Here is a 144,179-nt window from a genome sequence, read left to right as displayed (position 1 = left end):
ATAGGAAAAAATATTTGAAAACTATGCAACAGATAAAGGGTTAATAACCAGAATCTACAACGAGATCAAGAAACTCCACAAAAACAAAACAAACAACCCACTTAAGAGATGGGCCAAGGACCTCAATAGACATTTTTCAAAAGAGGAAATCCAAATGGCCAACAGGCACATGAAAAAATGTTCAAGGTCACTAGCAATCAGAGAAATGCAAATCAAAACCACAATGAGGTTTCACCTCACCCCGGTTAGAATGGCTCACATACAGAAATCTACCAACAACAGATGCTGGCGAGGATGTGGGGAAAAAGGGACACTAACCCACTGTTGGTGGGAATGCAAACTGGTCAAGCCACTATGGAAATCAGTCTGGAGATTCCTCAGAAACCTGAATATAACCCTACCGTTCGACCCAGCCATCCCACTCCTTGGAATTTACCCAAAGGAGTTTAAATTGATAAACAAAAAAGCGGTCTGCACCCTAATGTTTATTGCAGCACAATTCACAATAGCCAAGACCTGGAACCAACCTAAATGCCCATCAATGGTAGACTGGATAAAGAAATTATGGGATATGTACTCTTTAGAATACTATACCGCAGTAAGAAACAACGAAATCCAGTCATTTGCAACAAAATGGAGGAATCTGGAACACATCATGCTGAGTGAAGTAAGCCAGTCCCAAAGGGACAAGTACCATATGTTCTCCCTGATCGGTGACAACTGACTGAACACCAAAAAGGAAACCTCCTGAAGTGAAATGGACACTATGAGAAATGGTGACTTGAACAGCATAGCCCTGACTGCTAATGGACAACTTAATACATTATCCCTCATAGTATTTTTTTTTGTCTGTTCTACTTAATATGACTGGTTTAATTCTGTAATTATCACACAGTTATTCTTAAGTGTTGAAATTTAACTGAAATGTGATCCCTGTTAAACATAAGAGTGGGAATAAGAGAGGGAAGAGATGTATAATTTGGGGCATGCTCAGGCTGACTTGCCCCAATTGGTAGAGTTGGAAACATACCAGGGGATTCCAATTCAATCCCATCAAGGTGGCATGTGCCAATGCCATCTCACTATTCCAAGTGATCAATTTCAGTTCACAATTGATCATAATGAAAGGACTAAGAGTCAAAGGGAGCACATAAACAAGTCTAGTATCTGCTAACACCAACCGATAGAATAAATAAAGGGGAGAGTGATCCAACATGGGAAGTGAGACACTCAGCAGACTCATAGAATGGCGGATGTCCTAAATAGCACTCTGGCCTCAGAATCAGCCCTAAAGGCACTTGGATCTGGCTGAAAAGCCCATGAGAGTATTTCAGGCACGGAAAGCCAAGACACTCTGGCAAAAAGATCTCTGTGAGTGAGATCCCAGTGGAAAGAACAGGTCTTCAAAGAGGGAGGTGCCTTTCTCTGAAGGGAGGAGAGAACCTCCACTTTGACTATGACCTTGTCTAAACAAGATAAGAGTCGGAGTACTCAAGGGGCTTCCATAGCCTTGGAAACTCATAACTGGTGCATGGGGAAATTACTGATGCCATAAACAGGAGTGTCAATTTGTAAAGTCAACAGCAGGAGTCACTGTGCACTTACTCCTCATGTAGGATCTCTGTCCTTAACGTGCTGTACACTGAGGCTTAATGCTATAACGAGTACTCAAACAGTATATTTCACTTTGTGTTTCTATGGGGGTGCAAACGACTGAAATCTTTACTTAATGTACACTAAACTGATCTTCTGTAAAAAAAAAAAAAAGAAATTATCAATTCCCAACTTGACTCTCACTGGGATTAAACATGACAATAGGTCTGATCTGATTTCATCATCATTTAAAAAAAATCATCTATTATTTTTCACTTTATGTTTCTGTGTGGGAGCAAACTGTTGAAATACTTACTTAAGGTATACTAAGCTGATCTTCTGTATATTAAGATAATCGAAAATGAATCCTGATGTGAATGAAAGGGGAGAGGGAGTGGGAAAGGGGAGGGTTGTGGGTGGGAGGGAGGGTATGGGGGGGAAGCCATTGTAACACATGAGTCGTACTTTGGAAATTTATATTCATTAAATAAAAAATAAAAAAAAAGAAGGATGTCACGATGATTAGGTGTCTGTCTTCTCACATAATATCTTGAGCCTATAAATTTATCTGTGCACTGATTTATATGACATCTCCTCTATTTCTTTCTGTGTTTGCCAATCCTCCATCACTCTGCCAACTATTTGCCTCGTGATGTCTCAAGCCCTATGTGCCTTCCAGCTATGCCAGACTTTATGTATCTCTGATCTTGCTCCTGAAACCATATCTTATCAGCAATTTTACCATTTTCTGTGGCTGGGTCTGATGTTCATCCTTGTAATCTTGCATTTAAAAATCATTGACATCCAAGCCTGCTCTTAGTAGCCTATCCTTGTGCCTGCAGCAAGGGCTGGCTTTCAGGGTCTCCATCGCTTTTGTTTACACATCTTTCCTCAAGTGGCTCCTACTGTGCTTGTATCTTATGCCAATCCTCATGAGTCTCCAGCTCCTCTACATGTAGCCATTATCTTCCCCTCACATGCTGACCTCTCTGATTCATACAGCCCATGTCAGGACACCTGGGTCTCCATTCCTTTATACACATTGACTTCACTCCTAATTCCTGGTTATTGCTGCATTCCTCTAAAGAAGGCTAAAATTCCCAATTGGTTTGCAATATTTGTCTCACTGTTGCAAATATATTGAGAATTACTGCCTGGCCTGAAAGTCGGTTGGTGGACAATCAGTTGAGAAATCACACAGATATTCGCTATCAGTACAGCTGCAGTGTCCTTTCCGATTTTTCAAAACAAAATGCTAATGTTACACAAAAGTGGCATAACCATGAACAATGCCTGCCCTGCAACAAGGAAACAGAAACCACTTATTATTGAATGAGACAACTGTGCAGAATAGATATTCAAAATATAACCTATTTAAATACTGGATTTTGAATATGAGTATATATTTGACCCTCAGGTCAAACCAAATCTCCTGGCTCTGATGTCTAATAGCCCCTGAAATTAGGCTCTCACTATCAAACTGCCCTGGAAAATCCCCAAGCACAAGCATCCAAGAAGCGTTCACAGCAGCTGCTTCCTGCCACACTACTGAGTGTACCACCATGTGATGTTCTCCCTGACTTCCCTTTATCCATTATCCACCGGCTGGTACCCAATCTGGCCATCCACAACAAAAGCAGAGTACTCTCTACTTGATGCTGTGCTGAAGGGGCTCTTAAATTGATGGATTTCAGGGAAATCTCATGGGTTCCTCTGAACCTTCCTTGACACTGATGAGGCTCATCCACCCATATAGTCACCAGTGATAGGCCACTGGCATACTGGGTCTGAAACCCCACAGGCACTCCTCTGGATGACAGTCACCTTTTACTGGCTCATGACATAGATAACTGTGGCCCGATTGGAGACTGAATTATAGGGCATGCTCTCTTCAATTCATTATTGCAGTGCATCAGCCCTGCTGGGTCACTGACAGACTTAGGATAATTTCATGGTCAACATTATTAATGCAGGACCCATGTTTCCTCATGAAATCTGGCATTGTTCCTCCACACCTCTCATTTACCATTTCTGATCCTTGGCATGCATTGAATTTGTGATAGTCTAATATCAATCTCCAGTATCTGTCTGATTTTAACTGTCTAAACTGTTGAATTAAATCTGGATATGTTGGAGTTCACAATCTATGATTCTTGCCTCATTTATTTTTAAGGAAAGAACTTAAACAGATAATACTCTTTAAAACATAAATCCAGTATCAGTATACCAACTTTCAAAATTGATAATTTAATATTATCTAATACCCATTGTTTCTGAAATGTAACATAGATTCTGACTTAGGTATAGTTGGAAGGATGGTTAGAGGGTTTCATTTGTATCTGCTCTTACATTGTAGGTCATGGAACCAATGTTGTGTCCTTCCCATTACCAAGTATTTTCCCTCCATTTTACAATTTGAGAGCAGAGAGGTTAACCATGTTGGGCTAGGGGAACCAATAGACTCTTTGAAAACTTACCTTGGACTAGAGCACTGTTTTCTACCATAGTCGCTATTATTTTGGAATCTTAACATTCAAGTTGTTATCTGAGTTCCCAGTGTATATAACATTCCCTACCATGAGGAATGATCCACAGAAAAGATCCACCTCTGTTATTCTCAGCAATAACAGTGCCCTTCGCACCAACACCAATTTTATTGCTTTTGTAAATGGAATGTCTTTGGGCCTCTTGTAGAACATAGTCATTTTATAACTTTTTCAGCTGTATCAGTTTAGTAACTGTAGCATAATTCCTGTGAGATTTTGATTGTTTCTTTCTCTATCACAGAAATTCAGCTATTTCTACCTCCCTTAGCATGGACTGTTTTTGGTTTAAGTTTTCAAATGTCATCCTAGTATTACCATCATCCTTTGGGATCTTTGACAATGGGTTAAAACCTTTGTTGTTGATGAGTGTTCTCACATTGAGCAACCCTCCCTTTTCTAAATTTTTCCTCCACCCTCAGGACTCAGTCTCATGCACACTCTGCCACTCCTGATAAAACATATTGGCTAGGCCTTGCAACTGTTTCTTTTTAGACACAGCAATTTTTCTCACTTAAACGATTATACTTCTGTAGCTAGGGCCATTGGCATGCAAAGGTTATTTAGCCTTGAAAGCTACTGTTAGGAAGAGTAGATGCAGTGAAATCCCAAAGTGAAGTCTATTTCTGGGTGGCAAACTCCTTTCTTTCTCTAAGGCATATGTGATATCACATTATATTGACATAAATTGATGAAGTCAGAGTGGCCACAATTTGAGTGATTTTAGAAAGTCCATTGTCTGGGGACTAGTTTGGCAAGAGAGTATAGTTAAATCTACTAGCCAAAGATCATTTTCCTCAAGAGAAAGGGACATAGAAGGTTATGCTATCATCAAGATTATGTAAGTATATTATAAGGCTTCATAGGAGTACTATCATAATTTAGACTTTTTTTATAGCCTTTCTTGTTTTACCCCCATAACCACCTGTTCGGATAATATTATCAGCATTAAAATGATAGTTATATTAAAATGCTTTATAGCCACAGTTATTAATTTTAGATTAATCAGAGATGGAAACTAATTTTCATGGGTGTAAATTATGATAATTGTAGCTAGTTGAATCATTTGGAAGCTTTCTGCACTTTTAGAACATATTTTTAAAACCAAAAATTAAAGTTTAATATACAGTTTTGTCTTTATTGCATATAGCAATGCGTATCAAGTGTTTTGTGTCCTAGAATCAAGATGATCATAAAAATGTGCTATATATATATATAACACATTTATATATATAGCACATTTTTTGATCTCTCTATATAATATATATATTATATATATATATATATAAAATGAAAGTGCTTAACATATACCTTAAACTATAAGTCAGTATTCATTGGTGTAGATGTCTATCTGAATTTCAAGATTCTGGGTTATTCTATATAATTCTATTAATTCATCTCATTCAGAAGAGAACAAGTCCTAGGCTGATTTCATACTCTGCTGGACTTGTGCTAACTGTGTTAAACTTCCTAAGAAACCTCCACTGTAAACTTATTACTTTTTCCCCCAAATACTCTATTTTTAATTGATAGCTGGTGGCAAAATGCTTCTGCTTAAAACAGAAATAATCTTTCTAACTCTACCATTTGGGGTAAGTCAGCTTGAGCATGTAGAGTTAGAAACATACCAGGGGATTCCAATTCAATCCCATCAAGGCGGCATGTACCAATGCCATCTCACTATTCCAAGTGATCAATTTCAGTTCACAATTGATCATAATGAAAGGACTAAGAGTCAAAGGGAGCACATAAACAAGTCTAGTACCTGCTAACACTAACCGATGGAATAAATAAAGGGGAGAGTGATCCAACATGGGAAGTGAGATACTCAGCAGACTCATAGAATGGCAGATGTCCTAAATAGCACCCTGGCCTCAGAATCAGCCCTAAAGGCATTCGGATCTGGCTGAAGAGCCCATGACAGTATTTTAGGCAGGGAAAGCCAAGACACTCTGGCAAAAGATCTCTGTGAGTGAGATCCCAGTGGAAAGAACAGGACGTCAAAGAAGGAGGTACCTTTCTCTGAAGGGAGGAGAGAACCTCCACTTTGACTATGACCTTGTCTAAACAAGATAAGAGTCGGAGAACTCAGAGGGCTTCCATAGCCTTGGAAACTCATGACTGGAGCATAGGGAGATTACTGATGCCATAGACAGGAGTGTCAATTGGTAAAGTCAACAACAGGAGTCACTGTGCACTTACTCCTCATGTAGGATCTCTGTCCTTAATGTGCTGTGCATTGAGATTTAATGCTATAACGAGTACTCAAACAATACATTTCACTTTGTGTTTCTATGGAGGTGCAAACTGTTGAAATCTTTACTTAATGTATACTAAACTGATCCTCTGTAAAAAAAAAAAAAAAAGAAATTATCAACTCCCAACTTGACTCTCACTGGGATTAAACATGACAATAGGTCTGATCTGATTTCATCATCATTTAAAAAAATCATCTATTATTTTTCACTTTATGTATCTGTGTGGGAACAAACTGTTGAAATCCTTACTTAATGTATACTAAGCTGATCTTCTGTATATTAAGATAATCGAAAATGAATCTTGATGTGAATGGAAGGGGAGAGGGAGTGGGAAAGGGGAGGGTTGTGGGTGGGAGGGACCGTATGTGGGGGAAGCCATTGTAATCCATAAATCGTACTTTGGAAATTTATATTCATTAAATAAAAGTTTAAAAAAAGGAAAAAAAACCAGAAATAATCTTAAGATGATAAAACAAGCTGTAATTAACATGTTCCAATCATAAACATCACTAGAATGGAGAACTCAATGCTCTGTTAAAGAGTAATGAAGCATCAAGCTATGGATGTATCTCAGTGGATCCCTGGTGGTGGAACATGTTGTGGATAATAAGAGCATTGACAGATTTGCAAGTCTTCAATTAATGACATAAAGTGTATAATAATTCAACTCAATAGACAATATAGCCAGTTCAAAAACTTCTAATCAAAGTGGAAAAAATTCCTCTTACATTAGTAAGCACCAAATCACAAGGGTACTTATATCATGAAGGATGCATTTATGAGTAATAAGCCACTTTTATCATTTAAAACTTACTTTACTAGAAATTATGGACTTTGCATTTGGTTAAACTTAGTTTTTTTAAAAAAAAGATTTATTCATTTATATGGAAGTCAGAGTTACACAGAGAGAGAAGCAGAGGCAGAGGCGGGGGGTCTTCCATCTGCTGGTTCACTTCCCAATTGGATGCAACAGCTGGAGCTGTGCTTATCCAAGGCCAGGAGCCAGGAGCTTCTTCCAGGTCTCTCACATAGATACAGGGCCCCAAGAATTTGGGCTATCCCCTACTGATTTTCCAGGCTATAGCCGTGAACTGGATTGTAGTGGAGCAGCTAGGACTCGAACTGGTGCCCATATGGGATGCCAGCACTGCAGGCAGCAACTTTACCTGCTACACCACAGTGCCACCCCATGCTTAAACTTATAATGAACAATTTAGAGATGAAATATAAAACATATAAAGAGTGGGGGCTGACATTTTGGTGTAGCGGGTAAAGACATCTCCTGTATTGCTGGCATTTCATATGGGTGCCCCATTTGAGTCCCAGTTATTCCATTTCTGATCTGTCCCCCCTGCTAATGTGCCTGGGAAAGTTGCAGAGCATTGCCCACTTGCTTGGGTCACTGCACCCACATGGGATACCTGGAAGCATCTCTTGGCTTTTGACCAGAAACAGCATCATTTTACCTAGCAGTAGTGCTCAAATAGAATGAAGTACAAGCTATGTATGGATTTCAAAATCTTTGCACCAAAAGAAGTCCATCTATTTTTTTCTATGAACTTTTTGAAGCCTCAGTGTATTATAGGACCATATGGACCAAAAATGGCTTTTCCTTTGCTTACATTCATTATGTTAAAGAAAGTTCTAGGGATAGTGCTGTGGTGTAGTGGTTAATGCCAATGCCTGCAGTGCTGGTATACATTATGAGTTCCCATTTGAGACCCAGGCACTCTACTTCTGACTCAGCTCTTTCTATGGCCTGGGAAAGCAGTAGAAGATGGCCCAAGTGCTTGTAAACATGTACCCAAGTGGGAGATCAGCCCAGCTTGAGCTGTTGTGGCAATTTGGGGAGTGAACCAATGGATGGAAGTTCTCTTCCTCTGCCTCTGCCTCTTTGTAACTCTGCCTTTCAAATAAATAAACGTTTAAAAAAAAGAAAGTTTTGTGGCTGAATAGTGTAGAAAATTCTAGCGCCCCCTCCCTGTCATTCCAATTGGCTCAGGGATAGAAATTCCTTGCATGATACAAAGATCCTGGTGCAGGTTGCCAAATGTGACATTTGGAGTTCTAATCATCTCTAGTGCTGGGTGGCAATTCTGTCCTTATTCCCTTAGTTGAACTTCAGGAGGGCCAATGTATTCTGTGACTAAGATGGTTTTAAATTCTGTCTCTTGTCATAACGTACCAGGCTTCCAGCAGAAGTTGTCCCTTCACAGTAAAGAGATTGTGGCTATGTTCTTCCTGGTGGCAGCAGATGATAAGTTTGGGAAGCAATAAAACAATGTGGGCTCATGTTTTATCAAAAAAGAAAAGATTTCATTACTTAAGCTCCTATTTGGAAGTGGAAATTATCCTAATTTAGTGTTGCTTATCTCATATAGGATTCCTGGAACATGAAAGAGAGACAGACTATCAAACAATAGTATATATGAGCTGGGAGAAAGCATGGCAATTAACTAACCTCTTCATGTTTTACATGGGAACGTGGGACAAGCACTAGAAAATTTTCTTCTGTTCCAAGCTGAGGACTCTGCTTGAGAGTTTCTCACTCCCAGGGCATATTGTTTTTCCTATTCCACCAGAATGGAACCCTTTTGCTGAGGGGACAGATATTAATTCCCTCCAAATCGAGTGTGAGTGTGGTTTTCAGGTTAATTCAATCAGAATTCCACAGCCAGTCAGCTGGGAGGGGTGGATGAATCCGGGAACAGCCGGTTTCCTTGTGACTAAATCAAGCCCAATTTCACTAAGGACTCTTGGATTTCTTTGGATTTTTTTCACATTTTTCTTATTTTTCATGGTTTGTAATGAATTTTCTGCTGGGAGCTTTGGATTTGAGGCTGGAATATGGAGTTCACGGCACGGGAGGAATGGTCATTTTCAATCAGGGCACAACTGTTGGCTTGCTCCAATTCTGGCTTTCTGTCATGGTTTTGGGTGCCTCAGCCGATTTTTGCGTTCTCGAGCCGCAATTTCCTAAATTGTGTCTGGGTCTGAGTTCTTTTTCCTTCTTCCTTCCCAAATTTTTATTCTGACAGAATACACAGAAGAGTTTATACAGTGTAGCCACTAGGAAATAAAACATACAACAAATTGGCGTTTCATGCTTAGAAATCTACAGGCAACACGACCAAGTGGAGCTTTTGTGTTTTGCAAAATGAAATGGAACCCTTTTGCTGAGGGACAAGCTATTAATTGCCTCCAAATCGAGTGTGAGTGCTATTTTCAGGTTAACTCAATCAGAAATCCACAGCCCAAATAACTAAAAAAAGAAAAGACCCAAATCATTAAAATCAGAGATGAAAAAGGAAACTACAACAGACCCCACAACAATTAAAAAGAATCATCAGAAATTACTACAAGGACTTTTATGCCAGCAAACAGCGAAACCTATCAAAAATGGACAGATTCCTGGACACATGCAACCTACCGAAATTGAACCAGGAAGACATAGAAAACCTAAACAGACCCATAATTGAGACAGAAATTGAAGCAGTAATCAAGGCCCTCCCAACAAAGAAAAGCCCAGGACCAAATGGATTCAGTGCTGAATTCTACCAGACATTTAAAGAAGAACTGACTTCAAAACTTCTCAAACTATTCAGAACAATCAAAAAAGAGGGAATCCTCCTGAATTCTTTCTATGAAACCAGCATCACCTTAATTCCTAAGCCGGAGCATTGAAAGAGAATTTCAGACCAATATCCCTGATGAACATAGATGCAAAAATCCTGAATAAAATGCTGGCCAATAGAATGCAACAGCACATCAGAAAGATCATCCACCCAGACCAAGTGGGATTTATCCCTGGTATGCACAGATGGTTCAATGTGTGCAAAACAATCAACGTGATACACCACATTAAAAGACTGCAGAAGAAAAACAATATGATTATTTCAATAGACGCCGAGAAGGCATTTGAAAAAATACAACACCCTTTCCTGATGAAAATTCTAAGCAAACTGGGTATGTAAGGAACATTCCTCAATACAATCAAAGCAATCTATGAAAAAAACATGGCCAACATCCTATTGAATGGGGAAAAGTTGGAAGCATTTCCACTGAGATCTGGTACCAGACAGGGATGCCCACTCTCACCATTGCTGTTCAATATAGTTCTGGAAGTTTTAGCCAGAGCTATTAGGCAAGAAAATGAAATTAAAGGGATACAAATAGGGAAGGAAGAACTCAAACTATCCCTCTTTTCAAATGGTATGATTCTTTATATAGGGGACCCAAAGAACTCTACTAAGAGACTATTGGAACTCATAGAAGAGTTTGGCAAAGAGGCAGGGTATAAAATCAATGCACAAAAATCAACAGCCTTTGTATACACAGGCAATGCCATGGCTGAGGAAGAACTTCTAAGATCAATACCATTCACAATAGCTACAAAAACAATCAAATACCTTGGAATAAATTTAACCAAGCACATTAAAATCTCTACGATGAAAATTACAAAACCTAAAGAAAGAAATAGAAGAGGATACCAAAAAATGGAAAAATCTTCCATGCTCATGCATTGGAAGAATCAATATTATCAAAATGTCCATTCTCTCAAAAGCAATAAATACATTCAATGCAATACCAATCAAGATACCGAAGCCATTCTACTCAGATCTAGAAAAAATGATGCTGAAATTCATATGGAGACACAGGAGACCTCGAATAGCTAAAGCAATCTTGTACAACAAAAACAAAGCCAGAGGCATCACAATACCAGATTTCAGGACATACTACAGGGCAGTTGTAATCAAAACAGCATGGTACTGGTACAGAAACAGATGGATAGACCAATGGAACAGAATAGAGCCAGCACAAATCAATCCAAACTTCTACAGCCAACTTATATTTGATGAAGGATCCAAAACCAATCCCTGGAGTAAGGACAGTCTATTCAATAAATGGTGCTGGGAAAACTGGATTTCCACGTGCAGAATCATGAAGCAAGACCCCTGCCTTTCACCTTACACAAAAATTCACTCAACATGGATTAAAGACTTAAATATACGACCCGACACCATCAAAGTTTTAGAGAGCATTGGAGAAACCCTGCAAGATATAGGTACTGGCAAAGACTTCTTGGAAAATACCCCAGAGGCACAGGCAGTCAAAGCCAAAATTAACATTTGGGATTGCATTAAATTGATAAGTTTTTGTACTTCAAAAGAAATAGAAGAGTGAAGAGGCAACCGACAGAATGGGAAAAATATTTGAAAACTATGCAACAGATAAAGGGTTGATAACAAGAATCTACAAAGAAATCAAGAAACTCCACAACGTCAAAACAAACAACCCACTTAAGAGAGGGGCCAAGGACCTCAATAGACATTTTTCCAAAGAGGAAATCCAAATGGCCAACAGACAAATGAAAAAAATGTTTAAGATCACTAGCAATCAGGGAAATGCAAATCAAAACCACAATGAGGTTTCACCTCACCCCAGTTTGAATGGTTCACATTCAGAAATCTACCAACAATAGATGCTGGAGAGGATGTGGGTAAAAAGGGACACTAACACACTGTTGGTGGGAATGCAAACTAGTGAAGCCACTATGGAATTCAGTCTGGATTTTCCTCAGAAACCTGAATATAACCCTACCATTCAACCCAGCCATCCCACTTCTTGCAATTTACCCAAAGGAAATGAAATTGCCAAACAAACAAGCTGTCTGCACATTAATGTTTATTGCAGCTCAATTCACAATAGCTAAGACCTGGAACCAACCCAAATGCCCATCAACAGTAGACTGGATAAAGAAATTATGGCACATGTACTCTATAGAATACTATCCAGCAGTCAAAAACAACGAAATCTGGACATTTGCAACAAGATGGAGGAGTCTAGAAAACATTATGCTGAGTGAACTAAACCAGGCCAAAGTGACAAATATTATATGGTCTCCCTGATTGGCGACAACTAACTGAGCACCAAAGGGGAAACCTGTTGAAGAAAAATGGACACTATGAGAAACAGTGACTTGATCAGCTCTTGTCCTGACTTTATATTTTTTGTTTGTTCTACATAATACTTTTGGTTGAATAATGTAATCAATACACAGTTATTCTTAAGTGTTGAAACTTAACTGAAAAGTGATCACTGTTAAATATAAGAGTGGGAATAAGAGAGGGAAGAGATGTGCAATTCGTGATGTGCTCAAGCTGAATTGCGCCAAACGGTAGAGTTATAACCATACCATGGAATTCCAATTCAATCCCATCAAGGTGACATGTACCAATGCCATCTACTAGTCCCAGTGATCAATTTCTGATCACGATTGATCATAATGATAGGATTAAGAGCCAAAGGAATACATAAACAAGACTAGTGTCTGCAAATACTAACTGATAGAATAAAAAAGGGAGAGAACGATCCAACATGGGAAGCGAGATACACAGCAGACCTATAAAATGGCAGATGTCCTAAACAGCACTCTGGCCTCAGAATCAGCCCTTAAAGCACACAGATCTGGCTGAAAAGCCCATGAGAGTATTTCAGGCATGGAAAGCCAAGACATTCTGGCAAAAAAAAAGACCTAAATGAAAGATCTCTGTGAGTGAGATCCCAGTGGAAAGAACAGGTCATCAAAGAAGGAGGTACCTTTCTCTGAAGGGAGGAGAGAACTTCCACTTTGAATATGACCTTGTCTAAATATGATCAGAGCCGGTGAACTCAAAGGAATTCCATAGCATTGGCAGCTCATGACAAGTGCCTAGGGTGATTACTAACGCCATAACCAAGAGTGTCAATTTGTTAAGTCAACAACAGGAGTCACTGTGCACTTACTTGTCATGTAGGATCTCTGTCCTTAATGTGCTGAATGTTGTAATTTAATGCTATAACTAGTACTCAAACAGTATTTTCCACTTTGTGTTTCTGTGTGGGTGTAAATTTTTGAAAACTTTACTTAATATATGCTAAACCGATCTTCGGTATATAAAGAGAATTGAAAATGAATCTTGATGTGAATGGAAGGGGAGAGGGAGCGGGAAAGGGGAGGATTGCAGGTGGGAGTGACATAGTGGGGGGATGCCATTGTAATCCAAAAACTCTACTTTGGAGATTTATATTCATTAAATAAAAGTTAAAAAAAAAGAAAGAGCACCAACAATTATACTGATTGGCAGTGATAAGGCACAAGTAATCCTTATGTTAAAAGAAACATGTACTTGCTACTTAATTTGTTTATAATGTTACTGCCAAGAAGCAATTTGTTATTTTGAGAATGCTTGTGAGTCAAGTTGCAAAATACCACAGAAAGATAAAAATGCTTTCACTAAAATCTACCATATAGAAAAACACTTGGGTGATTTTAACTATTTTTCTGTCCTGGTTACCCCTCTTCCAGACCAGCTCTCCACTCTGGCCAGGGAGTGCATTGGAGGATGGCCCAAGTGCTTGGGTCCTACACCCCATGGGAGACCAGGATAACCACCTGGCTCCTTCCTTTGGATCAGCACGGTGCACCAGATGCAGCGTGCTGGCTGTGGCAGATATTGGAGGGCAAATCAATGGCAACGGAAGACCTCTCTCTCTGTCTCTCTTTCTCACTGTCCACTCTGCCTGTGAAAAAAAAAGAGCTGTTTTTTTTTAATAACATCGACACATAATTGCGCAACTAACCAAAAAAAGATGCAAATTAATAAAACTAGAGATGAAAAAGGAAATGTAGCAACAGACACCATAAAGTGAATAACAAGAAATTAATACAAAGAGCTGCATGTCAACAAGCTGGAAACATAAATGAAATGGACAGGTTCCTGGAAACAAACAACCTAGCTACATTGAGCAATGAATACATAGAAAACTTAAACAGCCAAATTTCCAAGATGAAAATTGAATCAGTAATAAAGACCCTCTCAATAAAGAAAAGCCGAGGTCCTGATGGCTTCACTGCTGAATTTTAACAGACATTTTAATTAGAACTAATATCAATTCTTCTCAAGTTATTCAAAACAATTGAAAGAGAGGGAATTTTCACAAAATCTTTCTATGAACCGAAGATCACCTTCAATTCTAAACACGGAAAAAAGACACAATAGAGAAAGGGACTACACACCAATTTCCCTAAATCAAATAGATGCAAAACTCCTTGATAAAATTCTAGTCCATGAAATCCTACAACAACACATCTAAAGATCATTCACCCAGACCAAATGGAATTTATCCTTGGTATGCATGGATGGTTCAATATTTGCAAATCAATCAATGTGATACATCACATTAACAAATTTAAGAACAAAAACCAAATCTCTATATGCAGAGATAGCATTTGATAAAATACAACACCCTTTCATGATGAAAACTGAGCAAATTGAGTACAGAGGAAAATCTCTTGACACAATCAAGGAAATTTATGACAAAAATATAGTCAGCATCCCTTTGAATGAGGAAAAGTTAGAAGCATTCTCACTGAGATCTGGAACTGGACAAGGATGCCCACACTCAACATTGCTATTCAGTATAATCCTGGAAGATTTAACCAGAGCCATTAGCCAGAAAAAGAAATCAAGGGACACAAATTGGTAAAGAGAAAGTCAAACTATCTCTATTTGCAGATGACATCTCTATTTACAGATAGATCCAAAAGACTCCTCCAAGAGATTATGTGAACTCATGGAAGAGTTTGGTAAAGTAGGAGGATATACAACCAATACACAGGCATTAAAACAGCCATTGTATACACGGATTGTATACACAATGGCATGTTTTAGAAAGAACTTTTCAGATCATTCCCATTCACAATAGCATGGAGTAAATTTAACCAACAATGCCAAAGATCTTTATGATGTGAATTAACATTAAAAAAGAAATAGAAGACACAAAATGGAAAAAAATCCATGTTCATGAATTATAAGAAGCAATATCATCAAACTGTCCATTATTCTAAAAGCAATTTACAAATTCAATGTGATACTGTCAAAATAGCAAAGACATTCTTCTAAGATCTAGAATAATGATCAAGAAACACAGGAGGCCTTGCATAGCTAAAGCAATATTATAGAACAAAAACAAAGCCAGAGGCATCACAATACAAGGTCTCAAGACATGCTTCAAGGCAGTTATAATAAAAGCAGCCTAGTAATGGTGAAAAAAGATGGATGGCAGTTCTAGTCCTAGCTGCTCTTCTTCCTATACAGCTCTCTGCTATGGCCTGGGAAAAAATAGAATATGGCCTAAGTCCTTGGGAACCTGCACCCATGTGGGAGACCCTGAAGAAGTTCCTGGCTTCGGATCAGCACAGCTCTAGGCATTGCAGCCATCTGGGGAGTGAACCATCAGGTGGAAGACCTCTATCTCTGTCTTTACCTCTCTCTGTAACTCTGTCTTTCAAATAAATTCAATAAATCTTTAAAAAGAACACAGTGAGGTTTCACCTCATTCCAGTTAGAATTGCTTTCATACAGAAATCAACAAGCAGCAAATGCTGATGAGAATGTGAGGCGAAAGGTACCCCAACCCATTGCTGGTGGGAATGTAAACTTGTAAAGCCACTATGAAAGACCGTTTGGAGATACCTCAGAAATCTGAATATAGACCTACCACAGGCCCCAGCCATTTCACTCCTGGGAATTTACCCAATGGAAATGGAATCAGCAAATGAAAAATGTTGTCTGTACCTTGATGTTTATTAAAGCTGCATTCACAATAGCTAAGACATGGAATTGACCTAAATGCCCTTCAACTAAAGACTGGATAAGGAAATTATGGGATATATACTCTATTGTATACTACACAATGGATAAAATCAATGAAATCCATTCATTTGCAACAAAATGAATGAACCTGAAAAACATACTGAGTGAAATAAGACACTCCCAATATACTAATACCACATGTTTTCCTTGATCTGTGACAACTAACAGAGCATCTAAAAGAAAATCTGTAAAATTGAGATTGACACTTTGAGAAGCAATGATTGAACAGCTTTGGTCTTGACTGTTGAGAATGAGTTTTTTTTTTCTATCTGTCATACTATTTGTTGACTCTTTCTGAATATTGAATTAATCATGTGTTTATTTTTTTATTTAATAAATGTGAATTTACAAAGTGCAACTTTGTATTGTTGTGGCTTCCCCCCAACCTCCCTCCCTCCTGTGACCCTTCCCTCTCCCACTCCGTCTCCCATCCTGATCTTCATTGAGTTTCATTTCAATTACCTTCATATACAGAAATCAACTTAGTATATACTAAGCAAGGATTTCAACAGGCTGCCTTCACACAACTGCACAAGGTATAGGGTATTGTTCAACTAGTAATGTTGTCTTTTCATTTCATAGTAAAGCACATTAAGGACAGAGATCCTACATGGGGAGCATGTACCCAGTGACTCTCATTGTTGATTTAAGAATTGACACTTTTATTTATGATGTCAGCAATCATCTGAGGGTCTTGCCATGAGCTGTCTAGGCTATGGGTGCCCACTGAGTTCACCAACTCTGAACTTGTTTAGTCAAGACCATATCACAGTCAAGGTTTATAAAGTCAATGGAGAATGAGTATCATTAAGCATAATGTTTGGAATAACACAGGGAGGAGGAATTTTGTAACTGTGAAGCTCTATTGTCCTGTATACTTTCCTACAGATTACTTCTAAAGGTACAGTTTAAAATCGTGGTATGGGACCTCAAATCCCATCAAACTGGATAGTAAAAAATGTCATCTTAATTTTTAAAGTGAACATATTAAGTGTTAAATTGATAATATAGATAGGATTACATGTTAAAACTTTATCACTTTAAGTACTTCTTTGATCTGCTTAAAATTATTGGTTGAACTCTTTAATTAACACACAATTATTCTTAGGTATTTAAATTCAACTGAAAAGTGATCTCTGTTAAATGTAATAGTGGGAATAAGAGAGGTAGGAGATGTACAATTTTGGACATGCTCAATCAGACATGCCCCAAATGGTGGAGTTAGAAACATGCCACGGGATTCCAATTCAATCCCATCACAGTGACATGTACCAATGCCATCTCACTAGTCCAAGTGATCAACTTCAGTTCACAATTCATCATACTGATAGTTCTACGAGTCAAAGAGATCACATAAACAAGAGTAGTGTCTGCTAATACTAACAGATAGAATTAAAAATGGAGAGAACGATCCAACATGGGAAGCGGGATACACAGCAGACTCAGAAAGGCAGATGTCCTAAACAGCACCCTGGCCTCAGAATCAGCCCTTAAGGCATTCGGACCTGGCTGAAGAGCCCATGAGAGTATTTTAGGCATGGAAATCCTACACTCTGGCAAAAAAAAAGACATAAATGAAAGATCTCTGTGAGTGAGATCCCAGTGAAAAGAACGGGCCATCAAAGCAGGAGGTACCTTTCTCTGAAGGGAGGAGAGAACTTCCACTTTCACTATGGCCTTGTCTAAATAAGATCAGAGCTGGTGAACTCAAGAGGCTTCCATAGCCTTGACAGCTCATGACAAGAGCCTTGGGTGATTACTGACGTCATAAATTAGATTGTCAATTGTTAAGTCAACAACAGGAGTCACTGTGCACTTACTCCACATGTAGGATCTCTGTCCTTAATGTGTTGTACTATGTGAATTAATGGTAAAACTACTACCAAAACACTGTGCACTTACTCCACATATAGGATCTCTGTCCTTAATGTGCTGTACTATGTGAATTAATGGTAAAACTACTACTAAAACAGGAATGTGGAGGAAGAAGATGGCGGAATAGGAAGGGAGCACACTGATAGTCCGGGGAGAGACAGTTTAATGACAGTGGAGATACTGCAGGTTCAAGGAAGAGTAGGGGAGGAAACAGCAGAAGAAACTCTTCCGGAACGCGTGATTCACAGTGGAACTGCATGGAGAGCGTGGGAGCCCACAGTTCGGGACACCAGCAGCAGACTCAACACACCAGTGCTGGAATGCGAGGTGAGCCGAACCTCAATAGCCCGAGACACCAGCAGGCAAGCAGAGAGGAGACTAGAGGGAACGACCCCCGGAGGGGGGGGGAAGATCACCAGGCTAACTGGAAGAGAGAGAGAGAGAGAGAGAGAGAGAAAGGTGACTGGTATGGACACGGGTTTCTCTCCTCTCACCTCTCAAGGGCGAGCAAGACAAAGAGCAGGCGCCATCTTGGACATACGTCATAAGCAGAGCGACCTCAGGTCTGCACCGGCCCTGAGCATAGCAGAAAAACCTGACTCTGGGCGGGGCGAATTAACAGGTGATTAGGACCTAGTGAATTTGTGGTGCTACTGAACTGAGACTGTGAAAAAAGAGACGGTGGGGGAGAGAACTCACAGAATTCACGTGAGTACTCTACAGAGACGCTACAATTCCATAACTTTGGCAACACAGTGGGAGACTGAAGGAGAATTTGAGCCCACTCTGAGGGCAGAACAGATTCCCTGTGTGATCCTTGGGAAAGAGCTTCTGATCTCTGGCTCCTGTGGGTATATCATTTGGCTGCTAACTACCTCCAACTTCGTTCAGCTGTGCGGAATTACTTCCCTTTTGAATCAAAAAAAGAAAGAAAGAGAGAGAGAGAGATCTATCACATCTAACCTGGGAGTGTCACCTTTGGCACACCAAACAGAGATCTCAGGCCACACCCATCTCAAGCCTCTAAGGCTCCATCAAAAACAGACAGTCCACTTAATCTAGAGTCATAGTATAACAAGAAAAAGCACCACAGTGAAGAAACCAAATATCTCCAATATGCCAAATAACAAAAGCAAAAACCGAGGTAATAGAAAGAAGGAAGTCACCATGACGTCCCCAGATGAAAATGACACCCCAATTCAAGATTATGAAGATGATGAGATAGAAGAAATGCAAGAAGCAGATCTCAAAAAATTGATAAGAACATTAAGAAGTTCTCAAAAACAAATTCTTGAACTACAGAAATCCTTAATGGACAAGATAGAAAATCTCTCTCGTGAAAATGAAATATAAAGGAGGAATCAAAATGAAACGAAACAACTAGTACAACAGGAAACTGCGATAGTGATGAGAAATCATAATGAAGGGAAGAATATATTATCCCTCATAGTATTTTTTTTGTCTGTTCTACTTAATATGACTGGTTTAATTCTGTAATTATCACACAGTTATTCTTAAGTGTTGAAAATTAACTGAAATGTGATCCCTGTTAAACATAAAAGTGGGAATAAGAGAGGGAAGAGATGTATAATTTGGGGCATGCTCGGGCTGACTTGCCCCAATTGGTAGAGTTGGAAACATACCAGGGGATTCCAATTCAATCCCATTAAGGTGGCATGTGCCAATGCCATTTCACTACTCCAAGTGATCAATTTCAGTTCACAATTGATCATAATGAAAGGACTAAGAGTCAAAGGGAGCACATAAACAAGTCTAGTATCTGCTAACACCAACCGATAGAATAAATAAAGGGGAGAGTGATCCAACATGGGAAGTGAGATACTCAGCAGACTCATAGAATGGCGGATGTCCTAAACAGCACTCTGGCCTCAGAATCAGCCCTAAAGGCACTCGGATCTGGCTGAAAAGCCCATGAGAGTATTTCAGGCATGGAAAGCCAAGACACTCTGGCAAAAAGATCTCTGTGAGTGAGATCCCAGTGGAAAGAACAGGTCTTCAAAGAGGGAGGTGCCTTTCTCTGAAGGGAGGAGAGAACCTCCACTTTGACTATGACCGTGTCTAAACAAGATAAGAGTCGGAGTACTCAAGGGGCTTCCATAGCCTTGGAAACTCATAACTGGTGCATAGGGAGATTACTGATGCCATAAACAGGAGTGTCAATTGGTAAAGTCAACAACAGGAGTCACTGTGCACTTACTCCTCATGTAGGATCTCTGTCCTTAACGTGCTGTACACTGAGGCTTAATGCTATAACGAGTACTCAAACAGTATATTTCACTTTGTGTTTCTATGGGGGTGCAAACGACTGAAATCTTTACTTAATGTACACTAAACTGATCTTCTGTAAAAAAAAAAGAAAGAAATTATCAATTCCCAACTTGACTCTCACTGGGATTAAACATGACAATAGGTCTGATCTGATTTCATCATCATTTAAAAAAATCATCTATTATTTTTCACTTTATGTTTCTGTGTGGGAGCAAACTGTTGAAATACTTACTTAAGGTATACTAAGCTGATCTTCTGTATATTAAGATAATCGAAAATGAATCTTGATGTGAATGGAAGGGGAGAGGGAGTGGGAAAGGGGAGGGTTGTGGGTGGGAGGGAGGGTATGGGGGGGGAAGCCATTGTAACATATGAGTCGTACTTTGGAAATTTATATTCATTAAATAAAAGATTAAAAAAAAAAGAAACAAAACAACTAGTACAACAGGAAACTGGGATAGTGACGAGAAATCATAATGAAGTGAAGAATTTAATAGAGCAAATGAAAAACACAATAGAGAGCCTTACAAACAGAATGGGTGAAGCAGAAGAGAGAATATCGGACTTAGAAGACAGAGAACAGGAAAGGATACAGTCAGACCAAAGAAAAGAAGAGGAAATTAGAAATCTAAAACATATTGTCAGGAATCTTCAGGATACTATTAAAAAAACCAACATTCGGGTTCTAGGAGTTCCTGAAGGCATGGAGAGGGAGAAAGGATTAGAAGGCCGTTTTAGTGAGATATTAGCAGAAAATTTCCCAGGTTTGGAGAAGGACAGAGAAATCCTAGTACAGGAGGCTCACAGAACCCCTAATAAACATGACCAAAAGAGATCCTCACCACGACACCTTGTAATTAAACTCTCCACAGAAAAACATAAAGAAAAGATCCTAAAATGTGCAAGAGAGAAACGTCAAATTACTCTCAGAGGATCTCCAATCAGACTCACAGCTGACTTCTCATCAGAAACCCTACAAGCTAGGAGGGAATGGCAAGATATAGCCCAGGTACTAAGAGAGAACAACAGCCAGCCCAGAATATTATATCCTGCCAAGCTCTCATTTGTGAATGAAGGTGAAATAAAGACTTTTCATAGCAAACAGAAATTGAAAGAATTTGTTGCCACTCGTCCAGCCCTGCAACAGATGCTTAAAGATGTGTTACACACAGAAACACAGAAACACGGTCATCAATATAAAAGAAGGTAAAGGAAGGAAACCTCACAGCAAAAGATCACAGGGAATTCAAAGCATATATTAGAAAATATCTTCGGCAAATGGCAGGGCAAAGTTACCACTTATCATTAGTCACACTGAACGTGAATGGCCTGAACTGTCCAGTTAAAAGACACCGATTGGCTGATTGGGTTAAGGGACAAAACCCATCTATTTGCTGCTTACAAGAAACGCATATTTCCAACAAAGATGCATACAGACTGAAAGTGAAAGGCTGGAAAAAGATACACAATGCCAACATAAATGAAAAAAAGAGTGGGCGTAGCCATCTCAATATCAGACAACATAAACTTTACCACAAAAACTGTTAAGAGTGACAAAGAGGGATACTATATAATGATTAAGGGATCAATACAACAAGAAGATATAACAATTATCAATGTATATGCACCTAACTACAGGGCACCGGTTTATCTAAAAGATTTGTTAACGGACTTAAAGGGAAACTTAGACCCCAATACAATAGTACTGGGGGACTTCAATACTCCACTCTCAGAAATAGATCAACAGGAGAGAAGAACAAGGATACAGTAGATTTAAATGACACTACACACCAAATGGATCTAACAGATATATACAGAACTTTCAATCCTACAGCTAAAGATTTTACATTCTTCTCAGCAGTACATGGAACCTTCTCTAGGATTGACCACATACTAGGCCATAAAGCAAGTCCCAGCAAATTCAAAAGAATTTGAATCATACCATGCAGCTTCTCAGACCATAAAGGAATGAAGTTGGAAATTAGCAACTCAGGAATCCCTAGAGCATACGCAAACACATGGAGATTGAGCAACATGCTCCTGAATGAACAATGGGTCATAGAAGAAATCAAAAGAGAAATCAAAAACTTTCTGGAAGTAAATAAGGATAACAGCACAACATACCAAAACTTATGGGACGCAGCAAAAGCAGTGTTAAGAAGAAAGTTTATATCAATAGGTGCCTACATCAAGAAATTGGAAAGGCACCAAATAGATGAGCTTTCAATTCCCCTCATGGATCTAGAAAAACTACAGCAAACCAGACCCAAATCTAGTAGGAGAAGAGAAATACTTAAAATCAGAGAAGAAATCAACAGGATTGAATAAAAAAAAAAAAAACATTACAAAAAATCAGCCAAACGAGGAGCTGTTTTTTGAAAAAATAAACAAAATTGACACCCCATTGGCCCAACTAACTAAAAAAAGAAAAGACCCAAATCAATAAAATCAGAGATGAAAAAGGAAACGTAACAACAGACACCACAGAAATAAAAAGAATCATCAGAAATTACTACAAGGACTTGTATGCCAACAAACAGGGAAACCTATCAGAAATGGATAGATTCCTGGACACATGCAACCTACCTAAATTGAACCAGGAAGACATCGAAAACCTAAACAGACCCATAACTGAGACAGAAATTGAAACAGTAATAAAGGCCCTCCCAACAAAGAAAAGCCCAGGACCAGATGGATTCACTGCTGAATTCTACCAGAGATTTAAAGAAGAACTGACTCCAATTCTTCTCAAACTATTCAGAACAATTGAAAAAGAGGGAGCCCTCCCAAATTCTTTCTATGAAGCCAGCATCACCTTAATTCCTAAGCCGGAAAAAGATGCAGCATTGAAAGAGAATTTCAGACCAATATCCCTGATGAACATAGATGCAAAAATCCTCAATAAAATTCTCGCCAATAGAATGCAACAACACATCAGAAAGATCATCCACCCAGACCAAGTGGGATTTATCCCTGGTATGCAGGGATTGGTTTAATGTGCACAAAACAATCAATGTGATACACCACATCAACAGACTGCAGAAGAAAAACCATATGATTATCTCAATAGATGCCGAGAAAGCATTTGATAAAATACAACACCCGTTCATGATGAAAACTCTAAGCAAACTGGGTTTGGAAGGAACATTCCTCAATACAATCAAAGCAATCTATGAAAAAAACACGGCCAACATCCTATTGAATGGGGAAAAGTTGGAAGCATTTCCACTGAGATCTGGTACCAGACAGGGATGCCCACTCTCACCACTGCTATTCAATGTACTTCTGGAAGTTCTAGCCAGAGCTATTAGGCAAGAAAAAGAAATGAAAGGGATACAAATTGGGAAGGAAGAACTCAAACTATCCCTCTTTGCAGATGACATGATTCTTTATTTAGGGGACCCAAAGAACTCTACTAAGAGACAATTGGAACTCATAGAAGAGTTTGGCAAATTAGCAGGGTATAAAATCAATGCACAAAAATCAACAGCCTTTGTATACACAGACAATGCCATGGCTGAGGAAGAACTTCTAAGATCAATCCCATTCACAATAGCTACAAAAACAATCAAATACCTTGGAATAAACTTAACCAAGGACGTTAAAGATCTCTACCATGAAAATTACAAAACCTTAAAGAAAGAAATAGAAGAGGATACCAAGAAATGGAAAAATCTTCCATGCTCATGGATTGGAAGAATCAATATCATCAAAATGTCCATTCTCCCAAAAGCAATTTATAGATTCAATGCAATACCAATCAAGATACCGAAGACCTTCTTCTCAGATCGGGAAAAATTGGTGCTGAAATTTATAAAGGGGCACAAGAGACCTCGAATAGCTAAAGCAATTTTGTACAACAAATACAAAGCCAGAGGCATCACAATACCAGATTTCAGGACATACTACAAGGCAGTTGTAATCAAAACAGCATGGTACTGGTACAGAAACAGATGGATAGACCAATGGAACAGAATTGAAACACCAGAAATCAATCCAAACTTCTACAGCCAACTTATATTTGATCAAGGATCTAAAACCAATTCCTGGAGCAAGGACATTCTATTCAATGAATGGTGCTGCGAAAACTGGATTTCCACATGCAGAAGCATGAAGCAAGACCCCTACCTAACACCTTACACAAAAATCCACTCAACATGGATTAAAGACCTAAATCTATGACCTGACACCATCAAGTTACTAGAGAACATTGGAGAAAGCCTTCAAGATATTGGCACAGGTAAAGAGTTTCTGGAAAAGACCCGGGAGGCACAGGCAGTCAAAGCCAAAATCAACTATTGGGATTGCATCAAATTGAGAAGTTTCTGTACTGCAAAAGAAACAGTCAGGAGAGTGAAGAGACAACCGACAGAATGGGAAAAAATATATGCAAACTATGCAACAGATAAAGGGTTGATAACCAGAATCTACAAAGAGCTCAAGAAACTCCACAAAAACAAAACCAACAACCCACTTAAGAGATGGGCCAAGGACCTCAATAGACATTTTTCAAAGGAGGAAATCCAAATGGCCAACAGGCACATGAAAAAATGTTCAAGGTCACTAGCAATCCGGGAAATACTAATCAAAACCACAATGAGGTTTCACCTCACCCCGGTTAGAATGGCTCACATACAGAAATCTACCAACAACAGATGCTGGCGAGGATGTGGGGAAAAAGAGACACTAACCAACTGTTGGTGGGAACGCAAACTGGTCAAGCCACTATGGAAGTCAGTCTGGAGATTCCTCAGAAACCTGAAGATAACCCTACCATTCGACCCAGCCATCCCACTCCTTGGAATTTACCCAAAGGAATTTAAATTGGCAAACAAAAAAGTGGTCTGCACCCTAATGTTTATTGCAGCACAATTCACAATAGCCAAGACCTGGAACCTACCTAAATGCCCATCAACGGTAGACTGGATAAAGAAATTATGGGATATGTACTCTTTAGTATACTATACCGTAGTAAGAAACAACGAAATCCAGTCATTTGCAACAAAATGGAGGAATCTGGAACACATCATGCTGAGTGAAATAAGCCAGTCCCATAGGGACAAATACCATATGTTCGCCCTGATTGGTGACAACTGACTGAACACCAAAAAGGAAAGCTGTTGATGTGAAATCGACACTATGAGAAACGGTGACTTGATCAGCATAGCCCTGACTGTTAATGAACAACTTAATACATTATCCCTCTTAGTAGTTTTTTTTTGTCTGTTCTACTTAATATGACTGGTTTAATTCTGTAATTAATACACAGTTATTCTTAAGTGTTGAAATTTAACTGAAATGTAATCCCTGTTAAACATATGAGTGGGGATAAGAGAGGGAAGAGATGTACAATTTGGGACATGCTCAAGCTGACTTGCCCCAAATGGTAGAGTTAGAAACATACCAGGGGACTCCAATTTAATCCCATTAAGGTGGCATGTACCAATGCCATCTCACTATTCCAAGTGATCAATTTCAGTTCACAATAGATCATAATGAAAGGACTAAGAGTCAAAGGGAGCACATAAACAAGTCTAGTACTTGCTAATACTAACCGATAGAATAAATAAAGGGGAGAGTGATCCAACATGGGAAGCGAGATACTCAGCAGACTCATAGAATGGTGGATGTCCTAAACAGCACTCTGGCCTCAGAATCAGCCCTAAAGACATTCCGATCTGGCTGAAAAGCCCATGAGAGTATTTCAGGCATGGAAAGCCAAGGGACTCTGGCAAAAAAAAAAAAATAAAATAAAATAAAAAATAACCTAAATGAAAGATCTCTGTGAATGAGATCCCAGTGGAAAGAACAGGTCTTCAAAGAAGGAGGTACCTTACTCTGAAGGGAGGAGAGAACCTCCACTTTGACTATGACCTTGTCTAAACAAGATAAGAATCGGAGAACTCAGAGGGCTTCCATAGCCTTGGAAACTCATGACTGGAGCATAGGGAGATTACTGATGCCATAAACAGGAGTGTCAATTTGTAAAGTCAACAACAGGAGTCACTGTGCACTTACTCCTCAAGTAGGATCTTTGTCTTTAATGTGCTGTACATTGAGGCTTAATGCTATAACAAGTACTCAAACAGTATATTTCACTTTGTGTTTCTATGGGGGTGCAAACTGGTTAAATCTTTACTTAATGTATACTAAACTGATCTTCTGTAAAAAAAAATAAAGAAGAAGAAATTAGCAATTCCCAACTTGACCCTCGCTGGGATTAAACATGACAGTTGGTCTGATCTGATTTCATCATCATTTAAAAAATCATCTATTATTTTTCACTTTATGTTTCTGTGTGGGAGCAAACTGTTGAAATCTTTACTTAATGTATGCTAAACTGATCTTCTGTATATAAAGAGAATTGAAAATGAATCCTCATGTTAATGGAAAGGGAGAGGGGATGGGAAAGGGGAGGGTTGCGGGTGGGAGGGACGGTATGGGGGGGAAGCCATCGTAATCCATATTCTGTACTTTGGAAATTTATATTCATTAAATAAAAGTTTAAAAAAAAAAACTACTACTAGCCGGCGCCGTGGCTCAATAGGCTAATCCTCCACCTTGCGGCGCCGGCACACCGGGTTCTAGTCCCGGTCGGGGCGCCGGATTCTGTCCCGGTTGCCCCTCTTCCAGGCCAGCTCTCTGCTATGGCCAGGGAGTGCAGTGGAGGATGGCCCAGGTGCTTGGGCCCTGCACCCCATGGGAGACCAGGAAAAGCACCTGGATCCTGGCTCCTGCCATCGGATCAGCGCAGTGCGCCGGCTGCAGTGGTGGCCATTGGAGGGTGAACCAACGGCAAAGGAAGACCTTTCTCTCTCTGTCTCTTTCTCTCACTGTCCACTCTGCCTGTCCAAAAAAAAAGTTTAAAAAAAAAAAACTACTACTAAAACAGTACTCTATTCTTTGTGTTTCTGTGTATGTGTAAACTGTTGAAATCTTTCCTCAGCATATACTAAATTGATCTTCTGTATATAAAATCATTGAAAATGACTCTTTTTTGTTATTTTTTAACTTTTATTTAATGAATATAAATCTCCAAAGTACAGCTTATGGATTACAATGGCTTCCCCCCATAACGTCCCTCCCACCCACAACCCTCCACTTTCCCACTATGAATCTTGATGTGAATGGGATGGGAGAGGGAGTGGGAGATTGGATGGTTGCGGATGGGAGGGAGGTTATGGGGGGGAAAGCCGCTATAATCCAAAATTTTACTTTGGACATTTATATTTATGAAATAAAAGTTAAAAAATAAATAAATAAAATTAAGTGTAATTAAAGGAATTATAAAAAGTTTTCTATAATAATAATAACATCTCTGAATAGAGCAATCCTGAGAAAGAACATTAAATGAGGAATAATGTGTTCAACCAAAAGACCAGCAACAAACGCCTTCATTGCTAAAATCTACAAAATTGAAAAAAAAAAAAAACACCAACACAAATTTTTTGAAAAGTATTATACAAATTGTTAGGGAGGTAACTTTTCCAAACTCATTATATGAGTCCAATTTTTCCTAAAGTGACCCGATAGATGCAAGATCTCAGTTTATCTCTGATTCTCTTTTTTTGAAATAAAAACTTACAGAGTCCCTGCTGAATATAATGCAACACTGTCATCCTAATAGAGTTTATATTAGAATATAGGTGCAAAATTTGATAGTAATTGAATCCAGGGAAAATGTGAATGTAATTCATAATTACAATAATTCACATCAATCAAAAACAAACATCAGTATAATAAACTAGATGCAGAAAACATTTTGTATAAAATTATACATTCACTTATGAGAAGTAAATTGAGCAGAACACTTATAGATTGCATATACTTCAATTACAAAACCCTTGCATTTGAGGAACCTGAGCCAGATTCCATTGAATGCCAACAAAATGAAAGCATTTACCCTATAATTGGAACCATAAAATGATGCACATTTTTTTACTATTATATTCAATACTGCAATGTAAGGTCTAGGCAAAACAAAAAGAAAAGGGAAGGAAATAAAAGACACAGATATAGAAAAGAAGAAATTGAAATTATTTATTTTTCCAGATGATTTTATTCTATTTATATGGAAATGCAACGAGTTCAACAACAGGCCACCTGAACTGGTAAATGACTGGTAGATTTGTAGGATACAAAGTAAGCACAAAAAATCAGAATAAGTTTTATATACCTATACTATTGTGAACCCACTGAGAAAATAAATTAAAGAAGAAATTAAATTCACAATAAGAAATAAAATACCCTGGATAAATTTGACTTGTGATGTAAAATGCCTCTACAGCAACAATCCTAAAGCCATGATAAAGAATCTGAGATCAAAAAGACCGCTCATATTCACAGATTGAAATACTTTCTAGTACTTCCATATTATCCAAGTTAATTTACAGATACAATATGCTTTCCATCAAAATCAATGGAATTCATCATGTATCTAGAAAAATAAACCTAAACCTCATATCTTCACATATATTAAAAAGTGTTCCACATAGAAAAGTAACTCTTGAGAAACAGAACACGTCTGGGGTCACAACAAATGAGTTCAATACATACCATAGATGTATGGTAAACCCTGGCATAAAAACTGATGAATAGACCAGTGTAAGAGGATAGAGGCTCCCCAAAAGAAATACAGATACATACAGACAATGGATCTTTTACAAAGCTAACCAAAATACACTGGGAAAGGTATAGTCTATTCAGTAAATTGTCCAGACGCAACAGGATATCCATATGGACATGACGAAACCCAGATGACCACCCCTCTTTTCCTATACAAAGTCAACTGAAAGTGAGTCGTGGATGCAAATGTAAGAACTGAAACTTACAAAATATAGAGAAACTATAGACGTTGACATAAGCAATGGCTTCTTGATAAGATACCCTAAGAACAGGCAATAAAAAACTAATAGAGAAACCTTATATCAAACTAAGAAGATAATTCACAACAAAGAAGACAACCATCAGAGTGAAGATAAAACCCCTCTGAACTCCTATAAATCCAGCACCACTTTAATTCTAAAACCAGGTATATGTACAAAGCAAACTAAGACCAATGTATTTGATAAATACAGATGCAAAAAATCCTCAAAATACTCGCTAATCAAACATAACAACACATTAGAAATATAATTCACCCAGACCAAGTGGGAATGCACTAGATAAAATATGTCCTTGATATAAACCTTAAACTGGGAATAGAAGGAATATTCATGAACACATTCAAGGTAGTTTAGGACAAACACAGAGCCACCATCAAATTGTGTGGGTAAATTGGAAGCATTTCCACTAAGATCTACAAGGATGCTCACCCCCATAACTGCTATTCAATATAGTTCTAGAAGGCTTACTGAGAGCCACCAGCAAGCAAAATCCAAGCAAAGGGATACAAACTGGAAAGCTTGAAGTCAAATTATTACTGTTGATAGAAGATATGATTTTATATATCAGGAAGCCAAAAGACTCCACCAGGAGACTATTGGAACTCAAGAGAGTTTGGTAAATTTGCAAGATAAAATCAATACACAAAATTCAATAGCATTTGTATAAAAAGACAATGCTATGGCTGAGAAAGGACATGCAAGATCAGTTCAATTCACAATAGCCAAACAAATTGGACTAAATTTAAATAAAGAGGTCAAATATCTCTACAATGATAATTACAAAACATTTTTAAAATAAATAGAACATATAAAATGAAATATCTGTCATGTTCATGGATTAGAAGAATTAATAGAATCAAAATGTCCATACTAGTGAAAGCAATTGACATGTTCAATATGATCCCAAGCAAAATCGTAATGGCATTCTTCTGAAAAAATGATAGAAAAAATGATGCTAAAATTCATATGGAAGCCCAAGAGATCCTGAATAGCTAGAGCAAACTTAAAGAATAAAACAAAGCCAGAGGCATCGCAATATCAGATTTCATGACAACTACAGGCCAGTTATTATGAAAAAAAGCCTAATACTGGCACAAAAACAGACATGTAGACCAATGGACTGGAGTAGAAATTCCAGAAGTTAATACACTCATGTACAACCAACCGATCTTTGACAAAGGAGCCAAAATCAATGCCTGAAAAAAGGTAGTCTTCAACAAATGTTACTGGAAAACTTGGATTCTGCATGTAGAAATATTAAACAAGACCACCACCTTACAATTTATACAGAAATGAACTATAGATGGATCAATGATATAAAACAATAACCTGATAACTTCAAATTACTAGGTGAAAATATTGGGAAACTCAGCAAGACATTGGCATACACATGGAATTCTAGTTAAATACCCCAGAATGATAGGCAATCAAAGCAAAAAATAAACAAATAGGATTGCATTAAGCTAAGATGCTATGCACTGCAAAGGAATTGCTCAACCTATTGTAGAGGCATTCAAGAGAACAGGAGAAAACATTTGCAAATCTTGCAATGGTTAAAGGTCTAATATCCAGAATCTACAAAGAGTTCCAGTAATCCAGAACAACAAAAACAACAAAAATCCTGTCAAGCAATGGGCAAAGGACAAAACAGACATTTTTGAAGGATGACATTCAAATGGTCAATGGAAACATTTAAAAAATTCTCAGGATCATTAGCCATCAGGAAATGCAAATCAAAAGGATGATGAGGGTGAAACCTCACCCCAAGTAGAGTGGCTATCTTTCAAAAATTATAAAACAATAAATGTTAGCAAATATATGGGTGATAAAAAACTATAATCCACTGCTGGTTAAATTGTAAAAGAGTACAACCATCATGGAACACAGTCTGGTAATTTTTCAGTAATCTGAAAATCATTCTAACATATACACAGCCATCCCACTCCTAAAAATTTACCCAAATGGAATGAAATCAGCATAAGGAAGACTTGTCTGCACCTGATGTTAATTGCAGATCAATAGCTAAGATCTGACATCAACCTAGAGATTCATCAACTGAATAATGGTTAAAGAAAATGTGGTATATATACACTATGCAAAACTACTCAGCTATATAAATTAATATGATCCTGTCTTTTACAACAAAATATATGCATATGGAAGCCATTATTCTCAGTCAAATAAACCAGCACAAAATCAACAAATAAACAAAGCACAAATAAGCAAAGCACAAAAATGCAATGTTGAGTTTTGGTTATTGCTTACAATCCTTGTCTATACTCTTGATAAACAGTGATTTTTCTACTTGTTCCATTCAATTCTTTCTTTGGTGCAGAGTTAAGCTTGAGATTATAAAATAAATTGAAATTATGCAATTATAGATATAAAAAGAAAAAATAAGTGTGGAAGGAGGACAGAGGGTCCGAGCATGGGCAAGAGGGAGGTTAGGGTGAGAAATATTATGCTCTTAAGTCTGTGTATATGAAATACATGAAATTTGTTTATCTTATGAATTTATTATGAATAAAATTATTTTAATACCCCAGTAGACTGGGATAAAGTATTTGCCAATTCTGCATTTCATGAAGAACTGAAATTTAGAATACATATGAAACTGCTGAAATTATGCACAAATATATCTAAGAATTGGGAAAGGATCTGAAGGGAAGAGAGAACTTCCACTTTGACCATGGCCTTGTCTAAAAATGATCAGAGTCAGTGAACTCAGGGGGCTTCCATAGCCTTGGCAGCTCATGACAAGTGCCTAGGGTGATTACTGAAGCCATAAACAAGAGTGTCAATTTGTTAAGTCAACAACAGGAGTCACTGTGCACTTAATCCTCATGTAGGATCTTTGTCCTTAGTGTGCTGTACATTGAGATTTAATGCTATAACTAGTACTCAAACAGTATTTTTCACTTTATGTTTCTGTGTGGGAGCAAACTGGGGAAATCTTTACTTAATGTATGCTAAACTGAACTTCTGTATATAAAGAGAATCAAAAATGAATCTTGATGTGAGTGGAAGGGGAGAGGGAGTGGGAAAGGGGAGGGTTGCGAATGGGAGGGACGTTATGGGGGGGAAGCCATTGTAATCCATATTCTGTACTTTGGAAATTTATATTCATTAAATAAACGTTAAACAAAGTAACAAACAAAAGAACAATCTTTATAAAAAGAGGTACAAATATTTTAAGCAGAATGTTAATATGGAGCAAAATATGAAATAACAAGAAATCAATAAAAAAGCAAGAGAGAGTCAAAGATCCCAAGGTGTTTAACATTTCTAAATAAATCATGTAAATAATTCATGTGGAAGAGAAACACAAAAAAATCACATGGCAACTGCAATTAAAAGATGAAAAGTTTTGAATAAAATTAAGCATCTAATCACAAAAATAAACTGTGAGAAAAGCAGTAAAAATAGTTATTACTTATTATAACTAAGATGGGCTGCAATGCACCTATAATATAAACCATAATTGTCATAGAACACTGAAAGCTATTTCCCTCGGAACACAGCTGTGCAACCCGCTCTGCTTGTATTTTCTGTCTTCAACAATGTCCTAGATGTGCAGTTAGGAAATTTAAAAAACAGAAATGTTTATGTAGAAGGTTATGCTTTTTTTTTTTTTTAATTTTTGACAGGCAGAGTGGACAGTGAGAGAGAGACAGAGAGAGAAAGGTCTTCCTTTGCCGTTGGTTCACCCTCCAATGGCCGCCGCTGCAGCCGGCGCACTGCGCTGATCCGATGGCAGGAGCCAGGATCCAGGTGCTTTTCCTGGTCTCCCATGGGGTGCAGGGCCCAAGCACCTGGGCCATCCTCCACTGCACTCCCTGGCCATAGCAGAGAGCTGGCCTGGAAGAGGGGCAACCGGGACAGAATCCGGCGCCCCAACCGGGACTAGAACCCGGTGTGCCGGCGCCGCAAGGTGGAGGATTAGCCTATTGAGCCACGGCGCCGGCTCAGAAGGTTATGCTTTTAAGCAGCAAAACCATCAATACATGTTAATTAAACTATTATATACGGAGATAATCCCATAAAATTCAAAACAAATAAAAACTGACCAGAGAATTATGCAGGATTACTGTGTATAGGATCAATATATAAACCCAATGTGTTATGACATGCCAGTAAGAACGAAACAGACAACAATATTAAATTACAGAATACAGAACTACAAGTGAATATCTGTAATAGAAACAAGAGAAAGAGAGGTCAATCTATGTAATGTATTTTTTAGTATTTTTTTAAATTTTATTTAATGAATATAAATTTCCAAAGTACGATTTATGGATTACAATGGCTTCCCCCCCATACCGTCCCTCCCACCCACGACCCTGCCCTTTCCCACTCCCTCTCCCCTTCCATTCACATCAAGATTCATTTTCGATTATCTTAATATACAGAAGATCAGCTTAGTATACATTAAGTAAGGATTTCAACAGTTTGCTCCCACACAGAAACATAAAGTGAAAAATAATAGATGATTTTTTTTAAAATGATAATGAAATCAGATCAGACCTATTGTCATGTTTAATCCCAGTGAGAGTCAAGTTGGGAATTGATAATTTCTCTCTCTCTTTTTTTTTTACAGAAGATCAGTTTAGTATGCATTAAGTAAAGATTTCAACAGTTTGCACCCCCATAAAAACACAAACTGAAATATATTGTTTGAGTACTCGTTATAGCATTAAATCTCAATGCACAGCACATTAAGGACAGAGATCCCACTTGAGGAGTAAGTGCACAGTGACTCCTGTTGTTGACTTTACCAATTGACACTCCTGTCTATGGCATCAGTATTCTCCCTATGCTCCAGTCATGAGTTTCCAAGGCTATGGAAGCCCTCTGAGTTCTCCGATTCTTATCTTGTTTAGACAAGGTCATAGTCAAAGTGGAGGTTCTCTCCTCCCTTCAGAGAAAGGTACCTCCTTCTTTGATGACCTGTTCTTTCCACTGGGATCTCACTCACAGAGATCTTTTGCCAGAGTGTCTTGGCTTACCATGCCCAAAATACTCTCATGGGCTTTAAAATAGTCCTGGAGTCATTTTTTTTAAAAGTCAAATGACCTTAAAAAAGAGCCAAGAATATAAATCATAGAAAGACCCAGAATACCGGAAAGATTCAGCATTCTGTTACATGTGAGACCATTATTGAAAGTCCAAGGGTCACAAGATTTTAATAGGGTCCTGGAAAAAGGAGGGAGGGACAGTGCTCTGATGTCATGATCATCAGGGAGGTGAGAGCAGCCCCTGCTGTTGGGAGGATCAAGCTGCAAAGATGAGGCAGTTTCAGACCTGAGACCAAGCAGAGTTCCTCTCTGCCCCCACCTGCCACAACCCCAAACTATGGCCCTCATGCTAGGAGCATTTGGATTGGCTGTGTGTTCTCTGATGTTATGCATGCTATGCATGCTCATTGTGAGGGCAGACTTTAAAATCAGGTGTTCAAAGGCAACACTGCTGAACCACACAGCATCTTCTTTTCTGGCATCCCAATGTTAGGCTTTCTGGGTTTGTTCCTGAGAGAGGTCTCAGGTGTTTCACCCATTGCTGCTCTGTGAACTTCCCTCACCACACTCAGGAGCCCTCAGGAGGAAGCTGGGACTCGTTGGAAGCTGGAAAGTGGTGAGTGTCAGAGACCAGTATTCTATGGTCGCAGGAGGTGAGCTGGGCCAGTAGCCAGGACCCTGGTGTCCTGTCCTGTGTCTAAAGGAAAAGGGTTTGTGTGAACCCTGGGGCCTCACAGCTTTCCAAATTGATGGTGGTTACTGAATCCACATGGAGAAATGAACTTCCACATGTGATCTGATATCCTTTGGTTGAGAAACGAGGTCACTAGTTTACAATTCAGTCCTGTCAGCACAGCTCTTCCTAGGTTCTGAGTCAGGTTTTGTTTGATGCTAACAACAGAATAGTACAGACTCAGTAATGTAGAAAGAAATGGTATTTGTCCCATGGTTTGGGTCCAAGGTCGGAGGGCAGTATCTGTTGATGGTCATCTTGTTGGCAGAGGTTTGGGTGGCACAGAGACCATATGACTGAATAATGAAATTGCAGGAGGTTCAAATATGAAGTAGTTTCTGTAGCACACACCTGGGAATAAGCAGTCACTCAATAATCACATGAATTGATTTAGCCTAATCACTTCATTAGGGTCCCGCCTGTTCCCAATGATTAATCTCTCCTAATTGGGATTAAATGCCTTCACACCCTTCTGTGGAGAGTAATATCTTTGTAAAGGCCAATCATTCTTCACTCCCTAACCCCAAGCTAACTGGTGTGAGAACTGAGAATCAAATACACTGTTGAACACACAGTAGTTTCATTATGCATCCAAATTTCGTTTAGTCAAATGATAGCTTGCAGCATTTGAGAATATCTCAGAATATCAGATTCTGCTGGATGTTAAATGGTTTATAAATTTGAGAGTTCATTTGTGACTGGTAAAAGAAAAAAAAATTCTTTTCTCCTCAATGCCTGTACCTTTGATTTTAAGACTCAGATATTTCATGGGTAATATGAGTGGCTATGATCCTGTCTAATACACAAATTTCAGGCCATAGCTAAGCTCATGCAAGTAAGTTAGCTTTAGAGGGGATCTCTGGATAACTTCATAATTTTGACTGGAGCCAGAAAATCAAATACATGCTTTTCATTGGTATATGCCCGGGATGTGTTTATGCTAAAATCTTAATCCGTTATGTCTACTAACTCTATATAATGTCAGCAATGAACCGTTGGTAAGTCATAGGTGTTATAGATGTGTTGTTTGATTTTAAGCAAACAACACACATTTGGTGTTAGTGACCACGAAAATGACTGCACAGGTCACAGACTTAAACTGATTTTAAGTGTTTGATTTCTGGTGAGAATTAAGACCTTGGAGGAGGGAGCCAATGCAAACTGTTGGGAGGGAAAAGCAAAAAGTGTGGAACTCTCAGAATTAAATGTTCTGGCTGCTGAGGTTTGTCTTAGTTCCTGAGAGTGAATCCCCTTAGTCTGCATCTCCTGAGAGTGATCCCCAAAGTCTGGGAACCTGAGTTTGGTGTCCCTTGATGCTGTGGGATAAAGAGGTTGTTTCCTTTTAATTGCACTTAGTACACCAGTTTAGAAATTATGTGCCATGATTTCATGTTAGACATACATACTCTTGCATAGATCCCTAATATACAGTAATAAAACCTGAAAGGAAGACAATTGTTGACATCTTTGTTTTCTGCTAAATTTGAATAAGAATTTTAACATCCATAGAACTAATATTCAGGAAAATATAGGGGCCTTGGTCAGTTCAGGTATTTTCCCAATCTCTTCTACTTCTGCCCCCGAGAGGAAAATCCTGGTTCTTTGATGTTTTTGTTTGCTTACTTTCTGTTTCTCTAAACCATGAGTTTTGCTAGCTTTGTTTGGTATTTGTGACAATATCTTTCTTGATTTTTGTTCCTCATCTGCTAATTCTTGGCCTTTTATGTTACATTATGGCAAAATGCTGTCATGTTATAGATTGTGTATAGACTGTGCTTCTGTAGGAAATATTGATAGTTAAAATGGATTGTCTATCTTTTCTTCCATATATACTGATTTTTGGGCCTTTTCAACACTTGAAGTGACCTTAATTATTTATTTTCTCCATCTAGTGTTAGCTGATGTATCTGCCCAATGACATATGGATAACTATTAATTACCCCTGGTTGGGTATTTATACCATTGTGTTTATTTGTTCTGATAAACACTGGGCAATCCTTGCAGTTTTGTAAGCATTTTTCTTAAATATTCTGATGCTCTATCTATGAACACTGATATGAAACACTGTACTATCCTCATAGAAAATGATCTGCTCATCTCACTGTGTAACCCTTTTAAATGTTCTGACACAAATCCTGATTAACCTGAAGTGCATATTGCTTTTCCAGGCTTCAATGTAATGGTGTTATAATGGACCGTGTTTCTGCATATTTTCTATTTAATCATTTTATATCTTCATTCTATTTTACTTTTGAAATCTGTAAATATGTATCTTAAGTTGACAAAAATGTAATGTATTTAGCACATAAAATTGGTTTGGAACACTATTTCTTTGGAAGCTCCGATATCTTATAAAAGAATGTTCTCAACTCTTTACTCCTATTGTTTATATAATTTCTGTCATTATTTTTAATGATCAGAAACTGTAACAACACTGTTCATTGTTAAGTTTTTATTAAAATGATAATATTATCTGTTAGGTTACGTTGGAATAAAGAATATAAATATTTTGCTATACCTCCATTTGCTTTCAGTCTTTTCTTTACGTGGATGACTTCCAAGACTATGTTGCTCTTTATGTCTGATGAATTACTTTCTAATTTACTTGATAGAAAACAAGAGGCAATGAATGAGAGAAAGAGCTCCTATTCACAAGTTCACTTTGCAAATGCTCACATCTTCCAGGGAGGGATCAAATCTAAACCTGAGAGCAGGTAACTCACTTCAGGTTTTCCATGTGGGTAGCAAAAACCACATGTCCTGAGACATCATCATGACTTCCCAGGGTCTGCTTTAATTGGAAGCTGGAGTTAGGATCAGAATCAGGAAATGCACCCGGGTCCTCAATTGTGGAATACAGTTTTATTAATCTTAACAGTTACCCTAAGCCTTTTTTTTTTAAACTGAAATGCATGGATCCAAGTTTGAACATCATGCCTGTAATTTGACAACAGTATTAAGAATGAATGAAATAGTATAAAGGGATGGGGTCATGAGCAGTAAGGTAAGCCACGACTTGGGATGCCCTCATCTCATATTTATCTTCCTCATTCAGGTCCTGGGCATTCCCCACTTCCAATCCAGATTCTTGCTAAAATGTATCTGAGGGGCATTTGATGATGTCTTAAGTACTCATGTGTCGCTCCCCCTCTTCGTGGAGGAACGACACAGGACCCTGCGCTGTTCTTTTATCTCCTCGGCCCTCCCCGGGTTTGCTGCTGGTTCTTCCCGGGTTGGCTACCGACCCTTCCACCTCCGTGGAAGGGCGGTTCCCCCTAGCCACTTCCCCACTTCCGCGGGGGAGCGGCACACCGCCAGCCAGCTCTCCCGGGGGCTGCACAGGTGTTCTTTCAGATAGATGTTCCTGGTGCATGTTGTCTCTCTCCTCCTTTATAGTCCTCTTCCACCAATCCCAACTCTGCTAACCACACGCCGAGTACGCTGCTCTCCTCCAATCAGGAGCAGGTCCTACAGTTTATTGGTTGAACTGGAGGCAGCTGTGTAGAAGCTGTTTCTCCCTTATCAGCGCCATATTGTGGGAGAGCAGATGCATAGAATAAGTCTTAATTCCAGTAACTTAGTCTAGTCCGAGTTGCTCCCCACACTCATGTACCTTCTGCCTACATTGGAGATACAAAAGGTGTTCCTGGCTCCTAGATTAAACTGGAACCAGTCCCAGGTTTTGCAAACATTGACAAGTGAACTAGTGGATGGAAGATCTACCCACTACTGCCCCTCCTCCTTTCAAGTAAATAAATACATATTAAAACCTTACAACTATTCTTCCATTTAGGTTCAAGTTTAGCTTTGCAACAATGGCATTCATAGAATATCAGAAAGTCATGCAAGGGATCAGAAGAAAGTTCAATGGGAAAGGCAACCTTATTTTTAAATTTTAAGATTATTGAAATAATCCTTAGCAGGACTGGAGATTATTGCCTTATTACTTTCTTATGCTTTGTAAATGATGTAGTTTGGTTAATCACATAGTGCAGATAGTTCATTGATGGAATATAGAGACATTTCTGATTTTTAAAATTTTGCTCAGCCTTTGATTAACACTACTTGTATATTATTACAGGATACAGTGCAACACTCGAGTACTCACCCAACATAATTTAATCAATCTAGAAAATGAGGATTTCCCTTGCTTATTTTGTGTTTAAGGCCTACAAGTCCCTCCATTCCAATTTCTTATACAGTGTATCTTATCATGAACTAAAGTCACAACACCATATTATGGAACACTGCAACTGGTTCGTTCTTTCTAACTCTGTTTCTATATCTGTTATCCTACCACCCAGTATCTTCAGTAATGAATCTTCCCACCCTAATTAAAACCATTTATATTTATATCCACCATGTTTTAGAAACCCATATATCAGAGAACATGTGAGATTTATTTCTTCCTATGCCAGTCTTACTTCACTTAAGGATCTCCAGATCCACCCATTTTGAAGCAAATAATATCTCAATCCTTTTTAATCACTGAATTAGGATTGGAAAACCTGTAACACATTGATAGATTCCTAGGTTGGTTCCAAATATTTACTACTATGAATAGTGCTGTAGTCAAAACAGAAAGCAGAAATCTCTTTTGCATGCAGATTGAATTTCCTTCTGATACATACACAATGGTTGGAGAGGTTTATCCCTTCTCATTTTTTGAGGGATGGCCATACTAAGTCTTCATAATGCTCAGGCTAACTTGCATTCTCATCACTGTCTTATATTTTAAAATACTTATTTATTTGAAAGTCATAGTTACAGATAGAAAGAGAGAGAGAGAGAGAGAGAGAGAGAGAGAGATCTTCCATCCACTGGTTCACTCCCCAAATGGCTGCAATGGCTAGAGATGGGCCAAAACAAAGCCAGGAACCAGAAACTTCCTCTTGGGTCTACCGTGTGGGAGCAGAGGCCTAAAGACTTGGGCCACCTTCCACTGATTTCCCAGGCCACAGAAGAGAGCTAGATCAGAAGTGGAGCAACTGGGACTCAAGTCCCCATATGGGATTTTTGGTACTGCAGGTGGCGGCTTTAATTGCTACACAACAGTGCAGGCTCCAATACCTTATTAAAGTTTTCTTTTCTTCATACCCTACTAGCATTTCTAAGTGAGGTGACACCTAGTGTATTTTGATTTGCATTTTCCTATATAATAATTATATTGCATGTTTTCCCATTTTTGTTGACCATGGGTATTTCTTCTCTACAGAAATGCCTGTTTAGATCCTTTCCCAATTCTTAGATATATTTGTGCATAATTTCAGCAGTTTCATACGTATTCTGAATTTCAGTTCTTCATGAAATGCAGAATTGGCAAATACTTTATCCCAGTCTACTGGGGTATTAAAATAATTTTATTCATATAAGATAAACAAATTTCATGTATTTCATATACACAGACTTAAGAGCATAATATTTCCCACCCTAACCTCCCTCTTGCCCATGCTCGGACCCTCTGTCCTCCTTCCACACTTATTTTTTCTTTTTATATCTATAATTGCATAATTTCAATTTATTTTATAATGTCAAGCTTAACTCTGCACCAAAGAAAGAATTGAATGGAACAAGTAGAAAAATCACTGTTTATCAAGAGTATAGACAAGGATTGTAAGCAATAACCAAAACTCAACATTGCATTTTTGTGCTTTGCTTATTTGTGCTTTGTTTATTTGTTGATTTTGTGCTGGTTTATTTGACTGAGAATAATGGCTTCCATATGCATATATTTTGTTGTAAAAGACAGGATCATATTAATTTATATAGCTGAGTAGTTTTGCATAGTGTATATATACCACATTTTCTTTAACCATTATTCAGTTGATGAATCTCTAGGTTGATGTCAGATCTTAGCTATTGATCTGCAATTAACATCAGGTGCAGACAAGTCTTCCTTATGCTGATTTCATTCCATTTGGGTAAATTTTTAGGAGTGGGATGGCTGTGTATACGTTAGAATGATTTTCAGATTACTGAAAAATTACCAGACTGTGTTCCATGATGGTTGTACTCTTTTACAATTTAACCAGCAGTGGATTATAGTTTTTTATCACCCATATATTTGCTAACATTTACTGTTTTATAATTTTTGAAAGATAGCCACTCTACTTGGGGTGAGGTTTCACCCTCATCATCCTTTTGATTTGCATTTCCTGATGGCTAATGATCCTGAGCATTTTTAAACGTTTCCATTGACCATTTGAATGTCATCCTTCAAAAATGTCTGTTTTGTCCTTTGCCCATTGCTTGACAGGATTTTTGTTGTTTTTGTTGTTCTGGATTACTGGAACTCTTTGTAGATTCTGGATATTAGACCTTTAACCATTGCAAGATTTGCAAATGTTTTCTCCTGTTCTCTTGAATGCCTCTACAATAGGTTGAGCAATTCCTTCGCAGTGCATAAGCATCTTAGCTTAATGCAATCCTATTTGTTTATTTTTGCTTTGATTGCCTATCATTCTGGGGTATTTAACTAGAATTCCATGTGTATGCCAATGTCTTGCTGAGTTTCCCAATATTTTCACCTAGTAATTTGAAGTTATCAGGTTATTGTTTTATATCATTGATCCATCTATAGTTCATTTCTGTATAAATTGTAAGGTGGTGGTCTTGCTTCATATTTCTACAAGCAGAATCCAAGTTTTCCAGTAACATTTGTTGAAGACTACCTTTTTTCAGGCATTGATTTTGGCTCCTTTGTCAAAGATCGGTTGGTTGTACATGAGTGTATTAACTTCTGGAATTTCTACTCCAGTCCATTGGTCTACATGTCTGTTTTTGTGCCAGTATTAGGCTTTTTTTCATAATAACTGGCCTGTAGTTGTCATGAAATCTGATATTGCGATGCCTCTGGCTTTGTTTTATTCTTTAAGTTTGCTCTAGCTATTCAGGATCTCTTGGGCTTCCATATGAATTTTAGCATCATTTTTTCTATCATTTTTTCAGAAGAATGCCATTACGATTTTGCTTGGGATCATATTGAACATGTCAATTGCTTTCACTAGTATGGACATTTTGATTCTATTAATTCTTCTAATCCATGAACATGACAGATATTTCATTTTATATGTTCTATTTATTTTAAAAATGTTTTGTAATTATCATTGTAGAGATATTTGACCTCTTTATTTAAATTTAGTCCAATTTGTTTGGCTATTGTGAATTGAACTGATCTTGCATGTCCTTTCTCAGCCATAGCATTGTCTTTTTATACAAATGCTATTGAATTTTGTGTATTGATTTTATCTTGCAAATTTACCAAACTCTCTTGAGTTCCAATAGTCTCCTGGTGGAGTCTTTTGGCTTCCTGATATATAAAATCATATCTTCTATCAACAGTAATAATTTGACTTCAAGCTTTCCAGTTTGTATCCCTTTGCTTGGATTTTGCTTGCTGGTGGCTCTCAGTAAGCCTTCTAGAACTATATTGAATAGCAGTTATGGGGGTGAGCATCCTTGTAGATCTTAGTGGAAATGCTTCCAATTTACCCACACAATTTGATGGTGGCTCTGTGTTTGTCCTAAACTACCTTGAATGTGTTCATGAATATTCCTTCTATTCCCAGTTTAAGGTTTATATCAAGGACATATTTTATCTAGTGCATTCCCACTTGGTCTGGGTGAATTATATTTCTAATGTGTTGTTATGTTTGATTAGCGAGTATTTTGAGGATTTTTTGCATCTGTATTTATCAAATACATTGGTCTTAGTTTGCTTTGTACATATACCTGGTTTTAGAATTAAAGTGGTGCTGGATTTATAGGAGTTCAGAGGGGTTTTATCTTCACTCTGATGGTTGTCTTCTTTGTTGTGAATTATCTTCTTAGTTTGATATAAGGTTTCTCTATTAGTTTTTTATTGCCTGTTCTTAGGGTATCTTATCAAGAAGCCATTGCTTATGTCAACGTCTATAGTTTCTCTATATTTTGTAAGTTTCAGTTCTTACATTTGCATCCACGACTCACTTTCAGTTGACTTTGTATAGGAAAAGAGGGGTGGTCATCTGGGTTTCGTCATGTCCATATGGATATCCTGTTGCGTCTGGACAATTTACTGAATAGACTATACCTTTCCCAGTGTATTTTGGTTAGCTTTGTAAAAGATCCATTGTCTGTATGTATCTGTATTTCTTTTGGGGAGCCTCTATCCTCTTACACTGGTCTATTCATCAGTTTTTATGCCAGGGTTTACCATACATCTATGGTATGTATTGAACTCATTTGTTGTGACCCCAGACGTGTTCTGTTTCTCAAGAGTTACTTTTCTATGTGGAACACTTTTTAATATATGTGAAGATATGAGGTTTAGGTTTATTTTTCTAGATACATGATGAATTCCATTGATTTTGATGGAAAGCATATTGTATCTGTAAATTAACTTGGATAATATGGAAGTACTAGAAAGTATTTCAATCTGTGAATATGAGCGGTCTTTTTGATCTCAGATTCTTTATCATGGCTTTAGGATTGTTGCTGTAGAGGCATTTTACATCACAAGTCAAATTTATCCAGGGTATTTTATTTCTTATTGTGAATTTAATTTCTTCTTTAATTTATTTTCTCAGTGGGTTCACAATAGTATAGGTATATAAAACTTATTCTGATTTTTTGTGCTTACTTTGTATCCTACAAATCTACCAGTCATTTACCAGTTCAGGTGGCCTGTTGTTGAACTCGTTGCATTTCCATATAAATAGAATAAAATCATCTGGAAAAATAAATAATTTCAATTTCTTCTTTTCTATATCTGTGTCTTTTATTTCCTTCCCTTTTCTTTTTGTTTTGCCTAGACCTTACATTGCAGTATTGAATATAATAGTAAAAAAATGTGCATCATTTTATGGTTCCAATTATAGGGTAAATGCTTTCATTTTGTTGGCATTCAATGGAATCTGGCTCAGGTTCCTCAAATGCAAGGGTTTTGTAATTGAAGTATATGCAATCTATAAGTGTTCTGCTCAATTTACTTCTCATAAGTGAATGTATAATTTTATACAAAATGTTTTCTGCATCTAGTTTATTATACTGATGTTTGTTTTTGATTGATGTGAATTATTGTAATTATGAATTACATTCACATTTTCCCTGTTCCTATATTACATCTGACTTGATTATGATATCTGACCTTTTTTTTTTTTTTGGATTCCACACTGGATTGAAGTACTATCAAATTTTGCACCTATATTCTAATGTAAATTCTGTTAGGATGACAGTGTTGCATTATTTTCAGCAGGGACTCTGTTTTGTAAGATTTTATTTGAAAAAAGAGAATCAGAGATAAACTGAGATCTTGCATCTATCAGGTCACTTTAGGAAAAAACTGGCCTCATATAATGAGTTTGGAAAAGTTACCTCCCTAATAATTTGTACAATACTTTTCAAAAAAATTTGTGTTATTTTTTAATTTTGTAGATTTTAGCAATGAAGACGTTTGTTGCTGATCTTTTGGTTGAACACATTATTCCTCATTTAATGTTCTTTCTCAGGATTGCTCTATTCAGAGATGTTATTACTATTATTGAAAACTTTTTTAATTCCTTTAATTACACTTAATTTTATTTATTTATTTTTTAACTTTTATTTCATAAATATAAAGGTCCAAAGTACAATTTTGGATTATAGCGGCTTTCCCCCCCATAACCTCCCTCCCATCCGCAACCATCCAATCTCCCACTCCCTCTCCCATCCCATTCACATCAAGACTCATAGTGGGAAAGTGGAGGGTTGTGGGTGGGAGGGACGTTATGGGGGGAAGCCATTGTAATCCATAAGCTGTACTTTGGAGATTTATATTCATTAAAAAAAGTTAAAAAATAACAAAAAAAGAGTCATTTTCAATGATTTTATATACAGAAGATCAATTTAGTTCTTTTCACTGGGATCTCACTCACAGAGATCTTTCATTTAGGTCTTTTTTTTGCCAGAGTGTAGGCTTTCCATGCCTAAAATACTCTCATGGGCTCTTCAGCCAGGTCCGAATGCCTTAAGGGCTGATTCTGAGGCCAGGGTGCTGTTTAGGACATCTGCCTTTCTATGAGTCTGCTGTGTATCCCGCTCCCCATCTTGGATCGTTCTCTCCCTTTTTAATTCTATCAGTTAGTAATAGCAGACACTACTCTTGTTTATGTGATCCCTTTGACTCATAGGCCTATCAGTATGATCAATTGTAAACTGAAGTTGATCACTTGGACTAGTGAGATGGCATTGGTACATGTCACCATGATGGGATTGAATTGAAATCCCGTGGCATGTTTCTAACTCCACCATTTGGGGCAAGTCTGATTGAGCATGTCCCAAATTGTACATCTCCTCCCTCTCTTATTCCCACTATTACATTTAACAGAGATCACTTTTCAGTTGAATTTAAATACCTAAGAATAATTGTGTGTTACTTAAAGAGTTCAACCAATAATTTTAAGTAGATCAAAAAAGTACTTAAAGTGATAAAGTTTTAACTTGTAGATCAACAGTAAGGACAAGGGCTGATCAAGTCACTGTTTCTTATAATATCCATTTCACTTCACCATGTTTCCTTTTTGGTGCTCGGTTAGTTGTCACCAATCAGGGAGAACCTATGATATTTGTCCCTTTGGGACTTGCTTAATTCACTGAGCATGATGTTTTCCAGATTCCTCCATTTTGTTGTAAATGACAAGATTTCGTTGTTTTTTACTGCTGTATAGTATTCTATGGAGTACATGCCCCATAATTTCTTTATCCAGTCTACTGTTGATGGGCATTTGGGTTGATTCCAGGTTCTAGCTATTGTGAATTGAGCTGAAATAAGAATTCATCTATTTTTTTTTATTTTTTTTATCTTTTATTTAATGAATATAAATTTCCAAAGTACGACTCATGGGTTACAATGGCTTCCCCCCCCATACCGTCCCTCCCACCCACAACCCTCCCCTTTCCCACTCCCTCTCCCCTTCCATTCACATCAAGATTCATTTTCGATTATCTTAATATACAGAAGATCAGCTTAGTATACCTTAAGTAAGTATTTCAACAGTTTGCTCCCACACAGAAACATAAAGTGAAAAATAATAGATGATTTTTTTTAAATGATGATGAAATCAGATCAGACCTATTGTCATGTTTAATCCCAGTGAGAGTCAAGTTGGGAATTGAAAATTTCTTTCTTTTTTTTTTTTTTTTTTTTTTTACAGAAGATCAGTTTAGTGTACATTAAGTAAAGATTTCAGTCGTTTGCACCCCCATAGAAACACAAAGTGAAATATACTGTTTGAGTACTCGTTATAGCATTAAGCCTCAGTGTACAGCACGTTAAGGACAGAGATCCTACATGAGGAGTAAGTGCACAGTGACTCCTGTTGTTGACTTTACCAATTGACACTCCTGTTTATGGCATCAGTAATCTCCCTATGCACCAGTTATGAGTTTCCAAGGCTATGGAAGCCCCTTGAGTTCTCCGACTCTTATCTTGTTTAGACACGGTCATAGTCAAAGTGGAGGTTCTCTCCTCCCTTCAGAGAAAGGCACCTCCCTCTTTGAAGACCTGTTCTTTCCACTGGGATCTCACTCACAGAGATCTTTTGCCAGAGTGTCTTGGCTTTCCATGCCTGAAATACTCTCATGGGCTTTTCAGCCAGATCCGAGTGCCTTTAGGGCTGATTCTGAGGCCAGAATGCTATTTAGGACATCCGCCATTCTATGAGTCTGCTGAGTATCTCACTTCCCATGTTGGATCACTCTCCCCTTTATTTATTCTATCGGTTGGTGTTAGCAGATACTAGACTTGTTTATGTTCTCCCTTTGACTCTTAGTCCTTTCATTATGATCAATTGTGAACTGAAATTGATCACTTGGAGTAGTGAGATGGCATTGGCACATGCCACCTTGATGGGATTGAATTGGAATCCCCTGGTATGTTTCCAACTCTACCAATTGGGGCAAGTCAGCCCGAGCATGTCCCAAATTATACATCTCTTCCCTCTCTTATTCCCACTCTTATGTTTAACAGGGATCACATTTCAGTTAATTTTCAACACTTAAGAATAACTGTGTGATAATTACAGAATTAAACCAGTCATATTAAGTAGAACAGACAAAAAAAAATATACTATGAGGGATAATGTATTAAGTTGTCCATTAGCAGTCAGAGCTATGCTGATCAAGTCACCATTTCTCATAGTGTCCATTTCACTTCAGGAGGTTTCCTTTTTGGTGTTGAGTCAGTTGTCACCGATCAGGGAGAACATATGGTATTTGTCCCTTTGGGACTGGCTTACTTCACTCAGCATGATGTGTTCCAGATTCCTCCATTTTGTTGCAAATGACTGGATTTCGTTGTTTCTTACTGCGGTATAGTACTCTAAAGAATACATATCCCATAATTTCTTTATCCAGTCTACCGTTGATGGGCATTTAGGTTGTTTCCAGGTCTTGGCTATTGTGAATTGTGCTGCAATAAACATTAGGGTGCAGACTGCTTTTTTGTTTATCAATTTGAACTCCTTTGGGTAAATTCCAAGGAGTGGGATGGCTGGGTCGAATGGTAGGGTTATATTCAGGTTTCTGAGGAATCTCCAGACTGATTTCCATAGTGGCTTGACCAGTTTGCATTCCCACCAACAGTGGGTTAGTGTCCCTTTTTCCCCACATCCTCGCCAGCATCTGTTGTTGGTAGATTTCTGTATGTGAGCCATTCTAACCGGGGTGAGGTGAAACCTCATTGTGGTTTTGATTTGCATTTCCCTGATTGCTAGTGACCTTGAACATTTTTTCATGTGCCTGTTGGCCATTTGGATTTCCTCTTTTGAAAAATGTCTATTGAAGTCCTTGGCCCATCTCTTAAGTGGGTTGTTGGTTTTGTTTTTGTGGAGTTTCTTGATCTCTTTGTAGATTCTGGTTATTAACCCTTTATCTGTTGCATAGTTTGCAAATATTTTTTCCCATTCTGTCGGTTGTCTCTTCACTCTCCTGACTGTTTCTTTTGCAGTACAGAAACTTCTCAATTTGATGCAATCCCAATAGTTGATTTTGGCTTTGACTGCCTGTGCCTCCCGGGTCTTTTCCAGAAATTCTTTGCCTGTGCCAATATCTTGAAGGGTTTCTCCAATGTTCTCTAATAACTTAATGGTGTCAGGACGAAGATTTAGGTCTTTAATCCACGTTGAGTGGATTTTTGTGTAAGGTGTAAGATAGGGGTCTTGCTTCATGATTCTGCACGTGGAAATCCAGTTTTCCCAGCACCATTTATTGAATAGACTGTCCTTGCTCCAGGAATTAGTTTTAGATCCTTGATCAAATATAAGTTGGCTGTAGATGTTTGGGTTGATTTCTGGTGTTTCAATTCTGTTCCATTGGTCTATCCATCTGTTTCTGTACCAGTACCATGCTGTTTTGATTACAACTGCCCTGTAGTATGTCCTGAAGTCTGGTATTGTGATGCCTCCGGCTTTGTTTTTGTTGTGCAAGATTGCTTTAGCTATTCGAGGTCTCTTGTGCCTCCATATGAATTTCAGCATCATTTTTTCTAGATCTGCGAAGAATGTCTTTGGTATCTTGATTGGGATTGCATTGAATCTATAAATTGCTTTTGGGAGAATGGACATTTTGATGATGTAGAATTCATCTATTTTTAACACATGCCTTTCAACTATGAGTTTGAAAACCTAAAATTTAACCACTAGAGTTCCACTTCGTTAGTGTGTGGTTGAGGATGAATTCTTTTGCATCATGCATTTTATCTTGAGAGTGAAGCAATTACTGAGGAAACATACAAATCAATCTTCTTGCTTCTTTTTATATCTGAGAGAAACATTTTATTTAATGAGTACAAATCTCATCAGTACAACTTTAGGAATATAGTGATTCTTCTCAGTATGCGGCCCTCCCTCCTCCACTCTCACCCCACTCCTCCTCCCTTGCTCAATCCAAGTTCCATTATCCTTTAAGATACATTTTTGTTTAACTTTATACATAGAAGACCAAATTTTACAAAGTAGATTTCAACAATTTTGCACATACAAACAAACACACACAGAAAAACACACACACAAACCGAGAACTAGTATTCCAGATTCCTCCATTTTGTTGCAAATGGACAGATGTCATTTTTATAGTGCTGTATAGTATTCTATAGAGTGCATATCCCATAATTTCTTTATCCAGTCTTTTGTTGATGGGCATTTAGGTTGATTCCAGGTCTTAGCTATTGTGAATTGAGCTGTAATACACATTAAGATATAGACAGCTCTTTTATTTGCCAACTTAATTTCCTTTGGGTAAATTCCAAGGAATGCGATGGCTGGGTTGTATGGTAGGGTTATATTCAGGTTTCTGAGGAATCTCCAAACAGACTTCTATAATGGCTTTACCAGCTGGCCTCATATGATGAGTTTGGAAAAGTTACCTAACTTTTCAAAAGATTGGTGTTTTTTTTTTAATTTTGTAGATTTTATGAATGAAGATACTTGTTGCTGAACTTTCATTTGAACACATTATTCCTGATTTAATGTTCTTAGTCAGTATTGCTCTATTCAGATATATTATAATTATAGAAAATTTTTATTTAATAAATATAAATTTCAAAAGTACAACTTTTGGATTATAGTGACTCTTTGCTCTATAACCACCCTTCCACCCACAAACCATCCCATCTCCTACTGCTTCTCCTATCCCATTCTTCCTTAAGATTCATTTTAAATATTTTTATATACAGAAGATCAACTCTATACTAAGTACAGATTTCAACAGGTTGCAGCCACACAGAAAGACAAAGTATAAAGCATGGTTTGAGAACTAGTTATAGTGTTAATTCTCATAGTAAACACCATTAAGTACACAGGTCCCAATATAGGGAGCAAGTGCACAGTGACTCCTGTTGACGATTTAACAGTTCAGACTTTTATTTATGATGTCGGTAATCATCTGAGGCTCTTTTCATGAGCTGCCAAGGCTATGGAAGCCTCTTGAGTTCACAAAGTCCAACATTGTTTACACAAGGTCATAATCAAACTGGAAGTTCTCTCCTCCCTTCAGAGAAAGGTACCTCATTCTTTAATGTCTGCTTCTTTCTGCTGGAATCTCACTCACAGAGGTCTTTCTTTAAGGTCATTTTTGCCACAATGTCCTGTGTTTCCATGCCTGAACTACTCTCATGTGCTTTTTAGCCAGATCCAAATGCCTTAAGTTGTGATTCTGAGGCAGAGTTCTGTTTACGGCATTTGTCATTCTAAGAGTCTGCTCTGTGACCTGCTTCCCATCCTGGATTGTTCTCTCCTTTTTAATTCTGCAATTATTAGCAGACACTGGTCTTATTTGTGTGCTCCCTTGACACTTAATCCTCTTTATGATCACTTATGGACTTAAACTGATCACTTTAATTAATTAGTAAGGTGGCATTGGTACATGCCAATTTTTAGTATTTCGAGTCCCATGGCAAGTTTTAAGCTTTACCCTTAGGGGTAAATACCTGGGAGCATGTGCCAAACTGTATATCCCCTCCATCTCTTATCCCAACTCTTATTTTTTATTTCAATTGGATTTAAACACCTAAGAATAATTCTGTGTTAAGTAAAAAGCTCAACCAATGGTATTAAGTAGAAAAAGAAAATACTAAAATGAATAAAATAGTAAGCTGTTCCTTGACAGTCATCACAAGGGCTGATCAAGTCATCGCTTCTCATAGTGTCAGTTTCACTTCTACAGTTTTCCTTTTAGATGCTCAGTTGTCACATATCAGGGAGAACATATGATATTTGTCCCTTTGGAACTGGCTTATTTCACTCAGTATGATGTTTTCCAGATTCCTCCATTTTGTTGCAAATGACCAGATTTCATTTCTTTTACCACTGTGTAGTATTCTGTAGAATACATATCACTTAATTTCTTTATCCAGTCTTCTGTGGATGGGCATTTAGGTTGATTCCATGTCTTAGCCATTCTGAATTGCACTGCAGTAAACATTGAGGTGTAGACAGCTCTTTTATTTGCCAATTTAATTCTCCTTGGGTAAACTCCAAAGAATGGAATTGCTGGGTCATGTGGTAGGGATACATTCAGATTTCTGAGGTATTTCCAAACTGTATCCATAGTGGCTTTACCAGTCTGCATTCCCACCAACAGTGGGTCATTGTGCCTTTGCCCCCACATCCTCACCATCATCTGTTGTTAGTTGATTTCTGTATGAAAGCCATTCTAACTGGAGTGAGGTGAAACCTCATTGTGGTTTTGATTTGCATTTCCCTGATGGCTAGTGATCCTGAACATTTTTCCATGTGTCTGTTGGCCACTTGGATTTCCTCTTGAAAAATGTCTATTTAGGCTCTGGCCCATCTCTTAAGTGGGTTGTCTGTTTGCTGTTGTGAAGTTTCTTGATCTCTTTGTAGATTCTGGTTATTTTTTTTACAGGCAGAGTTAGACAGTGAGAGAGAGAGAGACAGAGAGAAAAGTCTTCCTTTTCCGTCGGTTCACCCCCCAAATGGGTGCTACACTGGTGCACTATGCCGATCCAAAGCAAGGAGCCAGATGCTTCCTCCTGGTCCCCCACGTGGGTGCATGACCCAACCACTTGGGACATCCTTCACTGCCTTCCCAGGCCACAGCAGGGAGCTGGACTGGAAGAGGAGCAACTGGGACAGTACCTGGCACCCCAACTGGGACTATAACCCAGGGTGCCAGCTCCACAGGCAGAAAAGTAGCCAAGTGAGCTGTGGCGCCTGCCAGATTTTAGTTATAGAACCTTTAGCAGTTGAATAATTTGCAAAGATTTTCTCCAATTATTTCAGTTGCCTCTTCACTTTGCTGACTTTTTTTGTTTGTTCGTTTGCAGTACCGAAACTTTTCAATTTGATGGAATCCCTGTTGTTAATTTTGGCTTTGACTGCCTATGCCACTAGAGATTTTTCCAAGAAGTCTTGCCTGTGCCTATATCTTGCAGACTTTCTCCAATGCTCTGTAATAATTTTATGGTGTTGGGTCATAGATTTAGATCTTTAATCCATGTTGAGTGGATTTTTGTGTAAGGTGTCACATAGGAATCTTGCTTCATACTTCTGCATGTGGAAATCCTGTTTTCCCAACATTATTTGTTTAAAAGACTCTCCTTGCTCCAGGAATTGGTTTTAGCTCCTTGATCAAATATAAATCGGTTGTAGATGTTTGGATTGATTTCTGGTGTTCCTATTCTGTTCTGTTGCCTATCCACCTGTTTCTGTACAGTAGCTTGCTGTTTTGATTATAATTGCCCTGTAGTATGTTTTGAAATCTGGTATTCTGATGCCTCCAGCTCTGTTTTTGTTGTATAAGACTCGTTTATCTATTTGAGGTTTCCTGCGCCTCAATATATGTTTCTACATGAATATCAGCATCATTTTTCTAGGTCTGATAAGAATGTGTTTGATATTTTCATTGGTATCACATTGAATCTCTATATTGCTTTTGGAAGAATGGACATTTTGATGATACTGATTCTTCCAATCAGTGAGCATGGAATATTTTTCCATTTTTTTGGTATCCTCTTCTAGTTCTTTAAGATTTTGTAATTCTCATTATAGAAATGTTTGACATCCTTGGTTAAGTGTTTTCCAAGGTATTTGGCTTTTTCTGGTAGCTGTTGTGAATGGGATTGACCTTAGAAGCTATTTCTCAGTTCTGGCAGTGTCTGTATACAAAGGCTGTTGATTTTTATGTATTGATTTTATATCCTGCTACTTTTTCATATTTGTCTATGAGTTCCAATAGTCTCTTAGTGGAGTTCTTTGGATCCCTTAAATAAAGAGTCACGTTGTCTGCAAAGATGGATAGTTTGACATTTTCCTTCCCTTTTTGTACCCCTTTCAATTTCTTTTTCTTGACTAATGGCTTGGCTAGAACTTCTAGTGCTACATTGAATAGCAATGGTGAGATTTGGCATCCCTGTCTGGAACTGGATCTCAGTGGAAATGCTTCCAACTATTCCCCATTCAATAGGTTGCTGGCCGCGGGTTTTTCATAAATTGCCTTAATTGTGTTGAGGAATGTTCCTTCTATACACAATTTGGTTAGAGTTTTCATCATGAAATGGTTTTGTAATTTATCAAATGCATTCTCTGCATCTATTGAGATAATATATGATTTTTCTTCTGCAGTTTGTTAATGTGGTGTATCACATTGATTGATTTGTGAATGTTGAACCATCCCTGCATACAAGGATAAATCCCACTTGGTCGGGTTGGATGATCTTTCTAATTTGTTGTTGGATTATTTTGGCTTCAATTTTGTTGAGTATTTTTTGTACGTTCTTTAGAGAATTTGGTGTGTAATTCTCTTTCTCTGCTACATCTTTTTCAGGTTTAGGAATTAAGTGATGCTGGCTTTGTAGAAACAATTTGGAAGGATTCCCTCTCTTTCAATTGTTTTGAATAGCTTGAGAAGAATTGGAGTTATTTCTTCTGTAAATGTCTGATAGAATTCAGCAGTGAATCTCTCTTGTCCTGGGCTTTTCTCTGTTGGGAGGGTCTTTATTACTGATTCAATTTCTGACTTTGTTATGGGTCATTTTTGGTTTTCTATGTTTCTTGCTTCAATTTTTGTAGGTCGTATATGTCCAGGAATCTATCCATTTCTGACAGATTTCCCTGATTGCAGGCATACAACTCTTTGTAGAAATTTATAATGACTCTTGTTATTTCTGTGGTGTCTGTTCTTACATTTCCTTTTCATGTCTAATTTTATTGATTTGTGTCTTCTCTCTCCTTTATTTGGTTAGTTGGGCCAATGGTGAGTCAATTTTGTTTATTTTTTTTTCAAAAAATCCTTTCAACATTTTGCTTCTCTTTTGTAATTTTTTTGGATTCAATTTTGGTGATTTTCTCTCTAATCTTAATTATTTCTTTTGTCCTACTAGTTTTGGGTTTGGTTTGCTGTAGTTTTTCTAGATCTTTGGGATGCATTGATAGCTCATTTATGTGGTGCCTTTCCAATTTCTGGATGTAGGCACCTATTGCTATAAACTTTCCTCTTAACACTGCTTTTGCTGTAGCCCATACGTTTTGATATGTTGTGTTGTTATCTTCATTTGCTTCCTGAGAGTTTTTGATTTCTCTTTTGATTTGTACTATGACCCAGTGTTCATTCAGGAGCATACTGACATTCTCCATGTGTTTACTTATGCTCTAGCGAATCCTGAGTTGCTGATTTCCAGCTTCATTCCATTGTGGTCTGAGATGTATGGTATGATTTTGATTTGTTTTAAATTTGCTGAGACTTGCTTTTTGGCCTAATATGTGGTCTATCCTAGGGAAAGTCCCATGCACTAGTGAGAAGAATGTGTATTCTGTAACATTAGGATGAATATTTCTGTACATATCTCTTAGATCTGTTTGTTCTCTAGTGTCAATTAAATCTGCTGTTTCCTTGTTGATTTCTGTCTGGTTGATCTGTCCATTGCTAAAAGTGGAGCATTGAAGCCCCCAATATTATTGTATTGGAGTCTAAGTCTCCCTTTAAGTTCCTTAACATATCTTTTAAATAAACCGGTGCCCTGTAATTAGGTGCATATACATTTATAATAGTTACATCTTCCTGTTGAATTGATACCTTAATCATTATATAGTGCCTCTCTTTGTCTCTCTTAGCATTTTTTGTGTTAAAGTCTATTTTTTCTGCTATTAAGGTGGCTACCTCAGCTCTTTTTTGGTTTCTTTTGGCATGAGATATCTTTTTCCAACCTTTCACTTTCAGTCTGCATGCATCTTTGTTGGGAAGATGTGTTTCTTGTAAGTAGCAAATAGATGGGTGTTGTGTTTTAATCCATTCATCCAGTCTGTGTCTTTTATTTTAAACTTTTATTTAATGAATATAAATTTCTGAAGTACAGCTTATGGATTACAATGGTTCCCCCCCATAACTTTCCTCCCACCTGCAACCCTCCTCTCTCCCACTCCCTCTCCTCTTCCATTCACATCAAGCTTCATTTTCAATTATCTTTATATGCAGAACATCAATTTAGCATATATCAAGCAAAGAATTCAACAGTTTACACCCACACAGAAATAGAATGTGTAAAATACTGTTTGAGCACTAGTTATAGCATTAAATCAAAATGTACAGCACATTTAGGACAGAGATCCTACATGACGAACAAGTGCACAGTGACTTCTGTTGTTGACTTAACAAATTGAAATCGTTGTTCATGGCATTAGTAATTACCCTCGGTTGTTGTCATGAGTTGGCAAGGCTATGGAGGCTTTTTCAGTTTTCTGACTCTGATCATATTTAGAAAAGGTCATAGTCAAGTGGAAGTTCTCTCCTCCCTTCAGAGAAAGGTACCTCCTTCTTTGATGACCTGTTTTTTCCACTGGGATCTCTAGAGAGTGCAGCTCTGATAAGTAGTGACTTTGCCCTGCCATGTTCCCAAAGATATTTCTAATATATAGTTTGAACTTCCTGTGATCCCTTACTGCAAGGTTTCCTTCCTTTACCCTCTTTCTGTTGATGACTGTGTTTCTGTGTTTCTGTTTGTAAAACATCTTCAGCATCCTTTGCAGGGATGGATGAGTGGTGACACATTCATTCTGTTTGTTATGCAAGGCTTTTATTTCATCTTTGTTCCCAAATGAGACCTTTGCAGGGTATAATATAATAGGATGACTGTATTTTCTCTAAGTCTTGGGCTATATCTCACCATTCTCTCCCAGCTTGCAGGGTTTCTGATTAGAAGTCTGATGTGAATCTAATTGGAGATCCTTGAAAGTAATCAGGCATTTATCTTTTGCACATTTTAGAATCTTTTTCCTATGCTTCACTGTGGTGAGTTTGATTACAATGTGTTGTGTTGATGATCTTTTCTGGTCATGTCTGTTGGAAGTTCACTGGTATTTTGATTATAAAAGGCCTTCTAACACTTCCTCTCTCTCCATAACTTCAGAAACTACTAGAACCCAAAATCTTGTTTTTTATATATTGTATTCTATAGATTCTCAACAATATTTTTTTAGATTTCTAATTTTCTCTTGCCGACTTTAGCTAGACTGTATTCTTTTCTGGGCTCTGTCTTCTAAGTCTGATACTTTCTCTTCTGCCTGATTTGGATTTTAAGGTTCTCAAATGCATTTTTTATTTGTTCTGTTGAATTTATCATTTTCATTTTGTTTTCTCTTCAATATCTTGATTTCATGTTCTATTGAGTTTTTTAATTTCATTTTTATTCCTCCGTATAAATTAAATAGGCAAACAAAAATGCTGTCTGCACAATAATGTTTATTGCAGCTCAATTCACAGTAGCTAAGACCTGGAACCAACCCAAATGCCCATCAACAGTAGACTGGATAAAGAAATTATGGGTCATGTACTCTATAGAATACTATCCAGCAGTCAAAAACAATGAAATCCATTCATTTGCAACAAGATGGAGCAATCTGGAAAACATTATGCTGAGTGAAATAAGCCAGACCCAAATGGACAAATATCATATGTTCTCCCTGATCTGTGACAAATAACTGAGCACCAAAGGGGAAACCTGTTGAAGTGAAATGGACAGTATGAGAAACAGTGACTTGATCAGCTCTTGTCCTGACTGTTGATGTACAATGTAATACTTTATCCATTTTAGTGTTTTTTTTCTAGTACTACTGGTTGAACTCTGTAATTAACTCACAATTATTCTTAGGTATTTAAATTTTAACTGAAGACTGATCCTTGTTAAATGTAAGAGTGGGAATAAGAGAGGGAGGAGATGTACAATTTGGGACATGCTCAATCAGACTTGCCCTAATTGGTGGAGTTAGAAATGTACCACGGGATTCCAATACAATCCCATCAAGGTGGCATGTACCAATGCCATCTCACTAGTCCAAGTGATCAACTTAAGTTCACAATTGATCACACTGCTAGGTCTAAGAGTCAAAGGGATCACATAAACAAGAGTAGTGTCTGCTAATACTAGCTGACAGAATTAAAAAGGGAGAGAACAATCCAACATGAGAAGCGGGATACACAGCAGACTCATAGAATGGCAGATGTCCTAAATAGCACTCTGGCCTCAGAATCAGCCCTTAAGGCATTTGGACCTGGCTGAAGAGCCCATGAGAGTATTTTAGGCATGGAAAGCCAAGACACTCTGGCAAAAAAAGAAGACCTAAATGAAAGATCTGCTCGAGTGAGATCCCAGTGGAAAGATTGGGGCCATCAAAGAAGGAGATACCTTTCTCTGAAGGGAGGAGAGAACTTCCACTTTGACTATGACCCTGTCAGAATAAGATCGAAGTTGGTGAACCCAAAATGCTTTCACAGCCTTAGCAAATCATGACTAGAACCTAGGGAGATTACTGACGCCATAAAGAAGAGTGTCAATTTGTTAAGTCAACAACAGGAGTCACTGTGTACTTACTTCTCATGTGGGATCTGTCCTTAGTGTGCTGTCCAATGTGAAGTAATGCTATAACTAGTACTGAAACTGTATTTTTACACTTTGTGTTTCTGTGTGGGTGTAAACTGATGAAATCTTTACTTAATATATACTGAATCGATCTTCTGTATATAAAGATAATTGAAAATGAATCTTGACATGAATGGAATGGGAGAGGGAGTGGGAGATGGGAGGGGTGCGAGTGGGAGGGAAATTATGGGGAGGCAGCCTATGTAATCCATAATCTGTAGTTTGGGAATTTATATTTACTAAATAAAACAATAACAAAAGGATTTTAATTTCATGAGAGATTTTCTTTCATGTTCTCCATGGATTTTAGTAGTCCATGCTTTTGCTTTTGATTACTTCTGTATAATCTTATCATCAATTTTTGGAATTCTATTTTTTGCATTTCTTCTATCTCATCATCTTCATAATCTTGTAGTGAAGTGTTCTGTTCTTTTGGGAGCATGATGTTGTCTTTCTTATTCTTGTCTCTTGGGTTGTTGCATTTGTTGTTCAGCATTTGTGGAGGTACTCGTTAGTTTCTTCTTTTTCTTCCCCCACAGTCCTGGTTCTGAGGCTTCACACATTCACAAGCTCCTAACCTTCTGTTATTTCTCCCCACTGGAGTCAGGAATCTCCATTTGGCTGATTGCCGGGCACAGAAATGAGCTGGTGCAGCTGTTATGTATGTCCAAATTGGCGCCTGCTCTATTGGCTTGTATGGCTTTGTAAGGTGATCAGAGAGAAATGTGTTCATACTCTCCTTTTTTTTCTCTCCTCTATTTAGGCAGTGCAATTCCCCTCACATAGCTTCAAAGCTCACTTCCTCTAGGGTCTTCCTTCTGCTTTTTCACCAGAGTCTCAGGCTACTGCTGTCTTGTCTCACCTCACTTTGCAGCGATGGTGCATAGGCTTTTGGATATTGGAGTCCTGAGCCATGGGTGCCCATGCCCTCCATGTAGTAGAGTTTCCTCTGCCTTTTTTTTCACAACTCTTCCCCAAGACTACCACTTTTTTCAAACTATTTTCCCCTGGGCTAGAGAAATAAGCTCCCTCCCTATTCTGCTATCTTGTAACCACCATTGGCTTGCCAATAGGCTTCTACTAAAGGGCATTTGTAGATTGGCAGCAACAGCAAGCAGAAAGTAAGGTCACTGTGTACTTCCTACCTCCTGCTAGCAGGTGGCTTCCTCTGTGACCAACATCCTGCATGGAGAGCATGTTGGCTGCAGCTAAAGAACAACATTCGCAATGATCATCACCCAAAGCCACAACCCCATGGGAGACCTGGATTCTCAGATATGTTATATCTACTTGGCTCAGTTTTGGTAGGTTATATGTATCCACAAATAAACAATTTTTTAAATTTTTTTTTCATTTATCCTTGTTAATATTAATTAGTGATGCCTATTATATCTGTGACATGCATTGTAGTTTCCCCTTCTTTGATTTTATTTACTTGCACCTAGTTTTTATAACCTAGTGAAAGGATTGTTTCTTCTATTAAAAATAAAATCTTTATTTTGCTTATCTTTAATGTTAACATTCCATTTATGACCTATGCTATTAATTTCATCTTGTATTTGGCTTATTCTTGTTTTCTAGGACTCTTGAGATGGATACTTAGTTTGTTGATTGGAAATCTTTCTGTTTAGATGTTTGGCCATGGCAATGTCTGTGTATAGAAAGGCTATTGACTTTTGTGTGTTAATATTATATTCTGCTACTTTAACAAAGTTTTTTATGAATTCTAATCATCTACTAGTGGACTCTTTTGGCTTCCCTATATTGAGAACCATGTCCTTTTCAAATAGGAATATCTGAATTCCCACTTTTTAATTTGTATCCCTTTGATTTCCTCTCTTATCTAATGGTTATGTCTAAAACTTCAAGGTGTATATTGTTTGTCTTTTTAAACAATAAAATTATGAACTGAATTAATAGAAACATACATGATGAGGCAACAGAGGTATAGGACTAAATATTTTTAATGATGGATCTGAAATGACTAGTGTTTGTGGCACACATTAGTTTGTAATGGGATTGGCCACTGCTTGCAATGCTGGCCCTCTCTATTGTAGTGTTACTTTGTGTATATTCTATTAATGAACCTGGGAAGGCAATGGAACATGAACCAAATGCTTTGGAATGTGCCCATATAGCAGATGTAAATAAAATTACTTGCTCCTGGCTCTGTCCTCGCCAAAACCTGTTTATTTTAGCATCTTGGGAAATGAGCCAAGAAAAAGATGCTTCATGTGTCTGTGTCTCTGTTTTTGTCTTTCATTTCTCTGCCTTTCAAATAATTAAATATTTAAAAAGAAAAGGCTAAATTCAGTTAATAATCCTTGAGGTTATTTTTATTAGCTAGACTCACTCTTTGCTCATCACTCCCTTTATTTATACCACTTGGACTGTATAATCTTCTGTATTCAGGACAAATTCATCACTACAGCTTGCTTATTGACTCAGAAGAGTCAGACAAAGGAGTGGCTTATGATTAGCCAATTTTTGGTGAGTATGATGTTCACAATTTTTTCTCATATTGGAGTTTCCCCTGGAAACTGTATCTCCATTCCCAGAAGGAACAACTCTTGTTGGCAGAGGTGTGTGATGAACAAAGAGAGCAAATTCCCGGAAACGACATATAAACTCACAAAGTCCATGGTGCTGAGCTAGCTCATTATTCCCTGAAATTTCATTTTTATCTCAAGCAATATGGAATTGAGACCTATTTTTTCATCATGTACTAGTTTCTGAGCTCTGAGATGAGAGAACCTAGGCTTGGAAGCTCAAGTTTAAGGTTCCCACATTTTTAGAATATCACTTAGGACAATGGTAGTATAGAGAAAACACAGGAATTTGAACAGAGAAAATCATATCAGTATAATAAAGGAAACCAGGGAGAGGTTGTGGGCCTAAAACCAGTAAACTGTCTTACTCCCACTGAAGTTCACATTAGCCATGGCCATTCCCTGTTAGAGAAGAACATCAGTGGCAGTAGAGGCTCTATGTAATTCTTGTGTTGCTATCTTGCATGATTTATAGAAGAAACTAGCGAACAGAGAAAAGTGAAGATCTGACTCTCAGAGCAATAAATAAAGATTTGGTAGATCATCAGATGAATGTATAGAGAAATGGATTTCAAGAGTTTTGGATTAACTCCCAGAGACTGGAACTTTTGTTTTGTGCAAGGAATTTAAATGCACCCACAGTAAGACTCAATATTTTATTCTAGTAAATACACTGTAGTAGTTTTCTGAATTCTGGAATATTACCCATGAATACACACTAATTATTTGATTAGGTCACAGCAAATATCTTTGGATGGATTAGAAATATGTTGCCATAGGAATATTAGCTTCATGTTTAAGTATCTTAAAGTAGAATAGCATCATGTTTTCCATATTTTATACATGTATCTGTAACAAGCAAATGTGTGTTCAGAAATACAGTATAATTATCGAATTGAAAACAAAGGGAAAGCAAATATTAATCATCATATAACCTGTTCCCACATTTGAATTTATCCATTTTTAACGTTTATTTAATAAATATAAATTTCTAAATACAGTTTATGGATTAGAACGGCTTCCCCCCCATAAGTTCCCTCCCACCCACAGCCCTCCCATCTCCTGCTGCCTCTCCCATTCCATTCACATCAAGATTCATTTTCAATTATTTTTATGTACAGATCAATTTAGTCTATATTAAGTAAAGATTTCAACAGTTTTCACCCACACAGAACAATTAAGTGTAAAATATTGTTTGAGTACTAATTATAGCATTAATTCACATTGAACAACACATAAAGGACAGAGATCTACATGAGAAGTAAGTACACAGTGACTCCTGTTAACTTAAAAAATTGACACTCTTGTTAAAGGCATCAGTAATCTCCCTAGGCTCTAGTCATGAGTTGCCAAGGCAATGGAAGCCTTTTGAGTTCACTGACTTCGATCTTATGTCAACAAGGTCATAGTCAAAGTGGAAGTTCTCTCCTCCCTTCAGAGAAAGGTACCTCCTGCTTTGATGGCCCGTTCTTTTCATTGGGATCTCACCCACAGGAATCTTTCATTTAGGTCTTTTTTTGCCAGAGTGTAGGCTTTCCATGCCTAAAATACTCTCATGGGCTCTTCAGCCAGGTCCGAATGCCTTAAGGGCTGATTCTGAGGCCAGGGTGCTGTTTAGGACATCTGCCTTTCTATGAGTCTGCTGTGTATCCCGCTCCCCATCTTGGATCGTTGTCTCCTTTTGTAATTCTATCAGTTAGTAATAGCAGACACTACTCTTGTTTATGTGATCCCTTTGACTCATAGGCCTATCAGTATGATCAATTGTAAACTGAAGTTGATCACTTGGACTAGTGAGATGGCATTGGTACATGTCACCATGATGGGATTGAATTGAAATCCCGTGGCATGTTTCTAACTCCACCATTTGGGGCAAGTCTGATTGAGCATGTCCCAAATTGTACATCTCCTCCCTCTCTTATTCCCACTATTACATTTAACAGAGATCACTTTTCAGTTGAATTTAAATACCTAAGAATAATTGTGTGTAATTCAAGAGTTCAACCAATAGTTTTAAGCAGATCAAAAAAGTACTTAAAGTGATAAAGTTTTAACATGTAATCCTATCTATATTATCAATTTAACACTTAATATGTTCACTTTAAAAATTAAGATGACATTTTTTACTATCCAGTTTGATGGGATTTGAGGTCCCATACCACGATTTTAAACTGTACCTTTAGAAGTAATCTGTAGGAAAGTATGCAGGAAAATAGAGCTTCACAGTTACAAAATTCCTCCTTCCTGTGTTATTCCAAACATTATGCTTAATGATACTCATTCTCAATTGACTTTATAAACCTTGACTGTGATATGGCCTTGACTAAACAAGTTCAGAGTTGGTGAACTCAATGGGCACCCATAGCCTAGACAGCTCATGGCAAGAGCCTCAGATGATTGCTGACATCATAAATAAGAGTGTCAATTGTTAAATCAACAATGGGAGCCACTGGGTACATGCTCCCCATGTAGGATCTCTGTCCTTAATGTGCTTTACTATGAAACGAAAAGACAACATTACTAGTTGAACAATACCCTATACTTTGTGCAGTTGTGTGAAGGCAGCCTGTTGAAATCCTTGCTTAGTATATACTAAGTTGATTTCTGTATATGAAGGTAATTGAAATGAAACTCAATGAAGATCAGGATGGGAGACGGAGTGGGAGAGGGAAGGGTCACAGGAGGGAGGGAGGTTGGGGGGAAGCCACAACAATACAAAGTTGCACTTTGTAAATTCACATTTATTAAATAAAAAAATAAGCACATGATTAACTCAATGTTAAGAAAGAGTTCAACAAATAGTATTACAGATAGAAAAAAAAAACCTCTTTCTCAACAGTCAAGACCAAAGCTGTTCAATCATTGCTTCTCAAAGTGTCAATTTTACAGATTTTCTTTTACGTGCTCTGTTAGTTGTCACAGATCAAGGAAAACATGTGGTATTAGTATATTGGGAGTGTCTTATTTCACTCAGTATGTTTTTCAGATTCATTTATTTTGTTGCAAATGAATTTATTTCATTGTTTTTATCCATTGTGTAGTATACAATAGAGTATATATTCCATAATTTCCTTATCCAGTCTTTAGTTGAAGGGCATTTAGGTCAATTCCATGTCTTAGCTATTGTGAATGCAGCTTTAATAAACATCAAGGTACAGACAACATTTTTCATTTGCTGATTCCATTTCCATTGGGTAAATTCCCAGGAGTGAAATGGCTGGGGCCTGTGGTAGGTCTATATTCAGATTTCTGAGGTATCTCCAAACGGTCTTTCATAGTGGCTTTACAAGTTTACATTCCCACCAGCAATGGGTTGGGGTACCTTTCGCCTCACATTCTCATCAGCATTTGCTGCTTGTTGATTTCTGTATGAAAGCAATTCTAACTGGAATGAGGTGAAACCTCACTGTGTTCTTTTTAAAGATTTATTGAATTTATTTGAAAGACAGAGTTACAGAGAGAGGTAAAGACAGAGATAGAGGTCTTCCACCTGATGGTTCACTCCCCAGATGGCTGCAATGCCTAGAGCTGTGCTGATCCGAAGCCAGGAACTTCTTCAGGGTCTCCCACATGGGTGCAGGTTCCCAAGGACTTAGGCCATATTCTATTTTTTCCCAGGCCATAGCAGAGGGCTGTATAGGAAGAAGAGCAGCTAGGACTAGAACCGCCATCCATCTTTTTTTCACCATTACTAGGCTGCTTTTATTATAACTGCCTTGAAGCATGTCTTGAGACCTTGTATTGTGATGCCTCTGGCTTTGTTTTTGTTCTATAATATCGCTTTAGCTATGCAAGGCCTCCTGTGTTTCTTGATCATTATTCTAGATCTTAGAAGAATGTCTTTGCTATTTTGACAGTATCACATTGAATTTGTAAATTGCTTTTAGAATAATGGACAGTTTGATGATATTGCTTCTTATAATTCATGAACATGGATTTTTTTTCCATTTTGTGTCTTCTATTTCTTTTTTAATGTTTTATAATTCACATCATAAAGATCTTTGGCATTGTTGGTTAAATTTACTCCATGCTATTGTGAATGGGAATGATCTGAAAAGTTCTTTCTAAAACATGCCATTGTGTATACAATCCGTGTATACAATGGCTGTTTTAATGCCTGTGTATTGGTTGTATATCCTCCTACTTTACCAAACTCTTCCATGAGTTCACATAATCTCTTGGAGGAGTCTTTTGGATCTATCTGTAAATAGAGATGTCATCTGCAAATAGAGATAGTTTGACTTTCTCTTTACCAATTTGTGTCCCTTGATTTCTTTTTCTGGCTAATGGCTCTGGTTAAATCTTCCAGGATTATACTGAATAGCAATGTTGAGTGTGGGCATCCTTGTCCAGTTCCAGATCTCAGTGAGAATGCTTCTAACTTTTCCTCATTCAAAGGGATGCTGACTATATTTTTGTCATAAATTTCCTTGATTGTGTCAAGAGATTTTCCTCTGTACTCAATTTGCTCAGTTTTCATCATGAAAGGGTGTTGTATTTTATCAAATGCTATCTCTGCATATAGAGATTTGGTTTTTGTTCTTAAATTTGTTAATGTGATGTATCACATTGATTGATTTGCAAATATTGAACCATCCATGCATACCAAGGATAAATTCCAGTTGGTCTGGGTGAATGATCTTTAGATGTGTTGTTGTAGGATTTCATGGACTAGAATTTTATCAAGGAGTTTTGCATCTATTTGATTTAGGGAAATTGGTGTGTAGTTCCTTTCTCTATTGTGTCTTTTTTCCGTGTTTAGAATTGAAGGTGATCTTCGGTTCATAGAAAGATTTTGTGAAAATTCCCTCTCTTTCAATTGTTTTGAATAACTTGAGAAGAATTGATATTAGTTCTAATTAAAATGTCTGTTAAAATTCAGCAGTGAAGCCATCAGGACCTCGGCTTTTCTTTATTGAGAGGGTCTTTATTACTGATTCAATTTTCATCTTGGAAATTTGGCTGTTTAAGTTTTCTATGTATTCATTGCTCAATATAGCTAGGTTGTTTGTTTCCAGGAACCTGTCCACTTCATTTATGTTTCCAGCTTGTTGACATGCAGCTCTTTGTATTAATTTCTTGTTATTCACTTTATGGTGTCTGTTGCTACATTTCCTTTTTCATCTCTAGTTTTATTAATTTGCATCTTTTTTTGGTTAGTTGCCCAATTATGTGTCAATTTTATTTTTTTAAAAAACAGCTCTTTTTTTTTTTTTTTACAGGCAGAGTGGACAGTGAGAAAGAGAGACAGAGAGAAAGGTCTTCCGTTGCTGTTGGTTCGCCCTCCAATGTCTGCCACAGTGAGCACACTGCAGCCAGCGCACCACGCTGATCCGAAGGCTGGAGCCAGGTGCTTATCCTGGTCTCCCATGTGGTGCAGGACCCAAGCACTTGGGCCATCCTCCACTGCACTCCCTGGCCACAGTGGAGAGCTGGTCTGGAAGAGCTGGAAGAGGGGTAAACAGAACAGAATCTGGCACCCCGACCAGGACTAGAACCCGGTGTGCTGGTTCCGCTAGGTGGAGGAGTAGCCTATTGAGCCGCGGCGCTGGCCAGAGCTCTTTATTTTGCTGATCTATTATATTGTTTTTGGGATTCATTTTTTAAATTTCCTCTCTAATTTTGATATTTCTTTTCTCCTATTAGTTTTGGGTTTTGTTTGCTCATTTTCTAGATCCTTGACATGTGTTGATAGCTCATTTATTTGGTGTATTTCCAGTTTCTTGATATCGGCATCCATTGTTACAAACTTTCCTCTTAACATTGCTTTTGCTGTACACCATAAGTTTTGATATTTTATTGTTGCTTCATTTGTTTCCAGAAATTTTTTTTCAATTTTAATTTCTTCTATGACCCACTGTTTATTCTGGAGCATATTGTTCAGTCCCCATATGTTTGCATATGTTTCAGAGATTGTCAATTTGCTGAATTCCAGCATCATTGCATTGTGGTGTGAGAAGAAGCGTAGTATGATTTCGATTTTTTTTTTTTTTGGAATTTGCTGATGTTTGCTTTATGGCCTAGTATGTGGTCAATCCTAGAAAAAGTTCCATACACTCCTGAGAATCATATGTATTCTGGAACTGTAAGGTGAAAATTTCTCTAGATATCTATTAGATCCATTTGGTCTATAGTGTTGTTTACCTCTGCAGTTTCTTTGCTGAATTTCTGTCTGGTAGATCTGTCCATCCCTGAATGTGGGGTATTGAAGTCCCCCATTACTGTTATGTTTGAATCTATGTCTCCCTTTTGTTCCTTTAACATTTGTTTTAAATAGCCAGGTGCCCTGTAATTAGGTGCATATGCATTTATAATAGTGATATACCCTCCTAGCGTGTAGGATTTCTGATGAGAAGTCTGCTAGGAGTCTAACTGGAGATCCCTGAAATAAATCTAGTGTTTCTCTTGTGAAGCTTTTAGAATCTTTTCTTTATGTTTTACTCTGGAAAGTTTGATTATAATCTATCATGGTGAATATATTTTCTGGTCATATCTTTTAGGAGTTCTATGTGCTCCTCATACTTAAATGTCTCTTTAATTCTCCAAATTAGGGAAGTTTTCTGTTATTATTTCACTAAAAAGGTCCTCTAATCCATCCCATCTTTCCAAAACTTCAGAAATTCCTAGAACTTTTAGGGAAGAACTACATGAATATTTGGAAACTGGAAGGTGTCTTTTGCAATAATTACTATATAGTATAATAAATATGTGTTATATTCATTTTTCTACAGAACTGTGGACAAAAATACCCTGGTTACAAGAAGAATATATTCTATAGAATTTTCAGTGTATAACATCAAAATATGTTCTAGTGAAACTAACAATATGAAGTACCATGAAGTATATTTGTAGGAACAGAACAATAGTTAACATCACCCAAGTATTTTTCTATAGGGTAGATTTTAGTGACAGCATTTGTATCTTTCTGTGCTATTTTGCAACTTGGCTCACAAGCATTCTTAAAATAACAAATTGCTTCTTGGGAGTAACATTTATACAAATTAAGTAGCAAGTACATGTTTCTTTTAACATAAGGATTACTTGTGCTTTATCACTGTTTGAGTACTAGTTATAGCATTAATTGCAATGTTTGCACATTACAGACAGGGATCCTACATGAGGAGTAAGTGCACCGTGACTCCTGTTGTTGACTTAACAAATTGACACTCTTAGTTATGGCGTCAGTAATCACCGTAGGCTCTTGTCATGAACTGCCAAGGCTATGGAAGACTTTTGAGTTCACTGACTCTGATCATATTTAGGCAATGTTGTAGTCAGAAAGGAAGTTCTCTCCTCCCTTCAGAGAAAGGTACCTCCTTCTTTGGTGACCTGTTCTTTCGACTGGGATCTCACTCACGGAGATCTTTCATTATGTCTTTTTTTGCCAGAATGTCTTGGCTTTCCATGCCTGAAATACTCTCATGGGCTTTTCAGGCAGATCCGCCGGCTTTAAGGGCTGATTCTGAGGCCAGAATGCTTTTAGGACATCTGCCATTCTATGAGTCTGCTGTGTATCTCATTTCCCATGTTGGATCGTTCTCTCCTCTTTTTATTCTGTCAGTTAGTATTTGCAGACACTAGTCTTGTTTATGTATTCCTATGGCTCTTAGTCCTATCATTATGATCAATTGTGATCAGAAATTGATCACTGGGACTAGCAGATGGCATTGGTACATGCCACCTTGATGGGATTGAATTGGAATCCCATGGTATGCTTCTAACTCTGCCGTTTGGGACAATTCTGCTTGAGCACATCACGAATTGCACATCTCTTCCCTCTCATTCCCACTCTTATATTTAACAGTGATCACTTTTCAGTTAAGTTTCAACACTTAAGAATAACTGTGTATTGATTACAGTATTCAACCAAAAGTATTAAGTAGAACAAACAAAAAATACTAAGAGGTATAACATATTAAGTTGTTCATCAACAGTCAGGGTAAGTGCTGATCAAGTCACTGTTTCTCATAGTGTTCATTTCTCTTTAACAGGTTTCCTTTATGGTGTTCAGTTAGTTGTCGCCGATCAGGGAGACCATATGATATTTGTCCCTTTGGGACTGGCTTATTTCACTCAGCATACTGTTTTCCAAATTCCTAACAGGGACCACTTTTCTGTTAAAATTTAATCACCTAAGAATAATTGTGTGTTAATTACAGAGTTCAACCAGTAGTACTAGAACAAAAAAAATGCTAAAATGGATAAAGTATTACATTGTACATCAACAGTCAGGACAAGAGCTGATCAAGTCACTGTTGGTGCTCTTTCAAGGATGTCTTCCTTGGCCCTTGTCATGTGTAAAGCACTGTTCCTACTGAGGGAAGCTGATTGGTCTTTTTTTCTATAGCTAATGAATTTGGTATTTTGTATTCACTTCATCATGATATTGCTGTGAGTATAGGAGCAAATCACACCAGTTCTCTCACGTTTCCATTTTTCTTTTCATCCAGGTACAGTCCTAATTCCCACTACATGTTTCCAAGGCCAAAGAAAATGAACACACCACCAGTAAGTTGTTTATTTTTGTTTGCGTTATATTGCGATATAGCAGCTTTATGAGTATATTTTATTAAAATCATGAAATAAATATTTGACAACATAAAATTGTCAGGATTATAAAGCATTAGAAGTATCAAACCTGATATCAAATTTATTTCCAGTCTCTGTGATGCTATAACAGTAACATGTTTATCATGCTATTCAAATTGGAACATAGAATCTCCTAAATTATTGTAAAACATAAAGCCTGAATTTGTATTTATTGGTCTTATCGATGATATAGCAGAGGTGGTTTAACAAACATAGTAATATACACTGAACTAGTAAAAAGTTGTGGCCAGCACTGTGGCACAGTGGGTTAATGCCCTGGCCTGAAGTGCTGGCATCTCAAATGGTTGCTGGTTTGAGACCTGGCTGTTCCACTCTTTTTTGTTGTTGTTGTTCGTTTGTTTGGATATTTTTTAATTTTATTTAGTAAAAAAGTACAGCTTATGGATTACAATGGCTTTCCCCCCCCATATTTCCCTCCCACCCTCAACCCTCCCATCTCCCACTCCCTCTCCCATTCCAGTCACATCAAGATTCATTTTCAATTCTCTTTATATACAGGAGCTCAATTTAGTATATATTAAGTGAAGATTTCAACAGTTTCCACCCACATAGAAACACAAAGTGAAAAATACTGTTTTATTACTAGTTATAGCATTAAATCACAATGTTCAGCACATTAAGGACAGAGATCCTACATGGGGAGTAAGTGCAGTGATTCCTGTTGTTGACTTAATAAATTGACACTCTTGTTTATGGCATCAGTAATCTCCCTAGGCTCTTGTCATGAGTTGCCAAGGCTATGGAAGCCTTTTGAGTTCATCAACTCCAATCTTATTTAGGCAAGGTCATAGTGAAAGTGGAAGTTCTCTCCTCCCTTAAGAGAAAGGCACCTCTTCTTTGATGGCCTGTTCTTTCTACTGGGATCTCACTCGCAGAGAATTCTCATTTAGGTCCTTTTTTTTTGCCAGAGTGTCTTGTCTTTCCATGCCTAAAATACTCTCATGGGCTATTCAGCCCGATCCAAATTCCTTATGGGCTGATTCTGAGGCCAGAATGTTGGTTAAGACATCTGCCATGCTATGAGTCTGCTGTGTATCCCAAACCCCATATTGGATCGTTCTCTCCCTTTTATATTCTATCTGTTAGTATTAGCAGACATTAGTCTTTTCTTTAACTTTTATTTAATGAATATAAATTTCTAAAGTACAGCTTATGTAGTACAATGGCTTTCCCCCCCATAACTTCCCTCCCACCCGCAACCCTCCCCTTTCCCACTCACTCTCCCTTTCCATTCATATCAAGATTAATTTTCAATTCTCTTTATATACAGAAGGTCAGTTTAGAATATATTAAGTAAAGATTTCAACAGTTTGCACCCACATAGAAACACAAACTGAAAAATACTGTTTGAGTACTAGTTATAGCTTTAAATCACAATGTACAGCCCGATAAGGACACAGATCCAACATGGGGAGTAAGTGCACATTCTTTCCTGTTGTTGACTTAACAAATCACACACTTGTTTATGGCGTCAGTAATCTCTCTAAGCTCTTGTCCTGAGTTGCCAAGGCTATGGAAGACTTTTGAGTTCACTGACTCTGATCATATTTAGGCAATGTTGTAGTCAGAAAGGAGGTTCTCTCCTCGCTTCAGAGAAAGGTACCTCCTTCTTTTATGACCTGTTCTTTCCACTGGGATCTCATTCACGGAGATCTTTCATTTAGGTCATTTTTTTGCCAGAGTGTCTTGGCTTTCCATTCCTGAAATACTCTCATGGGCTTTTCAGGCAGATCTGCCTGCTTTAAGGGCTGATTCTGAGGCCAGAGTGCTTTTAGGACATCTGTCATTCTGTGGGTCTGCTGTGTATCTCGCTTCCCATATTGGATCATTCTCTCCCTTTTTTATTTTCTCAGTTAGTATTTGCAGACACTAGTCTTGTTTATGTGATCCCTTTGGCTCTTAGTCCTATCATTAAGTTGTGAACAGAAATTGATCACTTGGACTAGTGAATAGCATTTGTGCATGCCACCTTGATGGGATTGAGTTGGAATCCCCTGGTATGTTTCTAACTCTACTGTTTGGGGCAATTCAGCTTAGGTATGTCCCGAATTTCACATCTCTTCCCTCTCTTATTCCCACTCTTATATTTAACAGCGATCGCTTTTCAGTTAAGTTTCAACACTTAAGAATAACTGTGTATTGATTACAGTATTCAACCTAAAGTATTAAGTAGAACAAACAAAAAATACTAAGAGGGATAACGTAGTAAGTTGTTCATCAACAATCAGGGTAAGGGCTGAACAAGACACCACTTCTCATAGTGTGATTTCACTTCAAAAGTTTTCCTTTTTTGTGCTGGGTAAGTTGTCACCGATCCAGGAGACCATATGATATTTGTCCCTTTGGGACTGGCTTATTACACTCAGCATAATGTTTTCCAAATTCCCAAGAGGGATCACTTTTCAGTTAAAATTTAATCACCTAAGAATAATTCTGTGTTAATTACAGAGTTCAACCAATGTTACTAGAACAAAAAAAAATACTAACATGGATAAAATATTACATTGTACATCAACAGTCCGGACAAGAGCTGATCAAGTCACTGTTTCCCATAGTTTCCATTTTACTACAGCATTTTTCCTCTTAGGTGTTCAGTAAGTTGTCTCCGATCAGGGGGACCATATAATATTTGTCCCTTTGGGCCTGGCTTAGTTCACTCAGCATAATGTTTTCTAGACTCCTCCATCTTGTTGCAAAAGACTGGGTTTCGTTGTTTTTGACTGCTGTATTGTATTCTATAGAGTACATGTCCCATAATTCCTTTATCCAGTCCACTGTTGATGGGCATTTGAGTTTGTTCCAGGTCCTAGCTATTGTGAATTGAGCTGCAATAAACATTAATGTGCAGACAGCTTGTTTGTTTGCCAATTTCATTTCCTTTGTGTAAATTGCAAGGAGTGGGAGGGCTGGGTTGAATGGTAGGGTTATATTCAGATTTCTGAGGAATCTCCAGACTGACTTCCATAGTGGCTTCCCAGTTTGCATTCCCACCAACAGTGGGTTAGTGTCCCTCTTTACCCATATCCTCTCCAGCATCTATTGTTGGTAGATTTCTGAATGTGAACCATTCTAATCGAGGTGAGGTAAACCTCCTTCTGGTTTTGATTTGCATTTCCCTGATTGCTAGTGCTTTTGAACATTTTTTCATATGTCTGTTTGCCATTTGGATTTCCTCTTTGGAAAATGTCTGTTGAGGTCCTTGGCCCATCTCTTAAGTGGGTTGTTTGTTTTGTTTTTATGGAGTTTCTTGATTACTTTGTAGATTCTTGTTATCAACCCTTTATCTGTTGCATAGTTTTCAAATACTTTTCCCATTCTTTCGGTTGCCTCTTCACTTTCCTGACTGTTTCTTTTTAAGTACAGGAACTTCTCAATTTGATGTAATCCCAAATGTTAATTTTGGCTTTGACTGCCTGTGCTTCTGGGGTAAATTCCAAAAAGTCTTTGCCAGTACCTATATCTTGCAGGGTTTCTCCAATGCTCTCTAAAACTTTGATGGTGTCGGGTCATAGATTTTAGTCTTTAAATCATGTTGAGTGCATTTTTGTGTAAGGTGAAAGGTAGGGGTCTTGCTTCATGATTCTGCATGTGGAAATCCAAATTTCCCAGCACCATTTATTGAATAGACTGTCCTTACTCCAGGGATTGGTTTTGTATCCTTCATCAAATGTAAGTTGGCTGTAGATGTTTGGATTGATTTCTGGTGTTTCTATCCTGTTCCATTGGTCTATCCATCTGTTTCTGTACCAGTATCATGCTCTTTTGATAACAACTGCCCTCTAGTATGTCCTGAAATCTGGTATTGTGATGCCTCTAGCATTGTTTTTGTTGTACAAGATTGCTTAGGATATTCGAGGGCTCCTGTGTCTCCATATGAATTTTAGCATCATTTTTTCCAGATCTGAGAAGAAGGTCTTCAGTATCTTGATTGGTATTGCATTGAATGTATAAATTGTTTTTGGTAGAATGGACATTTTGATGAAATTGCTTCTTCCAATGCATGAGCATGGAAGATTTTTCCATTTTTTGGTATCCTCTTCTATTTCTTTCTTTAAGGTTTTGTAATGTTCATCGTAGAGATCCTTAACATCCTTGGTTAAGTTTATTCCAAGGTATTTGATTGTTTTTGTAGCTATTGTGAATGGGATTGATCTTAGTTTTTCCTCAGCCATGGCATTACCTGTGTATACAAAGGCGGTTGATTTTTGTGCATTGATTTTATATCCTGCTACTTTGCCAAACTCTTCTATGAGTTCCAATTGTCTCTTAGTAGAGTTTTGGGTCCCCTAAATAAAGAATCATATCGTCTGCATAGAGGGATAGTTTGAGTTCTTCTTTCCCAATTTGTAACCCTTTAATTTCATTTTCTTGCCTAATAGCTCTGGCTAAAACTTCCAGAACTATATTGAACAGCAATGGTGAGAGTGGGCATCCCTGTCTGGTACCAGATCTCAGTGGAAATGGTTCCAATTTTTCCCCATTCAATAGGATGTTGGCCCTAGATTTTTCATAAATTGCTTTGTATTGAGGAATGTTCCTTACATACCCAGTTTGCTTAGAGTTTTCATCATGAAATGGTGTTGTATTTTATCAAATGCCTTCTCAGCGTCTATTGAAATAATCATATGGTTTTTCTTCTGCAGTCTGTTAATGTGGTGTATCACATTGATTGTTTTGCACACATTAAACCATCCTTGCATACCAGGTATAAATCCCACTTGGTCTGGGTGGATGCAGTGAATCCATCTGGTCCTGGGCTTTTCTTTGTTGGGAGGGCCTTTATTACTGTTTCAATTTCTGTCTCAGTTATGGGTCTGTTTAGGTTTTCGATGTCTTCCTGGTTCAATTTAGGTAGGTTGCATGTGTCCAGGAATGTATTCATTTCTGATAGGTTTCCCTGTTTGCTGGCATACAAGTCCTTGTAGTAATTTCTGATGATTCTTTTTATTTCTGTGGTGTCTGTTGTTACGTTTCCTTTTTCATCTCTGATTATATTGATTTGGGTCTTTTCTTTTTTTAGTTAGTTGGGCCAATGGGGTGTCAATTTTGTTTATTTTTTCAAAAAACCAGCTCCTCGTTTGGCTGATTTTTTGTAAATTTTTTTGGATTTAATCCTGTTGATTTCTTCTCTGATTTTAAGTATTTCTCTGCTCCTACTAGATTTGGGTCTGGTTTGCTGCAGGTTTTCTAGATTCATGAGATGCATTGAAAGCTCATCTATTTGGTGCCTTTCCAATTTCTTGATGTAGGCACCTATTGATATAAACTTTCCTCCTAACACTGCTTTTGCTGTATCCCATAAGTTTTGGTATGTTGTGCTGTTATCCTCATTTACTTCCAGAAAGTTTTTGATTTCTCTTTTAATTTCTTCTATGACCCATTGTTCATTCAGGAGCATGTTGTTCAATCTCCATATGTTTGTATACGTTCTAGGGATTCCTGAGTTGCTAATTTCCAACTTCATTCCTTTATGGTCTGAGAAGCTGCATGGTATGATTCGAATTCTTTTGAATTTGCTGAGACTTGCTTTATGGCCTAGTATGTGGTCAATCCTAGAGAAGGTTCCATGTACTGCTGAGAAGAAAGTAAATGCTTTCTGTGTAGGATGGAAAGTTCTGTAGAAAACTGTTAGATCCATTTAGGCTATAGTGTCATTTAAATCTACTCTCTCCTTGCTGATCTTCTGTCCTGTTGATCTGTCTATTTCTGAGAGTGGAGTATTGAAGTCCCCCAGTACTATTGTATTGGGGTCTAAGTTTCCTTTTAAGTCCTTTAACAAATCTTTTAAATAAAATAGTGCCCTGTAATTAGGTGCATATACATTGATAATTGTTATATCTTCCTGTTGAATTGATCCCTTGATCATTATGTAGTGCCCCTCTTTGTCTCTCTTAACAGTTTTTGTGGTAAAGTTTATGTTGTCTGATATTGAGATGGCTACGCCTGCTCTTTTTTCAATTCTGCTGGCGTGGTATATCTTTTTGCAGCCTTTCACTTTCAGTCTGTATGCATCTTTGCTGGAAAATGTGTTTCTTGTAAGCAGCGAATAGATGGGTTTTGTTCTTTTACCCAGTCAGCCAATCAGTGTCTTTTAACTGGACAGTTCAGGCCATTAATGTTCAATGTGACTATTGCTAAGCAGTAACTTAGCCCTGCCATTTGCCGAAGATATTTTCTAATATAGGTTTTGAACTTCCTGTGATCTTTTGCTGTGAGGTTTCCTTCGTTTACCTTCTTTCATATTGATGACCGTGTTTCTGTGCTTCTGTGTGTAACACATATTTAAGCATCTTTTGCAGAGCTGGACGAGTGGCAACAAATTCTTTCAACTTCTGTTTGCTGTGAAAGGTCTTCATTTCACATTCATTCACAAATGAGATCTTTGCAGGGTATAATATTCTGGGCTGGCAGTTTTTCTCTCTTAGTACCTGGGCTATATCTCGCCATTCCCTCCTAGCTTGTAGGGTTTCTGATGAGAAATCAGCTGTGAGTCTGATTGGAGATCCTCTGCGAGTAATCTGACGTTTCTCTCTTGCACATTTTAGGATCTTTTCTTTATGTTTCACTGCGGTGAGTTTAATTACCACGTGTCGTGGTGAGGATCTCTTTTGGCCATGTTTATTAGGGGTTCTATGAGCTTCCTGTACTAGGATGTCTCTGTCCTTCTCCAAACCTGGGAAATTTTCTGCTAATATCTCACTAAAACGGCCTTCTAATCCTTTCTCCCTCTCCATGCCTTCAGGAACTCCTAGAACTCGAATGTTGGTTTTTTTAATGGTATCTTGAAGATTCCCGACAATATTTTTAAGATTTCTAATTTCCTCTTCTTTTCTTTGGTTTGACTGTATATTTTCCTGTGCTCTGTCTTCTAAGTCCAATATTCTCTCTTCTGCTTCACCCATTCTGCTTTTAAGGCTCTCTGGTGTGTTTGTCACTTGATCAATTCAATTCTTCATTTCATTATGATTTCTCATCACTATCACAGTTTCATGTTCTACTAGTTGTTTCATTTCATTTTGATTCCTCCTTAATATTTCATTTTTTGCACTTGAGATTTTCTATCTTGTCCATTAAGGATTTCTGTAGTTCAAGACTTTGTTTCTGAGAACTTTTAATGTTCTTATCAAGTTTTTGAGATCCGCTTGTTGCATTTCTTCTATCTCATCATCTTCATAATCTTGAATTGGGGTGTCTATTTCATTTGGGAGTGTCATAGTGTCTTCCTTGTTCTTGTTACTTCGGTTTCTGCATTTGTTGTTTGGCATATTAGAGATATTTGGTTTCTTCTCATTATACCGTGACTCTAGATTAAGTGGACTGTCTGCTTTTGATGGATCCTTAGAGGCCGTGATGGGTGTGGCCAGAGAGCTCTGTTTTGTTCTTCGGGGATAAGGGTGTGCCAAAGGTGACTCACCCAGATTGTTCTCTCGCTTGCTCACTCTCTCTCACTCTCCTTTTTTTCTGACTCAGTGGGGAAGTAATTCCACACAGCTGAGTGGAATTGAGGGTAGTTGATGTATGAAATCTGGCCCCTGTGGGTATTTGTCTGGTTACCCCTGGGACCACGCAAAGAGTTTATGCAGCCCTCAGCGTGGTCTCAAATTTCTCAATAGTCTCTCCCCAGTTTACCTAATTTACTGAGTTTGTGTACTCGGTGAGTTCTCTTGCCCTCCCCTCAGATTTTCACAGTCTCACTTCGTTAGCTCCTCACTTTCACTTATTAGGTCTTAACCTCCTGTTATTTCTCCCCACCAGAGTCAGGTTTTTCTGCTTGGCTAATGGCCGGCGCCTCTTTACATATGTAAAATGGCGCCAGCTCTTTGTCTTGCTCGGCTTTGTAAGGTGAGTGGAGAGAGAGGTTAATGTCCATGCCGGTTCCCCTTATTTGTTCATTTTATCTCTCCTCCAGTCCGCCTGGTGAGCTTTCCCCAGTGGGGCTTTCATTCCCTGTAGGCTCTTTTTGCCTTTCCCCACCAATGTCTTGGGTTAATGAGGATTTTATCTCACCTCCCCTTCCAGTGCTGGCGCGCAGACTCTGTGGCGCGGCTTCTGTGGTGGCATGACTTCTGGGGCTCAGCTTCTGCCTCTGCAGCGGCGCAGCTCCCGCTGCTCAGCTTCCACACAGTTGGTGACCTTGCTCTCCCTGTAGGTCCTCAGTGTCACCTCCACTAGATCCGGGAGAGTTTCCTCTGCAATTTTTTCCTGAGCCTTTTCCTGTGGCTACAGTAACTCCACTTTTATTAAACTATCTTTTCCCGGACTATCAGTGCGCACCCTCACAATTCCACCATTTTGGCTCTGCCTGTTTGTTTTTTTGACAGGCAGAGTTAGACAGTGAGAATGGCTGCTCCAAAGCCAGGAGCCAAGTGCATGATAAATACGAAAAATGTGAAAAACACAAAAGAAATCCAAGAGTCCTTAGTGATATTGGCCTTGATTAGGCACAAGTTAACCGGCTGTTTCCGGATTCATCCACCCCTACAAGCTGACTGGCTGTGGAATTCTGACTGAGTTAACATGAAAACCAAATTCGCACTTGATTTGGAGGGACGTAATATCTGTAACCTCAGTAGTAGGGTTCCATTGCATTTTACAAAACACAAAAACTCCTCTTGGTTGTCTTGACCGTAAATTTCTAAGCATGAAATGGCAATTTATTGTGTTTTTTTTATTTCCTAATGGATACTCTGTCTAAAATCTGTCGAATCCTGTTTCTATTCTGTCAGAATACAAAAATTGGGAAGTAAGAAGGCAAAACAAACTCAGACCCAGAAGCACTTTAGGAAATTGCTGCTCAATAAACCAAAAATCGGCTTAGGCACCGAAATCCATGACAGAAAGCCAGAAATGGAGCAAGCCAACAGTTGTGCCCTGATTGAAAAAGACCAAACCTCCCATGCCCTGAACTAATTCTTCCAGCCTCAAAACCAAAGCTCACATTAGAAAATTCATTACAAACCATGATAAATAAAAAAAATATGAAAAAAGCAAAAGAAATCCAAGAGTCCTTAGTGATACTGGGCTTGATTAGACACAAGGAAACCGGCTGTTCCCAGATTCATCCACCCCTCCCAGCTGACTGGCTGTGGAATTCTGATTAAATTAACCTGAAATCCGCACTCACACTCAATTTGGAGGGAATTAATATCTGTCCCCTCAGCAAAAAGGTTCCATTTAATTTTCCAAACTCCTCTTGGTCATGTTGCCTTTAGATTTATAAGCATGAAACGCCAATTTTTGTGTGTTTTTTTTATATCCTAATGGATACTCTGTCTAAACTCTTGTTTGTATTTCGTTGGAATACAAAAATTGGGAAGGCAGAAGGCAAAACAAACTCAGACCCAGAAACAATTTATGAAATTGCCGCTCAAGAAACCAAAAATTGGCTGAGGCACCCAAAGCCATGACAGAAATGCCCTGATTGAAAAGACCATTCCTCCCGTGCCCTGAACTCCATATTCCAGCCTCAAATCGAAAGCTAACATTGGAAAATTCATTACAAATCATGATTAATAAGAGAAATATGAAAAAAAGAACCAACGAAATCCAAGAGTCCTTAGATATATTGGGCTTGCTTCAGTCACAAGGAAACTGGCTGTTTCAGGATTCATCCACCCCTCCCAGCTGACTGGCTGTGGAATTCTGATTTAATTAAACTAAAATTTGCACTCACACTCGATTTGGAAGGAATTAATATCTTTCCGCTCAGCAAAATGTTTCCATTTTATTTTCCGAAAAAAAAAAAATACTCCTTTTGCTCATGTTACCTGTAGATTTCTAAGCATGAAAGGCAAATTGGTTGTTTTTGCATATCCTAATGGATGCTCTGTCTAAACTCTTTTTTCTATTGATTCAGAAACAAATTTTTGGAAGGAAGAAGGCAAAACAAACTCAGACGGAGAAGCAATTTAGGAAATTGCCACTCAAGAAACCAAAAATCGGCTGAGGCACTCAAAACTATGACAGAATCCCAAAATAGGAGAAAGCCAACTATTGTGCACTGATTGAAAAAGAACATACCTCCCGTGCCCTGAACTAATTCTTCCATCCTTAAAACAGAAGCTCACATTAGAGAATTCATTACAAACCATGATAAATAAGAAAAATGTGAAAAAAGCCAAAGAAATCGAATAGTCCTTAGTGATACTGGGCTTGATTAGGCACAAGGAAATCGGCTGTTCACAGATTCATCTACCCCTTCCAGCTGACTGGCTGTGGAATTCTGATTTAATTAACCTGAAACCTGCACTCACACTCAATTTGGAGGGAATGATTATCTATCACCTCAACAAAAGGGTTCCATTTTATTTTCCAAAACACAAGTACTCCTCTTGGTCATGTTACCTGTAGATTTATAAGCATGAAACGCCAATTTGTTGTGTTTTTTATTTCATAAAGGATACTCTGTCAAAACTCTTGTTTGTATTGCATCAGAATACAAACTTTGGGAAGGCAGAAGGCAAAACAAACTCAGACCCAGAAACAATTTAGGAAATTGCCACTCAAGAAACCAAAAATCGGCTGAGGCACCCAAAACCATGACAGAAAGCCAGAATTGGAGCAAGCTAACAGTTGTGCCCTGATTTAAAAAGAACAAACCTCCAATACCCTGAACTAATTCTTCCAGCCTCAAAACCAAAGCTCACATTAGAAAATTCATTGCAAACCATGATAAATAAGAAAAATATGAAAAAAAAAACAAAGAAATCCAAGAGTCCTTAGTGATATTGGGCTTGATTTAGTCACAAAGAAACTGGCTGTTTCCAGATTCATCCACCTCTCCCAGATGACTGGCTGAGGGATTCTGATTGAATTAACCTGAAATTTGCACTCACACTCGCTTTGGAGGGAATTAATATAGCTCCACTCAGCAAAAGGTTTCCGTTTGTTTTTCCAAAACACAAAAACTCCTCTTGGTCGTGTTGCCTGTAGATTTCTAATCATGAAATGCCAATTCATTGTGTTTTTTTTTCATAATGTCAACTCTGTCTAAACTCTTGTTTGTATTGCATCAGAATACAAAAATAGGGAAGGAAGGAGACAAAACAAACTCAGACCCAAAAACAACTTAGGAAATTGCTGATCAAGAAACCAAAAATTGGCTGAGGCACCCAAAACCATGACAGAAATGCCCTGCTTGAAATGACCATTCCTCCCATGCCCTGAACTCCATATTCCAGCCTCAAATCCAAAGCTCACATCAGAAAATGCATTACAAACCATGATAAATAAGAAAAATATGTAAAAACCAAAGAAATTCAAGAGTCCTTAGTGATATTTGGCTTGATTTAGGCAAAAGGATACTGGCTATTTCCGGATTCATCCACCCCTTCCAGCTGACTGGCTTTGGAAAAGTAATTGAATTCACCTGAAAATTGCACTCGCACTTGATTTGGAGGGAATTAATATCTGCCCCTCAGCAAAGGGTTCCACTTTATTTTCTAAAACACAAAACCTCCTCTTGGTCATGTTGCCTTTAGATTTCTAAGAATGAAATGCAAATTCATTGTGTTGTTTTTTTCATAATGGCAACTCTGTCTAAACTCTTGTTTGTATTGCGTCAGAATACCAAATTTGGGAAGGAAGAAGGTAAAGCAAATTCAGACACAGAAGCAATTTAGTAAATTGCGGCTCAAAAAAACAAACATTGACTGAGGCACCCAAAAACATGACAGAAAGCCAGAATTGGAGCAAGCCAACAGTTGTGCCCTGATTGAAAAAGAGCAAACCTCCCATGCCCTGAACTAATTCTTCCAGCCTCAAAACCAAAGCTCACATTAGAAAATTCATTACAAACCATGATAAATAAGAAAAATGTGAATAAAGCCAAAGGAATCCAAGAGTTCTAAGTGATATTGGGCTTGATTAGGCACAAGGAAACTGGCTGTTTGCAGATTCATCTAACCCTCCCAGCTGAATGGCTGTGGAATTCTGTTTTAATTAAGCTAAATATTGCACTCACACTCGATTTGGAGGGAATTAATATCTGTCCCCTCAGCAAAAGAGTTCCATTTCATTTTCTAAAAATCAAAAACTCCTTTTGGTCGTGTTGCCTGGAGATTTCTAAGCATGAAACGCCAATGTTGTGTTTTTTATATCCTAATGTATACTCTGTCTAAACTCTTGTTTTTATTGCACCAGAATACAAATTTTGGGAAGGAAGAAGGCAAAACAAACTCAGACTCAGAAGCAATTTAGGAAATTACCGCTCAAGAAACAAAAAATCGGCTGAGGCACCCAAAACCATGACGGAAAGCAGAGTTAGAGCAAGCCAAAAGTTGTGCCCTGGTTGAAAAAGAGCAAACCTCCCATGCCCTGAACTAATTCTTCCAGCCTCAAAACAAAAGCTCACATTAGAAAATTCATTACAAATCATGATAAATAAGAAATATATGAAAAAACCAAAGAAATCCAAGAGTCTTTAGTAATATTGGCCTAATTAGGCACAAGGAAATGGGCTGTTCCCGTATTCATCCATGCCTCCCAACAAACTGTCTGTGGAATTCTGATTGAATTCACCTGAAAACCGCACTCTCACTTGATTTGGAGGGCATTAATATCTGTCCCCACAGGAAAAGGCTTCCATTTCATTTTCCAAAACAAACAAAACCTCTTGCTCATGTAGCCTGTAGATTTCTAAGCATGAAACACAAATTTGTAGTTTTTGCATATCCTAATGGATACTCTGTCTAAACTCTTGTTTATATTGCGTTGGAATACAAAAATTGGGAAGGCAGAAGGCAAAACAAACTCAGACCCAGAAGCAATTTAGGATATTGCCGCTCAAGAAAGCAAAAATTGACTGAGGTACGCAAAAACATGACAGAAATCTCGTGATTGAAAAGACCATTCCTCCCGTGCCCTGAACTCCATATTCTATCCTCAAATCCAATGCTCACATCAGAAAATTCATTACAAACTATGATAAATAACAAAAATATGAAAAAAAAAAGAAATCCAATAGTCCTTAGATTTATTGGGCTTAGTTAGTCACAAGGAAACTACTGTTTCCGGATTCATCCACCCCTCCCAGCTGACTGGCTGTGGAATTCTGGTTGAATCAACCTGAAATTTGCACTCACACTCGATTTGGAGGGAATTAATATCTGTCCCCTCAGCTAAAGAATTCCATTTCATTTTGCAAAACAGAAAAACTCCTCTAGGTTATGTTTTCTGTAGATCTTTAAGCATGAAATGCAAATTCATTGTGTTTTTATTTCGTAATGACACTCTGTCTAAACTATAGTTTGTATTGCATCTGAATACAAAATTTGGGAAGGAAGAAGGCAAAACAAATTCAGACCCAGAAGCAATACATGAAATTGCCGCTCAAGAAACCAAAAATCGGCTGAGGCACTCAAAACTATGACAGAATCCCAAAATAGGAGAAAGCCAACTATTGTGCACTGATTGAAAAAGAACATACCTCCCGTGCCCTGAACTAATTCTTCCATCCTTAAAACAGAAGCTCACATTAGAGAATTCATTACAAACCATGATAAATAAGAAAAATGTGAAAAAAGCCAAAGAAATCGAATAGTCCTTAGTGATACTGGGCTTGATTAGGCACAAGGAAATCGGCTGTTCCCAGATTCATCCACCCCTCCCAGCTGACTGGCTGTGGAATTCTGATTGAATTAACCTGAAAACCGCACTCACTCTCGATTTGGAGGGAATTAATATCTGTCCCCTCAGCAAAAGTGTTCCATTTAATTTTCCAAAACACAAAAACTCCTCTTGCTCATGTTGTCTGTAGATTTCTAATCATGAAACGCCAATTTGTTGTGGTTTTTTTTCATTATGGCAACTCTGTGTAAACTCTTGTTTGTGTTGCATCAGAATACAAATTTTGGGAAGTAAGAAGGCAAAACAAACTCAGTCCCAGAAGCAATCTAGGAAATTGCCGCTCAAGAAACCAAAAATCGGCTGAGGCACCCAAAACCATGATAGAAACCAGAATTGGAGCAAGCCAACAGATGTGCCCTGAAAGAAAAAGAGCACAACTCCCATGCACTGAACTACCAAAGGTCACAGTAGAAAATTCATTACAAACCATGATAAACAAGAAAAATGTGAAAAAAGCCAAAGAAATCGAATAGTCCTTAGTGATACTGGGCTTGATTAGGCACAAGGAAACCGGCTGTTCCCAGATTCATCCACCCCTCCCAGTTGACTGGCTGTGGAATTCCGATTTAATTAACCTGAAAACTGCATTCACTCTCGATTTGGGGGGAATTAATATCTGTCCCCTCAGCAAAAGTGTTCCATTTAATTTCCAAAACACAAGTACTCCTCTTGGTCATGTTACCTGTAGATTTCTAATCATGAGACACCAATTTGTTGTGTTTCTTATTTCATAAAGGATACTCTGTCTAAAATCTTGTTTGTATTGCATCAGAATACAAACTTTTTGAAGACAGAAGGCAAAACAAACTCAGATCCAGAAACAATTTAGGAAATTGCCGCTCAAGGAACCAAAAATTGGCTGAGGCACCCAAAACCATGACAAAAAGCCAGAATTGGAGCGAGCTAACAGTTGTGCCCTGATTGAAAAAGAAGAAACCTCCCATGTGCTGAACTAATTCTTCCAGCCACAAAAACAAAGCTCACGTTAGAAAATTCATTACAATCCATGATAAATAAGAAAAATGTGAAAAAAGCCAAAGAAATCCAAGAGTCCTTAGTGATATTGGCCTTGATTAGGCACAAGGAAACCGGCTGTTCCCAGATTCATACACCCCTCCCAGCTGACTGGCTGTGGGATTCTGATTTATTGAACCTGAAAACTGCACTCACACTCGATTTGTAGGGAATGAATACCTGTGCCTTCAGTAACAGTGTTCCATTTAATTTTACAAAGCACAAAACTCCTCTTGGTCATGTTGCCTGTAGATTTCTATGCATGAAACGCAAATTTGCTGTTTTTGCATAGCCTAATGGATACTCTGTCTAAACTACTGTTTGTATTGCATCTGAATACAAATTTTGGGAAGGAAGAAGGCAAAACAAACTCAGACCCAGAAACACTTTAGGAAATTTCGCTCAAGAAACCAAAAATTGAATGAGGCACCCAAAACCATGACAGAAATGCCCTGCTTGAAAAAACCATTCTTCCTGTGCCTTGAACTGCATATTCCAGCCTCAAATCCAAAGCTCACATCAGAAAATTCATTACAAACCATGATAAATAAGAAAAATAGGTAAAAACCCAAGTAATCCAAGAGTCCTTAGTGACACTGGGCTTGATTTAGTCACAAGGAAACTGGCTGTTTCTGGATTCATCCACCCCTCCCAGCTTACTGGCTGTGGAATTCTGAGTGAATTAACCTGAAAACCGCACTCACTCTCGATTTGGAGGGAATTAATATCTGTCCGCTCAGTAACAGGGTTCCATTTCATTTTCCAAAGCACAAAACTCCTCTTGGTCGTGTTGCCTGTAGATTTCTAAGCATGAAACGCCAATTCGTTGTGTTTTTTTTCATAATGGGAACTCTGTCTAAACTCTTGTTTGTATTGCATCAGAAAACAAATTTTGGGAACAAGGCAAAACAAACTCAGACCCAGAAGCAATTTAAGAATTTGCCGCGCAAGAAAACAAAAATCGGCTGAGGCACCCGAAACCATGACAGAAAGCCAGAATTGGAGCAAGCCAACAGTTGTGCCCTGATTGAAAAAGAGCAAACCTCCCATGCCCTGAACTAATTCTTCCAGCCTCAAAACCAAAGCTCACATTAGAAAATTCATTACAAACCATGATAAATTAAAAAAATGTGAAAAACGCCAAAGAAATCCAAAAGTCCTTAGTGATATTGGACTTGATTAGGCACAAGGATCCTGGATGTTCCCAGATTCATCCACCCCTCCCAACAGACTGGCTGTGGAATTCTGATTGAATTAACCAGAAAACTTCTCACACTCAATTTGGTGGGAATTAATATCTGTCCGATAGGCAAAGTGTTCCATTTCATTTTCCAAAATACAAAAACTCCTCTTGTTCATGTTGCCTGTAGATTTCTAAGCATGACACGCCAATTTGTTGTGTTTTTTATATCCTAATGGATACTCTGTCTAAACTCTTGTTTGTTTTGCATCGGAATACAAATATTGGGTAGGAAGAAGGCAAAACAAACTCAGACCCAGAAGCACTTTAGAAAATTGCCACTCAAGAAACAAAAAATCAACTGAGGCACCCAAAATCATGTCAGAAATGCCCTTATTGAAAATACCATTCCTCCCGTGCCCTGAACTCCACATTCCAGCCTCAAATCCAATGCTCACATCAGAAAATTCATTACAAACATTATTTATCAAAAATGATAAATAACAAAACTATGAAAAAACCAAAGAAATCCAAGAGTCCTTAGATTTATTGTGCTTGGTTAGTCACAAGGAATGTACTGTTTTTGGATTCATCCACCCCTCCCAGGTGAGTGGCTGCGGAATTCTGTTTTAATTAATCTGAAAATTGCACTCACACTCAATTTTGAGGGAATTGATATCTGTATGCTCAGCAAAAGTGTTCCATTCCATTTTCCAAAACAGAAAAACTCTTGCTCATGTTTCCTGTAGATTTCTACGGATGAAACGCCAATTTAATTTATTTTTCATATCCTAAAGGATACTCTGTCCAAAATCTTTTTTGTATTGCGTGAAATACAAAATTGGGAAGGAAGAAGGCAAAACAAACTCAGATCAGAAGCAATTTAGGATATTGCCACTCAAGAAATCAAAAATTGGCTGAGGCACCCAAAACCATGACATAAATGCCCTGATTGAAAATACCATTACTCCCATGCCCTGAACTCCATATTCCAGCCTCAAATCCAAAGCTCACATCAGAAAATTCACTACAAACTATGATAAATAAGAACAATATGAAAAAAAAAAACGAAAGAAATCCAAGAGTCCTTAGTGATATTGGGCTTGGTTAGTCACAAGGAAACTACTGTTTCCAGATTCATCCACCCCTCTCAGCTGACTGGCAGTGGAGTTCTGTTTTAATTAACCCGAAAATTGCACTCACTCTCGATTTGGAGGGAATTAATATCTGTCCGCTCAGCAAAAGCTTTCCATTTCATTATCCAAAACACAAACACTCCTCTTACTCATGTTTCCTGTAGATTTCTAAGCATGAAACGCCAATTCGTTGTGTTTTTCTTCATAATGCCGACAGAAAACACAAGGTTACATGCTAGAATTCATTCAAAAAAGTAAAGTCCATAGATCTCGTCCAGAAAAGACAAACAAACAGAGAGGCTGTAACAAGATATGGGATTGAGATAGCCACAACACAACGGATATTTTTGCTTTCATCCAGGAATATCCAAAGTATGCTGAAATTCGGGTGAAATGTAACTAAAAAATCAGCGTCAAACTGGTTTTGGAGAAAAGCACAATCTCTCTGTTGGGCAAGTGGATCCAATGTCATGTTTACAAACAGAAATAGCATCTTTTCTCGGGATTCTGAAGCCATCTGCCTAGAAAACTCGAAGCTGTGGAGGAATTGACTCCATGTGGAACCCATCAGCGTTTGCCGGCAGAAAACAAAAAGTTACAAGATAAAATGCACTCAAAACCAAGTCCGTAGATAAAGCCCAGAAAACACAAAGAAACACAGAGGCTGCAGCAAGATCTGGGATTGAGATAGCCATAACACACCGGATATTTCTGCTTTCCTCCAGGCATATCCGGAACAGGTATGGTGGAATTCGGGTGAAATTTAACCAAAAATTCACTTTCAAAGTGGTTTCAGAGAGAAGAACAATCTTTTTTTTCAGTAAATGGATCCAATGTCGTGTTTACAAACAGAAATAGCATGTTTTCTCGGGATTCTGAATTGTTCTTCTGAGAAAACTCAAATGTGTGGAGGAATTTACTCCATGTGGAACCCCTTAGCGTTTGCCGGCAGAAAACAAAAAGTTACATGCTAAAATGCATTCAAAACCGTCAAGGCCGTAGATAAAGCCCAGAAAACACAAACAAACACAGAGGCTGTAGAATGATCTGGGATTGTGATACCCACAACACACCGGATATTTCTGCTTTTCTCCAGGCATATCCGGACAAATTGTTGTGGAATTCAGGTGAAATTTAACCAAAAACTCCCTGTCAAAGTTGTTTTGGCAAAAGCACAACCTTTCTGTTCGGCAAGAGGATGCAATGTCATGTTTTCAAACAGAAATAGCATGTTTTCTCGGGATTCTGAAGCTCTCTGCCTAGAAAACTCGAATATGTGGAGGAATTGACTCCATGTGGAACCCATCAGCTTTTGCCGGCAAAAAACAAAAAGTTACATGCTAAAATGCATTCAAAACCGTGAAGGCCATAGATAAAGCCTAGAAAACACAAACAAACACAGAGGCTGTAGAAAGATCTGGGATTGAGATAGCCACAGCACACCGGATATTTCTGCTTTCATCCAGTCATATCCGGACAGTGTGTTGTGGAATTCGGGGGAAATTTAGCCAAAAACTCCCTGTTAAAGTGGTTTTGGAGATAATCACAATCTTTCTGTTTGGCAAGTGGATCCAATGTCATGTTTACCAACAGAAATAGCATGTTTTCTCGGGATTCTGAATTGTTCTTCTGAGAAAACTCGAATGTGTGGAGGAATTGTCTCCATGTGGAACCCCTTAGCATTTGCCGGCAGAAAACAAAACGTTACATGCTAAAATGCATTCAAAACCGTTCATGTCCGTAGATAAAGCCCAGAAAACACAAACAAACACAGAGGCTTCAGCAAGATGTGGGATTGAGATAGCCACAACAAACCGGATATTTCTGCTTTCCTCCAGGCATATCCGGAGAAAGTGTTGTGGAATTCGGATAAAATGAAACAAAAAAATCACCGTCAAAGTGGTTTTGTAGAAAATTGGAATCTTTCTGTTCGGCATCTGGATCCAATGTTATGTTTACAAAGAGAAATAGCATGTTTTCTCGGGATTCTGAGGCTCTATGCCCAGAATACTCGAATGTGTGAAGGAATTGACTCTATGTGGAATCCATTAGCGTTTTCCGGGAGAATACAAAACGTTACATGCAAAAATGCATTCAAAACCGTCAAGTCCGTAGATAAAGCCCGGAAAACACAAAGAAACAGAGAGGCTGTAACAAGATCTGGGATTGAGATAGCCACAACATACCAGATATTTCTGCTTTCATCCAGTCATATCCGTACAAAGTGTTGTGGAATTCAGTTAAAACACAACCAAAAAATCACTGTCAAACTGGTTTTGGAGAAAAGCACAATCTTTCTGTTGAGCAAGTGGATCCAACGTCATTTTTACCAACAGAAATAGCACGTTTTCTCGGGATTCTGAATTGTTCTTCTGAGAAAAACTAATGTGTGGAGGAATTGAATCCATGTGAAACCCATCAGCGTTTAACCTCAGAAAACAAAACGTTACATCCTAAAATGCATTCAAAACCGTCCAGTCCTTAGATAAAGCCCAGAAAAACAAACAAACAGAGAGGCTGTATCAAGATCTGGGATTGAGATAGCCACAACACACCGGATATTTCTGCTTTCCTCCAGGCATTTCCGGACAAAGTGTTGTGGATTCCGGATGAAATTTAACCAAAAAATAACCGTCAAAGTTGTTTTGGAGAAAAGCACAATCTTTCTATTCGGCAAGTGGATCCAATGTCATATTTACAAACAGAAATAGCATGTTTTCTCGGGATTCTGAATTGTTCTTCTGAGAAAACTCGAATGTGTGGAGGAATTGACTCCATGTGGAACTCATCAGCGTTTGCTGGCAGAAAACAAAAAGTTACATGCTAAAATGCATTCATTCAAAACCGTCAAGTCCGTAGATAAAGACCAGAAAACACAAAGAAACACAGAGGCTGTAGCAAGATCTGCGATTCAGATAGCCAACACACACCGAATATTTCTGCTTCCCACCAGGCATATCCAGACAAAGTGTTGTGGAATTCGGGTGAAATGCAACCAAAAAATCACCGTCAATGTTGTTTTAAAGAAAAGCACAATCTTTCTTTTCGGCAAGTCGATCCAATGTCATGTTTGCAAACAGAAATAGCATGTTTTCTCGGGAATCTGAGGCTCTATGCCTAAAATACTCGAATGTGTTGAGGATTTGACTCCAGGTGGAATCCATTAGCGTTTGCCAGCAGAAAACAAAAGGTTACATGCTAAAATGCTTTCAAAACCCTCAAGTAGATAGACAAAGCCCAGAAAACACAAACAAACACAAATGCCGTTGCAAGATCTGGGAAAGAAAGAGCCACAACACACCGTATATTTCTGCTTTCTTGCAGCCATATCCGGACAAAATGTTGTTTAATTTGGGTAAAATTTAACCAACAAATCACCGTCAAAGTAGTTTTGGAGAAAAGCAGAATCTTTCTTTTCAGCAAGTGTATCCAATGTCATGTTTACAAACAGAAAGAGATGTTTTCTCAGGATTCTGAAGCTTTTAGCATAGAATACTCGAATGTGTGGAGGAATGGACTCCATGTGGAACCCATTAGAGTTTGCCTGGAGAAAACAAAACGTTACATGCTAAAATGCATTCAAAACCGTCAAGTCCGTAGATAAAGCCCAGAAAACACAAACAGAGATGCTGTAGCAAGATCTGGGATTGAGATAGCCACAACACACCGGATATTTCTGCTTTCCTCCAGGCATATCCGGACAAAGTGTTGTGGAATTCGGGTGAAATTTAACCAAAAACTCCCCGTCAAAGTTGTTTTGCAGAAAAGCAGAATCTTTCTGTTTGGCAAGTGGACCAATGTCATCTTTACCAAGAAAAATAGCATGTTTTCTCGGGATTCTGAATTGTTCTTCTGAGAAAACTCGAATGTGTGGAGGAATGGACTCCATGTGGAACCCATCAGCGTTTGCCGGCAGAAACCAAAAAGTTACATGCTAAAAGGCATTCAAAACCGTCAAGTCTGTAGATAAAGACCAGAAAACAGAAAGAAACAGAGAGGCTGTGGCAAGATATGCGATTGAGATAGCCACAACACAATGGATATTTCTGCTTTGCTCCAGGCATATCCAAAAGAAGTGTTGAGGAATTCGGGTGAAATTTAACCAAAAACTCCCCGTCAAAGTGGTTTTGCAGAAAAGTACAATCTTTCCAATGTCATGTTGACAAACAGAAATAGCATGTTTTCTTGGGATTCTGAATTGTTCTTCCGACAAAACGCTAATGTGTGGTGGAATTGACTCCATGTGGAACCCATTAGCTTTGCTGGGAGAAACCAAAAAGTTACATGCTAAAATGCATTCAAAACCGTCAAGTCCGTAGATAAAACATAGAAAACACAAACAAACACAGAGGCTGTAGCAACATTTGGGATTGAGATAGCCACAACACACCGGATATTTCTGCTTTCCTCCAGGCATATCCGGACAAAGTGTTGTGGAATTCGGGTGAAAATTAACCAAAAAATCACCTTCAAAACGGTTTTGGAGAAAAGCAGAGTCTGTCTGTTCGGCAAGTGGATCCAATGTCATGTTTACAAACAGAAATAGCATGTTTTCTCGGGATTCTGAATTGTTCTTCTGATAAAACTCGAAGCTGTTAAGAAATTGAATCCATGTGAAACCCATTAGATTTTGCCGGGAGAAACCAAAATGTTACATGCTAAATTGCATTCAAAACCATCAAGTCCATAGATAAAGAGCAGAAAACACAAGCAGTGAGGCTGTAGCAAGATCTGGGATTGAGATAGCCACAACAAACTGGACATTTCTGCTTTCGTCCAGGCATATCCGGACAAAGTGTTGTGGAATTCGGGTGAAAATTAACCAAAAATTAACCTTCAAAACGGTTTTGGAGAAAAGCAGAATCTGTCTGTTCGGCAAGTGGATCCACTGCCATGTTTACAAACAGAAATAGCATGTTTGCTCAGGATTCTGAGGCTCTCTGCCTAAAATACTTGAATGTGTAGAGGAATAGAATCCATGTGGAACCCATTAGCGTTTGCCGGCAGAAAACCAAAAGCTACATGCTAAAATGCATTCAAAACCGTTCATGTCTGTAGATCAAGCCCAGAAAACACAAGCACAGAGGTTGTAGCAACATCTGGGATTGAGATAGCCACAACACAACAGATATTTCTGCTTTCCTCCAGGCATATACACACAAAATGTTGTGGAATTCAGCTGAAATTTAACCAAAAAAATCACTGTCAAAGTGGTTTTGGAAAAAGCACAGCCTTTCTGTTCGGCAAGTGGATCCAATGTCATGTTTACCAACAAAAATAACATGTTTTCTCACTATTTTGAAGCTCTCTACCTAGAAAACTCGAACTTGTAGAGGAATTGACTCCATGTGGAACTCATTAGTGTTTGCCGGCGGAAACCAAAACGTTACATGCTAAAATGCATTCAAAACCGTTCATCTCCATAGATAAAGCCCAGAAAACACAAGCAGAGAGGCTGTAGCAAGATGTGGGATTGACATAGCCACAGATCAATGGATATTTCTGCTTTCCCCCAGGCATATCCGGACAAAGTGTTGTGGAATTTGGGTGAAATGCACCCTAAAAATCACCATCGAAGTGGTTTCAGAGAGAAACACAACCTTTCTGTTCAGCAAGTGGATCCAATGTCATGTCTACCAACAGAAAGAGCATGTTTTCTCGGGATTCTGAATTCCTCTTCTGGGAGAACTCGAATGTGTGGAGGAATAGAATCCATGTGGAACCCATTAGCGTTTGCCGCCAGAAAACCAAAAGCTACATGCTAAAATGCATTCAAAACCGTTCATGTCCATAGATCAAGCCCAGAAAACACAAACAAACACAGAGGTTGTAGCAACATCTGGGATTGAGATAGCCACAACACAACAGATATTTCTGCTTTCCTCCAGGCATATCTGGAGTAAGTGTTGTGGAATTCAGGTGAAATTTAACCAAAAAATCACTGTCAAAGTGGTTTTGGAAAAAGCACAACCTTTCTGTTCGGCAAGTGGATCCAATGTTATGTTTACCAACAGAAATAGCATGTTTTCTCTGCATTATGAAGCTCTATACTTAGAAAACTCGAATGTGTGGAGGAATGGACTCCATGCGGAACTCATTAGCGTTTGCTGGCAGAAAGCAAAAAGTTACATGCTAAAATGCATTCAAAACCGTCAAGTCCGTAGATAATGCCCAGAGAACACAAACAGAGAGGGTATAGAAAGATCTGGGATTGAGATAGCCACAACACACCGGATATTTCTGCTTTCCTCCAGGCATATCCGGACAAAGTGTTGTGGATTTCGGGTGAAATTTAACCAAAAACTCCCCGTCAAAGTGGTTTTGGAGAAAAGCAGATCATTCTGTTTGGCAAGTTGATCCAATGTCATGTTTGCAAACAGAAATAGCATGTTTTCTCAGGATTCTGAATTGTTCTTCCAAGAAAAATCTAATGTGGAGGAATGGACTCCATGTGGAACCCATTAGCGTTTGGCGGCAGAAAGCAAAAAGTTACAAGCTAAAATGCATTCAAAATCGTCAAGTCCATATATAAAGCCCAGAAAACACAAACAGAAATGCTGCAGCAACATTTGGGATTCAGATAGCCACAACACACCGGATATTTCTGCTTTCCTCCAGGCATATCTGGACAAAGTGTTGTGGAATTCGGGTGAAATTTAACCAAAAAATCACCGTCAAAGTGGTTTTGGAGAAAAGCAAAATCTCTCTGTTGGGCAAGTGGATCCAAAGTCATGTTTACAAACAGAAATAGCATGTTTTCTCGGGATTCTGAAGCTCTCGGCCTAGAAAACTCGAATGTGTGGAGGAATTGACTCCATGTGGAACCCATCAGCGTTTGCCGGCAGAAAACAAAAAGTTACATGCTAAAATGCATTCAAAACCGTTCATGTCCGTAGATCAAGCCCAGAAAACACAAACAAACACAGAGGTTGTAGCAACATCTGGGATTGAGATAGCCACAACACAACAGATATTTCTGCTTTCCTCCAGGCATATCTGGAGTAAGTGTTGTGGAATTCGGTGAAATGCAACGAAAGCATCACCGTCAAAGTGGTTTGGGAGAAAAGCAGAATCTTTCTGTTCGGCAAGTGGATCCAATGTCATGTTTACAAACAGAAATAGCATGTTTTCTCGGGATTCTGAATTGTTCTTCTGAGAAAACTCGAAGCTGTGGAGGAATTGACTCCATGTTGAACCCATTAGCATTTGCCGGGAGAAAACAAAACGTTACATGCTAAAATGCATTCAAAACTGTCAAGTCGAGAGATCAAGCCCAGAAAACACAAACAAACAGAGAGGCTGTAGCAAGATCTGGGATTGAGATAGCCACAACACACCGGATACTTCTGCTTTCCTCCAGGCATATCCGGACAAAGTGTTGTGGTTTTCAGGTGAAATTTAACCAAAAACTCCCCTTCAAAGTGGTTTTGGAAAAAGCACAACCTTTCTGTTCAGCAAGTGGATCCAATGTCATGTTACCAACAGAAATAGCATGTTTTCTCGGCATTATGAAGCTCTATAGTTAGAAAACTCGAAGGTGTGGAGGAATGGACTCCATGTGGAACTCATTAGCGTTTGCCGGCAGAAAGCAAAAAGTTACAAGCTAAAATGCATTCAAAATCGTCAAGTCCGTAGATAAAGCCCAGAAAACACAAACAGAGATGCTGCAGCAACATTTGGGATTGAGATAGCCACAACACACCGGATATTTCTGCTTTCCTGCAGGCATATCCGGACAAAGTGTTGTGGAATTTGGGTGAAATGCACCCTAAAAATCACCATCGAAGTGGTTTCAGAGAGAAACACAACCTTTCTGTTCAGCAAGTGGATGCAATGTCATGTCTACCAACAGAAATAGCATGTTTTCTCGGGATTCTGAATTCCTCTTCTGGGAGAACTCGAATGTGTGGAGGAATAGAATCCATGTGGAACCCATCAGCGTTTGCCGCCAGAAAACCAAAAGCTACATGCTAAAATGCATTCAAAACCGTTCATGTCCGTAGATCAAGCCCAGAAAACACAAACAAACACAGAGGTTGTAGCAACATCTGGGATTGAGATAGCCACAACACAACGAATATTTCTGCTTTCCTCCAGGCATATCTGGAGTAAGTGTTGTGGAATTCGGTGAAATGCAACGAAAGCATCACCGTCAAAGTGGTTTGGGAGAAAAGCAGAATCTTTCTGTTCGGCAAGTGGATCCAATGTCATGTTTACAAACAGAAATAGCATGTTTTCTCGGGATTCTGAATTGTTCTTCTGAGAAAACTCGAAGCTGTGGAGGAATTGACTCCATGTTGAACCCATTAGCATTTGCCGGGAGAAAACAAAACGTTACATGCTAAAATGCATTCAAAACTGTCAAGTCGAGAGATCAAGCCCAGAAAACACAAACAAACAGAGAGGCTGTAGCAAGATCTGGGATTGAGATAGCCACAACACACCGGATACTTCTGCTTTCCTCCAGGCATATCCGGACAAAGTGTTGTGGTTTTCAGGTGAAATTTAACCAAAAACTCCCCTTCAAAGTGGTTTTGGAAAAAGCACAACCTTTCTGTTCAGCAAGTGGATCCAATGTCATGTTACCAACAGAAATAGCATGTTTTCTCGGCATTATGAAGCTCTATACTTAGAAAACTCGAAGGTGTGGAGGAATGGACTCCATGTGGAACTCATTAGCGTTTGCCGGCAGAAAGCAAAAAGTTACAAGCTAAAATGCATTCAAAATCGTCAAGTCTGTAGATAAAGCCCAGAAAACACAAACAGAGATGCTGCAGCAACATTTGGGATTGAGATAACCACAACACACCGGATATTTCTGCTTTCCTGCAGGCATATCCGGACAAAGTGTTGTGGAATTTGGGTGAAATGCACCCTAAAAATCACCATCGAAGTGGTTTCAGAGAGAAACACAACCTTTCTGTTCAGCAAGTGGATCCAATGTCATGTCTACCAACAGAAATAGCATGTTTTCTCGGGATTCTGAATTCCTCTTCTGGGAGAACTCGAATGTGTGGAGGAATAGAATCCATGTGGAACCCATCAGCGTTTGCCGCCAGAAAACCAAAAGCTACATGCTAAAATGCATTCAAAACCGTTCATGTCCGTAGATCAAGCCCAGAAAACACAAACAAACACAGAGGTTGTAGCAACATCTGGGATTGAGATAGCCACAACACAACAGATATTTCTGCTTTCCTCCAGGCATATCTGGAGTAAGTGTTGTGGAATTCAGGTGAAATTTAACCAAAAAATCACTGTCAAAGTGGTTTTGGAAAAAGCACAACCTTTCTGTTCGGGAAGTGGATCCAATGTTATGTTTACGAACAGAAATAGCATGTTTTCTCAGTATTATGAAGCTCTCTACCTAGAAAACTCGAACGTGTGGAGGAATGGACTCCATGTGGAACCCATTAGCGTTTGCCGGCAGAAAACAAAAAGTTACATGCTAAAATGCATTCAAAACCATCATGTCCATAGATAAAGCCCAGAAAACACAAGCAGAGAGGCTGTAGCAAGATGTGGGATTGAGATAGCCACAACACACCGGATATTTCTGCTTTCCTCCAGGCATATCTGGACAAAGTGTTGTGGAATTCGGGTGAAATTTAACCAAAAAAATCACCGTCAAAGTGGTTTTGGAGAAAAGCAAAATCTCTCTGTTGGGCAAGTGGATCCAAAGTCATGTTTACAAACAGAAATAGCATGTTTTCTCGGGATTCTGAAGCTCTCGGCCTAGAAAACTCGAATGTGTGGAGGAATTGACTCCATGTGGAACCCATCAGCGTTTGCCGGCAGAAAACAAAAAGCTACATGCTAAAATGCATTCAAAACCGTTCATGTCCGTAGATCAAGCCCAGAAAACACAAACAAACACAGAGGTTGTAGCAACATCTGGGATTGAGATAGCCACAACACAACAGATATTTCTGCTTTCCTCCAGGCATATCTGGAGTAAGTGTTGTGGAATTCGGTGAAATGCAACGAAAGCATCACCGTCAAAGTGGTTTGGGAGAAAAGCAGAATCTTTCTGTTCGGCAAGTGGATCCAATGTCATGTTTACAAACAGAAATAGCATGTTTTCTCGGGATTCTGAATTGTTCTTCTGAGAAAACTCGAAGCTGTGGAGGAATTGACTCCATGTTGAACCCATTAGCATTTGCCGGGAGAAAACAAAACGTTACATGCTAAAATGCATTCAAAACTGTCAAGTCGAGAGATCAAGCCCAGAAAACACAAACAAACAGAGAGGCTGTAGCAAGATCTGGGATTGAGATAGCCACAACACACCGGATACTTCTGCTTTCCTCCAGGCATATCCGGACAAAGTGTTGTGGTTTTCAGGTGAAATTTAACCAAAAACTCCCCTTCAAAGTGGTTTTGGAAAAAGCACAACCTTTCTGTTCAGCAAGTGGATCCAATGTCATGTTACCAACAGAAATAGCATGTTTTCTCGGCATTATGAAGCTCTATAGTTAGAAAACTCGAAGGTGTGGAGGAATGGACTCCATGTGGAACTCATTAGCGTTTGCCGGCAGAAAGCAAAAAGTTACAAGCTAAAATGCATTCAAAATCGTCAAGTCCGTAGATAAAGCCCAGAAAACACAAACAGAGATGCTGCAGCAACATTTGGGATTGAGATAGCCACAACACACCGGATATTTCTGCTTTCCTGCAGGCATATCCGGACAAAGTGTTGTGGAATTTGGGTGAAATGCACCCTAAAAATCACCATCGAAGTGGTTTCAGAGAGAAACACAACCTTTCTGTTCAGCAAGTGGATGCAATGTCATGTCTACCAACAGAAATAGCATGTTTTCTCGGGATTCTGAATTCCTCTTCTGGGAGAACTCGAATGTGTGGAGGAATAGAATCCATGTGGAACCCATCAGCGTTTGCCGGCAGAAAACCAAAAGCTACATGCTAAAATGCATTCAAAACCGTTCATGTCCGTAGATCAAGCCCAGAAAACACAAACAAACACAGAGGTTGTAGCAACATCTGGGATTGAGATAGCCACAACACAACGAATATTTCTGCTTTCCTCCAGGCATATCTGGAGTAAGTGTTGTGGAATTCGGTGAAATGCAACGAAAGCATCACCGTCAAAGTGGTTTGGGAGAAAAGCAGAATCTTTCTGTTCGGCAAGTGGATCCAATGTCATGTTTACAAACAGAAATAGCATGTTTTCTCGGGATTCTGAATTGTTCTTCTGAGAAAACTCGAAGCTGTGGAGGAATTGACTCCATGTTGAACCCATTAGCATTTGCCGGGAGAAAACAAAACGTTACATGCTAAAATGCATTCAAAACTGTCAAGTCGAGAGATCAAGCCCAGAAAACACAAACAAACAGAGAGGCTGTAGCAAGATCTGGGATTGAGATAGCCACAACACACCGGATACTTCTGCTTTCCTCCAGGCATATCCGGACAAAGTGTTGTGGTTTTCAGGTGAAATTTAACCAAAAACTCCCCTTCAAAGTGGTTTTGGAAAAAGCACAACCTTTCTGTTCAGCAAGTGGATCCAATGTCATGTTACCAACAGAAATAGCATGTTTTCTCGGCATTATGAAGCTCTATACTTAGAAAACTCGAAGGTGTGGAGGAATGGACTCCATGTGGAACTCATTAGCGTTTGCCGGCAGAAAGCAAAAAAGTTACAAGCTAAAATGCATTCAAAATCGTCAAGTCCGTAGATAAAGCCCAGAAAACACAAACAGAGATGCTGCAGCAACATTTGGGATTGAGATAGCCACAACACACCGGATATTTCTGCTTTCCTGCAGGCATATCCGGACAAAGTGTTGTGGAATTTGGGTGAAATGCACCCTAAAAATCACCATCGAAGTGGTTTCAGAGAGAAACACAACCTTTCTGTTCAGCAAGTGGATCCAATGTCATGTCTACCAACAGAAATAGCATGTTTTCTCGGGATTCTGAATTCCTCTTCTGGGAGAACTCGAATGTGTGGAGGAATTGACTCCATGTGGAACCCATCAGCGTTTGCCGCCAGAAAACAAAAAGCTACATGCTAAAATGCATTCAAAACCGTTCATGTCCGTAGATCAAGCCCAGAAAACACAAACAAACACAGAGGTTGTAGCAACATCTGGGATTGAGATAGCCACAACACAACGAATATTTCTGCTTTCCTCCAGGCATATCTGGAGTAAGTGTTGTGGAATTCGGTGAAATGCAACGAAAGCATCACCGTCAAAGTGGTTTGGGAGAAAAGCAGAATCTTTCTGTTCGGCAAGTGGATCCAATGTCATGTTTACAAACAGAAATAGCATGTTTTCTCGGGATTCTGAATTGTTCTTCTGAGAAAACTCGAAGCTGTGGAGGAATTGACTCCATGTTGAACCCATTAGCATTTGCCGGGAGAAAACAAAACGTTACATGCTAAAATGCATTCAAAACTGTCAAGTCGAGAGATCAAGCCCAGAAAACACAAACAAACAGAGAGGCTGTAGCAAGATCTGGGATTGAGATAGCCACAACACACCGGATACTTCTGCTTTCCTCCAGGCATATCCGGACAAAGTGTTGTGGTTTTCAGGTGAAATTTAACCAAAAACTCCCCTTCAAAGTGGTTTTGGAAAAAGCACAACCTTTCTGTTCAGCAAGTGGATCCAATGTCATGTTACCAACAGAAATAGCATGTTTTCTCGGCATTATGAAGCTCTATACTTAGAAAACTCGAAGGTGTGGAGGAATGGACTCCATGTGGAACTCATTAGCGTTTGCCGGCAGAAAGCAAAAAGTTACAAGCTAAAATGCATTCAAAATCGTCAAGTCCGTAGATAAAGCCCAGAAAACACAAACAGAGATGCTGCAGCAATATTTGGGATTGAGATAACCACAACACACCGGATATTTCTGCTTTCCTGCAGGCATATCCGGACAAAGTGTTGTGGAATTTGGGTGAAATGCACCCTAAAAATCACCATCGAAGTGGTTTCAGAGAGAAACACAACCTTTCTGTTCAGCAAGTGGATCCAATGTCATGTCTACCAACAGAAATAGCATGTTTTCTCGGGATTCTGAATTCCTCTTCTGGGAGAACTCGAATGTGTGGAGGAATAGAATCCATGTGGAACCCATCAGCGTTTGCCGCCAGAAAACCAAAAGCTACATGCTAAAATGCATTCAAAACCGTTCATGTCCGTAGATCAAGCCCAGAAAACACAAACAAACACAGAGGTTGTAGCAACATCTGGGATTGAGATAGCCACAACACAACAGATATTTCTGCTTTCCTCCAGGCATATCTGGAGTAAGTGTTGTGGAATTCAGGTGAAATTTAACCAAAAAATCACTGTCAAAGTGGTTTTGGAAAAAGCACAACCTTTCTGTTCAGGAAGTGGATCCAATGTTATGTTTACCAACAGAAATTGCATGTTTTCTCAGTATTATGAAGCTCTCTACCTAGAAAACTCGAACGTGTGGAGGAATGGACTCCATGTGGAACCCATTAGCGTTTGCCGGCAGAAAACATAAAGTTACATGCTAAAATGCATTCAAAACCATCATGTCCATAGATAAAGCCCAGAAAACACAAGCAGAGAGGCTGTAGCAAGATGTGGGATTGAGATAGCCACAACACACCGGATATTTCTGCTTTCCTCCAGGCATATCTGGACAAAGTGTTGTGGAATTCGGGTGAAATTTAACCAAAAAATCACCGTCAAAGTGGTTTTGGAGAAAAGCAAAATCTCTCTGTTCGGCAAGTGGATCCAAAGTCATGTTTACAAACAGAAATAGCATGTTTTCTCGGGATTCTGAAGCTCTCGGCCTAGAAAACTCGAATGTGTGGAGGAATTGACTCCATGTGGAACCCATCAGCGTTTGCCGGCAGAAAACAAAAAGCTACATGCTAAAATGCATTCAAAACCGTTCATGTCCGTAGATCAAGCCCAGAAAACACAAACAAACACAGAGGTTGTAGCAACATCTGGGATTGAGATAGCCACAACACAACAGATATTTCTGCTTTCCTCCAGGCATATCTGGAGTAAGTGTTGTGGAATTCGGTGAAATGCAACGAAAGCATCACCGTCAAAGTGGTTTGGGAGAAAAGCAGAATCTTTCTGTTCGGCAAGTGGATCCAATGTCATGTTTACAAACAGAAATAGCATGTTTTCTCGGGATTCTGAATTGTTCTTCTGAGAAAACTCGAAGCTGTGGAGGAATTGACTCCATGTTGAACCCATTAGCATTTGCCGGGAGAAAACAAAACGTTACATGCTAAAATGCATTCAAAACTGTCAAGTCGAGAGATCAAGCCCAGAAAACACAAACAAACAGAGAGGCTGTAGCAAGATCTGGGATTGAGATAGCCACAACACACCGGATACTTCTGCTTTCCTCCAGGCATATCCGGACAAAGTGTTGTGGTTTTCAGGTGAAATTTAACCAAAAACTCCCCTTCAAAGTGGTTTTGGAAAAAGCACAACCTTTCTGTTCAGCAAGTGGATCCAATGTCATGTTACCAACAGAAATAGCATGTTTTCTCGGCATTATGAAGCTCTATACTTAGAAAACTCGAAGGTGTGGAGGAATGGACTCCATGTGGAACTCATTAGCGTTTGCCGGCAGAAAGCAAAAAGTTACAAGCTAAAATGCATTCAAAATCGTCAAGTCCGTAGATAAAGCCCAGAAAACACAAACAGAGATACTGCAGCAATATTTGGGATTGAGATAGCCACAACACACCGGATATTTCTGCTTTCCTGCAGGTATATCCGGACAAAGTGTTGTGGAATTTGGGTGAAATGCACCCTAAAAATCACCATCGAAGTGGTTTCAGAGAGAAACACAACCTTTCTGTTCAGCAAGTGGATGCAATGTCATGTCTACCAACAGAAATAGCATGTTTTCTCGGGATTCTGAATTCCTCTTCTGGGAGAACTCGAATGTGTGGAGGAATAGAATCCATGTGGAACCCATTAGCGTTTCCCGGCAGAAAACCAAAAGCTACATGCTAAAATGCATTCAAAACCGTTCATGTCCGTAGATCAAGCCCAGAAAACACAAACAAACACAGAGGTTGTAGCAACATCTGGGATTGAGATAGCCACAACACAACAGATATTTCTGCTTTCCTCCAGGCATATCTGGAGTAAGTGTTGTGGAATTCAGGTGAAATTTAACCAAAAAATCACTGTCAAAGTGGTTTTGGAAAAAGCACAACCTTTCTGTTCGGCAAGTGGATCCAATGTTATGTTTACCAACAGAAATAGCATGTTTTCTCTGCATTATGAAGCTCTATACTTAGAAAACTCGAATGTGTGGAGGAATGGACTCCATGCGGAACTCATTAGCGTTTGCTGGCAGGAAGCAAAAAGTTACATGCTAAAATGCATTCAAAACCGTCAAGTCCGTAGATAAAGCCCAGAAAACACAGAGAGGGTATAGAAAGATCTGGGATTGAGATAGCCACAACACACCGGATATTTCTGCTTTCCTCCAGGCATATCCGGACAAAGTGTTGTGGATTTCGGGTGAAATTTAACCAAAAACTCCCCGTCAAAGTGGTTTTGGAGAAAAGCAGATCATTCTGTTTGGCAAGTTGATCCAATGTCATGTTTGCAAACAGAAATAGCATGTTTTCTCAGGATTCTGAATTGTTCTTCCAAGAAAAATCTAATGTGGAGGAATGGACTCCATGTGGAACCCATTAGCGTTTGGCGGCAGAAAGCAAAAAGTTACAAGCTAAAATGCATTCAAAATCGTCAAGTCCGTAGATAAAGCCCAGAAAACACAAACAGAGATGCTGCAGCAACATTTGGGATTGAGATAGCCACAACACACCGGATATTTCTGCTTTCCTGCAGGCATATCCGGACAAAGTGTTGTGGAATTTGGGTGAAATGCACCCTAAAAATCACCATCGAAGTGGTTTCAGAGAGAAACACAACCTTTCTGTTCAGCAAGTGGATCCAATGTCATGTCTACCAACAGAAATAGCATGTTTTCTCGGGATTCTGAATTCCTCTTCTGGGAGAACTCGAATGTGTGGAGGAATAGACTCCATGTGGAACCCATTAGCGTTTGCCGCCAGAAAACCAAAAGCTACATGCTAAAATGCATTCAAAACCGTTCATGTCCGTAGATCAAGCCCAGAAAACACAAACAAACACAGAGGTTGTAGCAACATCTGGGATTGAGATAGCCACAACACAACAGATATTTCTCCTTTCCTCCAGGCATATCTGGAGTGAGTGTTGTGGAATTCAGGTGAAATTTAACCAAAAAATCACTGTCAAAGTGGTTTTGGAAAAAGCACAACCTTTCTGTTCGGGAAGTGGATCCAATGTTATGTTTACCAACAGAAATAGCATGTTTTCTCTGCGTTATGAAGCTCTATACTTAGAAAACTCGAATGTGTGGAGGAATGGACTCCATGCGGAACTCATTAGTGTTTGCTGGCAGAAAGCAAAAAGTTACATGCTAAAATGCATTCAAAACCGTCAAGTCCGTAGATAAAGCCCAGAAAACACAGAGAGGGTATAGAAAGATCTGGGATTGAGATAGCCACAACACACCGGATATTTCTGCTTTCCTCCAGGCATATCCGGACAAAGTGGATTTCGGGTGAAATTTAACCAAAAACTCCCCGTCAAAGTGGTTTTGGAGAAAAGCAGATCATTCTGTTTGGCAAGTTGATCCAATGTCATGTTTGCAAACAGAAATAGCATGTTTTCTCAGGATTCTGAATTGTTCTTCCAAGAAAAATCTAATGTGGAGGAATGGACTCCATGTGGAACCCATTAGCGTTTGGCGGCAGAAAGTAAAAAGTTACAAGCTAAAATGCATTCAAAATCGTCAAGTCCGTATATAAAGCCCAGAAAACACAAACAGAAATGCTGCAGCAAGATGTGGGATTGAGATAGCCACAACACACCGGATATTTCTGCTTTCCTGCAGGCATATCCGGACAAAGTGTTGTGGAATTTGGGTGAAATGCACCCTAAAAATCACCATCGAAGTGGTTTCAGAGAGAAACACAACCTTTCTGTTCGGCAAGTGGATCCAATGTCATGTCTACCAACAGAAATAGCATGTTTTCTCGGGATTCTGAATTCCTCTTCTGGGAGAACTCGAATGTGTGGAGGAATAGACTCCATGTGGAACCCATTAGCGTTTGCCGGCAGAAAACCAAAAGCTACATGCTAAAATGCATTCAAAACTGTTCATGTCCGTAGATCAAGCCCAGAAAACACAAACAAACACAGAGGTTGTAGCAACATCTGGGATTGAGATAGCCACAACACAACAGATATTTCTGCTTTCCTCCAGGCATATCTGGAGTAAGTGTTGTGGAATTCAGGTGAAATTTAACCAAAAAATCACTGTCAAAGTGGTTTTGGAAAAAGCACAACCTTTCTGTTCGGCAAGTGGATCCAATGTTATGTTTACGAACAGAAATAACATTTTTTCTCAGTATTATGAAGCTCTCTACCTAGAAAACTCGAACGTGTGGAGGAATGGACTCCATGTGGAACCCATTAGCGTTTGCCGGCAGAAAACAAAAAGTTACATGCTAAAATGCATTCAAAACCATCATGTCCATAGATAAAGCCCAGAAAACACAAGCAGAGAGGCTGTAGCAAGATGTGGGATTGAGATAGCCACAACACACCGGATATTTCTGCTTTCCTCCAGGCATAGGCGCTCAAAATGTTGTGGAATTCAGCTGAAATTTAACCAAAAAATAACCATCAAAGTGGTTTTGGAAAAAGCACAACCTTTCTGTTCGGCAAGTGGATCCATTGTCATGTTTACCAACAGAAATAACATGTTTTCTCAGTATTATGAAGCTCTCTACCTAGGAAACTCGAAGGTGTGGAGGAATGGACTCCATGTGGAACCCATTAGCGTTTGGCGGCAGAAAACAAAAAGTTACATGCTAAAATGCATTCAAAACCATCATGTCCATAGATAAAGCCCAGAAAACACAAGCAGAGAGGCTGTAGCAAGATGTGGGATTGAGATAGCCACAACACACCGGATATTTCTGCTTTCCTCCAGGCATATCTGGACAAAGTGTTGTGGAATTCGGTGAAATGCAACGAATGCATCACCGTCAAAGTGGTTTTGGAGAAAAGCAAAATCTCTCTGTTCGGCAAGTGGATCCAAAGTCATGTTTACAAACAGAAATTGCATGTTTTCTCGGGATTCTGAAGCTCTCGGCCTAGAAAACTCGAATGTGTGGAGGAATTGACTCCATGTGGAACCCATCAGCGTTTGCCGGCAGAAAACAAAAAGCTACATGCTAGAATGCATTCAAAACCGTTAATGTCCGTAGATCAAGCCCAGAAAACACAAACAAACACAGAGGTTGTAGCAACATCTGGGATTGAGATAGCCACAACACAACGAATATTTCTGCTTTCCTCCAGGCATATCTGGAGTAAGTGTTGTGGAATTCGGTGAAATGCAACGAAAGCATCACCGTCAAAGTGGTTTGGGAGAAAAGCAGAATCTTTCTGTTCGGCAAGTGGATCCAATGTCATGTTTACAAACAGAAATAGCATGTTTTCTCGGGATTCTGAATTGTTCTTCTGAGAAAACTCGAAGCTGTGGAGGAATTGACTCCATGTTGAACCCATTAGCATTTGCCGGGAGAAAACAAAACGTTACATGCTAAAATGCATTCAAAACTGTCAAGTCGAGAGATCAAGCCCAGAAAACACAAACAAACAGAGAGGCTGTAGCAAGATCTGGGATTGAGATAGCCACAACACACCGGATACTTCTGCTTTCCTCCAGGCATATCCGGACAAAGTGTTGTGGTTTTCAGGTGAAATTTAACCAAAAACTCCCCTTCAAAGTGGTTTTGGAAAAAGCACAACCTTTCTGTTCAGCAAGTGGATCCAATGTCATGTTACCAACAGAAATAGCATGTTTTCTCGGCATTATGAAGCTCTATACTTAGAAAACTCGAAGGTGTGGAGGAATGGACTCCATGTGGAACTCATTAGCGTTTGCCGGCAGAAAGCAAAAAGTTACAAGCTAAAATGCATTCAAAATCGTCAAGTCCGTAGATAAAGCCCAGAAAACACAAACAGAGATGCTGCAGCAATATTTGGGATTGAGATAGCCGCAATACACCGGATATTTCTGCTTTCCTGCAGGTATATCCGGACAAAGTGTTGTGGAATTTGGGTGAAATGCACCCTAAAAATCACCATCGAAGTGGTTTCAGAGAGAAACACAACCTTTCTGTTCAGCAAGTGGATGCAATGTCATGTCTACCAACAGAAATAGCATGTTTTCTCGGGATTCTGAATTCCTCTTCTGGGAGAACTCGAATGTGTGGAGGAATAGAATCCATGTGGAACCCATTAGCGTTTCCCGGCAGAAAACCAAAAGCTACATGCTAAAATGCATTCAAAACCGTTCATGTCCGTAGATCAAGCCCAGAAAACACAAACAAACACAGAGGTTGTAGCAACATCTGGGATTGAGATAGCCACAACACAACAGATATTTCTGCTTTCCTCCAGGCATATCTGGAGTAAGTGTTGTGGAATTCAGGTGAAATTTAACCAAAAAATCACTGTCAAAGTGGTTTTGGAAAAAGCACAACCTTTCTGTTCGGCAAGTGGATCCAATGTTATGTTTACCAACAGAAATAGCATGTTTTCTCTGCATTATGAAGCTCTATACTTAGAAAACTCGAATGTGTGGAGGAATGGACTCCATGCGGAACTCATTAGCGTTTGCTGGCAGGAAGCAAAAAGTTACATGCTAAAATGCATTCAAAACCGTCAAGTCCGTAGATAAAGCCCAGAAAACACAGAGAGGGTATAGAAAGATCTGGGATTGAGATAGCCACAACACACCGGATATTTCTGCTTTCCTCCAGGCATATCCGGACAAAGTGTTGTGGATTTTGGGTGAAATTTAACCAAAAACTCCCCGTCAAAGTGGTTTTGGAGAAAAGCAGATCATTCTGTTTGGCAAGTTGATCCAATGTCATGTTTGCAAACAGAAATAGCATGTTTTCTCAGGATTCTGAATTGTTCTTCCAAGAAAAATCTAATGTGGAGGAATGGACTCCATGTGGAACCCATTAGCGTTTGGCGGCAGAAAGTAAAAAGTTACAAGCTAAAATGCATTCAAAATCGTCAAGTCCGTATATAAAGCCCAGAAAACACAAACAGAGATGCTGCAGCAACATTTGGGATTGAGATAGCCACAACACACCGGATATTTCTGCTTTCCTGCAGGCATATCCGGACAAAGTGTTGTGGAATTTGGGTGAAATGCACCCTAAAAATCACCATCGAAGTGGTTTCAGAGAGAAACACAACCTTTCTGTTCAGCAAGTGGATGCAATGTCATGTCTACCAACAGAAATAGCATGTTTTCTCGGCATTCTGAATTCCTCTTCTGGGAGAACTCGAATGTGTGGAGGAATGGACTCCATGTGGAACTCATTAGTGTTTGCCAGCAGAAAACCAAAAGCTACATGCTAAAATGCATTCAAAACCGTTCATGTCCGTAGATCAAGCCCAGAAAACACAAACAAACACAGAGGTTGTAGCAACATCTGGGATTGAGATAGCCACAACACAACAGATATTTCTGCTTTCCTCCAGGCATATCTGGAGTAAGTGTTGTGGAATTCAGGTGAAATTTAACCAAAAAATCACTGTCAAAGTGGTTTTGGAAAAAGCACAACCTTTCTGTTCGGCAAGTGGATCCAATGTTATGTTTACCAACAGAAATAGCAGGTTTTCTCTGCATTATGAAGCTCTATACTTAGAAAACTCGAATGTGTGGAGGAATGGACTCCATGCGGAACTCATTAGCGTTTGCTGGCAGAAAGCAAAAAGTTACATGCTAAAATGCATTCAAAACCATCAAGTCCGTAGATAAAGCCCAGAAAACACAGAGAGGGTATAGAAAGTTCTGGGATTGAGATAGCCACAACACACCGGATATTTCTGCTTTCCTCCAGGCATATCCGGACAAAGTGTTGTGGATTTCGGGTGAAATTTAACCAAAAACTCCCCGTCAAAGTGGTTTTGGAGAAAAGCAGATCATTCTGTTTGGCAACTTGATCCAATGTCATGTTTGCAAACAGAAATAGCATGTTTTCTCAGGATTCTGAATTGTTCTTCCAAGAAAAATCTAATGTGGAGGAATGGACTCCATGTGGAACCCATTAGCGTTTGGCGGCAGAAAGTAAAAAGTTACAAGCTAAAATGCATTCAAAATCGTCAAGTCCGTATATAAAGCCCAGAAAACACAAACAGAGATGCAGCAGCAAGATGTGGGATTGAGATAGCCACAACACACCGGATATTTCTGCTTTCCTGCAGGCATATCCAGACAAAGTGTTGTGGAATTTGGGTGAAATGCACCCTAAAAATCACCATCGAAGTGGTTTCAGAGAGAAACACAACCTTTCTGTTCAGCAAGTGGATCCAATGTCATGTCTACCAACAGAAATAGCATGTTTTCTCGGGATTCTGAATTGTTCTTCTGCGAAAACTCGAAGGTGTGGAGGAATAGAATCCATGTTAAACCCATCAGCGTTTGCCGGCAGAAAACCAAAAGCTACATGCTAAAATGCATTCAAAACCGTTCATGTCCGTAGATCAAGCCCAGAAAACACAAACAAACACAGAGGTTGTAGCAACATCTGGGATTGAGATAGCCACAACACAACAGATATTTCTGCTTTCCTCCAGGCATATCTGGAGTAAGTGTTGTGGAATTCAGGTGAAATTTAACCAAAAAATCACTGTCAAAGTGGTTTTGGAAAAAGCACAACCTTTCTGTTCGGCAAGTGGATCCAATGTCATGTCTACCAACAGAAATAGCATGTTTTCTCGGGATTCTGAATTCCTCTTCTGGGAGAACTCGAAGGTGTGGAGGAATGGACTCCATGTGGAACCCATTAGCGTTTGCCGGCAGAAAACAAAAAGTTACATGCTAAAATGCATTCAAAACCATCATGTCCATAGATAAAGCCCAGAAAACACAAGCAGAGAGGCTGTAGCAAGATGTGGGATTGAGATAGCCACAACACACCGGATATTTCTGCTTTCCTCCAGGCATAGGCGCTCAAAATGTTGTGGAATTCAGCTGAAATTTAACCAAAAAATAACCATCAAAGTGGTTTTGGAAAAAGCACAACCTTTCTGTTCGGCAAGTGGATCCATTGTCATGTTTACCAACAGAAATAACATGTTTTCTCAGTATTATGAAGCTCTCTACCTAGGAAACTCGAAGGTGTGGAGGAATGGACTCCATGTGGAACCCATTAGCGTTTGGCGGCAGAAAACAAAAAGTTACATGCTAAAATGCATTCAAAACCATCATGTCCATAGATAAAGCCCAGAAAACACAAGCAGAGAGGCTGTAGCAAGATGTGGGATTGAGATAGCCACAACACACCGGATATTTCTGCTTTCCTCCAGGCATATCTGGACAAAGTGTTGTGGAATTCGGTGAAATGCAACGAATGCATCACCGTCAAAGTGGTTTTGGAGAAAAGCAAAATCTCTCTGTTCGGCAAGTGGATCCAAAGTCATGTTTACAAACAGAAATTGCATGTTTTCTCGGGATTCTGAAGCTCTCGGCCTAGAAAACTCGAATGTGTGGAGGAATTGACTCCATGTGGAACCCATCAGCGTTTGCCGGCAGAAAACAAAAAGCTACATGCTAGAATGCATTCAAAACCGTTAATGTCCGTAGATCAAGCCCAGAAAACACAAACAAACACAGAGGTTGTAGCAACATCTGGGATTGAGATAGCCACAACACAACGAATATTTCTGCTTTCCTCCAGGCATATCTGGAGTAAGTGTTGTGGAATTCGGTGAAATGCAACGAAAGCATCACCGTCAAAGTGGTTTGGGAGAAAAGCAGAATCTTTCTGTTCGGCAAGTGGATCCAATGTCATGTTTACAAACAGAAATAGCATGTTTTCTCGGGATTCTGAATTGTTCTTCTGAGAAAACTCGAAGCTGTGGAGGAATTGACTCCATGTTGAACCCATTAGCATTTGCCGGGAGAAAACAAAACGTTACATGCTAAAATGCATTCAAAACTGTCAAGTCGAGAGATCAAGCCCAGAAAACACAAACAAACAGAGAGGCTGTAGCAAGATCTGGGATTGAGATAGCCACAACACACCGGATACTTCTGCTTTCCTCCAGGCATATCCGGACAAAGTGTTGTGGTTTTCAGGTGAAATTTAACCAAAAACTCCCCTTCAAAGTGGTTTTGGAAAAAGCACAACCTTTCTGTTCAGCAAGTGGATCCAATGTCATGTTACCAACAGAAATAGCATGTTTTCTCGGCATTATGAAGCTCTATACTTAGAAAACTCGAAGGTGTGGAGGAATGGACTCCATGTGGAACTCATTAGCGTTTGCCGGCAGAAAGCAAAAAGTTACAAGCTAAAATGCATTCAAAATCGTCAAGTCCGTAGATAAAGCCCAGAAAACACAAACAGAGATGCTGCAGCAATATTTGGGATTGAGATAGCCGCAATACACCGGATATTTCTGCTTTCCTGCAGGTATATCCGGACAAAGTGTTGTGGAATTTGGGTGAAATGCACCCTAAAAATCACCATCGAAGTGGTTTCAGAGAGAAACACAACCTTTCTGTTCAGCAAGTGGATGCAATGTCATGTCTACCAACAGAAATAGCATGTTTTCTCGGGATTCTGAATTCCTCTTCTGGGAGAACTCGAATGTGTGGAGGAATAGAATCCATGTGGAACCCATTAGCGTTTCCCGGCAGAAAACCAAAAGCTACATGCTAAAATGCATTCAAAACCGTTCATGTCCGTAGATCAAGCCCAGAAAACACAAACAAACACAGAGGTTGTAGCAACATCTGGGATTGAGATAGCCACAACACAACAGATATTTCTGCTTTCCTCCAGGCATATCTGGAGTAAGTGTTGTGGAATTCAGGTGAAATTTAACCAAAAAATCACTGTCAAAGTGGTTTTGGAAAAAGCACAACCTTTCTGTTCGGCAAGTGGATCCAATGTTATGTTTACCAACAGAAATAGCATGTTTTCTCTGCATTATGAAGCTCTATACTTAGAAAACTCGAATGTGTGGAGGAATGGACTCCATGCGGAACTCATTAGCGTTTGCTGGCAGGAAGCAAAAAGTTACATGCTAAAATGCATTCAAAACCGTCAAGTCCGTAGATAAAGCCCAGAAAACACAGAGAGGGTATAGAAAGATCTGGGATTGAGATAGCCACAACACACCGGATATTTCTGCTTTCCTCCAGGCATATCCGGACAAAGTGTTGTGGATTTTGGGTGAAATTTAACCAAAAACTCCCCGTCAAAGTGGTTTTGGAGAAAAGCAGATCATTCTGTTTGGCAAGTTGATCCAATGTCATGTTTGCAAACAGAAATAGCATGTTTTCTCAGGATTCTGAATTGTTCTTCCAAGAAAAATCTAATGTGGAGGAATGGACTCCATGTGGAACCCATTAGCGTTTGGCGGCAGAAAGTAAAAAGTTACAAGCTAAAATGCATTCAAAATCGTCAAGTCCGTATATAAAGCCCAGAAAACACAAACAGAGATGCTGCAGCAACATTTGGGATTGAGATAGCCACAACACACCGGATATTTCTGCTTTCCTGCAGGCATATCCGGACAAAGTGTTGTGGAATTTGGGTGAAATGCACCCTAAAAATCACCATCGAAGTGGTTTCAGAGAGAAACACAACCTTTCTGTTCAGCAAGTGGATGCAATGTCATGTCTACCAACAGAAATAGCATGTTTTCTCGGCATTCTGAATTCCTCTTCTGGGAGAACTCGAATGTGTGGAGGAATGGACTCCATGTGGAACTCATTAGTGTTTGCCAGCAGAAAACCAAAAGCTACATGCTAAAATGCATTCAAAACCGTTCATGTCCGTAGATCAAGCCCAGAAAACACAAACAAACACAGAGGTTGTAGCAACATCTGGGATTGAGATAGCCACAACACAACAGATATTTCTGCTTTCCTCCAGGCATATCTGGAGTAAGTGTTGTGGAATTCAGGTGAAATTTAACCAAAAAATCACTGTCAAAGTGGTTTTGGAAAAAGCACAACCTTTCTGTTCGGCAAGTGGATCCAATGTTATGTTTACCAACAGAAATAGCAGGTTTTCTCTGCATTATGAAGCTCTATACTTAGAAAACTCGAATGTGTGGAGGAATGGACTCCATGCGGAACTCATTAGCGTTTGCTGGCAGAAAGCAAAAAGTTACATGCTAAAATGCATTCAAAACCATCAAGTCCGTAGATAAAGCCCAGAAAACACAGAGAGGGTATAGAAAGTTCTGGGATTGAGATAGCCACAACACACCGGATATTTCTGCTTTCCTCCAGGCATATCCGGACAAAGTGTTGTGGATTTCGGGTGAAATTTAACCAAAAACTCCCCGTCAAAGTGGTTTTGGAGAAAAGCAGATCATTCTGTTTGGCAACTTGATCCAATGTCATGTTTGCAAACAGAAATAGCATGTTTTCTCAGGATTCTGAATTGTTCTTCCAAGAAAAATCTAATGTGGAGGAATGGACTCCATGTGGAACCCATTAGCGTTTGGCGGCAGAAAGTAAAAAGTTACAAGCTAAAATGCATTCAAAATCGTCAAGTCCGTATATAAAGCCCAGAAAACACAAACAGAGATGCAGCAGCAAGATGTGGGATTGAGATAGCCACAACACACCGGATATTTCTGCTTTCCTGCAGGCATATCCAGACAAAGTGTTGTGGAATTTGGGTGAAATGCACCCTAAAAATCACCATCGAAGTGGTTTCAGAGAGAAACACAACCTTTCTGTTCAGCAAGTGGATCCAATGTCATGTCTACCAACAGAAATAGCATGTTTTCTCGGGATTCTGAATTGTTCTTCTGCGAAAACTCGAAGGTGTGGAGGAATAGAATCCATGTTAAACCCATCAGCGTTTGCCGGCAGAAAACCAAAAGCTACATGCTAAAATGCATTCAAAACCGTTCATGTCCGTAGATCAAGCCCAGAAAACACAAACAAACACAGAGGTTGTAGCAACATCTGGGATTGAGATAGCCACAACACAACAGATATTTCTGCTTTCCTCCAGGCATATCTGGAGTAAGTGTTGTGGAATTCAGGTGAAATTTAACCAAAAAATCACTGTCAAAGTGGTTTTGGAAAAAGCACAACCTTTCTGTTCGGCAAGTGGATCCAATGTCATGTCTACCAACAGAAATAGCATGTTTTCTCGGGATTCTGAATTCCTCTTCTGGGAGAACTCGAAGGTGTGGAGGAATTGACTCCATGTAGAACCCATTAGCGTTTGCCGGCAGAAAACAAAAAGTTACATGCTAAAATGCATTCAAAACCATCATGTCCATAGATAAAGCCCAGAAAACACAAGCAGAGAGGCTGTAGCAAGATGTGGGATTGAGATAGCCACAACACACCGGATATTTCTGCTTTCCTCCAGGCATATCTGGACAAAGTGTTGTGGAATTCGGGTGAAATTTAACCAAAAAATCACCGTCAAAGTGGTTTTGGAGAAAAGCAAAATCTCTCTGTTCGGCAAGTGGATCCAAAGTCATGTTTACAAACAGAAATAGCATGTTTTCTCGGGATTCTGAAGCTCTCGGCCTAGAAAACTCGAATGTGTGGAGGAATTGACTCCATGTGGAACCCATCAGCGTTTGCCGGCAGAAAACAAAAAGCTACATGCTAAAATGCATTCAAAACCGTTCATGTCCGTAGATCAAGCCCAGAAAACACAAACAAACACAGAGGTTGTAGCAACATCTGGGATTGAGATAGCCACAACACAACGAATATTTCTGCTTGCCTCCAGGCATATCTGGAGTAAGTGTTGTGGAATTCGGTGAAATGCAACGAAAGCATCACCGTCAAAGTGGTTTGGGAGAAAAGCAGAATCTTTCTGTTCGGCAAGTGGATCCAATGTCATGTTTACAAACAGAAATAGCATGTTTTCTCGGGATTCTGAATTGTTCTTCTGAGAAAACTCGAAGCTGTGGAGGAATTGACTCCATGTTGAACCCATTAGCATTTGCCGGGAGAAAACAAAACGTTACATGCTAAAATGCATTCAAAACTGTCAAGTCGAGAGATCAAGCCCAGAAAACACAAACAAACAGAGAGGCTGTAGCAAGATGTGGGATTGAGATAGCCACAACACACCGGATACTTCTGCTTTCCTCCAGGCATATCCGGACAAAGTGTTGTGGTTTTCAGGTGAAATTTAACCAAAAACTCCCCTTCAAAGTGGTTTTGGAAAAAGCACAACCTTTCTGTTCAGCAAGTGGATCCAATGTCATGTTACCAACAGAAACAGCATGTTTTCTCGGCATTATGAAGCTCTATACTTAGAAAACTCGAAGGTGTGGAGGAATGGACTCCATGTGGAACTCATTAGCGTTTGCCGGCAGAAAGCAAAAAGTTACAAGCTAAAATGCATTCAAAATCGTCAAGTCTGTAGATAAAGCCCAGAAAACACAAACAGAGATGCAGCAGCAAGATGTGGGATTGAGATAGCCACAACACACCGGATATTTCTGCTTTCCTGCAGGCATATCCAGACAAAGTGTTGTGGAATTTGGGTGAAATGCACCCTAAAAATCACCATCGAAGTGGTTTCAGAGAGAAACACAACCTTTCTGTTCAGCAAGTGGATCCAATGTCATGTCTACCAACAGAAATAGCATGTTTTCTCGGGATTCTGAATTGTTCTTCTGCGAAAACTCGAAGGTGTGGAGGAATAGAATCCATGTTAAACCCATCAGCGTTTGCCGGCAGAAAACCAAAAGCTACATGCTAAAATGCATTCAAAACCGTTCATGTCCGTAGATCAAGCCCAGAAAACACAAACAAACACAGAGGTTGTAGCAACATCTGGGATTGAGATAGCCACAACACAACAGATATTTCTGCTTTCCTCCAGGCATATCTGGAGTAAGTGTTGTGGAATTCAGGTGAAATTTAACCAAAAAATCACTGTCAAAGTGGTTTTGGAAAAAGCACAACCTTTCTGTTCGGCAAGTGGATCCAATGTCATGTCTACCAACAGAAATAGCATGTTTTCTCGGGATTCTGAATTCCTCTTCTGGGAGAACTCGAAGGTGTGGAGGAATTGACTCCATGTAGAACCCATTAGCGTTTGCCGGCAGAAAACAAAAAGTTACATGCTAAAATGCATTCAAAACCATCATGTCCATAGATAAAGCCCAGAAAACACAAGCAGAGAGGCTGTAGCAAGATGTGGGATTGAGATAGCCACAACACACCGGATATTTCTGCTTTCCTCCAGGCATATCTGGACAAAGTGTTGTGGAATTCGGGTGAAATTTAACCAAAAAATCACCGTCAAAGTGGTTTTGGAGAAAAGCAAAATCTCTCTGTTCGGCAAGTGGATCCAAAGTCATGTTTACAAACAGAAATAGCATGTTTTCTCGGGATTCTGAAGCTCTCGGCCTAGAAAACTCGAATGTGTGGAGGAATTGACTCCATGTGGAACCCATCAGCGTTTGCCGGCAGAAAACAAAAAGCTACATGCTAAAATGCATTCAAAACCGTTCATGTCCGTAGATCAAGCCCAGAAAACACAAACAAACACAGAGGTTGTAGCAACATCTGGGATTGAGATAGCCACAACACAACGAATATTTCTGCTTGCCTCCAGGCATATCTGGAGTAAGTGTTGTGGAATTCGGTGAAATGCAACGAAAGCATCACCGTCAAAGTGGTTTGGGAGAAAAGCAGAATCTTTCTGTTCGGCAAGTGGATCCAATGTCATGTTTACAAACAGAAATAGCATGTTTTCTCGGGATTCTGAATTGTTCTTCTGAGAAAACTCGAAGCTGTGGAGGAATTGACTCCATGTTGAACCCATTAGCATTTGCCGGGAGAAAACAAAACGTTACATGCTAAAATGCATTCAAAACTGTCAAGTCGAGAGATCAAGCCCAGAAAACACAAACAAACAGAGAGGCTGTAGCAAGATGTGGGATTGAGATAGCCACAACACACCGGATACTTCTGCTTTCCTCCAGGCATATCCGGACAAAGTGTTGTGGTTTTCAGGTGAAATTTAACCAAAAACTCCCCTTCAAAGTGGTTTTGGAAAAAGCACAACCTTTCTGTTCAGCAAGTGGATCCAATGTCATGTTACCAACAGAAACAGCATGTTTTCTCGGCATTATGAAGCTCTATACTTAGAAAACTCGAAGGTGTGGAGGAATGGACTCCATGTGGAACTCATTAGCGTTTGCCGGCAGAAAGCAAAAAGTTACAAGCTAAAATGCATTCAAAATCGTCAAGTCTGTAGATAAAGCCCAGAAAACACAAACAGAGATGCAGCAGCAAGATGTGGGATTGAGATAGCCACAACACACCGGATATTTCTGCTTTCCTGCAGGCATATCCAGACAAAGTGTTGTGGAATTTGGGTGAAATGCACCCTAAAAATCACCATCGAAGTGGTTTCAGAGAGAAACACAACCTTTCTGTTCAGCAAGTGGATCCAATGTCATGTCTACCAACAGAAATAGCATGTTTTCTCGGGATTCTGAATTGTTCTTCTGCGAAAACTCGAAGGTGTGGAGGAATAGAATCCATGTTAAACCCATCAGCGTTTGCCGGCAGAAAACCAAAAGCTACATGCTAAAATGCATTCAAAACCGTTCATGTCCGTAGATCAAGCCCAGAAAACACAAACAAACACAGAGGTTGTAGCAACATCTGGGATTGAGATAGCCACAACACAACAGATATTTCTGCTTTCCTCCAGGCATATCTGGAGTAAGTGTTGTGGAATTCAGGTGAAATTTAACCAAAAAATCACTGTCAAAGTGGTTTTGGAAAAAGCACAACCTTTCTGTTCGGCAAGTGGATCCAATGTCATGTCTACCAACAGAAATAGCATGTTTTCTCGGGATTCTGAATTCCTCTTCTGGGAGAACTCGAAGGTGTGGAGGAATTGACTCCATGTAGAACCCATTAGCGTTTGCCGGCAGAAAACAAAAAGTTACATGCTAAAATGCATTCAAAACCATCATGTCCATAGATAAAGCCCAGAAAACACAAGCAGAGAGGCTGTAGCAAGATGTGGGATTGAGATAGCCACAACACACCGGATATTTCTGCTTTCCTCCAGGCATATCTGGACAAAGTGTTGTGGAATTCGGGTGAAATTTAACCAAAAAATCACCGTCAAAGTGGTTTTGGAGAAAAGCAAAATCTCTCTGTTCGGCAAGTGGATCCAAAGTCATGTTTACAAACAGAAATAGCATGTTTTCTCGGGATTCTGAAGCTCTCGGCCTAGAAAACTCGAATGTGTGGAGGAATTGACTCCATGTGGAACCCATCAGCGTTTGCCGGCAGAAAACAAAAAGCTACATGCTAAAATGCATTCAAAACCGTTCATGTCCGTAGATCAAGCCCAGAAAACACAAACAAACACAGAGGTTGTAGCAACATCTGGGATTGAGATAGCCACAACACAACGAATATTTATGCTTGCCTCCAGGCATATCTGGAGTAAGTGTTGTGGAATTCGGTGAAATGCAACGAAAGCATCACCGTCAAAGTGGTTTGGGAGAAAAGCAGAATCTTTCTGTTCGGCAAGTGGATCCAATGTCATGTTTACAAACAGAAATAGCATGTTTTCTCGGGATTCTGAATTGTTCTTCTGAGAAAACTCGAAGCTGTGGAGGAATTGACTCCATGTTGAACCCATTAGCATTTGCCGGGAGAAAACAAAACGTTACATGCTAAAATGCATTCAAAACTGTCAAGTCGAGAGATCAAGCCCAGAAAACACAAACAAACAGAGAGGCTGTAGCAAGATGTGGGATTGAGATAGCCACAACACACCGGATACTTCTGCTTTCCTCCAGGCATATCCGGACAAAGTGTTGTGGTTTTCAGGTGAAATTTAACCAAAAACTCCCCTTCAAAGTGGTTTTGGAAAAAGCACAACCTTTCTGTTCAGCAAGTGGATCCAATGTCATGTTACCAACAGAAACAGCATGTTTTCTCGGCATTATGAAGCTCTATACTTAGAAAACTCGAAGGTGTGGAGGAATGGACTCCATGTGGAACTCATTAGCGTTTGCCGGCAGAAAGCAAAAAGTTACAAGCTAAAATGCATTCAAAATCGTCAAGTCTGTAGATAAAGCCCAGAAAACACAAACAGAGATGCTGCAGCAACATTTGGGATTGAGATAACCACAACACACCGGATATTTCTGCTTTCCTGCAGGCATATCCGGACAAAGTGTTGTGGAATTTGGGTGAAATGCACCCTAAAAATCACCATCGAAGTGGTTTCAGAGAGAAACACAACCTTTCTGTTCGGCAAGTGGATCCAATGTCATGTCTACCAACAGAAATAGCATGTTTTCTCGGGATTCTGAATTCCTCTTCTGGGAGAACTCGAATGTGTGGAGGAATAGAATCCATGTGGAACCCATCAGCGTTTGCCGCCAGAAAACCAAAAGCTACATGCTAAAATGCATTCAAAACCGTTCATGTCCGTAGATCAAGCCCAGAAAACACAAACAAACACAGAGGTTGTAGCAACATCTGGGATTGAGATAGCCACAACACAACAGATATTTCTGCTTTCCTCCAGGCATATCTGGAGTGAGTGTTGTGGAATTCAGGTGAAATTTAACCAAAAAATCACTGTCAAAGTGGTTTTGGAAAAAGCACAACCTTTCTGTTCGGCAAGTGGATCCAATGTTATGTTTACCAACAGAAATAACATGTTTTCTCAGTATTATGAAGCTCTCTACCTAGAAAACTCGAACGTGTGGAGGAATGGACTCCATGTGGAACCCATTAGCGTTTGCCGGCAGAAATCAAAAAGTTACATGCTAAAATGCATTCAAAACCATCATGTCCATAGATAAAGCCCAGAAAACACAAGCAGAGAGGCTGTAGCAAGATGTGGGATTGAGATAGCCACAACACGCCGGATATTTCTGCTTTCCTCCAGGCATATCCGCACAAAATGTTGTGGAATTCAGCTGAAATTTAACCAAAAAATAACCATCAAAGTGGTTTTGGAAAAAGCACAACCTTTCTGTTCGGCAAGTGGATCCATTGTCATGTTTACCAACAGAAATAACATGTTTTCTCAGTATTATGAAGCTCTCTACCTAGGAAACTCGAACTTGTGGAGGAATGGATTCCATGTGGAACCCATTAGCGTTTGCCGGCAGAAAACAAAAAGTTACATGCTAAAATGCATTCAAAACCATCATGTCCATAGATAAAGCCCAGAAAACACAAGCAGAGAGGCTGTAGCAAGATGTGTCATTGAGATAGCCACAACACACCGGATATATCTGCTTTCCTCCAGGCATATCTGGACAAAGTGTTGTGGAATTCGGGTGAAATTTAACCAAAAAATCACCGTCAAAGTGGTTTTGGAGAAAAGCAAAATCTCTCTGTTCGGCAAGTGGATCCAAAGTCATGTTTACAAACAGAAATAGCATGTTTTCTCGGGATTCTGAAACTCTCGGCCTAGAAAACTCGAATGTGTGGAGGAATTGACTCCATGTGGAACCCATCAGCATTTGCCGGCAGAAAACAAAAAGCTACATGCTAAAATGCATTCAAAACCGTTCATGTCCGTAGATCAAGCCCAGAAAACACAAACAAACACAGAGGTTGTAGCAACATCTGGGATTGAGATAGCCACAACACAACAGATATTTCTGCTTTCCTCCAGGCATATCTGGAGTAAGTGTTGTGGAATTCAGGTGAAATTTAACCAAAAAATCACTGTCAAAGTGGTTTTGGAAAAAGCACAACCTTTCTGTTCGGCAAGTGGATCCAATGTTATGTTTACCAACAGAAATAGCATGTTTTCTCTGCATTATGAAGCTCTATACTTAGAAAACTCGAATGTGTGGAGGAATGGACTCCATGCGGAACTCATTAGCGTTTGCTGGCAGAAAGCAAAAAGTTACATGCTAAAATGCATTCAAACCCGTCAAGTCTGTAGATAAAGCCCAGAAAACACAGAGAGGGTATAGAAAGTTCTGGGATTGAGATAGCCACAACACACCGGATATTTCTGCTTTCCTCCAGGCATATCCGGACAAAGTGTTGTGGATTTCGGGTGAAATTTAACCAAAAACTCCCCGTCAAAGTGGTTTTGGAGAAAAGCAGATCATTCTGTTTGGCAAGTTGATCCAATGTCATGTTTGCAAACAGAAATAGCATGTTTTCTCAGGATTCTGAATTGTTCTTCCAAGAAAAATCTAATGTGGAGGAATGGACTCCATGTGGAACCCATTAGCGTTTGGCGGCAGAAAGTAAAAAGTTACAAGCTAAAATGCATTCAAAATCGTCAAGTCCGTATATAAAGCCCAGAAAACACAAACAGAGATGCAGCAGCAAGATGTGGGATTGAGATAGCCACAACACACCGGATATTTCTGCTTTCCTGCAGGCATATCCGGACAAAGTGTTGTGGAATTTGGGTGAAATGCACCCTAAAAATCACCATCGAAGTGGTTTCAGAGAGAAACACAACCTTTCTGTTCAGCAAGTGGATGCAATGTCATGTCTACCAACAGAAATAGCATGTTTTCTCGGGATTCTGAATTGTTCTTCTGCGAAAACTCGAAGGTGTGGAGGAATAGAATCCATGTGGAACCCATCAGCGTTTGCCGGCAGAAAACCAAAAGCTACATGCTAAAATGCATTCAAAACCGTTCATGTCCGTAGATCAAGCCCAGAAAACACAAACAAACACAGAGGTTGTAGCAACATCTGGGATTGAGATAGCCACAACACAACAGATATTTCTGCTTTCCTCCAGGCATATCTGGAGTAAGTGTTGTGGAATTCAGGTGAAATTTAACCAAAAAATCACTGTCAAAGTGGTTTTGGAAAAAGCACAACCTTTCTGTTCGGCAAGTGGATCCAATGTCATGTCTACCAACAGAAATAGCATGTTTTCTCGGGATTCTGAATTCCTCTTCTGGGAGAACTCGAAGGTGTGGAGGAATTGACTCCATGTAGAACCCATTAGCGTTTGCCGGCAGAAAACAAAAAGTTACATGCTAAAATGCATTCAAAACCATCATGTCCATAGATAAAGCCCAGAAAACACAAGCAGAGAGGCTGTAGCAAGATGTGGGATTGAGATAGCCACAACACACCGGATATTTCTGCTTTCCTCCAGGCATATCTGGACAAAGTGTTGTGGAATTCGGGTGAAATTTAACCAAAAAATCACCGTCAAAGTGGTTTTGGAGAAAAGCAAAATCTCTCTGTTCGGCAAGTGGATCCAAAGTCATGTTTACAAACAGAAATAGCATGTTTTCTCGGGATTCTGAAGCTCTCGGCCTAGAAAACTCGAATGTGTGGAGGAATTGACTCCATGTGGAACCCATCAGCGTTTGCCGGCAGAAAACAAAAAGCTACATGCTAAAATGCATTCAAAACCGTTCATGTCCGTAGATCAAGCCCAGAAAACACAAACAAACACAGAGGTTGTAGCAACATCTGGGATTGAGATAGCCACAACACAACGAATATTTCTGCTTGCCTCCAGGCATATCTGGAGTAAGTGTTGTGGAATTCGGTGAAATGCAACGAAAGCATCACCGTCAAAGTGGTTTGGGAGAAAAGCAGAATCTTTCTGTTCGGCAAGTGGATCCAATGTCATGTTTACAAACAGAAATAGCATGTTTTCTCGGGATTCTGAATTGTTCTTCTGAGAAAACTCGAAGCTGTGGAGGAATTGACTCCATGTTGAACCCATTAGCATTTGCCGGGAGAAAACAAAACGTTACATGCTAAAATGCATTCAAAACTGTCAAGTCGAGAGATCAAGCCCAGAAAACACAAACAAACAGAGAGGCTGTAGCAAGATGTGGGATTGAGATAGCCACAACACACCGGATACTTCTGCTTTCCTCCAGGCATATCCGGACAAAGTGTTGTGGTTTTCAGGTGAAATTTAACCAAAAACTCCCCTTCAAAGTGGTTTTGGAAAAAGCACAACCTTTCTGTTCAGCAAGTGGATCCAATGTCATGTTACCAACAGAAACAGCATGTTTTCTCGGCATTATGAAGCTCTATACTTAGAAAACTCGAAGGTGTGGAGGAATGGACTCCATGTGGAACTCATTAGCGTTTGCCGGCAGAAAGCAAAAAGTTACAAGCTAAAATGCATTCAAAATCGTCAAGTCTGTAGATAAAGCCCAGAAAACACAAACAGAGATGCTGCAGCAACATTTGGGATTGAGATAACCACAACACACCGGATATTTCTGCTTTCCTGCAGGCATATCCGGACAAAGTGTTGTGGAATTTGGGTGAAATGCACCCTAAAAATCACCATCGAAGTGGTTTCAGAGAGAAACACAACCTTTCTGTTCGGCAAGTGGATCCAATGTCATGTCTACCAACAGAAATAGCATGTTTTCTCGGGATTCTGAATTCCTCTTCTGGGAGAACTCGAATGTGTGGAGGAATAGAATCCATGTGGAACCCATCAGCGTTTGCCGCCAGAAAACCAAAAGCTACATGCTAAAATGCATTCAAAACCGTTCATGTCCGTAGATCAAGCCCAGAAAACACAAACAAACACAGAGGTTGTAGCAACATCTGGGATTGAGATAGCCACAACACAACAGATATTTCTGCTTTCCTCCAGGCATATCTGGAGTGAGTGTTGTGGAATTCAGGTGAAATTTAACCAAAAAATCACTGTCAAAGTGGTTTTGGAAAAAGCACAACCTTTCTGTTCGGCAAGTGGATCCAATGTTATGTTTACCAACAGAAATAACATGTTTTCTCAGTATTATGAAGCTCTCTACCTAGAAAACTCGAACGTGTGGAGGAATGGACTCCATGTGGAACCCATTAGCGTTTGCCGGCAGAAATCAAAAAGTTACATGCTAAAATGCATTCAAAACCATCATGTCCATAGATAAAGCCCAGAAAACACAAGCAGAGAGGCTGTAGCAAGATGTGGGATTGAGATAGCCACAACACGCCGGATATTTCTGCTTTCCTCCAGGCATATCCGCACAAAATGTTGTGGAATTCAGCTGAAATTTAACCAAAAAATAACCATCAAAGTGGTTTTGGAAAAAGCACAACCTTTCTGTTCGGCAAGTGGATCCATTGTCATGTTTACCAACAGAAATAACATGTTTTCTCAGTATTATGAAGCTCTCTACCTAGGAAACTCGAACTTGTGGAGGAATGGATTCCATGTGGAACCCATTAGCGTTTGCCGGCAGAAAACAAAAAGTTACATGCTAAAATGCATTCAAAACCATCATGTCCATAGATAAAGCCCAGAAAACACAAGCAGAGAGGCTGTAGCAAGATGTGTCATTGAGATAGCCACAACACACCGGATATATCTGCTTTCCTCCAGGCATATCTGGACAAAGTGTTGTGGAATTCGGGTGAAATTTAACAAAAAAATCACCGTCAAAGTGGTTTTGGAGAAAAGCAAAATCTCTCTGTTCGGCAAGTGGATCCAAAGTCATGTTTACAAACAGAAATAGCATGTTTTCTCGGGATTCTGAAACTCTCGGCCTAGAAAACTCGAATGTGTGGAGGAATTGACTCCATGTGGAACCCATCAGCATTTGCCGGCAGAAAACAAAAAGCTACATGCTAAAATGCATTCAAAACCGTTCATGTCCGTAGATCAAGCCCAGAAAACACAAACAAACACAGAGGTTGTAGCAACATCTGGGATTGAGATAGCCACAACACAACAGATATTTCTGCTTTCCTCCAGGCATATCTGGAGTAAGTGTTGTGGAATTCAGGTGAAATTTAACCAAAAAATCACTGTCAAAGTGGTTTTGGAAAAAGCACAACCTTTCTGTTCGGCAAGTGGATCCAATGTTATGTTTACCAACAGAAATAGCATGTTTTCTCTGCATTATGAAGCTCTATACTTAGAAAACTCGAATGTGTGGAGGAATGGACTCCATGCGGAACTCATTAGCGTTTGCTGGCAGAAAGCAAAAAGTTACATGCTAAAATGCATTCAAACCCGTCAAGTCTGTAGATAAAGCCCAGAAAACACAGAGAGGGTATAGAAAGTTCTGGGATTGAGATAGCCACAACACACCGGATATTTCTGCTTTCCTCCAGGCATATCCGGACAAAGTGTTGTGGATTTCGGGTGAAATTTAACCAAAAACTCCCCGTCAAAGTGGTTTTGGAGAAAAGCAGATCATTCTGTTTGGCAAGTTGATCCAATGTCATGTTTGCAAACAGAAATAGCATGTTTTCTCAGGATTCTGAATTGTTCTTCCAAGAAAAATCTAATGTGGAGGAATGGACTCCATGTGGAACCCATTAGCGTTTGGCGGCAGAAAGTAAAAAGTTACAAGCTAAAATGCATTCAAAATCGTCAAGTCCGTATATAAAGCCCAGAAAACACAAACAGAGATGCAGCAGCAAGATGTGGGATTGAGATAGCCACAACACACCGGATATTTCTGCTTTCCTGCAGGCATATCCGGACAAAGTGTTGTGGAATTTGGGTGAAATGCACCCTAAAAATCACCATCGAAGTGGTTTCAGAGAGAAACACAACCTTTCTGTTCAGCAAGTGGATGCAATGTCATGTCTACCAACAGAAATAGCATGTTTTCTCGGGATTCTGAATTGTTCTTCTGCGAAAACTCGAAGGTGTGGAGGAATAGAATCCATGTGGAACCCATCAGCGTTTGCCGGCAGAAAACCAAAAGCTACATGCTAAAATGCATTCAAAACCGTTCATGTCCGTAGATCAAGCCCAGAAAACACAAACAAACACAGAGGTTGTAGCAACATGTGGGATTGAGATAGCCACAACACAACAGATATTTCTGCTTTCCTCCAGGCATATCTGGAGTAAGTGTTGTGGAATTCAGGTGAAATTTAACCAAAAAATCACTGTCAAAGTGGTTTTGGAAAAAGCACAACCTTTCTGTTCGGCAAGTGGATCCAATGTCATGTCTACCAACAGAAATAGCATGTTTTCTCGGGATTCTGAATTCCTCTTCTGGGAGAACTCGAAGGTGTGGAGGAATTGACTCCATGTAGAACCCATTAGCGTTTGCCGGCAGAAAACAAAAAGTTACATGCTAAAATGCATTCAAAACCATCATGTCCATAGATAAAGCCCAGAAAACACAAGCAGAGAGGCTGTAGCAAGATGTGGGATTGAGATAGCCACAACACACCGGATATTTCTGCTTTCCTCCAGGCATATCTGGACAAAGTGTTGTGGAATTCGGGTGAAATTTAACCAAAAAATCACCGTCAAAGTGGTTTTGGAGAAAAGCAAAATCTCTCTGTTCGGCAAGTGGATCCAAAGTCATGTTTACAAACAGAAATAGCATGTTTTCTCGGGATTCTGAAGCTCTCGGCCTAGAAAACTCGAATGTGTGGAGGAATTGACTCCATGTGGAACCCATCAGCGTTTGCCGGCAGAAAACAAAAAGCTACATGCTAAAATGCATTCAAAACCGTTCATGTCCGTAGATCAAGCCCAGAAAACACAAACAAACACAGAGGTTGTAGCAACATCTGGGATTGAGATAGCCACAACACAACGAATATTTCTGCTTGCCTCCAGGCATATCTGGAGTAAGTGTTGTGGAATTCGGTGAAATGCAACGAAAGCATCACCGTCAAAGTGGTTTGGGAGAAAAGCAGAATCTTTCTGTTCGGCAAGTGGATCCAATGTCATGTTTACAAACAGAAATAGCATGTTTTCTCGGGATTCTGAATTGTTCTTCTGAGAAAACTCGAAGCTGTGGAGGAATTGACTCCATGTTGAACCCATTAGCATTTGCCAGGAGAAAACAAAACGTTACATGCTAAAATGCATTCAAAACTGTCAAGTCGAGAGATCAAGCCCAGAAAACACAAACAAACAGAGAGGCTGTAGCAAGATGTGGGATTGAGATAGCCACAACACACCGGATACTTCTGCTTTCCTCCAGGCATATCCGGACAAAGTGTTGTGGTTTTCAGGTGAAATTTAACCAAAAACTCCCCTTCAAAGTGGTTTTGGAAAAAGCACAACCTTTCTGTTCAGCAAGTGGATCCAATGTCATGTTACCAACAGAAACAGCATGTTTTCTCGGCATTATGAAGCTCTATACTTAGAAAACTCGAAGGTGTGGAGGAATGGACTCCATGTGGAACTCATTAGCGTTTGCCGGCAGAAAGCAAAAAGTTACAAGCTAAAATGCATTCAAAATCGTCAAGTCTGTAGATAAAGCCCAGAAAACACAAACAGAGATGCTGCAGCAACATTTGGGATTGAGATAACCACAACACACCGGATATTTCTGCTTTCCTGCAGGCATATCCGGACAAAGTGTTGTGGAATTTGGGTGAAATGCACCCTAAAAATCACCATCGAAGTGGTTTCAGAGAGAAACACAACCTTTCTGTTCGGCAAGTGGATCCAATGTCATGTCTACCAACAGAAATAGCATGTTTTCTCGGGATTCTGAATTCCTCTTCTGGGAGAACTCGAATGTGTGGAGGAATAGAATCCATGTGGAACCCATCAGCGTTTGCCGCCAGAAAACCAAAAGCTACATGCTAAAATGCATTCAAAACCGTTCATGTCCGTAGATCAAGCCCAGAAAACACAAACAAACACAGAGGTTGTAGCAACATCTGGGATTGAGATAGCCACAACACAACAGATATTTCTGCTTTCCTCCAGGCATATCTGGAGTGAGTGTTGTGGAATTCAGGTGAAATTTAACCAAAAAATCACTGTCAAAGTGGTTTTGGAAAAAGCACAACCTTTCTGTTCGGCAAGTGGATCCAATGTTATGTTTACCAACAGAAATAACATGTTTTCTCAGTATTATGAAGCTCTCTACCTAGAAAACTCGAACGTGTGGAGGAATGGACTCCATGTGGAACCCATTAGCGTTTGCCGGCAGAAATCAAAAAGTTACATGCTAAAATGCATTCAAAACCATCATGTCCATAGATAAAGCCCAGAAAACACAAGCAGAGAGGCTGTAGCAAGATGTGGGATTGAGATAGCCACAACACGCCGGATATTTCTGCTTTCCTCCAGGCATATCCGCACAAAATGTTGTGGAATTCAGCTGAAATTTAACCAAAAAATAACCATCAAAGTGGTTTTGGAAAAAGCACAACCTTTCTGTTCGGCAAGTGGATCCATTGTCATGTTTACCAACAGAAATAACATGTTTTCTCAGTATTATGAAGCTCTCTACCTAGGAAACTCGAACTTGTGGAGGAATGGATTCCATGTGGAACCCATTAGCGTTTGCCGGCAGAAAACAAAAAGTTACATGCTAAAATGCATTCAAAACCATCATGTCCATAGATAAAGCCCAGAAAACACAAGCAGAGAGGCTGTAGCAAGATGTGTCATTGAGATAGCCACAACACACCGGATATATCTGCTTTCCTCCAGGCATATCTGGACAAAGTGTTGTGGAATTCGGGTGAAATTTAACAAAAAAATCACCGTCAAAGTGGTTTTGGAGAAAAGCAAAATCTCTCTGTTCGGCAAGTGGATCCAAAGTCATGTTTACAAACAGAAATAGCATGTTTTCTCGGGATTCTGAAACTCTCGGCCTAGAAAACTCGAATGTGTGGAGGAATTGACTCCATGTGGAACCCATCAGCATTTGCCGGCAGAAAACAAAAAGCTACATGCTAAAATGCATTCAAAACCGTTCATGTCCGTAGATCAAGCCCAGAAAACACAAACAAACACAGAGGTTGTAGCAACATCTGGGATTGAGATAGCCACAACACAACAGATATTTCTGCTTTCCTCCAGGCATATCTGGAGTAAGTGTTGTGGAATTCAGGTGAAATTTAACCAAAAAATCACTGTCAAAGTGGTTTTGGAAAAAGCACAACCTTTCTGTTCGGCAAGTGGATCCAATGTTATGTTTACCAACAGAAATAGCATGTTTTCTCTGCATTATGAAGCTCTATACTTAGAAAACTCGAATGTGTGGAGGAATGGACTCCATGCGGAACTCATTAGCGTTTGCTGGCAGAAAGCAAAAAGTTACATGCTAAAATGCATTCAAACCCGTCAAGTCTGTAGATAAAGCCCAGAAAACACAGAGAGGGTATAGAAAGTTCTGGGATTGAGATAGCCACAACACACCGGATATTTCTGCTTTCCTCCAGGCATATCCGGACAAAGTGTTGTGGATTTCGGGTGAAATTTAACCAAAAACTCCCCGTCAAAGTGGTTTTGGAGAAAAGCAGATCATTCTGTTTGGCAAGTTGATCCAATGTCATGTTTGCAAACAGAAATAGCATGTTTTCTCAGGATTCTGAATTGTTCTTCCAAGAAAAATCTAATGTGGAGGAATGGACTCCATGTGGAACCCATTAGCGTTTGGCGGCAGAAAGTAAAAAGTTACAAGCTAAAATGCATTCAAAATCGTCAAGTCCGTATATAAAGCCCAGAAAACACAAACAGAGATGCAGCAGCAAGATGTGGGATTGAGATAGCCACAACACACCGGATATTTCTGCTTTCCTGCAGGCATATCCGGACAAAGTGTTGTGGAATTTGGGTGAAATGCACCCTAAAAATCACCATCGAAGTGGTTTCAGAGAGAAACACAACCTTTCTGTTCAGCAAGTGGATGCAATGTCATGTCTACCAACAGAAATAGCATGTTTTCTCGGGATTCTGAATTGTTCTTCTGCGAAAACTCGAAGGTGTGGAGGAATAGAATCCATGTGGAACCCATCAGCGTTTGCCGGCAGAAAACCAAAAGCTACATGCTAAAATGCATTCAAAACCGTTCATGTCCGTAGATCAAGCCCAGAAAACACAAACAAACACAGAGGTTGTAGCAACATCTGGGATTGAGATAGCCACAACACAACAGATATTTCTGCTTTCCTCCAGGCATATCTGGAGTAAGTGTTGTGGAATTCAGGTGAAATTTAACCAAAAAATCACTGTCAAAGTGGTTTTGGAAAAAGCACAACCTTTCTGTTCGGCAAGTGGATCCAATGTCATGTCTACCAACAGAAATAGCATGTTTTCTCGGGATTCTGAATTCCTCTTCTGGGAGAACTCGAAGGTGTGGAGGAATTGACTCCATGTAGAACCCATTAGCGTTTGCCGGCAGAAAACAAAAAGTTACATGCTAAAATGCATTCAAAACCATCATGTCCATAGATAAAGCCCAGAAAACACAAGCAGAGAGGCTGTAGCAAGATGTGGGATTGAGATAGCCACAACACACCGGATATTTCTGCTTTCCTCCAGGCATATCTGGACAAAGTGTTGTGGAATTCGGGTGAAATTTAACCAAAAAATCACCGTCAAAGTGGTTTTGGAGAAAAGCAAAATCTCTCTGTTCGGCAAGTGGATCCAAAGTCATGTTTACAAACAGAAATAGCATGTTTTCTCGGGATTCTGAAGCTCTCGGCCTAGAAAACTCGAATGTGTGGAGGAATTGACTCCATGTGGAACCCATCAGCGTTTGCCGGCAGAAAACAAAAAGCTACATGCTAAAATGCATTCAAAACCGTTCATGTCCGTAGATCAAGCCCAGAAAACACAAACAAACACAGAGGTTGTAGCAACATCTGGGATTGAGATAGCCACAACACAACGAATATTTCTGCTTGCCTCCAGGCATATCTGGAGTAAGTGTTGTGGAATTCGGTGAAATGCAACGAAAGCATCACCGTCAAAGTGGTTTGGGAGAAAAGCAGAATCTTTCTGTTCGGCAAGTGGATCCAATGTCATGTTTACAAACAGAAATAGCATGTTTTCTCGGGATTCTGAATTGTTCTTCTGAGAAAACTCGAAGCTGTGGAGGAATTGACTCCATGTTGAACCCATTAGCATTTGCCGGGAGAAAACAAAACGTTACATGCTAAAATGCATTCAAAACTGTCAAGTCGAGAGATCAAGCCCAGAAAACACAAACAAACAGAGAGGCTGTAGCAAGATGTGGGATTGAGATAGCCACAACACACCGGATACTTCTGCTTTCCTCCAGGCATATCCGGACAAAGTGTTGTGGTTTTCAGGTGAAATTTAACCAAAAACTCCCCTTCAAAGTGGTTTTGGAAAAAGCACAACCTTTCTGTTCAGCAAGTGGATCCAATGTCATGTTACCAACAGAAACAGCATGTTTTCTCGGCATTATGAAGCTCTATACTTAGAAAACTCGAAGGTGTGGAGGAATGGACTCCATGTGGAACTCATTAGCGTTTGCCGGCAGAAAGCAAAAAGTTACAAGCTAAAATGCATTCAAAATCGTCAAGTCTGTAGATAAAGCCCAGAAAACACAAACAGAGATGCTGCAGCAACATTTGGGATTGAGATAACCACAACACACCGGATATTTCTGCTTTCCTGCAGGCATATCCGGACAAAGTGTTGTGGAATTTGGGTGAAATGCACCCTAAAAATCACCATCGAAGTGGTTTCAGAGAGAAACACAACCTTTCTGTTCGGCAAGTGGATCCAATGTCATGTCTACCAACAGAAATAGCATGTTTTCTCGGGATTCTGAATTCCTCTTCTGGGAGAACTCGAATGTGTGGAGGAATAGAATCCATGTGGAACCCATCAGCGTTTGCCGCCAGAAAACCAAAAGCTACATGCTAAAATGCATTCAAAACCGTTCATGTCCGTAGATCAAGCCCAGAAAACACAAACAAACACAGAGGTTGTAGCAACATCTGGGATTGAGATAGCCACAACACAACAGATATTTCTGCTTTCCTCCAGGCATATCTGGAGTGAGTGTTGTGGAATTCAGGTGAAATTTAACCAAAAAATCACTGTCAAAGTGGTTTTGGAAAAAGCACAACCTTTCTGTTCGGCAAGTGGATCCATTGTCATGTTTACCAACAGAAATAACATGTTTTCTCAGTATTATGAAGCTCTCTACCTAGAAAACTCGAAGGTGTGGAGGAATGGACTCCATGTGGAACCCATTAGCGTTTGGCGGCAGAAAACAAAAAGTTACATGCTAAAATGCATTCAAAACCGTCAAGTCCGTAGATAAAGCCCAGAAAACACAAAGAAACACAGAGGCTGTAGCAAGATGTGGGATTGAGATAGCCACAACACACCGGATATTTCTGCTTTCCTCCAGGCATATCCGCACAAAATGTTGTGGAAATCAGCTGAAATTTAACCAAAAACTCCCCGTCAAAGTGGTTTTGGAAAAAGCACAGCCTTTCAGTTCGGCAAGTGGATCCAATATCATGTTTACCAACGGAAATAACATGTTTTCTCACTATTATGAAGCTCTTTACCTAGAAAACTCGAACTTGTGGAGGAATGGACTCCATGTGGAACTCTTTAGTGTTTGTCGGCAGAAAACAAAAAGTTACATGCTAAAATGCATTCAAAACCATCAAGTCCATAGATAAAGCCCAGAAAACACAAGCAGAGAGGCTGTAGCAAGATGTGGGATTGAGATAGCCACAGATCAATGGATATTTCTGCTTTCCCCCAGGCATATCCGGACAAAGTGTTGTGGAATTCGGGTGAAATGCACCCTAAAAATCACCATGAAAGTTGTTTCGGAAAGAAGCACAACCTTTCTGTTCAGCAGGTGGATCCAATGTCATGGTTACCAACAGAAATAGCATGTTTTCTCGGGATTCTGAATTCCTCTTCTGGGAGAACTCGAATGTGTGGAGGAATAGATTCCATGTGGAACCCATTAGCGTTTGCCGCCAGAAAACAAAAAGCTACATGCTAAAATGCATTCAAAACCGTTCATCTCCATAGATAAAGCCCGGAAAACACAAACAGAGAGGGTATAGAAAGATCTGGGATTGAGATAGCCACAACACACCGGATATTTCTGCTTTCCTCCAGGCATATCCGGACAAAGTGTTGTGGAATTCGGGTGAAATTTAACCAAAAACTCCCCGTCAAAGTGGTTTTGGAGAAAAGCAGATCATTCTGTTTGGCAAGTTGATCCAACGTCATGTTTACCAACAGAAATAGCATGTTTTCTCGGGATTCTGAATTGTTCTTCTGAGAAAACTCGAAGGTGTGGAGGAATTGAATCCATGTGGAACCCATTAGCGTTTGGCGGCAGAAAACAAAAAGTTACATGCTAAAATGCATTCAAAACCGTCAAGTCCGTAGATAAAGCCCAGAAAACACAAAGAAACACAGAGGCTGTAGCAAGATCTGGGATTGAGATAGCCACAACACACCGGATATTTCTGCTTTCCTCCAGGCATATCCGCACAAAATGTTGTGGAATTCAGCTGAAATTTAACCAAAAACTCCCCGTCAAAGTGGTTTTGGAACAAGCACAACCTTTCTGTTCAGCAAGTGGATCCAATGTCATGTTTACCAACAGAAATAGCATGTTTTCTCTGCATTATGAAGCTCTATACTTAGAAAACTCGAATGTGTGGAGGAATGGACTCCATGCGGAACTCATTAGCGTTTGCTGGCAGAAAGCAAAAAGTTACATGCTAAAATGCATTCAAACCCGTCAAGTCCGTAGATAAAGCCCAGAAAACACAAACAGAGAGGGTATCGAAAGATCTGGGATTGAGATAGCCACAACACACTGGATATTTCTGCTTTCCCCCAGGCATATCCGGACAAAGTGTTGTGGAATTCGGGTGAAATGCACCCTAAAAATCACCATGAAAGTTGTTTCGGAAAGAAGCACAACCTTTCTGTTCAGCAGGTGGATCCAATGTCATGGTTACCAACAGCAATAGCATGTTTTCTCGGGATTCTGAATTCCTCTTCTGGGAGAACTCGAATGTTTGGAGCAATGGACTCCATGTGGAACCCATTAGCGTTTGCCGCCAGAAAACAAAAAGCTACATGCTAAAACGCATTCAAAACCATTCATCTCCATAGATAAAGCCCAGAAAACACAAAGAAACACAGAGGCGGTAGCAAGATGTGGGATTGAGATAGCCACAACACACCGGATATTTCTGCTTTCCTGCAGGCATATCCGGACAAAATGTTCTGGAATTCGGGTGAAATTTAACCAAAAAATAACCGTCAAAGTGGTTTTGGAAAAAGCACAACCTTTCTGTTCGGCAAGTGGATCCAATGTTATGTTTACCAACAGAAATAGCATGTTTTCTCTGCATTATGAAGCTCTATACTTAGAAAACTCGAATGTGTGGAGAAATGGACTCCATGTGGAACCCATTAGCGTTTGGCGGCAGAAAACAAAAAGTTACATGCTAAAATGCATTCAAAACCGTCAAGTCCGTAGATAAAGCCCAGAAAACTCAAAGAAACACAGAGGCTGTAGCAAGATGTGGGATTGAGATAGCCACAACACACCGGATATTTCTGCTTTCCTCCAGGCATATCCGCACAAAATGTTGTGGAAATCAGCTGAAATTTAACCAAAAAATAACCGTCAAAGTGGTTTTGGAAAAAGCACAGCCTTTCTGTTCGGCAAGTGGATCCAATATCATGTTTACCAACAGAAATAACATGTTTTCTCACTATTATGAAGCTCTTTACCTAGAAAACTCGAACGTGTGGAGGAATGGACTCCATGTGGAACTCTTTAGTGTTTGCCGGCAGAAAACAAAAAGTTACATGCTAAAATGCATTCAAAACCATCAAGTCCATAGATAAAGCCCAGAAAACACAAGCAGAGAGGCTGTAGCAAGATGTGGGATTGAGATAGCCACAGATCAATGGATATTTCTGCTTTCCCCCAGGCATATCCGGACAAAGTGTTGTGGAATTCGGGTGAAATGCACCCTAAAAATCACCATGAAAGTTGTTTCGGAAAGAAGCACAACCTTTCTGTTCAGCAGGTGGATCCAATGTCATGGTTACCAACAGCAATAGCATGTTTTCTCGGGATTCTGAATTCCTCTTCTGGGAGAACTCGAATGTGTGGAGGAATAGATTCCATGTGGAACCCATTAGCGTTTGCCGCCAGAAAACAAAAAGCTACATGCTAAAATGCATTCAAAACCGTTCATCTCCATAGATAAAGCCCGGAAAACACAAACAGAGAGGGTATAGAAAGATCTGGGATTGAGATAGCCACAACACACCGGATATTTCTGCTTTCCTCCAGGCATATCCGGACAAAGTGTTGTGGAATTCGGGTGAAATTTAACCAAAAACTCCCCGTCAAAGTGGTTTTGGAGAAAAGCAGATCATTCTGTTTGGCAAGTTGATCCAACGTCATGTTTACCAACAGAAATAGCATGTTTTCTCGGGATTCTGAATTGTTCTTCTGAGAAAACTCGAAGGTGTGGAGGAATTGAATCCATGTGGAACCCATTAGCGTTTGGCGGCAGAAAACAAAAAGTTACATGCTAAAATGCATTCAAAACCGTCAAGTCCGTAGATAAAGCCCAGAAAACACAAAGAAACACAGAGGCTGTAGCAAGATCTGGGATTGAGATAGCCACAACACACCGGATATTTCTGCTTTCCTCCAGGCATATCCGCACAAAATGTTGTGGAATTCAGCTGAAATTTAACCAAAAACTCCCCGTCAAAGTGGTTTTGGAACAAGCACAACCTTTCTGTTCAGCAAGTGGATCCAATGTCATGTTTACCAACAGAAATAGCATGTTTTCTCTGCATTATGAAGCTCTATACTTAGAAAACTCGAATGTGTGGAGGAATGTACTCCATGCGGAACTCATTAGCGTTTGCTGGCAGAAAGCAAAAAGTTACATGCTAAAATGCATTCAAACCCGTCAAGTCCGTAGATAAAGCCCAGAAAACACAAACAGAGAGGGTATCGAAAGATCTGGGATTGAGATAGCCACAACACACTGGATATTTCTGCTTTCCCCCAGGCATATCCGGACAAAGTGTTGTGGAATTCGGGTGAAATGCACCCTAAAAATCACCATGAAAGTTGTTTCGGAAAGAAGCACAACCTTTCTGTTCAGCAGGTGGATCCAATGTCATGGTTACCAACAGCAATAGCATGTTTTCTCGGGATTCTGAATTCCTCTTCTGGGAGAACTCGAATGTGTGGAGCAATGGACTCCATGTGGAACCCATTAGCGTTTGGCGGCAGAAAACAAAAAGTTACATGCTAAAATGCATTCAAAACCGTCAAGTCCGTAGATAAAGCCCAGAAAACACAAAGAAACACAGAGGCTGTAGCAAGATGTGGGATTGAGATAGCCACAACACACCGGATATTTCTGCTTTCCTCCAGGCATATGCGCACAAAATGTTGTGGAATTCAGCTGAAATTTAACCAAAAACTCCCCGTCAAAGTGGTTTTGGAGAAAAGCAAAATCTCTCTGTTCGGCAAGTGGATCCAAAGTCATGTTTACAAACAGAAATAGCATGTTTTCTCGGGATTCTGAAGCTCTCGGCCTAGAAAACTCGAATGTGTGGAGGAATTGACTCCATGTGGAACCCATCAGCATTTGCCGGCAGAAAACAAAAAGCTACATGCTAAAATGCATTCAAAACCGTTCATGTCCGTAGATCAAGCCCAGAAAACACAAACAAACACAGAGGTTGTAGCAACATCTGGGATTGAGATAGCCACAACACAACGAATATTTCTGCTTGCCTCCAGGCATATCTGGAGTAAGTGTTGTGGAATTCGGTGAAATGCAACGAAAGCATCACCGTCAAAGTGGTTTGGGAGAAAAGCAGAATCTTTCTGTTCGGCAAGTGGATCCAATGTCATGTTTACAAACAGAAATAGCATGTTTTCTCAGGATTCTGAATTGTTCTTCTGAGAAAACTCGGAGCTGTGGAGGAATTGACTCCATGTTGAACCCATTAGCATTTGCCGGGAGAAAACAAAACGTTACATGCTAAAATGCATTCAAAACTGTCAAGTCGAGAGATCAAGACCAGAAAACACAAACAAACAGAGAGGCTGTAGCAAGATGTGGGATTGAGATAGCCACAACACACCGGATACTTCTGCTTTCCTCCAGGCATATCCGGACAAAGTGTTGTGGTTTTCAGGTGAAATTTAACCAAAAACTCCCCTTCAAATTGGTTTTGGAAAAAGCACAACCTTTCTGTTCAGCAAGTGGATCCAATGTCATGTTACCAACAGAAATAGCATGTTTTCTCGGCATTATGAAGCTCTATACTTAGAAAACTCGAAGGTGTGGAGGCGTGGACTCCATGTGGAACTCATTAGCGTTTGCCGGCAGAAAGCAAAAAGTTACAAGCTAAAATGCATTCAAAATCGTCAAGTCCGTAGATAAAACCCAGAAAACACAAACAGAGATGCAGCAGCAATATTTGGGATGGAGATAGCCGCAACACACCGGATATTTCTGCTTTCCTGCAGGCATATCCGGACAAAGTGTTGTGGAATTTGGGAAAAATGCACCCTAAAAATCACCATCGAAGTGGTTTCAGAGAGAAACACAATCTTTCTGTTCGGCAAGTGGATCCAATGTCATGGTTACCAACAGCAATAGCATGTTTTCTCGGGATTCTGAATTCCTCTTCTGGGAGAACTCGAATGTGTGGAGGAATAGATTGCATGTGGAACCCATTAGCGTTTGCCGCCAGAAAACAAAAAGCTACATGCTAAAATGCATTCAAAACCGTTCATCTCCATAGATAAAGCCCGAAAACACAAACAGAGAGGGTATAGAAGATCTGGGATTGAGATAGCCACAACACACCGGATATTTCTGCTTTCCTCCAGGCATATCCGGACAAAGTGTTGTGGAATTCGGGTGAAATTTAACCAAAAACTCCCCGTCAAAGTGGTTTTGGAGAAAAGCAGATCATTCTGTTTGGCAAGTTGATCCAACGTCATGTTTACCAACAGAAATAGCATGTTTTCTCGGGATTCTGAATTGTTCTTCTGAGAAAACTCGAAGGTGTGGAGGAATTGAATCCATGTGGAACCCATTAGCGTTTGCCGGCAGAAAACAAAAAGTTACATGCTAAAATGCATTCAAAACCGTCAAGTCCGTAGATAAAGCCCAGAAAACACAAAGAAACACAGAGGCTGTAGCAAGATGTGGGATTGAGATAGCCACAACACACCGGATATTTCTGCTTTCCTCCAGGCATATCCGCACAAAATGTTGTGGAAATCAGCTGAAATTTAACCAAAAAATAACCGTCAAAGTGGTTTTGGAAAAAGCACAGCCTTTCAGTTCGGCAAGTGGATCCAATATCATGTTTACCAACGGAAATAACATGTTTTCTCACTATTATGAAGCTCTTTACCTAGAAAACTCGAACTTGTGGAGGAATGGACTCCATGTGGAACTCTTTAGTGTTTGCCGGCAGAAAACAAAAAGTTACATGCTAAAATGCATTCAAAACCATCAAGTCCATAGATAAAGCCCAGAAAACACAAGCAGAGAGGCTGTAGCAAGATGTGGGATTGAGATAGCCACAGATCAATGGATATTTCTGCTTTCCCCCAGGCATATCCGGACAAAGTGTTGTGGAATTCGGGTGAAATGCACCCTAAAAATCACCATGAAAGTTGTTTCGGAAAGAAGCACAACCTTTCTGTTCAGCAGGTGGATCCAATGTCATGGTTACCAACAGAAATAGCATGTTTTCTCGGGATTCTGAATTCCTCTTCTGGGAGAACTCGAATGTGTGGAGGAATAGATTCCATGTGGAACCCATTAGCGTTTGCCGCCAGAAAACAAAAAGCTACATGCTAAAATGCATTCAAAACCGTTCATCTCCATAGATAAAGCCCGGAAAACACAAACAGAGAGGGTATAGAAAGATCTGGGATTGAGATAGCCACAACACACCGGATATTTCTGCTTTCCTCCAGGCATATGCGCACAAAATGTTGTGGAATTCAGCTGAAATTTAACCAAAAGCTCCCCGTCAAAGTGGTTTTGGAACAAGCACAACCTTTCTGTTCAGCAAGTGGATCCAATGTCATGTTTACCAACAGAAATAGCATGTTTTCTCTGCATTATGAAGCTCTATACTTAGAAAACTCGAATGTGTGGAGGAATGGACTCCATGTGGAACTCATTAGCGTTTGCTGGCAGAAAGCAAAAAGTTACATGCTAAAATGCATTCAAACCCGTCAAGTCCATAGATAAAGCCCAGAAAACACAAACAGAGAGGGTATCGAAAGATCTGGGATTGAGATAGCCACAACACACTGGATATTTCTGCTTTCCCCCAGGCATATCCGGACAAAGTGTTGTGGAATTCGGGTGAAATGCACCCTAAAAATCACCATGAAAGTTGTTTCGGAAAGAAGCACAACCTTTCTGTTCAGCAGGTGGATCCAATGTCATGTTTACCAACAGCAATAGCATGTTTTCTCGGGATTCTGAATTCCTCTTCTGGGAGAACTCGAATGTTTGGAGCAATGGACTCCATGTGGAACCCATTAGCGTTTGCCGCCAGAAAACAAAAAGCTACATGCTAAAACGCATTCAAAACCATTCATCTCCATAGATAAAGCCCAGAAAACACAAAGAAACACAGAGGCGGTAGCAAGATGTGGGATTGAGATAGCCACAACACACCGGATATTTCTGCTTTCCTGCAGGCATATCCGGACAAAATGTTCTGGAATTCGGGTGAAATTTAACCAAAAAATAACCGTCAACGTGGTTTTGGAAAAAGCACAACCTTTCTGTTCGGCAAGTGGATCCAATGTTATGTTTACCAACAGAAATAGCATGTTTTCTCTGCATTATGAAGCTCTATACTTAGAAAACTCGAATGTGTGGAGAAATGGACTCCATGTGGAACCCATTAGCGTTTGGCGGCAGAAAACAAAAAGTTACATGCTAAAATGCATTCAAAACCGTCAAGTCCGTAGATAAAGCCCAGAAAACACAAAGAAACACAGAGGCTGTAGCAAGATCTGGGATTGAGATAGCCACAACACACCGGATATTTCTGCTTTCCTCCAGGCATATCCGCACAAAATGTTGTGGAAATCAGCTGAAATTTAACCAAAAAATAACCGTCAAAGTGGTTTTGGAAAAAGCACAGCCTTTCTGTTCGGCAAGTGGATCCAATATCATGTTTACCAACGGAAATAACATGTTTTCTCACTATTATGAAGCTCTTTACCTAGAAAACTCGAACTTGTGGAGGAATGGACTCCATGTGGAACTCTTTAGTGTTTGCCGGCAGAAAACAAAAAGTTACATGCTAAAATGCATTCAAAACCATCAAGTCCATAGATAAAGCCCAGAAAACACAAGCAGAGAGGCTGTAGCGAGATGTGGGATTGAGATAGCCACAGATCAATGGATATTTCTGCTTTCCCCCAGGCATATGCGGACAAAGTGTTGTGGAATTCGGGTGAAATGCACCCTAAAAATCACCATGAAAGTTGTTTCGGAAAGAAGCACAACCTTTCTGTTCAGCAGGTGGATCCAATGTCATGGTTACCAACAGAAATAGCATGTTTTCTCGGGATTCTGAATTCCTCTTCTGGGAGAACTCGAATGTGTGGAGGAATAGATTCCATGTGGAACCCATTAGCGTTTGCCGCCAGAAAACAAAAAGCTACATGCTAAAATGCATTCAAAACCGTTCATCTCCATAGATAAAGCCCGGAAAACACAAACAGAGAGGGTATAGAAAGATCTGGGATTGAGATAGCCACAACACACCGGATATTTCTGCTTTCCTCCAGGCATATCCGGACAAAGTGTTGTGGAATTCGGGTGAAATTTAACCAAAAACTCCCCGTCAAAGTGGTTTTGGAGAAAAGCAGATCATTCTGTTTGGCAAGTTGATCCAACGTCCTTTTTACCAACAGAAATAGCATGTTTTCTCGGGATTCTGAATTGTTCTTCTGAGAAAACTCGAAGGTGTGGAGGAATTGAATCCATGTGGAACCCATTAGCGTTTGCCGGCAGAAAACAAAAAGTTACATGCTAAAATGCATTCAAAACCGTCAAGTCCGTAGATAAAGCCCAGAAAACAAAAAGAAACACAGAGGCTGTAGCAAGATCTGGGATTGAGATAGCCACAACACACCGGATATTTCTGCTTTCCTCCAGGCATATGCGCACAAAATGTTGTGGAATTCAGCTGAAATTTAACCAAAAACTCCCCGTCAAAGTGGTTTTGGAACAAGCACAACCTTTCTGTTCAGCAAGTGGATCCAATGTCATGTTTACCAACAGAAATAGCATGTTTTCTCTGCATTATGAAGCTCTATACTTAGAAAACTCGAATGTGTGGAGGAATGGACTCCATGCGGAACTCATTAGCGTTTGCCGGCAGAAAGCAAAAAGTTACATGCTAAAATGCATTCAAACCCGTCAAGTCCGTAGATAAAGCCCAGAAAACACAAACAGAGAGGGTATCGAAAGATCTGGGATTGAGATATCCACAACACACTGGATATTTCTGCTTTCCCCCAGGCATATCCGGACAAAGTGTTGTGGAATTCGGGTGAAATGCACCCTAAAAATCACCATGAAAGTTGTTTCGGAAAGAAGCACAACCTTTCTGTTCAGCAGGTGGATCCAATGTCATGGTTACCAACAGCAATAGCATGTTTTCTCGGGATTCTGAATTCCTCTTCTGGGAGAACTCGAATGTTTGGAGCAATGGACTCCATGTGGAACCCATTAGCGTTTGCCGCCAGAAAACAAAAAGCTACATGCTAAAACGCATTCAAAACCATTCATCTCCATAGATAAAGCCCAGAAAACACAAAGAAACACAGAGGCGGTAGCAAGATGTGGGATTGAGATAGCCACAACACACCGGATATTTCTGCTTTCCTGCAGGCATATCCGGACAAAATGTTCTGGAATTCGGGTGAAATTTAACCAAAAAATAACCGTCAACGTGGTTTTGGAAAAAGCACAACCTTTCTGTTCGGCAAGTGGATCCAATGTTATGTTTACCAACAGAAATAGCATGTTTTCTCTGCATTATGAAGCTCTATACTTAGAAAACTCGAATGTGTGGAGAAATGGACTCCATGTGGAACCCATTAGTGTTTGGCGGCAGAAAACAAAAAGTTACATGCTAAAATGCATTCAAAACCGTTCATCTCCATAGATAAAGCCCGGAAAACACAAACAGAGAGGGTATAGAAAGATCTGGGATTGAGATAGCCACAACACACCGGATATTTCTGCTTTCCTCCAGGCATATCCGGACAAAGTGTTGTGGAATTCGGGTGAAATTTAACCAAAAACTCCCCGTCAAAGTGGTTTTGGAGAAAAGCAGATCATTCTGTTTGGCAAGTTGATCCAACGTCATGTTTACCAACAGAAATAGCATGTTTTCTCGGGATTCTGAATTGTTCTTCTGAGAAAACTCGAAGGTGTGGAGGAATTGAATCCATGTGGAACCCATTAGCGTTTGCCGGCAGAAAACAAAAAGTTACATGCTAAAATGCATTCAAAACCGTCAAGTCCGTAGATAAAGCCCAGAAAACAAAAAGAAACACAGAGGCTGTAGCAAGATCTGGGATTGAGATAGCCACAACACACCGGATATTTCTGCTTTCCTCCAGGCATATCCGCACAAAATGTTGTGGAAATCAGCTGAAATTTAACCAAAAAATAACCGTCAAAGTGGTTTTGGAAAAAGCACAGCCTTTCTGTTCGGCAAGTGGATCCAATATCATGTTTACCAACAGAAATAACATGTTTTCTCACTATTATGAAGCTCTTTACCTAGAAAACTCGAACTTGTGGAGGAATGGACTCCATGTGGAACTCTTTAGTGTTTGCCGGCAGAAAACAAAAAGTTACATGCTAAAATGCATTCAAAACCATCAAGTCCATAGATAAAGCCCAGAAAACACAAGCAGAGAGGCTGTAGCAAGATGTGGGATTGAGATAGCCACAGATCAATGGATATTTCTGCTTTCCCCCAGGCATATCCGGACAAAGTGTTGTGGAATTCGGGTGAAATGCACCCTAAAAATCACCATGAAAGTTGTTTCGGAAAGAAGCACAACCTTTCTGTTCAGCAGGTGGATCCAATGTCATGGTTACCAACAGCAATAGCATGTTTTCTCGGGATTCTGAATTCCTCTTCTGGGAGAACTCGAATGTTTGGAGCAATGGACTCCATGTGGAACCCATTAGCGTTTGCCGCCAGAAAACAAAAAGCTACATGCTAAAATGCATTCAAAACCGTTCATCTCCATAGATAAAGCCCGGAAAACACAAACAGAGAGGGTATAGAAAGATCTGGGATTGAGATAGCCACAACACACCGGATATTTCTGCTTTCCTCCAGGCATATCCGGACAAAGTGTTGTGGAATTCGGGTGAAATTTAACCAAAAACTCCCCGTCAAAGTGGTTTTGGAGAAAAGCAGATCATTCTGTTTGGCAAGTTGATCCAACGTCATGTTTACCAACAGAAATAGCATGTTTTCTCGGGATTCTGAATTGTTCTTCTGAGAAAACTCGAAGGTGTGGAGGAATTGAATCCATGTGGAACCCATTAGCGTTTGCCGGCAGAAAACAAAAAGTTACATGCTAAAATGCATTCAAAACCGTCAAGTCCGTAGATAAAGCCCAGAAAACAAAAAGAAACACAGAGGCTGTAGCAAGATCTGGGATTGAGATAGCCACAACACACCGGATATTTCTGCTTTCCTCCAGGCATATCCGCACAAAATGTTGTGGAATTCAGCTGAAATTTAACCAAAAACTCCCCGTCAAAGTGGTTTTGGAACAAGCACAACCTTTCTGTTCAGCAAGTGGATCCAATGTCATGTTTACCAACAGAAATAGCATGTTTTCTCTGCATTATGAAGCTCTATACTTAGAAAACTCGAATGTGTGGAGGAATGGACTCCATGCGGAACTCATTAGCGTTTGCTGGCAGAAAGCAAAAAGTTACATGCTAAAATGCATTCAAACCCGTCAAGTCCGTAGATAAAGCCCAGAAAACACAAACAGAGAGGGTATCGAAAGATCTGGGATTGAGATAGCCACAACACACTGGATATTTCTGCTTTCCCCCAGGCATATCCGGACAAAGTGTTGTGGAATTCGGGTGAAATGCACCCTAAAAATCACCATGAAAGTTGTTTCGGAAAGAAGCACAACCTTTCTGTTCAGCAGGTGGATCCAATGTCATGGTTACCAACAGCAATAGCATGTTTTCTCGGGATTCTGAATTCCTCTTCTGGGAGAACTCGAATGTTTGGAGCAATGGACTCCATGTGGAACCCATTAGCGTTTGCCGCCAGAAAACAAAAAGCTACATGCTAAAACGCATTCAAAACCATTCATCTCCATAGATAAAGCCCAGAAAACACAAAGAAACACAGAGGCGGTAGCAAGATGTGGGATTGAGATAGCCACAACACACCGGATATTTCTGCTTTCCTGCAGGCATATCCGGACAAACTGTTGTGGAATTCGGGTGAAATTTAACCAAAAAATAACCGTCAACGTGGTTTTGGAAAAAGCACAACCTTTCTGTTCGGCAAGTGGATCTAATGTTATGTTTACCAACAGAAATAGCATGTTTTCTCTGCATTATGAAGCTCTATACTTAGAAAACTCGAATGTGTGGAGAAATGGACTCCATGTGGAACCCATTAGCGTTTGGCGGCAGAAAACAAAAAGTTACATGCTAAAATGCATTCAAAACCGTCAAGTCCGTAGATAAAGCCCAGAAAACACAAAGAAACACAGAGGCTGTAGCAAGATCTGGGATTGAGATAGCCACAACACACCGGATATTTCTGCTTTCCTCCAGGCATATCCGCACAAAGTGTTGTGGAATTCAGCTGAAATTTAACCAAAAAATAACCGTCAAAGTGGTTTTGGAAAAAGCACAGCCTTTCTGTTCGGCAAGTGGATCCAATATCATGTTTACCAACAGAAATAACATGTTTTCTCACTATTATGAAGCTCTTTACCTAGAAAACTCGAACTTGTGGAGGAATGGACTCCATGTGGAACTCATTAGTGTTTGGCGGCAGAAAACAAAAAGTTACATGCTAAAATGCATTCAAAACCATCAAGTCCATAGATAAAGCCCAGAAAACACAAGCAGAGAGGCTGTAGCAAGATGTGGGATTGAGATAGCCACAGATCAATGGATATTTCTGCTTTCCCCCAGGCATATCCGGACAAAGTGTTGTGGAATTCGGGTGAAATGCACCCTAAAAATCACCATGAAAGTTGTTTCGGAAAGAAGCACAACCTTTCTGTTCAGCAGGTGGATCCAATGTCATGGTTACCAACAGCAATAGCATGTTTTCTCGGGATTCTGAATTCCTCTTCTGGGAGAACTCGAATGTGTGGAGGAATAGATTCCATGTGGAACCCATTAGCGTTTGCCGCCAGAAAACAAAAAGCTACATGCTAAAATGCATTCAAAACCGTTCATCTCCATAGATAAAGCCCGGAAAACACAAACAGAGAGGGTATAGAAAGATGTGGGATTGAGATAGCCACAACACACCGGATATTTCTGCTTTCCTCCAGGCATATCCGGACAAAGTGTTGTGGAATTCGGGTGAAATTTAACCAAAAACTCCCCGTCAAAGTGGTTTTGGAGAAAAGCAGATCATTCTGTTTGGCAAGTTGATCCAACGTCATGTTTACCAACAGAAATAGCATGTTTTCTCGGGATTCTGAATTGTTCTTCTGAGAAAACTCGAAGGTGTGGAGGAATTGAATCCATGTGGAACCCATTAGCGTTTGCCGGCAGAAAACAAAAAGTTACATGCTAAAATGCATTCAAAACCGTCAAGTCCGTAGATAAAGCCCAGAAAACACAAAGAAACACAGAGGCGGTAGCAAGATCTGGGATTGAGATAGCCACAACACACCGGATATTTCTGCTTTCCTCCAGGCATATGCGCACAAAATGTTGTGGAATTCAGCTGAAATTTAACCAAAAACTCCCCGTCAAAGTGGTTTTGGAACAAGCACAACCTTTCTCTTCAGCAAGTGGATCCAATGTCATGTTTACCAACAGAAATAGCATGTTTTCTCTGCATTATGAAGCTCTATACTTAGAAAACTCGAATGTGTGGAGGAATGGACTCCATGCGGAACTCATTAGCGTTTGCTGGCAGAAAGCAAAAAGTTACATGCTAAAATGCATTCAAACCCGTCAAGTCCGTAGATAAAGCCCAGAAAACACAAACAGAGAGGGTATCGAAAGATCTGGGATTGAGATAGCCACAACACACTGGATATTTCTGCTTTCCCCCAGGCATATCCGGACAAAGTGTTGTGGAATTCGGGTGAAATGCACCCTAAAAATCACCATGAAAGTTGTTTCGGAAAGAAGCACAACCTTTCTGTTCAGCAGGTGGATCCAATGTCATGGTTACCAACAGCAATAGCATGTTTTCTCGGGATTCTGAATTCCTCTTCTGGGAGAACTCGAATGTTTGGAGCAATGGACTCCATGTGGAACCCATTAGCGTTTGCCGCCAGAAAACAAAAAGCTACATGCTAAAACGCATTCAAAACCATTCATCTCCATAGATAAAGCCCAGAAAACACAAAGAAACACAGAGGCGGTAGCAAGATGTGGGATTGAGATAGCCACAACACACCGGATATTTCTGCTTTCCTGCAGGCATATCCGGACAAAATGTTCTGGAATTCGGGTGAAATTTAACCAAAAAATAACCGTCAACGTGGTTTTGGAAAAAGCACAACCTTTCTGTTCGGCAAGTGGATCCAATGTTATGTTTACCAACAGAAATAGCATGTTTTCTCTGCATTATGAAGCTCTATACTTAGAAAACTCGAATGTGTGGAGAAATGGACTCCATGTGGAACCCATTAGCGTTTGGCGGCAGAAAACAAAAAGTTACATGCTAAAACGCATTCA

The sequence above is a fragment of the Oryctolagus cuniculus genome, chromosome X (assembly GCF_964237555.1).
Source record: "Oryctolagus cuniculus chromosome X, mOryCun1.1, whole genome shotgun sequence".
Lineage (NCBI taxonomy): Eukaryota > Metazoa > Chordata > Mammalia > Lagomorpha > Leporidae > Oryctolagus > Oryctolagus cuniculus.
The sequence above is the reverse complement of the archived record's forward strand: the minus strand, read 5'-3'. Positions refer to the sequence as shown.